We start from the raw sequence: 142,594 nt of genomic DNA on the forward strand, positions 1-142,594 counted from the left end.
GGCTGAGCGGCGGCAGCGGCACGTAGGCAACAAAACAGTAGAAATCGATGGGCCTGGATCGGCGTTGCCAGCAACGCCGGCAGCGGCGCGGCGGGAGGCGCCAGTGCCGCCGTCGGGGACGTGTGCCCTTCGCTGCGCTCATTCGAGTTGGCCGGCCGGCCGCGCGGCGTAGTCCTTTTGACACGGTGCGAGAAGAGCCGGATGAAGGTGGACTTTTTATTGGCGTTGCTGGTGCTCACGCCGCCGGCGTCCAGTTCGGGCGGCAAGTCCGAGTACCAGGAGTCGGACAAGTCCCGCGCGAACGCCGCCAGCCGGTCGTCGTCACTGCTGGCGGCGGCCCGCCGACGGCGCTGCCTCAGAATCGGACGAGTCGGTGGTACTGAGCACCTCGCGGGACGGGTAGCTGGGAGTGGGCCGGCCGCGGCCCCTGCCAGGCCGCGCCACCTTCACCGGCGCAGCTTCTGTTTGACCTTCCTTCCCACCTTCTGTTTGACCCGCAGCCGGCCTGGGCCGGCTCGGCGCCCTCGGCCGGCGGCGCGCGCCGTTTCGAGCGTTTCACCTTTTCACTGTTACTCTCGCCTGGTCCTCAGCGTCGAGCGGCTCGGCGCTGTTCGGTTTCATGTGGCCCATGCTGCTGGGAAACTCGGGTGGGGACAGCTTTCTGACTGGAGTGCCGTCGAAGATGGAGGAGACGGGGGTGCTCGCAGAGTCCTTGCCCAATGCCCATGATAGAGCCGAGGCTCCACTGGACGCCCAGCTTAATCGGGCTATCGCCGCCCTCCTTCTATGGTGGATTCTTCGTCCCCCTACAGCCACTAGGGCCATCATATACTCCCAGATGGCGGCACCTAGGGGATGAGGGGGGGGGTGTCTGGGCCACTTGTCCACCTCGTGGCGTCGCCAGCGACGCCTGCGAGTCGGAGCAAATGATTATGGGGTCTTCCTCGAAGGACGGGTGCTTCAGGAGATGTTGCTTTGCCGTTTTGGGCGCCACCATCTCAGATCGGTAAATGGAGCAAATCCTCCCCGCCGCCTCCCGCAGTACCAATGTTGTACTGTCTGGGTGCTCGGTGAGGACCCCAGCGCCGCCTTCCTATTACTCCCCCGGTCGCAGACCCGTCGACCCAGGCCCACGTCGCACGCTGGGGGAGCGCTCCCAGTCACGCCTCCGCAGCACTCCTCCTCGCTGTCGCGGACGCCCCGATCGGCAGCAGGTCCAGGTGGACCGTGACGCCGTCTGTTGGCGTCTACGGGGGCAGTCTCGTGGATAAGCGCGCCTCGGCGGGCAGCGCCACTCCAGTGGTCCCACACCGCTCCCCCGCGCTCTCTCCAGCCGGTCACTGACTTCAGTCACGGTTGGGGGGGGGGGGCTTCCGCCACGACGCGGCGGGTCCTCCGACGGGAGGGAGAGCGCCTTCGCCAGTAGGCGCGATGCCAGCGCATCCCTCCTCATCTCTCCATCGGCACGACGCCCGCCTCGGCCCTCACGGCGAGTCTTGGAGCATGGAAATCGGGCAGCCAGTGATGACTCATGCCACCATCAGCATCTCCGCCTCCAGGACGCCAAGATGTGTGGCCGCAGCCGCAGGCAGCCACGCCGACCCCGCTGCCCGCATGCCCAAGTAGTCTCGGATCGCTGACACCTCTCCTGAAACAAGAGTGGTGTCGTAAACTTAAACCCCTTGCTGGAGCCCGCCAGCCGCGACAACACCGCCACACCAATTTTTGTGACCCCGGAACTTCCGTCCCGAGCCTTATTTCACGGCACGATGCTACAGTGCGCTACACGTATTGTGGTATTCAGCTTCCATGGAAACATCAACTAATTTGGACGCTCAAACATGGGAGTCAGGAGTGGTTAAGGCCCAGAGCGTTCTGCCTGGTTTATAAAACCTTGGCCAGCAGATGTAAACGTGCTTTTTGTATAAGTGGCTTAATTTTGACGCAAAAGGGCACTAACCTTCGGCGCAAATAATGCAGAAATTTCAGCGCAAATTGCAAAATAGCTTGCGCCGAACTTCGGCGCATGACGGCTTCACGGGCGTCCGGCGTACCATATGGATGTTTTCCAGTTTGGGCTGCAGGTTTTAGCTCTAGGTTTTAGACTGTAGGTTTTGGGTTGGGTTGGGCTGGGCTGGGCTGGGCTGGGCTGGGCTGGGCTGGGTTGGGCTGGGCTGGGCTGGTTGGGGTGGTTGGGTTGGGTTGGATTAGGTTAGGTAAGTTTAGGTTAGTTTAGTTTAGGATAGATATGAATACCTATTTTTTGTAAGTTGAATTATTTTTTCATTTTGTAGCATCATATGCCTTCCATCTTTGAACTGCCATATTCAAGCACCAGAATAAGTATGGACTTGAACCTTTTCCAGTCTGGATGCCTGTATGGAAGTTGTGCAAAATCATGCAGTTGAAGGTATTGTAACCACAAATAAGAGCTCATGACTCAAGTCTCAACTTGTCCATAATTGGTTATCTTGATGTATACTTGTAGACCCTTCCTCTTACTTGGCACACAGGCATGGTGTCACAGTGTTCTAAAATTGGATTTCAATTGGGTGTCCCAAAAAAAAAATCTGAAGACAAAATGAGATAGATTTAGTCTTTCCGCAAAACTGCATAATGCCATTTTTACCTCAGATTTTGTCAGAACCTTCACAGGATCTGAAATGAAATGATGTAGAGTAGATGCATCAACTGTCAAGTCATGCGTAACCTGGCAGCTGGCTGTTGAATCAAACTTTTGACATATTTTTTTAGCAAAGATGAAATAAAGCCACTTGTCATATTTTTAGGATGAAAACATTTTCCCCATCATGTGTGGTTATTCACCTAAAATTCTGAAACATGGAACACTGTCATACCAGCATTCCATCATGTCAACCAGCATTCCGCAGCATGTTAGCAGAAGCAGCAGCATGTTATAAGTATATGAAAGATCCAAATAGGTTGTAGGTTGGTAGGTATTGGTACTAAGTTTAACTTAATAGGTTAGTAGGCAAGGTTAGGATTAATTTTAGTTGAGCATCAAGATAACCATTATGAACAAGTAACAAAATCCTTACCTACCCTTGAAAGCATTGCTCCAATCACATCATCACGAAGAACCAGACAAAATTTTTGCACATTCTTACACTATTTGACATCCTGAATCCAGATATGATGCTTTCATGTGGCGCAAATACAAGAAAAACGAATAATCAAACCCGTGCGTATTCGTATCAACGGCGCCACAATTGTAGATCAGACCTTTTCTGAACAAATGCCACCACAATTTTAATTGATAAGGGATTAAAATGGCATGAGCATCAACATCTTGATTTCTTCTAAAAGATAGCGATAACTGATAACTAATAACTTACCATTCATTTTGAAATCACGGCGGTAGGTACACCAACACATGGCACTGAAAACAGCAAAAGACGGAATGGCGGAATGTCGTATGGAGCCCTAAAACGCAGCTCGAATTGAGCCCGAAAAGGAAGACGAACTGATGCCGCTTTCGGGGCTAATGTACTTTGAGCCCGAAAAGGGCGCCTAACTGATCCCGATTTTAAAATCATACAGATTTGAGCCCTGTTTTGGCACTCATATGAGCCCTTATTCAAAAATGTTCTCAAAGTGTTTTCTGAGTGTTCTTTCAATGAAGATGGATTACTTATATTCGTATCTGCGACAAAAATGCACCATTATCTATCAACACAGAATAGTGCACACTTATCCAGGCCGAAATGATGCTGATGGCTGCAAGTCACGCTACTTAGAGGCGGAAATATGTCATCGAGCAATAAATTATCATTCCGTACAATACATGGCTAGAACGAGCGGCAAAACAACTGCGCCTGGGAATGCCAAAAATATATTAAGTTTTGTGAAGCTGAAGCTATGCATGCAATCGTTTACTACAAAACAGTGTAGAGTGGTGACATGAAGTCAGAGGTAGCCTTGCTTCTACATGTTTGCGAGCGCGTCAATTCGAGAGCTTGGAGTCCTGACCTGAAGGCAGTGCGGTCGGTTAGGGGTGTCGCTGGTCGGTCAGGGGTATCGCCGGTCGGTCAGGGGTATCGGCCGTTCGGCCACGGGTGTCTGCCGGAAGCCATTGGTTCCGGTCGGCTGACTGCGTCGGCAGCGGGCCAGTATCGATAGGAAAATATCCGTATGAGGGCTGCATCGATTGGATGACATCCAGCTGCGGGACAACACTATTCGACCGCCACCCTTGCAGCCATTCTATAACTCAGGAACTACTGAACCGATCGGAACGAACGAAACACCATTCGAATCAGGAGGTACGATTTTATCAGCCGTTTCGAAGCTCGTGACCCCAGGTGACCTCGGTGACCTCAAGAGGTCAACTCGGCATTGACGCCTATTGCAGCCATTCTATAACTCAGGAACTACTGGGCCGATCGCGACGAAAAAACCACCAGTCGAATCAGCGTATGCAATTTCATCAGCCGTTTCGAATATGGTGACCTCAAGTGACCTCGGTGACCTCAAAAGGTCAACTTTACGTTTTCGCCTATTGCAGCCATTCTATAACTCAGGAACTACTGGGCCGATCGTGACGAAAACACCACCAGTCGAATCAGCGTATGCGATTTCATCAGCCGTTTCGAATATGGTGACCTCAGGTGACCTCGGTGACCTTGGGAGGTCACATGACCGTTGTGGCCTATGGCAGCCATTCTATAACTCAGGAACTACTGGGCCGATCGTGACGAAAACACCACCAGTCGATTCAGCGTATGCGATTTCATCAGCCGTTTCGAATATGGTGACCTCAGGTGACCTCGGTAACCTTGGGAGGTCACGTGACCGTTGTGGCCTATTGCAGCCATTCTCTAACTCAGGAACTACTGGGCCAATCGTGACGAAAACACCACCAGTCGAATCAGCGTATGCGATTTCATCAGCCGTTTCGAATATGGTGACCTCAGGTGACCTCGGTGACCTTGGGAGGTCACATGACCGTTGTGGCCTATGGCAGCCATTCTATAACTCAGGAACTACTGGGCCGATCGTGACGAAAACACCACCAGTCGATTCAGCGTATGCGATTTCATCAGCCGTTTCGAATATGGTGACCTCAGGTGACCTCGGTAACCTTGGGAGGTCACGTGACCGTTGTGGCCTATTGCAGCCATTCTCTAACTCAGGAACTACTGGGCCAATCGTGACGAAAACACCACCAGTCGAATCAGCGTATGCGATTTCATCAGCCGTTTCGAATATGGTGACCTCAGGTGACCTCGGTGACCTTGGGAGGTCACATGACCAATGCGGCCTATGGCAGCCATTCTATAACTCAGGAACTACCGGGCCGATCGTGACGAAAACACCACCAGTCGATTCAGCGTATGCGATTTCATCAGCCCTTTCGAATATGGTGACCTCAGGTGACCTCGGTGACCTTGGGAGGTCACATGACCAATGTGGCCTATTGCAGCCATTCTATAACTCAGGAACTACTGGGCCGATCGTGACGAAAACACCACCAGTCGATTCAGCTTATGCGATTTCATCAGCCGTTTCGAATATGGTGACCTCAGGTGACCTCGGTGACCTTGGGAGGTCACATGACCGTTGCATGGCCTATGGCAGCCATTCTATAACTCAGGAACTACTGGGCCGATCGTGACGAAAACACCACCAGTCGATTCAGCATATGCGATTTCATCAGCCGTTTCGAATATGGTGACCTCAGGTGACCTCGGTAACCTTGGGAGGTCACATGACCGTTGTGGCCTATTGCAGCCATTCTATAACTCAGGAACTACTGGGCCGATCGTGACGAAAACACCACCAGTCGAATCAGCGTATGCGATTTCATCAGCCGTTTCGAATATGGTGACCTCAGGTGACCTCGGTGACCTTGGGAGGTCACATGACCAATGCGGCCTATGGCAGCCATTCTATAACTCAGGAACTACTGGGCCGATCGTGACGAAAACACCACCAGTCGATTCAGCGTATGCGATTTCATCAGCCGTTTCGAATATGGTGACCTCAGGTGACCTCGGTGACCTTGGGAGGTCACATGACCGTTGTGACCTATGGCAGCCATTCTATAACTCAGGAACTACTGGGCCAATCGTGACGAAAACACCACCAGTCGATTCAGCGTATGCGATTTCATCAGCCGTTTCGAATATGGTGACCTTAGGTGACCTCGTTGACCTTGGGAGGTCACATGACCAATGTGGCCTTTGGCAGCCATTCTATAATTCAGGAACTACTGGGCCGATCGTGACGAAAACACCACAGTCGAATCAGCGTATGCGATTTCATCAGCCGTTTCGAATATGGTGACCTCAGGTGACCTCAGTGACCTTGGGAGGTCACATGACCAATGCGGCCTATGGCAGCCATTCTATAACTCAGGAACTACTGGGCCGATCGTGACGAAAACACCACCAGTCGATTCAGCGTATGCGATTTCATCAGCCGTTTCGAATATGGTGACCTCAGGTGACCTCGGTGACCTTGGGAGGTCATATGACCAATGTGGCCTATTGCAGCCATTCTATAACTCAGGAACGACTGGGCCGATCGTGACGAAAACACCACCAGTCGAATCAGCGTATGCGATTTCATCAGCCGTTTCGAATATGGTGACCTCAGGTGACCTCGGTGACCTTGGCAGGTCACATGACCGTTGTGGCCTATGGCAGCCATTCTATAACTCCGGAACTACTGGGCCGATCGTGACGAAAACACCACCAGTCGATTCAGCGTATGCGATTTCATCAGCTGTTTCGAATATGGTGACCTCAGGTGACCTCAGTGACCTTGGGAGGTCACATGACCGTTGTGGCCCATGGCAGCCATTCCTCCCAAGGTCACCGAGGTCACCTGAGGTCACCATATTCGAAACGGCCAATGAAATCGCATACGCTGATTCGACTGGTGGTGTTTTCGTCACGATCGGCCCAGTAGTTCCTGAGTTATAGAATGGCTGCAATAGGCCACATTGGTCATGTGACCTCCCAAGGTCACCGAGGTTACCTGAGGTCACCATATTCGAAACGGCTGATGAAATCGCATACGCTGAATCGACTGGTGGTGTTTTCGTCACGATCGGCCCAGTAGTTCCTGAGTTATTGAATGGCTGCCATAGGCCGCATTGGTCATATGACCTGCCAAGGTCACCGAGGTCACCTGAGGTCACCATATTCGAAACGGCTGATGAAATCGCATACGCTGATTCGACTGGTGGTGTTTTCGTCACGATCAGCCCAGTAGTTCCTGAGTTATAGAATGGCTGCAATAGGCCACAACGGTCACGTGACCTCCCAAGGTCACCGAGGTCACCTGAGGTCACCATATTCGAAACGGCTGATGAAATCGCATACGCTGATTCGACTGATGGTGTTTTCGTCACGATCGGCCCAGTAGTTCCTGAGTTATAGAATGGCTGCAATAGGCCACAACGGTCACGTGACCTCCCAAGGTTACCGAGGTCACCTGAGGTCACCATATTCGAAACGGCTGATGACATCGCATACGCTGAATCGACTGGTGGTGTTTTCGTCACGATCGGCCCAGTAGTTCCTGAGTTATAGAATGGCTGCCATAGGCCACAACGGTCATGTGACCTCCCAAGGTCACCGAGGTCACCTGAGGTCACCATATTCGAAACGGCTGATGAAATCGCATACGCTGATTCGACTGGTGGTGTTTTCGTCACGATCGGCCCAGTAGTTCCTGAGTTGTAGAATGGCTGCAATAGGCCACATTGGTCATGTGACCTCCCAAGGTCACCGAGGTCACCTGAGGTCACCATATTCGAAACGGCTGATGAAATCGCATACGCTGAATCGACTGGTGGTGTTTTCGTCACGATTGGCCCAGTAGTTCCTGAGTTATAGAATGGCTGCCATAGGCCACAACGGTCATGTGACCTCCCAAGGTCACCGAGGTCACCTGAGGTCACCATATTCGAAACGGCTGATGAAATCGCATACGCTGAATCGACTGGTGGTGTTTTCGTCACGATCGGCCCAGTAGTTCCTGAGTTATAGAATGGCTACCATAGGCCACAACGGTCATGTGACCTCCCAAGGTCACCGAGGTCACCTGAGGTCACCATATTCGAAACGGCTGATGAAATCGCATACGCTGACTCGACTGGTGGTGTTTTCGTCACGATCAACCCAGTAGTTCCTGAGTTATAGCATGGCTGCAATAGGCCACATTGGTCATGTGACCTCCCAAGGTCACCGAGGTCACCTGAGGTCACCATATTCGAAACGGCTGATGAAATCGCATACGCTGAATCGACTGGTGGTGTTTTCGTCACGATCGGCCCAGTAGTTCCTGAGTTATAGAATGGCTGCCATAGGCCGCATTGGTCATATGACCTCCCAAGGTCACCGAGGTCACCTGAGGTCACCATATTCGAAACGGCTGATGAAATCGCATACGCTGATTCGACTGGTGGTGTTTTCGTCACGATCGGCCCAGTAGTTCCTGAGTTATAGAATGGCTGCCATAGGCCACAACGGTCATGTGACCTCCCAAGGTCACCGAGGTCACCTGAGGTCACCATATTCGAAACGGCTGATGAAATCGCATACGCTGAATCGACTGGTGGTGTTTTCGTCACGATCAGCCCAGTAGTTCCTGAGTTATAGAATGGCTGCCATAGGCCGCATTGGTCATGTGACCTCCCAAGGTCACCGAGGTCACCTGAGGTCACCATATTCGAAACGGCTGATGAAATCGCATACGCTGATTCGACTGGTGGTGTTTTCGTCACGATCGGCCCAGTAGTTCCTGAGTTATAGAATGGCTGCAATAGGCCACAACGGTCACGTGACCTCCCAAGGTTACCGAGGTCACCTGAGGTCACCATATTCGAAACGGCTGATGAAATCGCATACGCTGAATCGACTGGTGGTGTTTTCGTCACGATCGGCCCAGTAGTTCCTGAGTTATAGAATGGCTGCCATAGGCCACAACGGTCATGTGACCTCCCAAGGTCACCGAGGTCACCTGAGGTCACCATATTCGAAACGGCTGATGAAATCGCATACGCTGATTCGACTGGTGGTGTTTTCGTCACGATCGGCCCAGTAGTTCCTGAGTTATAGAATGGCTGCAATAGGCGAAAACGTAAAGTTGACCTTTTGAGGTCACCGAGGTCACTTGAGGTCACCATATTCGAAACGGCTGATGAAATTGCATACGCTGATTCGACTGGTGGTGTTTTCGTCGCGATCGGCCCAGTAGTTCCTGAGTTATAGAATGGCTGCAATAGGCGTCAATGCCGAGTTGACCTCTTGAGGTCACCGAGGTCACCTGGGGTCACGAGCTTCGAAACGGCTGATAAAATCGTACCTCCTGATTCGAATGGTGTTTCGTTCGTTCCGATCGGTTCAGTAGTTCCTGAGTTATAGAATGGCTGCAAGGGTGGCGGTCGAATAGTGTTGTCCCAGCTGCGGTGGTGCTCAATGGACACCGATCAGATCCATTCATTCAATCTATGTAATGAGCAGCGCGATTGCAGTAACCGAAGAGCCACTAGTGCGTGAACGGGGAAATAATTCAGCATTAATTTTGCCTGCATGTATAAAGAATAGATTTGTCCCTGAATGACTCATTGGCCACATTTTCATGTGGTCTTAAAAAAACACTTTCAATGTCTATAGCAACGCAATGTTTACCTTCGCCTACAAAAAGTCATATTTCTAAAAAAGCAACGCTGTTTTCAATTTGCTTCAGTCGGTCTTATGTGTCGTAATAATTATGAATATAATCATTTATTGGATTTATTTCATATATCACTGGAAATCGTTTTTGTAGCCGTATAGCTACAGCCTTCTCCGCACTACTATTGACATTCAATGTGCAAGATTATTCATAACGTCATTTACGAGTTGTTTTAAACACTGCTGCCAAAACGTCACGAATGATTTAGAAGAAGCAACATGCAGCCGGCTTCCCACTGGGAATCTAGGCAGCAAACCGGTCAGAATGTTCCGTTGTTAAATGGATAATTGTAAACCTGACATTTGTCGATTTACTGCGGCTAGTGTATGTATGTACTGCGTTGAAATTTATTCCAGCATCCATCACGATCACCCCTTCGGCCTGCGCCGTGGGTCGCTGGCTCAGTCCATGCCCCCGGCGTGGGGATAACCCCACCAGCTCGCCACGACCCCATGGTTTTGATTCATACCAAATCAAATCGGTGGCGGGTATGTATGCAGCCTGAGGAATCCATCCCGCGCCGGCCACGTGCATCGTTCAGGGAACGGCCGGCAGTTACAGCTGGACGAGCGGGTGGCCGGGCGGTACCGGCTCCGAGAAACTTGTCCGCCGGCCTGTTCGGCCATGTTCCCTGTCACATGAATGGTTATTGGTTGTATAATGACTGCGCGGCGTACCGACTAAATCAGCGCTGATCCACAGGCATGGGACAGAGAGCAGGCCTGCAACACACGGGGCAAAGGTGACGCCGTGACATGCCACAAATGCTCATGTTGTTCCAAACTTAGATTTCGAACATGATAAAATGCCCGTACCTAGTGCAGCACGTATCTTCTTGGAGCGCAGCATGGCCAGCTCTATTTCTGTGATTCAAAATAAAGCCGAACTCCATTAATAGTTTTCTGTGCTTCTTTGACAAGCCTTCAGCCTGTACCATCGACGCGATCTTATCTCACCCCGGTTTCGAAACAGCTGCTGCTGCCTCGCCTCGCCGCCGCCTGGGTCGACCCACCGCACCGCAGCCGAGGGCTATGGCACAGCAACGATCCGCAAATGACCGGCAGAGCCCGGCGGCCCCGCCCACCGTCCGCCCCTCCCCGCCCCCTCCCTCCGTCGCCGGAGAGGCCTCCCAGAGCCGCGGGGACTCTGCAGTAATGCATTATTAACGAGACGAGGAGCCGACTGCAGCGCGGCGATCGGCGCCGCCGCTTCGGACGCGTGTTAGGTGGTAATTTGTTGGCCTCTTAGCGTTCCGGTCGGGGGGCGTCACGGCTCCGGCCTCTGAGAGACCGCCGCGGCCGCCGCCCCTGACCCCGCGCCAGACGCCGGAGCGCGGCGACTGCAGCGGTCGTTGGTCGACTCCGACTGCAGAGATATGGTGTATCTCCACGGGTGCGAGATTCTATGTGGCAATTTCCCGAACACAGCTGGATATGACCATACGCAGCAATCGAACTTTACGATAGTCCCGCGCGGCGGACCTCAAGTTAAATATGATCTACTTTCTTTTCCAATTACCGACTCGTGCCTGCAATACAGATGGTGAGGTCTACCGACGCTCTCTGGGGCAGACAAGGGGCGGCGGCAGCATCACGAGGAGCTCGGCGTGCGTCCGCGGCCGACGCGTGCCGAGTCACTGCTCGGCGCACCGCCCGCCGAGCTGAGCGACTTCGAACAGCACGGCGGCGGCTCTGAGCGGCACGGTAACGGCCGAGAAGTCAGCACAGTCGGGAACAGCGCGGCGCCAAAGGCGGAGTCCGCTCGGCCTCCAGACGCAGCCTGTCCGGCGGGGTCCAGCAGACCCGGCGCATCAATTGCCTCCCTCGACATGACCATGTCGCCGCGTCAGATGTAAATAACGCGCCCGGCAGGAGAGGTGATAGAATATTGTTTATTTATACCAGACGGCGGACATTGTATTGCCATTGCACGAATATAATGCGTCAAGGAGCCAGCTGTTACGGCCATGCAGAACATTCAAATAAAATGAATGACGAGCGACATGGAATGGGGAGCCACCAATCAGGAATACAACCGGTGAGCATGCATGACTTAGAGACTTAAAAGTAATGTGTTTTCCGATATCGTTGAGTCTTAACCCACCCTGACCGAGGGGTGGATACCGACCCCCACCCCGAAGTCTTTTTGCGATTGCTCGCAGCGCGCTGGCCAGATAGAACTGAAAATTGGCACACCTGAGCAGTGAGCATTGGAAAGCATACAGCTCAGTATGAAGTGTCACTGGCACCCCTGGTTTTAGGTGTGAATGTTGCCAAAACATTGGACAGCGGGCATAACTCCCTGGGCCTCTCCCACGCTGTTCCCAGGTGTCTGGTCGGGGCCGGCGGAGGATAAACCACTGTCGGAGGACGGATCCGGCCGGCCCCCGGCGCCACTTAGGCCGCCAGCTCCACCGGCCGGCTCATACCTCAGCTCCTCGGCCGCCGTCCAGCAGTCTCTGACATCACTGTCCATTGCTATTCGATCCAGGTAGACGCCGCCGGTTGAAAAATGACCGTCAGGCGCTCACTCGATAAGTAATGGTTTATTTTGCGGCTTATAAAGCTCCCACCGGGACACAATTATTAGTTCTGGATTAGCTGGGTCGGCGGCGCGTATCAATTATGTGCGCTACTTGCGGCCGTCGTCGCGTCTGCGCCGCGCTCGCCGCCGTCTGCGCCGCTCTCGTCGCCAGCCGGCGCGGCGACAGGATAGATGGATGGGCGGCCCATAGCTCACGGACCGCTCCTACTCGCCGCTGCTGACCGGCGCCCCGCGGAGGGCCGCGCCCGGAGTCGGCGGGACCGACCGCCAGTGCGTGCAGAACTCAGAACGACTCATAACTGTTAACTTGTAATAAAATCAGCTGGAATGTGCTGTGCTGTTCATACGGGCTTATTAGGATATGATGTATAGCCATGCTAATTCTGCAAGGGATATGTAGCCTTGGAAGAGCTTGCATCACTAATCGTGTTAGGCTGTATTGAAGGCTTGTCAAAGGAATTAGATCAGTATCGGCGGCTTGTTGACCCGAGGTGGATACTCGCCTCGTGTCCCAGATAGCTGACCTCGGCTCTCTCTCATTGACCTCGCCATTGTTCTACCGCCGCTAGCTCTCCTCTCCTCGCATGCACTTCTCTCATCAGTCCGTTCGAATCATATTCCCACACGTCCCACGCACACTTTTCTTCTTCTCATCTTCGCACCTTCACTGTTTCGGACCTCTCTCTCGCCCGCGGGCCGGCGCAGTGCGGTCTGCCTCCGCGGGTCGCCCATCGTCCTCCCATCTCCCTCGCGACCGGCGCGGCCTCGACATCTGACCGCCTTCCCTAATGGATTCACCCACGAGATGAAGACTTTGGCCCGTTTCCGCGAAGCGCGAAGGGCGGAGGGCGGCTGGGTGACCGGTCCGGACGGAGGTCACGGGGACAGCCACGCCGCGGTTTGTGTCAGAGCTGCGGCAGACGGCGCAGACACTAATGACCCCGCCGCGCGGCGAGGTGTCGCTATTAGAGGCGCACGCGCGGCTGATTTAATCAGAAACAGGCGTCAGGTAATGATAGGACACGCAGTTAGCGACAGTGCCGACAGATCAGTGAGGTGATCGTCGTCAGACTGTCACCGTCACCGGGTCTCTGGTCTTCATCCACTATTTCAGCCAAATTTACAGAGGTGTTTGAAGAGGACCGCTGTTTCTTGTTCATGGAATTTCGATGTTCTTTGCTATGTGAAAGACTCACTCCGTCATGGAACAGTCGTGCTGGTAATGCACATTTTTGACGAGTTTTTTCTACATCTTTTCTGGCTCTTTCAAACACTGACCGACACTCATCACCATTCCCAACATCACAGCCCCTCCCAACTCTCCTCTGACCGCACCCACCGCGGCGGTCCACCGCAGCACCAACCTCAGAGCCGCTCGCCCTAATGACAGAGCCGTAATTGGGAATGAGCTCGCTGCCGACGGCCGGCCACATTTGCATTGGGCCGCGCTGGCGGGCCCATCGACTATAAATTGACGGAATGCTGCTCCGACTGTGCGGCGCTCGTGACTGGCGCGTTTGTCTCCGGTGCGCAGCGGTCGGCGAACGCTGCAGCACTGGCGGGGAGGCAGCAGGATCGGCTCGGTAGCCGGCTCAGGGAGCCGCGCCGGGGATTTAGAGGTGGCCTCAACTAGAGATGTCAATCGGACACCAACTTTTTGGTATACCGATACCAAACCGATACCAACTCGGTATTTGGTATTTTAATCCTAATGTGTTTGGTATTTTGTTGGTATCATGAACCCTCGCTAATGTTTAAGAGGCTAAGAAATCGGTAAAAAGTTGGTATTTTCCTCAAGTTCCCAACTTGGTTTGGTTTCGGTTTTTCTCCACGGTTTTGGTTGGTATTTGGTTTGGTATCGGTATTCCGATTTTCCGTAATTGACATCACTAGCCTCAACCCGCCTCCAAAGACATCCGCGATGGATTTGCAAAGTGGCTGAATAATTATCGGGGATTTGTGTAAGAGCGATAATTACAGAAGGTACTCACCTGTGCGATACGTGTGATTGAAAAATGGCCATACGGTAATGCAGTAGTGCTGTGCCTGCATCTCTTTATTTGTTTATTTATTTACGTAGGTACACGACACTATCCAATGCTGCAGATTGACTGTTCTTAGCGCTGCATTACCAAGGTCTGTACCAGGGTCAATCACACGTGTAGACGAGGGGTTGTGGGTCACATCCAGAAGATTAACGGAAGCTGCTTTATCCATCATGCATGCTTTTACACAAATTATGCAGCATACGTGTAACCAGAGCCGGGGAAATGCCTGCGAGTACCTATATGAACGTGTTCTATGTGCTGCAGATTGCTAGCGTTTCATGTCAGTTCTCGGGCTCTGTTTCACCATTGCATTGGCGCCTCTGTCTGTCTGTCTGTCTGTCTACCTCTCTCTCTCTCTCTCTCTCTCTCTCTCTCTCTCTCTCTCTCTCTCTCCCTCTCTCTCATTCGCTCGCTCGCTCTCTCGACTGCAGTCCTTCTCAATGTCTGACGGCTGGGCTGAACCACACCCATGGCCATCTCCGTGTGTGTCTTTGGCCTGCTGATCCGTAAGTACGGCTCTCGCGGGTTTAAGCGGTAGGTTTTGCACTTTTACATTCCCGGTTATATCTCAGAAACTAATCGATCTACGATGAAGCCATTTTACACGATCGTGTCCGGCTTGTGAACCAACAAGTCGACCGCATCTTCAACACTTAAAAACTTAAGACGACGAAGCTATAGCTTGAAGTATACTAAATTTTTTAGGTGCAAAACCTACCGCTAAAACCCGCGAGACCTGTACATACAGGGGACACTGCCCACCATAATATAACCCTCCCTGTCCACCAAAGTGGAGCCCTGCCCACTACAGACGCAGCCCTGCACCAGCAGAGCCCCGCCACCGCGCCGTCTCGTTAGCCCTCTGAGACCGGCGGAAATTTACAGCGCCCTTACCAAATGGCCGGTGCGTTAGCGTTTCATTGGTGCCATAACTCGCCGGGCAGCAAGCGGACCGGGTCGCGGAGGTCAGCCATGTGGCAGACCGATGTCACGAGGAGGGCACAGGTGGAGGTTGTCAGATACGATGGTGTGAGATGCCCAAGCAAAGAGCAGCAGAACCACTGAAGACGATTTGTCAAAGAGTGGAATCTCTCGAGCGACAACTCCTCTCTCTAGTCGCTCTTGTCACGAGGTGCCTGAGCTGTTCGTTACCAATCTTTCGTCTAAGCAGCACATTACTCGTGCTGAATGAATTCTTATCATATCATTATAATTCTTGAAAAGTGTTGGTCGGGCGTTTAATTATTTCCATGCACTCCCATAAACGTGGTGTTAAATTCGGGTGTTTTGACTCTTTCGGGGCTATGCATCTTGCACGCCCCTATAGCTGCGGCCACCAACTGGTGATGCTCTGTAGTGGACGATCCCTTTCGCAAAGCTATACCTAGTATGTTTCAGTTACCCCAGACCAAGCTGAAAGATACTCTAATCATTTCATAGAACTCTTCCAAACCTCTGTGCCTTGCAATCACACTATCTGAACACTGCAGAATTTACCTGGGCTCGTGTAAGCAGCCGTTAATCGGGGCTCAGCCCGCGCCCGGTCAGGCCATCACGGAGTCACGCAACTTGTCCTACACATGCAGTGACTCAGAACAGCACGACACTCCAAGGCCTCGTCTAACATGTTAACTGGGGGGGCTAAACCCCCGCAGTCATCGACCTGGCCCCCCCAGTCAGGGAAAAAAGTCACTACTGGGGGGGGGGGGGGGCCGGCAATAGCCAAAAGGCAAACTAATTTTTATTTCGAGGCGTCAGTGCACATAAAAACAAATGCGTAAACGAACCGATGCAATGTGAGCACATTGAAATACCTCATTACCTAGGGCTGTTATGTGTTTATTTTGTTTACCTGAACCTTTTTTTTCGCTCAGCAATGCGTTACATTTCGTCTTTTCAGGCGCCCAACTCCGTGTCCCGGATATTCTTTTTTTCATAAATTTAGTCCGAACCTTTTGAATGGAAGGATTCACAAGTACAGAGCCCCCGCTAAGCAGAGCTTTGCGTTGGCCCTGCCCTCTACCCTCCGATCGCGCAATTCGTGATCTATGGCAGAATTTAGAGCCCAAAGTTTAACGTATGCACATAGCCGCACACGGCCGGTCCCCTCACTGACTTCGAATGGCTACGGCCTGCCACCAACCGTAGGTAACCATGTACTCGCCAGGAGGGTCATTAAGATCGAGCGATGTCGCGCTTCGAACCCGGACTGTTATAACCGAGACGCGTGCCCTCACCACGCGGAGTCCAAGGCTCTACCGGCAACAATTTCTCCTTTAGGTATCAATCTGTTGTTTCCGTCTTCGCCCCTCGGGGCGTCAATCTCTTGTTTTTGCCTATCGTCGTCCTCGCTAGCGGCGTCCAACTTCTGGCTGGACGGTCACCGGTGTGCGGCTAGAGTAGCTCCTAATCGTAATGAAGCAGGCTCCCGTTCTGGGTGGTCGTACGCAGGCGCAGATGCCAGATTGGTGGTCTGTCTGTGGGGACGGGAACTCTGACAGCTGGATTATCTAAAGAAGTCGGCATGGAGTCCTGGGGGGCAAATGCCAGCCACTTAGGGTCCCAACGGGCCTCAAAGCACTACTACACGGGGTAATCTTCATTTTTGTTTAGTTTATAGCCTCTGACGACCTTAACCCGCGCCCCACTGGGGTCTGTGTATAACACGCCCTACTGGGGGGGGGGGGGGGCTATTCATAGCCCCCCTCCTAACTCCGAAACTACTGGGCCGATCGTCAAAATTCAAACGGCGTCTGATAGCCCCGGAAAAACTGTCGAGCAAAACCTAATTTCATTGACCTCGAGGTCACCGATGACGTCACAGGTCAGGTCAAAGTAAAAATTATTAGCACTTTGGCTTGTTCACATTTTGGGCTCTGGCCGCCGTCTTACAAGTCAGATCAGGCTCATTTTTGGTTTCCACACTTGTGAACAGATGCTCTAGATACCTTGAGGGTACCAAACTTGTAGGGGAGAGTGGGGAAAGATGCCCAGGGTTTTACTATGTCATATATTATTCGAAAATGACGATGGGAAAGCAAAAACTTGGAGTTTCAACGGAAGCCGACATCATTTTTCTCCAAAAATATCACACTTTCGTGCCTGAAATATTATTACTTTTTTTGCTATTAAGCATTTTCCTGAAGAAGTGAAAGGGGGCATCTTACCCAACAGGGTGGGAAAGACGCCCCCTGACGTTGGGAAAGATGCCCCCTGCACTAAAAGTGACATAAATGGGCACGTGAATCGCCTGAACGAATCAGTAGTCCCTTCGAGCCTGCAGTAGACACCAAACGTCATCATAAGGGCCCTCAAAAGTAGTCGTAAGGGGCTTCAGAGGTCATCGTTAGGGCCATTATAGTCCAGCGCGGCCAAACAAGCCTCCGTGGTGGCGTTCGGAGACCACTGTGGGGCTCTTATAGGTCTTCATGATGCTTGAGGGCCCTCGAGCCCATCGTGGGGACCTCCGATGCCAGTGCGGCCCGTGGGGCCAACGTGGGAGCCCTCAAAGGATGTCGTGATGGGCCCTGGAGCCAATAATTGGGCCCACAGAGGCCGTCGTGAGGGCTCTCAGAGTCAGATGCCGCCCAAAAAGTCGCTATGTGGGCCGAGAGACCGGCATGGGGAGCACCCGACCGTACTGGACTCTCAATAGTCCCAGATCGGCTTTTGTCTACATCACAAGTATGTAATAAATGATTTGACGGGCTGTTTGAAGGACAGCCTACGGATTTAGGGGGGCGTCTTTCCCCATCAGGACAGGGGGCATCTTACCCCAAGGTACCGAAGTAACATTAAATCAGTACAATTTGTTAGCCATAAAACTACACCATGAAACAAATTGTTTGGGACACAGTACACGCATGCTAATGTATCACGACTATAGCAAGGGACGCAAAAATTATTTACCTTCTTTGATATTTACAATGTTCTGACACCAAAATATTTTTTGAAAGCAGCAAATAAAAAACATGCAGTCATCAGCCAGCCGTTGCCCAACTGAGCTTCGCAATTTTTTGTGCCGTTAACAAGGCAGGCTTCCGCTTTACGCTAAGAACATTAATTTCCAGGTCCGATTCTTTGTTTCGTCGCTAGAGGGGGTGGGGCGTCTTTTCCACCCTGGGCATCTTACCCCACTCTCCCCTACTTTGATTTTCAGGTCAGGGTCAGGTCATCACAGGTCACGAAAATATTATATCATGCGTCGGTCACGTGACACATGTTTTATGGTCCATTTAGGCCATAGATTTCGAATTTGATGTCGTCTGTGTCATTCAAGGTCATTTTGAGTCGAAATTAGCTTAAGTCAGGTCACTTTCAGGTCAAAAAAGGTCAAATTTTTAAGTTGAAATTTTTCAACAAAAAAGGTGTCTATTGGGTGCAGTTTGAGCTCAGGAACACGATGGTGCCATTTATATTGGTGTACGATGCCAAATACGTACTGAAAAATTGATTTGAAAAATTAATAATTGTGAATTTTTTGCAATAATGCGTATAACTTGGCCATTTTTGAAGATATTTAGCTAAAACTTGCTAGAGTTAGTCATAATCATGCGTTCTGTCACATATATTCCGGTTTTTTCGAAAAGTCAAAAACTTTTTGAAAAAAAATATAAAAATATAAATTTTGAATATCATTATATAAAATTTTCGAAATTTTCAAAATTTTGAAAAACCAAGATAGCAGTTTGATAGCGCGGTCAATTCTGAGTCCTTTCATGCAAAGAAATTGGATCTAGCTTAAAAACTGAGCTCTTGGGAGCGATTGCCGTGGTTCAATGTTTTGCGTCGAAATCGGACGAACATGACGTCACTCTGACGTCATTTTCGGCCGACCTATGGTAGCTACGAAGTTCAAATTTTGACACAAGGTGTCAAATTGATGCAGCCGAAGGTACTGAAAGTTTGGCGTCAATTCGTCAAGCGGTTTGGAAGTTATTGCAGAAAAACGGGAGGGGGGGCTATAAATAGCCCCCCCCCCCCAGTGGGGCGCGGGTTAAGGTTGTGTTGAAGATCCACGGCGATTACGGAGAATCCACCTGAGAAGCCATCAGTCTCCAAGTTGATACACAGGCATCTGGTCTGAGGGGGCCCTAGTGGGAAAATACGGTCTCCACTCAGATTGACCATTAAAGCCTGGTATGGATCATATAAAACCAGTGTGGGCTACCATAGAGGCCGAAATATAGGTCCAGACGTTGGCATTAGCCCTCAGAGATCGGCATCGAGCGCTCAGAGGGGCCCATCTGAAACCGATGTGGTTCGCAAAAAAATACATATGCGTGTGGGCCCTCGACATAAGGCTCGGCATGCAAATTCCTTAGACAAGGCACTGCCACTCAATCACACGCTCAACAACGAGAAGTGTGATTATTATTGCCTGATGGGGCAATGTGAGGGGGCTATAAACTAATAGGTATACAAGCATGGGTCGGATGGCCTACTATTTTTTTTTTAGTTTTCAAAAAAAAAATCATGGTATCAGGGCTGTGATGAAAAATAAGTGGTCTAAATCCGGTGAGAAAACAGGATTTGGGGGTACCCTAGGTTTGGCTCCTTCAGTCTCTGGCCCCCCCCCCCCCAGTGAAAATTCCTTAGACGAGGCCCTGCGACACTCTCATCGTTGTTCATCGGGGTTTCCGGCGAGGAGTATTCACGCTTATCTGTCTCTGATATGGAGACTGCAGGGTGTGATAATATCTGATCCGATCAGCATAACTCTAACATCATGAGCAGAGTCGGCAGAGACGAATGAGCATTGAAATCATTCCTCTGACTGCAAATTTTGTCGCATGGTTGCAATAGTTGAAACATTATTTTGTTTATCAAAAACATTTGTATATGTATATTTGGTCCACTTTCTGCGTTGAAGTCACTTTCAGGAGATGCTGAAGCATCTAGCCGTTAGAAGTGAGCCGAGTCTGGGGTCGTGGCCGTCAGGATTCGTCCCATAGGATCTGACCGGGTCAGGAAGGAGTCACAGAGCTGTCATGGAATCGTTCCTCTGCAGTTGGACGAGTTCAAAGTCGCACCCTTCAGAATTCGTCCATCAGGAGCTGACCGGCTCAGGAGTTGTGGGGCTATTTGGAGTCGCTCCTCACCCATAGGCCGAGTCCGAAGTGATAGCGTTAGTATGTAGTTGTCCATTAGGAGCTGGCAGAGTCAGGAACCGTCCGTCAGGAGCAGTCCGTTAGTACCGGGCCGGGTCAGGATTTGCGGAGCTGTCGATCCGGCAGCTGGCGCTGATACCATCTCCATCGCGCTGCTCCAGCCCGGCTAATGGCCGCCGACAGTCAGTACGCCGATGCAAATTGCCGGCCGGTCAGTAATGGCGGTCGGGCTTTCCTGGCGGCCGGCCGGACTGACCCGGCCGTCTGCTCAGCGCGATTACAGAGCCGCCCCGCAGCCGGCCGGAGCGGCTGGAGGGGTGCTGAGTAGAGGAGTGGCATGACACCGCGTGATACCAGTGTCAGCGCAGTGTCATGACACTGCAAGGTAACGGTGTCACCGTCACGGTACAGTGTCATTGGCAGTTGAAGAGGAGCCCTGACAGAGGTGCGTTTTAGTGGAAGATGCTTAAAAGTTGAAACTTCATGACCTCAAACAGACCATCTATCAGTGAACTGACTACCGTGACGCCACGGTTATCTTGGCGTCACTGCTACCACTGACGTGACGTCATGGCCACCACTGACGCCCGTCACCTTCTCTCACGCAGCTGCCTGTGAGAAGCAGGTCAGCTGCAGCGGGTGCGGCCGGGGCCGGACGCCCGTTTTACACCCGGGGCCACACGGCCGGCCGCTTTGTAGCCACCTCCTCCCGCTGAGAGCGAACACAAAGGAGCCGGTCAGAGCCCAGCGAGAGTGATCAGCGCGCGCGGCCCCGAAGAAAGTGACTCCGATGACTGTGTGCTTACGGGGCTGATTAGCGGCCCGGCGGCCAGGTGTCGGATCGTGCGCCGCCCGCCGGCACGTGCAGACACGGGGTGCCGGTCAGGCGGTGTCGGGCGCGGGACACCGACATGGAGAGAGGCCAGCGGAGTGAGACCATGACCGTGAAAATTTTGTGGGATCGAGTGCTCGGCATCGTCTGTATAAAGTCATTCAAAACCGCCAAAAAACTTCTTGCTCGTCGTCTGAGACGCCACTTCCAACTACTTCCATGAGGTTTGGGACCAGGGGCGCGGGAACTACTATTAGACAGGGGGCACCCGGACCCGGCACACCATAATAGATATCAACCTAGGGTATCCCAAAATCTAGTCTTCTCACCGATTTAAGGCCACTTATTTTTCATCCCTTGGCTTTTCAACCGCAAGGAAACATTTGCAAAAGAAGTGCGGTATTCCGCCTCAAAGTTGCACAATCCAGAGTTGGGGGGGGGGGGGCAAGCTGCCTCCACTGCCCCCCGGTTCCCGCACCTATGGTAGGGACACATAATACAATGGTTGGTGTTCATTGTTCAACCCCTGATTGCAAGCATGCTCGACCTTACATCTGCAAATTATGCATTCATAGCTTCATTCAACCTGACCCGGACCTAGTCGCTGTGAATGCGTCCGTGTTTGAGAAGTACCTGGAAACGCTTGCAGCGTTACAGTGATGGCAGCAGACTAGCGGAAATGCGCTCATTGCTGCAAACTGACCTGTCCAACAGGCGACGTGAACCATCCCCGGGTGCTCAGGGCAGCGTGATTCGTATAGGTACCTCAGGTACTTGACTTATGAACTCGATTACACTTCACTCGCATGAACCAGGGGCTGAGCTCTTTGGGCTACTCGTCAAACTAGTTGCACATAAAGACTGCGCAACATGGTTGAAATGCATCAAAAAGATGATTTCAGTGAAGGATAATTTCAACAAAACCGCGCGTTGCATTCGCTCCAGCAGATAATTGGAACATGAGTCCATTTTTCCGTCAACCGCTTGCACGCGTAACGTCATTAGCTGTAGGTACTCGTAAATGACGAAGCTGAAGTCATGTGAAGCATTTTGCGACAGAAATAGAAATGATAAACATGTTTATACCTAGGGCATGCCTCTACATACTTCAGGCTACAGTTTAATGGATTATTAACCCTCGCCGGCACAGGCCATTTTGCGTCCTTCGACGGCACAAGGGGGGGGGGGGGTTGGTACGACCCCCCTCGCGTTTGGCCCCTGATCGAGCTAGAGCCTCGCGGAAAAAAACGAGCGATCTGACCTGACCTTCAGGTGACCTTGACATCCACCCTAATGCATGGGAACAACATCAAATCACATGTTTGAACGTTTGAAGCCACGAAAAGCTTGCAAATGCACGGCTAATGCGAGCCGACATACGCCGAATCGCGATTCCGGCCAAACATGGTCTCGAAAAGTAGGTCACAGGTCAAAGGTCATTTGGGTCAGGGTCATGAAATTTTCAGGGTTTGTGTAAAATTGATCAATGCGAGGGTACTGAAAGTTTCGTCGCGCTTGGCCGCTTTTTACGCGAGTTATTCGTGAAAAACCTTAGGGGGGGGGGTGCATCAACCCTCCCCCTGTGCCGGCGAGGATTAAACTTTGATTCTATTTCGGGGATTTATGTAGTTAACTTTGATGAGGCTATTCTTTATAACCTCCATAGTCCCTTTGTTTTACACACCTGCATTCTACATGTCCCTAGCTGCAGTACGAGTAAGCATAGGCATCCGTAGCACCAATCAATATGTAGCTTATTACTGGAAACTGGGAACAGATGCAGTCACACAGTGCCTATTCACGACCCATGTTCTAACCGTACCTTAACCCTATTCCTGGCGGGGGGGGCCTCAGGAGCCCCCCTGAGGTTTTTTGGTTATTTCTCCCAAACGCGTTGAGCTAGGAAGCTCAAATTTTCTGACTTTTCCTAAAAGGCTTCTACGCAACATGTCTGAAAATTTTGAGTTGATCTGACCTCAGGTCAGGTCACCAGAGGCGGTTTGGTGACCCTACCTCAGAAAAGTTTGCAATCACGCCAGAGCTAGAGTTTTTGACCGATCAATTTCTTCTCTTCAGGCTTTAGTTAGGGTACCAGTATGTGCAATTTGTATATCTCGGAATTTTGATATCGGTGACCTAAGGTCAGGTCAGTTTCGCGACCTCCCCATTATAAGTCAATGGGGGAAAAATCAACTCCCTGTTTTTACCACTAAAACGGGTCGGAATGGCCCCATATACCATATATGACTTCATATACGATCAACCTTCACTACCTTGAGGTCTGTTTTGCTGTTGGGCAGCTGTGAGGTCATGTGACGTCATCAAAGGTCACCAAAGGTTTTTGGCCAATAACTCCGTACAGGAACAAGATACAGACGCGTGGATGGTGTCATTGTGTTCAGCTCGTCAAGACGCATCGAATGATATACATGATGACCTCGAGGTCACGTGACCTGAGGTCAACCTTTGACCTTGACCTTTCGAGGTCAACATACATATCATTCGATGCGGATTGACGAGAGGATCACGATGATGCCCTTAGTTTGTTCCTATCTTGACTAATTCGAAAGTTATTCGAGAAAAACTCTCTCCATATCTAGCGCCGCCATTTTGACTTTTTCGACCCCTGTGACGTCATCTTTGACCTGACCTGAAAATGACCTTAGTAAAAATTGTAGATCTTGACCGTGCGTATCCGATGCCGTTTACCGTTTGTCGCTGCGATGCGTAGTTTTTGAGATCTGAAGGGGGGGGGCCGAATCGGCCCCCCCCGCCAGTTTCTTGTCCCGGCGGAGCCCGCCAGGAATAGGGTTAAGACATTTTCTCTGAAATATGTTATATGACCGTAAACATTAATTCCGACAAGTTATATCATGGTATTTCCAAAAATTACGTTTATGTATGAACTCTTTAGAATTTGAAATTGAAAACATGAGGATAGAAAATGAATGTCCTGTAACAGATAAAGCATGCAATTTTACCCATGCATGCCACGCACCAAGCATGCATGCATATCCTTACGCCAATCTTGCCGAGCCCAGCCTTCACCGCCAAATTTTCTCGGTGAATGACAGCCTCGATCGATCACTGACCGATTCCCCATTCACCCGTCGACTCAGCCTCGGACTCTGGACAGCGGACAGACCACGTGACGCCGGACTCTGGACAGCGGACAGACCACGTGACGCCGGAGCCAGGTGTGCGCGGTGGTCCGTGACCGGCTGTCCCCGTCCCGACGGTGCCCCGGGCGCCCTGTCAGCTTGCGGAGGGTACGGTACGGCGCCCCGGGCATCGTGTCAACTGTCAACCATCGGAGGGTTGACCGGTCTGTTCGGCGCCCCGGGCGGTGTCGGCGGGGTCCGAAATAACCAGGTGCCCCCGTTAGTCGCGTCTTACCGCCGTGGTCCGTCGTGGTCCGTCGTGGTCCGCCACGGTCCGCCGTCAGGCCCTGTCGGCGGCTCTGCGGTCTGATGCTGTCGGCGCCCAGCGGGGGCCGACAGGGGACCTGCAGCGCGTGCGGTGCTCGGTTTGGAGGTAATTAGACGCCCAGTGGGAGTTTGACCGGCGAGTGACCCGGGGCGGCGGGCGGGAGGCCGCGGGCGCTCCACGTCCGCTCTGGTTAACGGGCCAGTGCAATTAGACGGAACAGGAGCATTTGGGATAGGTGATTGTATGCATTGAATATATACAGAATATCGTAAAAAAGCAAGGGAAATTTGCATGCCTGCACAACAATTCTTAAGAATTATTGCGGACAAAAACAAGATGAATGAACTTACAAATAATACATTGCTTTTCCTAAGTAAATATGCTGATTCAATGCGTCGCAAAATTAGTTTCTAGACGTAGCAAAGTTTAACAGCTTTATTCAATTTCCATAACTACTAAAAAAAGTCAAATAGAAGGACGTAGCCAAGCATATCAGCCACGATTTTTGCAGCACATTTTCTTCGCTAGCGCTCCATTCGATGGAATAATCAATGATCAATCATCCATTTAAAGTTGCGTAAATAATCTAAGCTTAGTACCGTCTGCGGGGCTCAAACAACATTGTTCGAAGATTAAGATGTATTCCGCTCGCGCTATCTGAAATACAAAAGCGACCATCCAGCAAAACAGTCATCGTCTTTTCGACATCGATTAGCCACACTCGGCTGATCCCGGAGCGTTTTAAGCTTGATCTGCATACCCGCCTGTCATCAACCGAAATTGGTATGTTAATTCACGAGACTAACGCAGCCTGTCAATCACTGGGTCGTGTTTGCGTGAGAAAACATGCACGGCTCTCGAGAGAAGATGCCGTTTTCGCCGGCACCCAAAATGGAACAGCGGTCGCCCCCAGACACTGCGTCATTCATCTCCATAAAACCGTTAAACTGCTACCATGACGCCGAACATCGGCCGAAAATTCGGGCTCAGGTCGTCTTGGGTGTCAGTGAGGTATTCGATTTGCATAAGCCAATCGTGTTGGTGCGTCACTTTCGCCGGACACCTCTGCTTTCTCCTGTTTGTCAGCCGAATTCCGGCGTTTGTGGCGCAGTGTGAACTGCTTTATTAGGTGCCTGGGATGACTGATGTGCGGACAGGGCCTGCGCCCGGAGGGTCGCGCTGTTTGGATGGTATTGGAGCTCTCTGACACCGATCTGGCGTCTCAGCGTCTGTCTGCTCCACTCGCTTGGGAATGGAATCTGTAATAAATGACAATCGAACTGACGATAGACATAACGTTTATGTTGGTCAAAGTCATCGTGGCTTGTAAATAAGATGTCTGTGCCCTCGATACCATGGTATAAGTGACTTTGAGGCCGGATAGGGACGCCTTATTTAACCCGCGCCCGGCTGGGGGTCCTGGATTTCCACGCCCTGCTGGGGGGGGGGTGTTTGAACACCCCCCCCCCCTTGTAACTCGGCTCCTGGGCCACGTAGCGATACGCGAAAGGCGGCGTTCGAAAGAGCGTCAAAAATAATGACGAAATCACTTCAGTCAATTTTTTGGTCAGGTCAAAAGTCAGGTCACCAGAAGTCATTGAAGACAAAATTTCGCCGATTTCCAGGTCGAATGTCGAAAATTTCCAAGAAGTCAACGCATAACTCGGGAACCAATAGAGCTACAGCGCCGCAAAAAAGCGCATTCGATAGCCCTATTAACGCCCTTTCTGAGTGATTCTCTCAGATTTGACCTAACGTCAACGGGTTTGCCTGCAGGGGGCAAAAACTGCAAAAATAGCCGATTTTTTCTGAAACAGTTTCTCTGCAATAACTTTTGACCCAAGCCTTGTACGAGCTTACTTTTACCGGCATCGTGTTCCTCTCGTCAGGACGCATCGAATAAACTATAACTTGACCTTGAAAGGTCAACTTGAAAATTTGACCTCAGGTCAAGGTCATGACCTGACCGGAAAGGGTCATGTTGCATATCAGTCGATCCGTATCGTCGAGCTGAACACATCTAAGGCGTTTTCATCGCTCTAGCATGCCTCTATTAAAAGTTATTTGCGAAAAACTGTTAGATACCATTCGTGACCTAAGATGACCTCAGGGCATAAACAAGGGTCACGGACACCATTTTCATGTTCAGTGTGTCTAAACCACTTGTAATTCAGTGTTTGGGAGTGTTTATAATGTCTTTCATCCAAAAGAGGCGCATTTCAATTTTCTCCCATTGACTTATAATGGGGAGGTCGCAAAATTGACCTGACCTTAGGTCATCGATATCAAAATTCTGAGATATACATTTTGTACATGCTATTGCTCTTAGCAATCGCTGAAAGTTTCAAAGCGGTCGATCACTCGGTGTAGCTATGACAGACATTGAAACTTTTTATGAGGTGAGGTCACTTCAAGTGACCTGGTGACCTGACCTTGAATGACCTTGGTCTGAAATTTTCACAACATGTATATAGAATTGGTGTATGATGAGGTGTACACTGAAAACAATTTAACCCAAGGCTGGCGAGTAAACCGGTGTTTTACAGGTACCCCTATCCGCAACCATTTTTAACCACCCTCCCAGGAGTAGTGCTAGGTCCCATGGCGGTGTAGTCGTACTTGCTCTGAGCGGATATAACCGCTGTCAGCGAACAAGTCCGCTGAGAGCAGGGACGACTACACTGCAATGGGACCTTACTGTACTCCTGGGAGGGTGGTTAAAAATGGTTGCGGATAGGGGTACCTGCAAAACACCGGTTTACTCGCGGGCCTTGGGTTAAATTTCGAGATATTCGCGAAAAACCACAAGGGGGTGTTCAAACACCCCCCCCCCCAAGCAGGGCGCGGGTTAATCTTCATATGTGTTTTAGCTCAGGTACCTAACAACTGGCGAGAGAATTCTCGGCAGCAAGTCTGCCACCAATTAGCCGTATAAGGACGCTGAACTGCAATAGTTTCACGAATGATCCATCCGGGTTTTTATACTCATATGAGTCGCACCTTCTACAACTTGCCGTCTAACTTACTTACCCACACCTTCCAACCAGTGTAAGTCCTTTCCATAATTCCTGTCATCTCCAAGGTTGTCGAGCGTGTGGTGCAGCGGCAGTTGCTCTCATACATGTCCGACAATCACCTCCTGTCCCAATCCCAGCACGGTTTCCGCCCCCGTCACTCCACTGAGACCGCTCTGCTCACAGTCACAAACCGGATCTTCTCCAATATGGACCGTAGCCACCTCTCACTCCTTTGCCTCTTGGACCTCAGCAAGTGTTTTGACGTCATTCCACACAACCAGCTCCTTACCAAACTCCAGCAGTACAACATTCACCCAGCCTGGTTCGACTCCTATCTCTCCGGTCACACTCAGTCCGTTTCTATCACATCTTCCTCTGGTGACAGAGTGGTCTCAGATCCCCTCCCTAATACCATGGGTGTCTTCCAGGGATCTGTCCTTGGTCCTCTCCTGTTCACCATATACGCCAACGACCTCAGCCTGCACGCGCCGGACGCTCATGTGACCCAGTACGCTGACGACACCCAAATCCTTCTATCCGATACCAAACGCAACCTTCCTTACCTCATCCAACGCATGGAAACCACCCTCTGCACCCTTTCGTCATGGTTCCATGCCCATGGTCTAAAGCTCAACGCATCCAAAACTGAAATCCTCCTCCTTGGTACCAAACAGAACACACGTGGCCTATCCCCTGTCAGCGTACGGGTCGGTGGGGAGACCGTTCAGGAGAGCCTGACCGTGAAAAACTTGGGCTTGATCTTTGATCGCCACCTTACCTGGGACGCGCACGTCAGTGACGTGGTCCGTCGATGCATTGGCCTCCTGATCGGTCTCCGTCACCTGAGGCATTACCTCCCGCGGGGTGTTCTGTGAGCTGTTGTTGACAGTCTTGTCCTCTCGCGCGTGAGATACTGTATTTCTGTTTATGGCGGCGGAACCTCAAAGAATGATGCGAGGCTTCTGAACATTATCAACTTTGCGACGAGAGTGATCACTGGCTTAAGAAAATACGACCACATTTCTCACGCACGAGAGGACCTCAGACTTCTCTCCCCCTTACAAATGTATGAGGTGTCGACTTTGACGGTAGCCCATAAGGCGATCACCAATGGCGAGCCTGTGGACATCTCTACTCTGTTCACTACGTTTCGTGACTCGCGCCAGCAGTCCGAGCGCAGTACGCGTCAGGATCGCCTTTTGAGGCCTCCTGCTATGCGAACGGCCGCCAGGCAGCGATCGTTTTTATATCGCGCAACATCACTTTTAAATGAACTGCCTGTGAGTATCGTTGAGCTGGACCCCACTTCTTTCAAACGTGCCGTGAAGATAGTTAAGTGTAATAGGGATATGTAGTGGGAGGGGGAGGGGGCATAGGAGTGCAAGCTTTATGATGTGCACGTGTGCCTGATGTTTGCCTGTTTTACCCATTCCGCCTTTTACCTGTTTTTATATTGTGACTATCGGCACAGAATAGCCACGCCGGTGTATGTGGAGTGCTGGCAAAAGTCAATATACATAAATTGTTTTCAGTGTACCAGCCGCCGTTTTTGAGATATTCGCGAAAAACCACAAGGGGGTGTTCAAACACCCCCCCCCCCAGCAGGGCGCGGGTTATTCTTCATATGTGTTTTAGCTCAGGTACCTAACAACTGGCGAGAGAATTCTCGGCAGCAAGTCTGCCACCAATTAGCCGTATAAGGACGCTGAACTGCAATAGTTTCACGAATGATCCATCCGGGTTTTTATACTCATATGAGTCGCACCTTCTACAACTTGCCGTCGAACTTACTTACCCACACCTTCCAACCAGTGCATGCAGGCCCTCCGTCAGGATGCTGCCCATGGTGATGACTGATGTCAGGCTAGTTTTGAAGATGTCATCATAGTGTTATTTATATTTTTCATTACAAATACACTAAGTAGCAAATACACGAGGCTTCCCACAGATCGGCCTGAATCCTCTCCCCCTCCTCCTCCTAACGATGTAGCCATTCCCGGCTGTTGACTGCACCTTTCATAGGCGATTACCCGCCCGCACCACTGCACCCTGGAATCAGCCGACCCGGTGGCCGACTAAAGCCAAAATACGAGGCCGCATGCCGCATAAAGCCTGACACCAGCTCCGAAGCCGGGCAATTAATTGTTGTTTTCCTGGCCGGCCGGCCATTTACATCTCATAGATCAGCTGTGTTCCGGGCTCGCAGGCTGTGTAACGGCTCGGCTGCCGCTGTCCGTTATTGTTTCGACCCGATGTGGACGTGCTGGACGAGCCCTAATTGGCTGCCGTGTGGCGGTCAGCGCTGACGGGGCTGTGTGTACGGTATGTACCATACACAAATGGAGCTCAGAGGGCTGCTGGGCTAGTAGCCCTAGCCCATGCTAGACAGCAACACAAGACGTGCTGAGGCTAACTGCGTTTCCGTGAGACGCCAGATCGCTGTCTGCCTGAAATAATTGATCAATCATTAGAGACAGCTGCCGACCACCTCTACCTCTCAAACATTTAGCATGACTCCACTTTCGCCGTCCTGTAACCATCAGCTGGGGCATTCCACGATAGATCGTACCAGGCCCGTCACCCTCATCTCTCAGATTTGAATGAAAATTGGTACAAGGGGTAATCATAGGCTCCAAAAACACCTGCCAAAATATCAGACTTCTCAGATGAAAACTTGTTGAGTTACATTGCATAATATTTTCTAAACTTCAGATTGTAAGGGTGAGTTTGATGAGCTATAACTAAAAAACGAGCTAAGCAAGCAACAAACGGTAAACAGCTTTGAACTAACGATGAATCAAAGATTAATACAGTATTTTTAAAATTGGAAAGAAAAGCTTAACATATTTTAAAAAGTCGTTGTATTTTTTTTTAATTGTCTATAATGGCCCTTGGGACCAAATTTTCGCCATTTTTATTTCTTCAAAATAAACCTCAGGTCCTTTAACCCTCGCCGGACCTATTGGTTTTCTACATACGCCCCGGCCGAGGGGGGGGGGGCGGGTACGACCCCCCCTCGCCGTTTCGCCCCTGGTGGAGCTAGCGCGTCGCGGAAAAAACGAGCGTGTGCGCCGTAACGAGACGCAGAGATTGGTACCCGATTTTAAGGTCCTAGGTCAACCGGTGACCTCTGAGGTCAGGTCAAGTGCCCAAAGGTACGGTTCAGTTTTTGGTGAATAACTTCGCGGAAAATGGCCGCAGAGCCGCGATTTTGGCAGCATCGTGTTTGCCTTGCTCAGGCGCGTCGAATGATATACTTTTTGTTCGGGTCAGGTCAACTTGGGGTGTTGACCTCAGGTCAAGGTCAGGTCAGCACCCTAAGGTCACGAAGTTGTCGAAAGGGGTCATGTCGCATATCATTCGATTCGGCAGGTCTTCCTGAGTCCATTGGTGGCTTTCCCGGCTCGCTAGCTCAATTTGATCAAGAGTTATTGACGAAAAACTAATATGACCTTGATGACGTCATAAATGACGTCACGCAAGGTCAACATTGCAAAAGTGACGCATCTAACCTTGCAAGGAGTGCATCAAATCACGATTCTGTGTGCTTGAGATAGGTGGAGATCGTTCCCGGCGCCAGAATAGCAGTTTGGATTTTTCCCCATTGACTTATAATGGTGAGGTCACGAAAATGACCTGACCTCATATGACCTTTAGGAAAAATCCGAGATATACAAGTTGTGAGACTCATAATGGATACCAGATCCTGCAAGTTTCATTTCCCTGTGACATCTCCTCTGGCAGTGAGGGCGTTGCGAAGTTGCGACATCTGAAGACCGTGCAGAGGTTCACTTATGACGTCATAGGTCAGTGACCTGACCTGACCCAAAAATGCGGTTGGTGTCAAAAGATGCGGCTTGGATCAAAGGTCAGGTATGCCAAGTTTCAGCTCTCTATCGCCGGTGTATTCGGAGCTATCGCGAAAAAACCCTATGGGGGGGGCGGCACCCGCCCCCCCCCCCTCGGCCGGCGAGGGTTAAAATCGACATACAAAAAATTAGAAAGGTGTTCTTTCTATAAGTTCCTCATTTAAATGTATACAAAATGGGTTTCCGGGGGGTCGGTACGACCCCAGCTCGCCGTTTCGCCTCTAATGGAGCTAGAACCTTGCGGAAAAACGAGCATGTGCGCCGTTACAAGATGCATCGAATGATACCACATTTTAAGGTCTCGGGTTCATTGGTGACCCATGAGGTCATTTCAAGTGACCCGAATTGCGGGTCCGGTTTTTGATAGATAACTTCGCAACAAATGGTCGCAGAGCCGCGATTTTAGCATCTTTGTGTTTGCCTAGCTCCGGCGCGTCGAATGGTATACTGTTTGTTCTGGTGAGGTCAGCTTAAGTCGCTGACCTCGGGTCAGCAGTCAGCACACTGCCGTGTACTTGGCTCCGCTCCCCGACCGGGCGGCCCAGCCGGCAGCCAGCCCCCGGGCATCACGTGACCGCCCCGAGTCCGCGGCAAAGCCAACCAGCGCGGCGCTGGACAAACAGCGCCGCCACAGAGATGGTTAACAGTCGGGTCAGGCCACAAAGCTGGGTGAATGAGATCATATTGCACATCATTCGATTCGCAAGGTCTTTCCGAGTCCATTGGTAGCTTTCCCGTCTCTTTAGCTCAATTTGATCGAGAGTTATTGACGAAAAACTCTTATGACCCTAGTGACGTACGAATGACGTCACGCAAGGTCAACAATGCAAAAGTGAGGCAAAAATGACTTCAATTGAACTTTCAGTAACCAGTGATGTCACTAGGCAGCTTTACCACACCATGTGTAGGCTCTCTTCCGAAATCACAATTCGAGACCATTACGGTAACGCAAAATAAGTACATTTATAGAAAGAACACCTTCCTAATTTTTTGCATACTTCTTAAAAATGATCCAAAAATGTTTTTAAGTAAATAAAAATTCAAAAAAATTTGGTCCCAAAGGCATAAAAATGCAAATGAAAGGAAACTCTAGGTGTTTTATATCAAAAATAGTGTATATTTCAAAATTTTAAAAATGCATATAATTCTTTGTTTCAATGCAAGTTCAATGCCGTATAGCATTTGGCATTTGAATTATCCGTCTTACAGTTACAGCCCGCCAAACTTGGGGCTGCAACGCAAGATCCAAAACATGTTATACACTATAACTCAAAAACCACTCATCTGATAAGCCTGAAATTGTTACAGGAGGATTCAGAGCCCCTGATTACCCCTTAGACCAATTATCGTTAAAATCTGAGAGATGAGGGTGTCAAATTGGAAAAAAGTGGTACGATCTATCGTGGAATGCCCCAGCTGTCAGAGCCTTGAGCCGCTGGCCATACAGCCGCTCTCTGCACGGGAGGAAGGGCGATCCGCCGAAAAAGCCGACCGGGAGACGGACGTTTCAATTTACCTGTCCGGGTGAAGGATCAGATAGCTGCGTCGGGTTTTGCGCCGGCTACCGTGCGCATGAGGCGGGAGAGGGTAAAACATCGACAGGCCAGATAAGGCAGAACGGCGGCGAACTGTCTTGGTTACTAGCGTCGCCCAGCACACGCATTCTTCGCTCTTTACGGTTGTGATGTTTTGACAGGAGAATGCCGAAGCATTCAAGCAACTGGCAACCGAAAATGGTTATGCTCGTCACTACAAAAAGACGAATATGGGCAAGGATTGTACTGTGGAATGCAAAAAGTTGAGTCGCACTGAGCCCACCCATTTCATTGAATGTACTAACGGACGGAGAAGCCGTTTAAAACTACTCCATTTTAGCTTTCTTTTCACGTCTATACGAAATTTTGGAAATTGGAGCAGGTGTTCGTAAGAGCTTTATATAGGAAACCTTTTGCATACTCATCAGCTCCTAGCTTTCGTGATGTGTTAACCCTCGCATGTGTGCGGCGTTTGCCAGCTTCTAATGTGTAGAGGGGGGGGGTCAGTTGGATCCCCCCCCCCTTGCCGTTTGGCCCCTGATCGAGCTAGAGCTTCGCGGAAAAAACGAGCGTGTTGCCCGTGACGAGAGGAAGCCGATGATACCCAATTTTAAGGTCCTAGGTCATTGATTGACCTTCCACGTCAGGTCAATGACCCAAAGTCGGGAAAATCGGGACCTGTTAGAAAGTCGTAAAGTGTGGCTGCTAAGGGGTTTTCGGGGTGCTGATCACGAATATCGTGTTAGTTTTGATCACAGATGATGTCTTGAAGCATTTAGACCAGGTCGGGTCAGGTCAGGTCAGGTCAACCAGTAGGCGTCGTGACGGGTATTCGTAGTACATGTCAACCGCCTCTGACAGCTTCGTAACATGTTACGAAGTCACCAAAACTACTTCGTAAATGTTCAAATGGTTGCTAAATTCGAATTCAGCTCCAAAAACTAGCCTAGAAACATGTAAAACTCGAAAAAGTGACCCGAGGTCACCCGAGGTCACCAAAGGTCAATGACCTGACCTGACCTTCAGGTGACCTTGACACACACGGGAGTAACATCAAATCACATGTTTGAACGCTTGAAACCACGAAAAGCTTGCAAACACGCGGCTAGTGCGAGCCGACATACGCGAAATCGCGATTCCGGCCAAACATGGTCTTGGAAAAGAGGTCACAGGTCAAAGGTCATTTGGGTCAGGGTCATGAAATTTTCAGGGTAGGTGTAAAATTGATCAATGCGAGGGTACTGAAAATTTCGTCGCAATCGGCAGCTTTTTACGCGAGTTATTCGCGAAAAACCATGGGGGGGGTCCATCCGACCCCCCCTACACATGCGAGGGTTAAAAGTCTCGAAATCTCCACAGCTGCCTGTCAATACATACAGAACAATATATTCCTGCCCGGGGCCGGGATGATTCAATAAATGTCAACGAGGTTTTTTTAGCGAAAACTCCGAGGGCCGTTAGGCCCGAGGTGCTTTTCGCTAAAAAAGCGAGGTGACATTTATTGAATTCCCGGCCTTAGGGCTGGAAGGTGTTTCCCATACCTGCCAAAAAGCTCACAACTATAATTGATAGTGACGTCAGCAGCCGTGTGGTTCAACGCGTTTAACCACACCCCTTGAACCACACGGCTGGCAATATTAAAGCACTGCATTAAACTTTGAAAAGTGTGGTACAGTGCACGTGCCATTAAAATGTCTGGATGTCTCGATTTAATCATGCAATGTAGCAGGTATGGGAAAGCTCAATCAAACACCGGCTGTCAGTCTTTCATCAAAAGCCGTGTAGACAATAACGTGGTCAGATGAAGTCCAGCCGTCACACCCGGCTAGTCGTCTGGCGGGGCGCGCCTTCACCCTCCGACTCGTCCCGGGGGCGTGCCCCACAGTGCGGCGATTGTTGCGTCTCACCTATTTGAGGTATGCCGGGGTATACGTCAGTCCTTTCCGGCCTGTCGGCTGTCACTCAACTCTGAGTTTTTAAACAAGAGCTGCTGATTAGAGACAGGCAAAAGCCAGATGAGGTGACGATATTGTTTTGTTTTTGTTTTTAGGAAAAGTGACAGATACGATATGGCGCAAGACGTCAAGGCTCTGCGTCGTGGTGCAATGCTCTGCACCTAGCACCACTAGTGGTGCTAGGTGTTCCAAAGGCATAACATGTTACAAATTAGCCGTTTTCACGACGGCCATCTGGTACACATTTGGTGCACATCAGGTACAGATTAGGTGCGGATTTGGTCAAATCAGGTTCAGTGTGTCTCTTAGCAGCTATCAGCTAGGGCTGCACTAATTGCTCATTTGCCTGCTTCGTCATACTATCAGAGAGCATCATCGATTAAAACACTGAAATAAATTCATAAAATGAATATACATATTTGCTGTAAAAGAAATTAGGTGCAGATTTGGTCAAATCAGGTACATTCGCCGGATAGCCCGTCGTGAAAACGGCTATTGTCATTCGCTCAGTAATTTCTTTGGTTGAAAATGGAAGACGTGCCATTTTATTGACGCCAGCGGTGAATGTGATAGGAGGAATAAATGGCACACGAATGCAGCTCCTGGCCGAGATCATTATGGTTCAACCAGCATCCTCTAAGCAGGCAGGTGATGATTTCAGTGTCGGCACGGTAGCGTCGGCTCACTGTCAATGTCTTTACGTTTCACACCACTTCGTCGCTTGTGACCACCCAATCCTCCTGATCCCCTTAGTTCCTCTCTCTACCAGCTATATGATACTCTTCCGGCAGCAAAACTCCCAGTCATAGTCCTTACTACGCCTGGTGACTTGTTCGGCGCAGCTGCGGCGACTTTACGGCGCGGACGCGGCAGACGGACGGAGAAAACTAGCGGACACATCGCCGCATTCGGGCACATAACGCACCCGCCCTGCGCATCCGAGATGCTCTGCAGGCGCGTGTTGCTAGGAGAGGAAGACCGAAGGGTGATGAGCAAGAAAATTCGTGTCCAGAATATGCAGTAAGCACCTCAACGCTACAAAGCTTATGAGTGATTTTATTCCGACGCTATTTTTTCAACGAAGTAGCTGCATGAAGGAAAGGATGTCAATCTCATGCCATGAACTTCAATGCAGTGGCAATAAACTTATCCTCAAACAAGCTCTTTTCTCAATTCTTCACTGAAAGCAATTTAACCCAAGGCTGGCGAGCAAACCGGTGTTTTACGGGTACCCCTATCCGCAACCATTTTTAACCACCCTCCCAGGAGTAGTGCTAGGTCCCATTGCGGTGTAGTCGTACTTGCTCTGAGCGGATATAACCGCTGTCAGCGAACAAGTCCGCTGAGAGCAGGGACGACTACACTGCAATGGGACCTTACTGTACTCCTGGGAGGGTGGTTAAAAATCATGGTTGCGGATAGGGGTACCCGCAAAGCACCGGTCTACTCGCGGGCCTTGGGTTAAATTGTTTTCAGTGTTGCGATGATGTTCGGTTGCGTGTCGCCCGTCTCCCTCCCTCCCTCCCTCTCCCTCTCTCTCTCTCTCTCTCTCTCTCTCTCTCTCTCTCTCTCTCTCTCTTTCTCTCCCTTTTTCTCTATCTCCCTTCCTCAGCCCTCTCCATATGGCTGGGTGGAGAGACGTTTCGCACCCAGTTACAAACGAGCTGTTGAGACTGAGAGGCTGCGCGTCTAGTGTCCCTCCGAGGCACCGTGTTGACCCCGCGGATCAGGTGACACTCTCCGCCGCACTGCAGCGCTGCTGACGCTGTTTTCCCGCTGGAGGTGATGGCTCTGAGAACCAGCTGAGAGCCTGCAGACGTGTGGAGCTGTTTACTCTGACGACGAGTGGCTTTGTTCAGAGTCACTGTTGTCCGGTCAGATTAAATTCTGGAGGGCCAAACGACATAAAAAACTCTCTTCTTCCAGGCGGCAAATGACAAACACTCGTGAGAGAAGATCCTTTCACGTTGGCACGACATAGTGACACCTACACCATGGAGGCTCTCCTTCATCCATGGTGACGCTTTAAACGGTCGTTTGTATTTTTCAGGTATGAAATATGCGACTTACGAACATGCTCGATCCCACTTGCCCCTAAAATTGGTATAAGAGGACACATGCCTCAAATACCTTTTCATCATCATAACATACGATTTTGAGTCAGTGAGAACTCTGTGAGAATCTTGGTGAGAACATTAACGTGATAGCGGTTTTATTTGTTTTCTTGGCAGTGCCAAATTATTTCTGCAAACTTATATCGACGTTTCACTTTCACCCTCGCTATCTGTAGACTGTATGTAGGTGTGTACATTTATTATCCATTGCATTAAAAGTGTGTCCCATTGCCTGACAAGTTTGAGTTGAAGGGAATGAATCGGGAAATCGACACCGGCACCTTCCATGTCACAAAAGCAATAAATCCAAGGATAAGCTAACTGTGCGGCTTTTTCTCTCTGTTGCACTCCGACTTTCCATCAATCGCTACCGACCGAATCGGCTCATCGAACATGAAAAGCCGCGACATCGACAATCGGTTCATCGCGACATCACCAATCGGTTCATCGGCCGCTGACGTCAGAGCCCCGGCTGCAGAGCGGACCACCCGTCCCTCCCCTCCCCTCCCCTCCCCTCCCCTCTCCGCCCCAGCGATAAACATGGCGGAGCCCGCCCCTCCCCGGCGCTCGGCCCCCTCCCCAGCCCATGAAATGGCGGCCGCTTTAGTGCCACATTGACGGGCCGTTTTGTTCTCATTTTCTTTCTTTTAACGGTAATTAGTGGTAGAAATGAGCGTTTGCAACAATGAAGAGGCGGGCCGGGCTGTAGATCACATAAATTAGCCGGGTCGTGATGCGGAGCCCGCAGCTGGTGGAGGGCGGGCTGGAGCGCCGCAGCCGCTCGGCCGACCACGAGTTATGGACCACGAACTGACCGGACGGTGCCCCGAACCACGGCACCGCGCCGCTCCACCGACCGAGCGGGGCAGGACGGGACTGGGACAGGACGGGACTGGGACAGGACGGGACTGGGACAGGACGGGACTGGGACAGGACGGGGACTGGGACAGGACGGGGACTGGGACAGGTCGGACTGGGACAGGACGGGACTGGGACAGGACGGGACTGGGACAGGTCTAGGACAGGACGGGACTGGTAGTCATTGCCATGTCTGATGGCATTGCTAGAAATAAAACGTATCTATCGGTCATCATCTCATCTGCCCAGCGTTGACCGGTGTTGTCCACTTCTCATTACCGCCTTACGCAAACCGTTGGGTGACCCAAAAAGTATTTGGCTGACCCCGAATACATGAGCAAGTAAATACGATCACGAACGAAATTTTCTTTTCGCTCAGCATTGTAATCCATTTGTGATGCGCTTTTACTCTGCTCATAGATCCCTGTTCAATGAATCATTACCGAAACGGGCGTGCTCTCTACACTCTGCATCGATCAGCGCAAACCATGTGTTGATCGGGCACCGCGTGCGTGGCTGTCGTTAGCGGATGTGTAGTGCCGACCAGCGCCGGCTGATGTGGAGCCAGCGACACCGACCCGCGGAGCGAGCTGCCCCCACACTCAGCGCTGCGGTCACGTAAATCAAACAGCCACGTGAGTTCAGCGGTCGCCCTGTGGGATCCGGTCGGGGATGTGTGGTAACGTGCAACCCCTATCAGCTGTGATTTATTGACTGGCCGCGGCCGCACAACTCTCAGGTGCGCTAAATAGGCGATAAATAACAAACATCGTGTTGATTCTTAGAAAGAAATTAAAAGGTTCAAGCACCTTAACCGAAAATATGTGAATCGAAACAAACGAATCCGTCATTACGTCAATGTCTATAAGGAAATGGAAGTTCCTATTGGTAGAGTAGCTTTTATATTCGATTAATAAATTAATTTCTTATTTATTTTTTTCACTCATACAACATACATTCATCCCCTGTATCCCGTGAACTTGTTCTTGTTATGAATTCACACTGACGCATTACCAGCTCTCGGCTAAATGGCTGAGCTAGTTTTTTTAACAGCTTTTTCTCGTAAAATTGATGTAAGTACTTATTTGGTACCAACCAAACCTACAACACGATTTTATTCTTTTTCTTGGTTGATTGGTACTCGCATTCGCTACAGTATTTTTTAGCATGGAGCAGCCATAGTGTAATAAATAACTTATTTACGCTATGGTTATTTATTACACTATGGAACAGCTTTCGCTTTGTTGACACCTGCATAAAGATATATGAAAATGAAAACTTACGAAAATTTGTTTTCTACTTAGGAATAATGCTAGAACACTTTCAGTTAGCCATCTTGGAGTGAACGTTGCCTACCTTCGCTTTTCTACCCTTCTTTCAGCCCTTCCATATTCAGCCGTTTACTTTGGCTCATTCTCCCGTAAAAAGTCGTTCCGCTCTGTTCCGATGTGAGGCCGGTGCTGTCAGCCGACGATGATGAATTGTTTGGCGCTGTGACGTTTTGACAGGTCGGCGTCAGCCCTGCTGCATTCCACCGGCCTCCGATCGCGCTGTCATGGGGAGCGACACCTGCCCCGGGCCGACTGAAACGGGCAGATGGGATCAGACGGAGATGCCGCCCGATACATGGGCCGGAGATACCCATCACAGGCTGAAAACATTACACAAACACGCACAATATTCTAATTGGAAAACATGAGTTGGAGTAGCGTTTTATGGCCAAATAGGGAACTTTTTAAGGAGAAACTTCTTAATCACCAATTAACAATTTGTCACGCATTTCTATACGTGGCATCAATTTTAGTCACGTATACGTGCTTACCCGTGAAGTTGAGCCTTTAATTCATTTCAGCCGTGAGTCGTATCAAGTTGATGCATTTGATTTTCCCCGCATTTTAACAGTCAACATTGGGCTGGCCTCGCACTGTGATATTTTGTTGTTGTTGTTGCTGTTGTTGTTGTTGTTGTTGTTTTTTGCTCGTTACTGATAGTTTGACTCGCAAAACTAAACTACCTGTCATTGCGGTTAGTACGAGTATTACCTATGTCCCAAAAGGCTTTGCTTGGTTGACCAGCTATCACGGGCTCAGTACCCGAGCAGCGAGCGTCCATACTCTGTCATTGTCCTCCATTCATCGCTTCGTCATTAAACTATGCCTGTAGCGATTGTCACGTGCCAACAGCTCGAGTCTTTCGAGCAACGTTAAACTAAGTTTACATATATGGGTAAATAAAGAAACTCCTATACCCCGACTAGGGCTGTAGCCCGTCGGGAGCAAATTAAAAAAAAAAAACTCCTTCAGGCTTTAGCTAATGTTCTTCTGCAAAGGATTGGCGTGCTGCTTGGTTGAAAGTTGTATCTGGCATGTCGATAAGCAATGCATATGTATGCCTCTCCCTGTAAAGTAAGCATCTTTATCTAAAAGAGTAACCTGTTTTTAACATCTTGTCTGTCACAGCAAACCTGTATTTGATTCATTATCTATGTTAAACTGTCTAATTAAGGGCAAAACACTGCTAATGAGCAGCAATGCGACAGCTTATTGTGGTTGCAAAGAGCAAAGTGCGCCACCGCCATTCTTCGGTAATCGGTAGTATGTTATATGCTAAGCACTCCGATTATGTGAAGGGCGATTTTTGATGAATTTTGACATTAATACGGTATAATAGGTTAATAGCTGGATAATTACACGCAATTTACTCGCGTGAACACACATTTTCGATGGACAGCTGACTGCTGCTGTGATCCTTTCAAAATAGGTATTCCTTCTCATTGACGCAGAGGTCTGACTGGTGCGGGCATAAGTTTTGCTAAGATGGCCGCTTTATAAATCCATAGTTCCCATCTTGACGATCAAGTTTTGTGTGGTAAGAATTCTCAATCGGCTCTTGTAATCTTGTCATCTTATTCCTGCACAAACCATTTTGTCATTTCGTTCTATATGTTGTGTGGCATCACATGCCATCGACACTTTTGGCACAGATGCTCGCCGAACATTTTCCACTCTTTCCTTTCCATTTCTCTTGTTCATGCTTCTCCGACATGCCTTGATATAGCGCCGAGCGGCCTGTCACCCCCCCCCCCCCGTCCCGCCCCGCCCCGGTGCCGGTGTGGTGCGGCCAGCTGTTTTCCTATGCGAGAATGCAGTCTCCCGGCACGGGTGGGTTGGCTGGGGACGTTACACACTGGACACCGCAGGCGGATCTACATCGGCGGACCGCGGCAGTCCGAGTTTGGGACTGGACTGGGGCTGGAACTGGGGACTGGGGACTGGGGACTGAGGACTGAGGACTGGGGACTGGGGACTGGGGACTGGGGATTGGGGATTGGGGATTGGGGATTGGGACTGGGGACTGGGGATTGGGGATTGGGGATTGGGGATTGGGAATGAGGACTGGGGACTGGGGACTGGGGACTGGACTGGGACTGGGGACTGGGGACTGGGGACTGGGGACTGGGGACTGGGGACTGGGGACTGGGGACTGGGGACTGGGGACTGGGGACTGAGGACTGGGGACTGGGGACTGGGGACTGAGGACTGAGGACTGGGGATTGGGGATTGGGGACTGGGGACTGGGGACTGGGGACTGGGGACTGGGGACTGGGGACTGGGGATAGAAATAATGGAAAATTGATCATTGATAGCTAGTTTAATTATTCGGAAAAGAACATAACCTGATAGTCCTATGTTTGGGACACTGAGACTGGATGACTAGGACGCTGGAGCACTCGACCATTCTGTCACTGTTTGCATCTACATACTTGTCAATCAAAGTCAACTAAAAGTAATGCACATTGCACATGAATACCTATCATTTTGCTGTTCGAACATCCTTTATGTAGGCATTTCTGGTATACCAATGGGATAGCTCTAATGTACAACACGTACCGATAAATGTTATTATAGTCATTGTAAACATACATAAATTGGGTCCACAATGTATTAGGATGGACGGGATCGTCAGTTGACGTTTAGGTACATACATGCACGGTGCACCCTCGATAGATGCTATGCCTACACTGAGCAAAGAGCCAAGAGGTTAAAAATGTTTTCGCTGGTAGGTATGCCTGAAACCCTCTCATCATGCCACTAAAATTTACTGTGGGACATTCACGATGGATGAAATTAAAAGCGCTTATGTCTTCCGCACCAATAATCATAGGATACATGGTATTTGTCTCGCTATTCATGTGCAGTTTAGTGGGCATTTCCTGCAGTATCGCAATGGCCTTTTTGTTGGGTGATGTTCTCATGCAAGGCTGGTTTTGGTCATGCAAGATAAACACCACTGTTGGAGTATCTGAGCGCCCTAACAAGCCGGCTGCCGTCTGTCGTCCGGCGGCAGCCGTGCCCGGCGGCCGAGACGCTCTCACCACCCAGGAAGGTCGGCTGCCACCGCAGACGGCTACTGCAGACGGCTACTGCAGACAGCAGAAAGTCGCTACTACAGAGGCAGAGGCTACTGCAGACGGCTACTGCAGACAGCTGAAAGTCGCTACTACAGAGGCAGACGGCTACTGCAGACAGCTGAAAGTCGCTACTACAGAGGCAGACGGCTACTGCAGACTTCAGACAGCTGCCATTACAGACGACTGCTACTGCAGACGGCTACTGAAGACAGCTATACTGTAGACAGCTGCCAGTACAGACTACTGCTACGAGTAGACGGCTACTGCACACGACTACTGCAGATAGCTACTGCCAGCCGAAAGTCGCTACTCCAGAGATAGACGGCTACTGCAGACAGACTGCAGACAGCTCAACTGTAGACGGCTGATAGCTGCCACTGAAAACAGCTACTGCAGATAGCTGCTGCCAGCTGAAAGTCGCTAGGTACTACAAACACAGACGGCTACTGCAGACGGCTACTGCAAACAGGTGCCAGTTCAGACGACTGCCACTGCAGACGGTCATATACCGCAGTCGTTCTGATTGAGGGACGTGGGCGGCAAGTCGCTCGTCTCTGACGCTGCAGCTGGACAGAGGGAACCAGCTGAACCTCTACCCCGGCCCTGACGTTTGGTTTGGACAGAGCGGACAGCATCAACACTCTCTGACGTTTGGGTATGCCGTCCCCGACGTTTGAGTTGGACAGCGGGGCGGCAGGTGACTGCCGAACGAGCTCTGACACGCCACACCGGCCCGGAGACCACCCGGTCTCGGCCGGCTGGCCCCCACGCCGCCCTGATGATGACCCATTGATAAAGTGGGCCCGCACACGCCAAATGGCGCCAACGCGACGCTCCGTTGTTTGCATATGCAAGGGGCCTATGCTGTGCTCATTTTCATAACGAATGGAAGTGGGACTTGTGTGGCACGATTATACCAAAATAGAAGATAGTGAAGGTCAGGGTGCAATGTGCATTGTAACAATTTATGCTTGTTAACCGTTTACCTTTACTATCATAGAATAATCTCACCATTTAACCCGCGCCCGGCTGGGGGTCCTGGATTTCCACGCCCTGCTGGGGGGGGGGGTGTTTGAACACCCCCCTTGTAACTCGGCTCCTGGGCTACGTAGCGATACGCGGAAGACGGCGTTCGAAAGAGCGTCAAAAATAATGACGAAATCACTTCGGTCAATTTTTTGGTCAGGTCAAAGGTCAGGTCACCAGAGGTCATTGAAGGCAAAATGTAAAGTGCTAGAATCGTTGATACGCGACCAGCTGATGGCACATCTCACCCGGACGGGACAGTTGAGTGGTGCACAGCACGGATTCAGACCGAGGAGATTCTGTTGTACTCAACTACTCGAGACTCTTGAAGAGTGGACCAGAGGCCTAGAAAAGGGTGACTCAATTGATGCTGTTTACCTTGATTTCAGCAAAGCGTTCAACTCTGTTCCACACCAGCGCCTGCTTCTGAAGCTGCGGGCCTGCGGTGTTGATGGCAAGCTCCTGAAGTGGATGCAGGTGTTCCTCACGGGAAGACAACAGTGGGTCCGTGTGAACGGTGCAAGGCCGGAGTGGGCCGCGGTGACCAGCGGGGTACCGCAGGGAACTGTCTTGGGTCCGCTGTTGTTTGTTGTCTATGTCAATGACCTGCCCGGCGAAGTCGCGTCCTCTATCAAGATGTTCGCAGACGACACGAAAATTTACAGGAGTGTCAGCCGGGCATCAGACGTTCTCAGCCTCCAAGCCGACCTAGATACGCTTGTTGAATGGTCGGAGCGTTGGCAGCTGCCCTTCAACGGAGCAAAGTGCAAGTCACTGCATCTGGGCCCCCGCAATGGCAACCACGTCTACTGCATGGGTGACACACAGCTGGACCAGACCTCGGTGGAGAAGGACCTCGGGATCTACGTCGACCATCAACTCAAGTTCCGCGACCAGGCAGCTGCAGCGATTACGAAGGCTTCGCGCATCCTGTCCGTGATCCGCCGAAGTTTTGCCCTTCTAGATGAGAACACTCTGCCTCTGCTGTTCCGAACGATGGTGCGGCCTCACCTTGAATATGCCAATTCCATCTGGGGACCCTTCAATCGGGAGGACCAGAGGCGCGTAGAAAAGGTTCAGAGGAGGGCCACGAAGCTGGTCGCCACCATCCGAAATCAGCCGTATGAGGAGAGGCTCCGGATCCTCGACATGCCGTCTCTCTACCACCGCCGTCGCCGTGGTGACATGATAACTGTCTACCAGGTGCTGAGACAGGGGATCGACCTCGAGGCGGAGAGGTTCTTCGCGGCGGCGGTGGCAGGCAACACCCGCGGACACCGATGGAAGCTGTCAAAACCGAGGGCCGTCTCCCGAGTGCGTCGAAATGTCTTCTCCGTCCGCGTCATCAACGATTGGAATGCACTACCGCCATCAGTCGTCGACGCTCCCAGCCTAAACGCATTCAAAGCCAGACTGGACAAACACTGGGCACATTCGAAATACACAACTCATCTTAAGACTGAGTCAGGGCATTGCAACTGCAAGGAGCTCGATAGGACCGGATCCTTGAGGCCAAGTGGCCTTTCAAAATTCCGCACTTAATAAGTATAAGTATAAGTATAAAATTTCGCCGATTTCTAGGTCGAATGTCGAAAATTTCCAAGAAGCCAACGCATAACTCGGGAACCAATAGAGCTACAGCGCCGCGGAAAAGCGCATTCGATAGCCCTATTAACGCCCTTTCTGAATAATTCTCTCAGATTTGACCTAACGTCAACGGTTTTGCCTGCAGGGGGCAAAAACTGCAAAAATAGCCGATTTTTTCGAAAACAGTTTTTCTGCAATAACTTTTGACCCAAGCCTTGTACGAGCTTACTTTTACCGGCATCGTGTTCCTCTCGTCAAGGCACATCGAATGAACTATAACTTGACCTTGAAAGGTCAACTTGAAAATTTGACCTCAGGTCAAGGTCATGACCTGACCGGAAAGGGTCATGTTGCATATCAGTCGATCCGTATCGTCGAGCTGAACACATCTAAGGCGTTTTCATTGCTCTAGCATGCCTCTATCAAAAGTTATATGCGAAAAACTGTTAGATACCATTCGTGACCTAAGATGACCTCAGGGCATAAACAAGGGTCACGGACACCATTTTCATGTTCAGTGTGTCTAAACCACTTGTAATTCGGTGGTTGGGAGTGTTTATAATGTCTTTCATCCAAAAGACGCGCATTTCAATTTTCTCCCATTGACTTATAATGGGGAGGTCGCAAAATTGACCTGACCTTAGGTCATCGATATCAAAATTCTGAGATATACATTTTGTACATGCTATTGCTCTTAGCAATCGCTGAAAGTTTCAAAGCGATCGGTCACTCGGTGTAGCTATGACAGACATTGAAAGTTTTTATGAGGTGAGGTCACTTCAAGTGACCTGGTGACCTGACCTTGAATGACCTTGGTCTGAAATTTTCACAACATGTGTAGAATTGATGTATGATAAGGTGTACCAAAAACGGCGGCGTATTCGCGAAAAACCACAAGGGGGGGTGTTCAAACACCCCCCCCCCCCCCAGCAGGGCGCGGGTTAAATACCGTCTACTTGCTGTGTTATTCGTTTTTATCAAGTTATCATACCCTTATTTAGTTTGTATTCTACCGCCTGCAGAGCCACCACCAGCCATGGCACCTACCTATATGAACCGACACTGACTGAGCAGGGACACTCGAAAGCCGAGCACATGGTCACCAGTCAAAAGCGGTTCCGAAATAAGCTCCGATAATTATGCAGATATCTTTTTTCGTAAGGACATGATCCCGCCCGTTCAACGGAATCTCAAAATGGCAACGACCATTAATGCTGCCGTCTTGGAAAACAGATTTGTGGTTTGCTTTGCAAAGGACATGCACCGTTATTACATTGCTTGATGACGGGATTTCCAGCCTTTGCCCCGAGTGTTCATATATGTAACTACCTGCCAGTGCCCATCGTATGGTTGTTCACAGTGCTCAGATCTAAAATGGACAGCGTATTTACTACAATATTTAGCAGTACTAGTACCCTTAATTACATCGTTTTCATGTACTGCTGTTGAAACTTTACGGCAAGGAAGAGTACAATGCACATTGCTGACTGTAATTGTGCAGATGAGTGGGAGTTGTGCTCAGGTTCTCAGAATATCACCGTATTACAGTACACCGCAAAAATCACACTTCTAATCGCATATGCTTCAAACATTAGGTCGTTAAAAATGTGACGCAAGCGTTGCTGATGACGTCCAGTTGATCGCAATATGGCTAAACCATGACGAAATGCTTAGTGCAGGGTCCAATCGGGCGTCTGAGTGTTTTCATCCTAATCTCGAGCTCCAAAAGTGCGCACCTTCAGCTACGCCCCATCCGTGACAAATGCAAATTTTCCTTCTTTACCCCGGTGGATGGCTATTTACAACAATATGCTAAGTCCTAGCAGTATCGGAACATCCTGTCATAAGCTGATTAGTTTTAAGTGTTACGTGATCCGTTTCATAAGTCATAACGGTTATCCCATTGCATCAATAGTGCTCGAAATCTGGGATGTAGTGAAAGAGACAGCCTTACATAGAAAGTCGTTTTTACTGATCTCAGGCAGCTTTTGTCAAATTGTCAGGGAACTCAGATTTGTTTTTCAATAGAAAAACACAATTCTAAAGAATAGTGTTTTTAACTATTGACGACGTCATAACGGTTATCCCATTGCATCAATAGTGCTCGAAATCTGGGATGTAGTGAAAGAGACAGCCTAACATAGGAAGTCGTTTATAAGCACATAATTGGTCGCATAGGTAAGGGGCCCCTCAAGCCGTTTACGAAGAGATGAGTCGGCTCGCTCATATCACTAATATGCTTCAGTTTAAATGCCTGTACATAATACCTGTTTCGCGTATGTACGCTCGTTATCACTAAAAGACCATTTTTTCCTTCGCTGTAGGACTGCAGTGATTGCGCTCATGACCATTGACCAGCAAGTGATTAAATAAAGACCAACAGTACAGATAGGTATTGGTCAAGGTTATAGGCTTGTATAAGTCAGCAAATGTGCACATGGTTCAGATTGTTATCCGCACAAGACTGTAAATACATAATTGCACGCACGCACGCACATAGGTACTCGTATGTAGCTTTTCACAACCTTCGCGAAATTACCAATGCGTCTCGCGTAAAACCGAAAAAGAGCGTGACGAAAAATAGACGGAAATCGGTTGATCGGTTCATTGCATATCTCTAGAACAAACAATTTTCCGTTATTTCGATGCACGTAAATCATCACCACTAAATGTGGGACCACAATTGTTCACCAGCTGCTCTGGGAGAATATGGGCAGGCTAGATCACCTGTGACGACCTCATGTGACGTCACAAATTCACACCACGGTCACGGGCCAGTCGATGGTGACCTATGTCCGGGGACTGGCGACCACCGCGGCCGGCTGGGGCGCTCCGCCCAGCCTCAGTTTGGCGTGACTAGCAGCCATTTGGTCACGATTACGGTATGAGCTATTTGTTTATGCGTTATGCCGGCCGTAAGTAGCCGCCCCAGTGCCAATTGGCGGTTGCAGGCGGGCGGTCGCGGATGTGGCGGTCGCCGGCGGTTTTTGACCGAGCAAAGACTCAGGACGAGGCGGGAGGTACAAGGGATGCTCAACCGCGCAGAGCCCGACTAAACTGCCTCCTGCTCTGTTGTTTGACCCGCCTGCAGGCACCCAGTCTTTTTGTGAACTCTTTCACGTTTGATTTTTAGAAATGTAGCACCTCATTTCTATTTTAAGTTGAAAATGTTGCCTCCTTCTTGTTTGCAAATGTATTTTAATGCTTTTACCAGATTTTCAAACAGGTACTCGGATAAAAGTGTTTGCGATTCACCAAACAGTAAACACATTGACCATTTTTCAAAGATATAATTTTACAACTTATCTAGAAGAGGTGTGCGTCAAGCGCCCTGGTCCGTCAGTCTATGGGGCTCGGCTCTCGACTCAGTCAAATACCAGCCGTTAGGACAGACACCCCACCCGGACTGCCGGACGCACCCCACCCACACATCCCACCCGGACTGCCGGACACGCGGGCCACCTCCCCCACCCGGACTGCCGGACACACGGGCCACCTCTGGCGGCCGGCTGCAGCTGCGCGGTGTATTGGTATTCGCGGCCACCACCACCGCCAGATTTACGACATATCAGAGCGCTCCGGCTAAACCTAATGCTCTGCGGAGGTGTGCTTCAGTCGTAACTTTTTACAGCCGAATTAGAGCACGCTCTATTGGTGGTCACATGCTTACGTTAACAAATGAACTGCCGATCCGCCGAACAGAGCGGTGGTAGACATTACTCACTCAGTGTATTTGATCCACAAAGAGTGGGGCCCGCAAGGATAATTTCCAGGCATGCAGGCATTTCAGTTTTGGTAGGTATGATATCGTGACTCACCTGACATGCTCAGACGTTGTGAGCGTCGATCAATGATCATTCCTTGCGGCAGGTACCTATGCTGGTCAAACAAGGTACCTAGACATATGTTGATTGTCGACCGAGTCAGTGACTGGTGAAGCACATTTTAAGCACATATTCATCAGAATAACTAGTTTGGTCACCAGCTAAAGGTCATTATGTTACACTACGAACATGTAGGTAAGTATTGCTTGCTGCTAAAAGTACCTACAGGCGTGAACCCACTACACATTTATGACCACGACCGATTCACCGGCGTTGGTTATGTCGAACGTTCGATGCACTCAGGTAGATGGCGGTAAGTCTTCTCGGGTGCATCGCATCACCATTATCATCAGCTATTTGGCATACCCAGCTAACAGGAAACGTTAGTACAACGTTGTCACAACGTCGTGTTTCGGTAAGTTGCGAAATTACGTTTTAATTACGTTGTAGCAACGTTCTGAACGTCGTGAAGCCATGGTTTGGTCCGAAAGTTGTGGTAAAACGTTGTGACAACGTTTGATTGGTACGTTGCAGCAACCGCGCACTTGCAACATGATATTTTGATAATGCATGGTGACATATAAGGCCATATATTGCATTTCCTTTGACTTTCAATGCGCATTTTCAGTTTTCATCGTTAAATTTGACATGTTTTAGCAATAGGACTGTTCACGTTGTGAGCTGGTGGTCGCCAACACGTTCTTAAAACGGTTTTTCTAAACCTTGACATTATAGGTACTGAATAATTAGCGGGGTTTTTCAAGTAAATTCTGATACCTCTCTTTCTCTATCTCTCTATCTCTCTCTAATATATATACCTATATATATATATATATATATATATATATATATATATATATATATATATATATATATATATATATATATATATATATATATATATATATATATGAATACTTAGGAAGCAACCCTTGTTCAAGACATGTTTCATTGAAGAAGACCGCATTTCGTGTGTTAATCAGCTTCTTTTGGACTTTTTCGATAGAACGTACGTGTTGCTTATCGTTATCATTAAGACCCTTCAGTAACTCTCCAAGAATAGTCATTTATATCGCAACCGGTTTCGTCATATTCAGCATGACATTTTCAAGCGATTATATACAAAACATATGTCTACAGAAAATGCTCCTCAATAACAACTATCTGGCCACAGACATAGAGCATGAAATCAAAGTAGCACTTGATGAGCACCTCCAACCTGGCAAAAAGGATGACAAACGGCACACAAACATCTTGTACTACAAGGGTCAGATGAGCGACGCCTACCGTGTCGATGAGCGCATCCTGAAAGAAATCGTCAAGACCAATGTCACCCCTGTCGAAGACAACCATGTGGCGCTACGCATATACTACCGCAGCAGGCGTGCTTCTAGCATGGTGATGCGAAACAATCAAAACAGGACAGCTAAACTGAAGGCCACCAACATAGTGTACAAATTCACATGCCCAGATGAGGACTGTCAGCCTCAGGATACCCCGGTATGCTATGTTGGTCATACTACAACGACGCTGTCCCGAAGATTGACGTATCACAAGCAAAATGGAGAACTGGAGCGGCACATGAGGGAGGATCACCACAGGCGGATCACACGTCAGGACCTGGTGGATTATACAGAGATTATCCACCATGAGACGAACACGAAACGCCTGCGTGTCCTAGAAGCGGTGTACATACATCTGTCTAAACCTGCGTTAAACATTCAACGCGAGCATGACAGAATTCTGACACTGCATGACATGGCCGTGTAAATGAATGACAAGCTCTGACATTCATTTTTTTCAGTTCTTCAGAGAGCAAGTGGTACCACGTGTTTTTGCATGTTTTTTGGATTTTAAAAGTGTAGAAATGAAAACAGTGTGTAAAATTTATTTGAATCGTTCCTGTAACGTTTGCTTGTCTTATTTTCTGTAGACATATGTTTTGTATATAATCGCTTGAAAATGTCATGCTGAATATGACGAAACCGGTTGCGATATAAATGACTATTCTTGGAGAGTTACTGAAGGGTCTTAATGATAACGATAAGCAACACGTACGTTCTATCGAAAAAGTCCAAAAGAAGCTGATTAACACACGAAATGCGGTCTTCTTCAATGAAACATATATATATACATAGACCACTATATATCTGGACTGTGCACGGATTTTGCCGACTGCTATTAGGGCCCTGCTGGGAAATTCGACGTAGCACGCGGAATTGTGTATTGACGCTCTAGTAAGCCCATTTAAATGAAAGTAACTTCTTAAATGTTATGTATATTTTAATAAATGTATAATTTATAGCATGATTTTTAACACGATAAATAAATAAAAGCACTTATAGACAGGTATATCACACTGTATTAAGTTCAAAGCATCAATAGACAGGAACAATCCGTGATCGGTCGTTTTTGACAAGAGACAGTCTGATGACATATTGGACACACTGCAGATTAATTTGCCTGTCTAAATCAGACACGCACCCGGCTCAATGCTTTGAAAGCCCACACGATCTGCGCCACGGAATTACGAAGATTCCTATGGGTAAATAACAAAGCTGCCTGTGCTGCGTTTTTAGCGAGACCGTCCGAGGTGACCTGCTGGGCCACAACTGTTCCCTGCTTCCACTGAGGCCGATTTCATGCTCAGCATAGGGACAGACGGGTTCTGTCATCTGTCCCTCTCGAGAGAAGGGGACTTTTGAACACCGTTGTCAGTGACGGTGGCCGCATTTTGCAGCGGGTGATGGCGATCGAGATTCGAGATTTAGACGGAGTCACGAGATCTCGGTTCACTGGACACTGCAGCAGAGCTTCGCACTTAGGAATGCACTTTCTTATAGTTCTTGTGCTACATTTGCCTTTAGTTACTATTCGAATTGTAAATCCACATCTGAAATTCTCAGCCATGTAGGTATCTTACACATCGACGAATAGGATCGTAGTTATTGATTGCATAGACAAACTGATCCCAGGAATGTTGCATTGTGTTTACGTCCTGCGGCTCAACCTTTCTCATTTTCATGAAGCTTTCTTATTTCATGAAGCTCTGTTCGCGCATCGCTGGTGTTAAGTGACGGTATACTGTCCATATTGACTCCATGAATTGCAATGTTTGTTTTTCGCTCAACTATACACATCAATGTGTTGAAGGAATGCAGGTCGTAGCGTTGTAACTTGAGGTGCTTCTCGACAGTGTGACTCCCTCAGCGAGCAATGTGAAGAAAGTTATCGTTTTCCTTTACAATGGTAGTCGCGCTGTCTTGAAACACACGTTTGAAGCTATACGTGTGCCGAAGAGAGAGCGACTCGGCAGCTGTTACCAGAGCAGGACCCATTGCTTGCATGCAGGAGCGGAACACAGATTGCTGATGTGGGCACGCCAGCTCTCCGCAAGCCATAACATATGTGACCATCACTTGACCAAATTGCAAGACTTTAGCTAGTTTTGGGCTTCACTTGTGACTGATATTATAGGAGCCGCCAGTCTGGAAACGGAACCGCCACCTCTCCTTACAGAACTGTCTTCTGCTCAATTTTTCGGTCTCGGCCAGCGTCACAGCATGTAATAAAACTCACAGGGAGCCCAGTGGTCAGAATTCCAAGACATTTTCAGCTTTAGGGCATATAGAAATTGACTTCATATTGATGCCTTAGCCAGGAACCGGAAAACTGACATTGTTGCATGCACTGTCTTGGCTCTTTGAATATGCTCACTCCCCGTTCTGTTCATAGGATATTCTGAAGTGATTATCACTAGCGGCACATTTTACTGTATTTCAGTGGCATGTATGCATTAAAAGGTTTCATTTTATTTAAAGACAAAAGAGAACTATCCCGCATGTCAATGATAAACAACAAACAACGATAATCTTGCAAAAATCTTCGCTACATGTCTGTGAAAATTTGCTAATTCTCGTGAAAGTTAGCTGGGAACCATCATCCACACAATGTTAAATCATGGAAGAAATGGGCAGAAAATGCCCTTCTTTTTTCGATGATTGCGCTAATATTATATATTTTTTGCTCAATGTAAGATATAACTCAGATTACAAATTGACTAGTGGTGATGTTTCCCAAAGCACATCATCATATGGCGAATACGTTAGCTGTGACGACCTTCGAAAGTTAGGGCCCTAATGGCAGGGCCCTAATTTCCGTGCACAGTCCAGATATATAGTGGTCTATGATATATATATATTTAAGCTATATATATATTTAAGCTATATATATATATATATATATATATATATATATATATATATATATATATATAACATATATTACATATATAACATATATAACATATAGTTAAAAGGCGGTTGGGTATTAATTTGATGGTGACTCCGATAAGCCAGTCTTTGCCGTAGCGCTCCGGAGTACCTATGGTTTCGGACCGCCAAGTCCGGCACAAATCCGGCTCCCTGCCACCAAACAATATGCCCGGTTACTTCAACTTAGCATTTTTGTCGGGGCTATTGCTCACTTCTTCTGCGATAATTTTAATGCAGTACTTTGCGTATATTTAGATGAGATCATTACGGAGCGAGCGAAGCGAGCGTAGTCTTTCCTTAGATTAACGGAAATTTCTGAGTATGAGCGGCCGGCCGGCCGGCCGGCCGTGGTCACGCTTTTGCGAGGCTTATATCTCAGCAACCACTTGACCGATTTACACGCGGTAATTTTTGTAGGGTAGCTTCATTCCTTCTACCAAGTATTGGACTATTCCCGATGCATGTGGGTGACCCCTTATGCACGTGCCACGTGCGAAACGAAGAGGTGTCAATTTTGTAATTGTTGCAATATCTCGGTAACTACTTGGCCGATTGCGCTGAAAGTTGGCATGTAGGTAGGCACCCACTAGGCACTGCATATACATGTGCCAGAGTTGGGGTGCTGCTGCACGTGCGCACGTGCAGGGGTCGTTTCCAGATCTCGGGAACGGCTGGACCGATTGCGCTCAAATTTGGTACACGGTTAGGGACCGGTTAGTAGGGTGCCGTGCACAAGTCAGTTGGGACCCACCTTGCACGTGCGCACGTGCAGGGTGCCGCTTCCAGATCTCGAGAACGGCTGGGCCGATTGTGCCCAAATTTGGCACATCGCTAGAGACCAGTTAGTAGGGTGCCGTGCACAAGTCAGTTGGAGGTACCCCCTCGCAATTTCGCACGTGCAAGGCCCACCCTCTCGCTCGCTCCGTTAGTCGCCCCAAAAGGCGCTATACTGGTTGTGTTAATTGCAAAGCGTCATTGGCATGTTTTGCAACATCACAGGCGGAGCTAGAGGCTTGCAACTATCCCTATGTAAACGCGGCTGTTACCCGCGGCTGCCAGCAAGCCACGCCGGCCGCCAGTGTCGAGCGGTGGCTCGCCCTGACCTCGCCGGAGGGGCCGTGACGTCAGTGTCACCAGCCGGCGTTCAGAGCCAGCGGCGGCCGAGCCGCAGTCTGCGCGGCGCGAGCGAGCAGCGAGGGCCGGTGGCGGGCGCGGCTGAGATAGCTGGAAGATGAAAGATAGCGCCAGTTGTCTGCGTTTGATGTGATAATTGCTTTGACTGGTAAGTCAAAGTACCATTTACGAGTAGCATTTGCAAGATTGTGCCTTGTAATATCGTGCGGTCTAGGCTATAGTTCATTGTAGCTCTAGCCTCTAAGGTGTTGACATGTTTGATCTAGCCTGTCGCACTGTTAGGGGAAAACTGGTGCAGGTATTTTGTGTTTTTTTTTTCATGAATTGAATATGTCTGATTTTCCCTCATGTCTTCCCGCAGACGTCCTGCAACTCGTCAGCGCGCCTTGTGGCAGGCGCCAGGGCTACTGTCGGCAAGGCGGTGGCGAAGTGGCTGTTCGGAAGCTGCGACCGGAACGGGGGGCGTGCAGACCGTCTGGTCAGGCACTGCCAGCTGCCTAGGGACATCAAGGCCGCAAATGAGCCGGTGCCTAACAGTCCGCCGAGTGATCAGCGAGGGTTAGTGAAGAAGTGAACTTCGACCAGTTCTGGCGTGCTAGCGGCTAGCGCTAGAGTCGGTGGAACCCAATTCCGTCCCACGCCCCCATTGGGGCACCCCTGGGCCCCAATGCCCATCACCGATGCCGCCGCTGTCGTTTTTTTTTTTTTGTGTGTAAATTGAGCTGTGTGATGTATTGAAATATACACTTCTTACATGCCTTTTTTTAAAAGTCTAGAGAACGGGAAGAGACCGTCGGAAACACATTCTGAGTATGTTGCGAACACGTTGAGAGGACGTTGCAAAAAGGTTTAGGACGTTTACTCAGGGTCGCAGGGACGGCAATACGAAGTAGCGACAACGTGGTGCGCACGTGATAAAAACGTTCAGAAACGTCGCAGAGACGTTGCCAAAGCGTTCTATACTCGTTGTAGTCACGTTGTGGAAACGTGGTGACAACGTTCCAGAAACACTGTTGGCACGTTACAGAAAACATTTCATAACGTTGGCGGGACGTTGTGAGAACGGTTTTGGGACGTCACGGTCACGTAACAGAAACGTTGTGACGACATTCAAATGCATGGTCGGATGACGTTGTCACGCCGTTGTCTGGAGTCTACAAAATTACGTTGTCACAACGATAAATCGGAACGTTGTGGTAACCATTTGACAACGTTTAAACGACGTTGTAACAACGGCAAATTGTTAGCTGGGTAGGTACCTACCTACCTTTCCGTTGAGTTTTGACCAGATGGGCATCATCGGGATTCTGAGACAATGGGTTACGCAATCGGCAGCCGTTAACAATATATACCTAATATGTTCATGAAAAATGTGTTTAGCCTATAAGTAAAAAGGTAGCAACGATAGATATAGTGGCGAAGGTATTAAAACTTCAACTTTGTTACGCTGCAGGTAGGGGTCCTTTTCGAGTAACTTAATTTGTGCGTTTTTCTGTATTTCGTATTTTATGGCAAATTTCTTTAAGAACTTTTGGAAATATTCAAAAAGGTTATTCAGAGCATTCACTGTTCAATTCCACGTCAGCCTAAGCAAGAATGACGAAAAAACATCAGACGGTCATTTTACAGCGATTTTACTAAACCACTACCTTACTGTCTCAAATAGCCCCACTTTACGGTACATGTAATTACAGTACTGGATCAAACCACGATCAAACAATAAGCTCATGTCCCTCCCCCCTCCCGTTGCACGATTTTGTCGAGATAAAACCCCGAAACGGCTCGTAATCCGTTATGGCTCTCAACGACGTCGTCGGAAAAGCGCTCTGCCAGGAGTGGGGTTCGAACCCACGCACTCAGACGAGTACCAGAACTTAAGTCTGGCGCCTTAACCACTCGGCCACCCTGGCGCCGCTGTCGGTAGGCTTAGAGTCATTATAATCGAAGCTAGAGAAGTGATAAGTTCACAACACATTTTGACCAATCATATTTTTTGGTAATAAACATGGCCGTTCCCCAACTTTGATGCGCGTGTTCAGTGTTGGTATCCCGTGTTACAAGTTTTCTATATACCGTGCGCGTGTTGATCAGTTGGCTCAAGTTAGCTGTCTTGTGGTGGCAGGAAAAGGAATCGGTAAATGCAAGGCTATATAAAGGTAAATGCACTGAACTCTAGGTAAATCAAAATGTCAAGATAAAGCGTCACAATTGTAGTTAGGACCTAAACTTGACATATACCAAGGAATCAAGGTTCTCACTTCTTTTTTGTTGATGTTTTTTGCTGGTTTGAGTTGTGGTTCAGGTTGTGGTTGATGATGATTCAGAGCGCGCAACTGCCTGCGATGCCCGCCCCAGACGTCCAACTTCAACTTTGGTGCTGTCTTAGGAAGTGCCACCAGTCTTTGAAATTAAACATTTGTGCAAGGCCATATATAGTCATTTGTGTAGTTCTGATTCTACTCACTGTGATTCTGATGACCACTTCAACTTGCTTTTTACTGTTTTCATGCTCTTTTTGGTCCAGCTCAAGTTACCAGTTGGTTCAGATTCAGATGTCTCTAATGACTGATAAAACAATTAAAGGTATATTTTGTTTGCCTTAGGTACCTTTGTCGTTGCCCACTTCAACTTGCATCAGAGGACCAAGCCTTGCATGCCAATCTCAATCTTTCATAATCAGAGGGACATCCTTGGCTGAGCTTAACAGAAAGCTCCTTTTTCAGGCTGACAGCTGTGATTTAATTTTATTATGACCAAATTTCAAAAATTGAATTCATAGCAACCTTCTTTGTGACCTATGCCTTTGTTTGTGATGACAATGCACTATCATGGGCAATCAGATCATCTGTCACCATTGCCGCAAGAGAAGGACTGTGAGTCCACAGGAAACCAGGTAAATATATGTGTAAAATACCTCCTATTGTGCCTTATTGCCAAAAATATACTTCACTAATCACTGATGCCATCTTCATTCATAGCATTTTTCACACTGTCACTTGCATGTGCTTATCAATTCATCCTATGAACTCTGCTTCTAGTTGTACCATTGTTAGATTGCTGGCTTAAGTTTTTGCTTTTGAGCTTGGAGCTAAATGTTCTCTACTAATATGAACTAATGATTACTCCAAGGAAGGACTTATGGTCACATACCTGTTTACTTTCCAGGTTAATTCGTATTCTACTGGTGGGATTGGACAATGCTGGAAAAACCACTGCAGCAAAATGCCTTGTTGGAGGTATGCCTTTTCAATATACATGCTTCTTACTATTTGTGTATATCTTTATATATTTTTGTGTCTGAATCATTACTTATTGCCATTGCTTTTCATGCAAGTGTTGAATTGTTCAAAGGGTTGAAATTGAGGGTTGAATCATTAACCTATACAATATCTCATACAATTTGTACCATCTGATTTTGATATGATCATTGTTTTTTCAAGTTTCTTTCCCTGTTGGATGCCACAACTCAACACATTCAAGGTGAAGTGTCTCAGGGACCAGAATCTGACCTCTCTCCATCTCTCTCCTCCCCCTCCCACCCTATAGAGCCGGTCTCGGCGCCGGCGCCGACGCTGGGCTTCTCCCGACTGGAGGTGCGCCGGCGCGGCTGGACCGTCGAGCTGTACGATGTGGGCGGTGGGCGCGGCATCCGCGGCATCTGGCGCAACTACCTGGCCGAGAGTCACGGCCTGGCGTTCGTCGTGGACGCCGCCGACACCGGCCGGACGGACGAGTGTCGCGACACGCTGCACGCGCTGCTCGGCGACCCGCGCGTCGCCGGCAAACCGGTGCTGATGTGAGTACGGCAGACACAGGACAGTTCCGTGTTGCCCTATCTGAGGGGCGGGATGTGAACCGCCCTGGGCTGTCTCTCTCCCCTGCAGGCTGCACTCCATTCAGGTTCAGCAGAGCTGGTAGACCTCACCTGCTCGAAGTCCGATCCCGACTTGAGCGACATCTATCGATCACAGCTAGTTTACCGTTTTAAGTCTGCAGCTAGGAAGCTTTGGCAAAGGGAAGGAGCTTACAAATGATATTGAGTTGGTAAGCGAAGGGTAGGCTTTTGTTTGCCTAGTCTGCCAAGTGAATTGATACTAACCGCTGCTATATTGCATATAAATTTGATTGAATGATACACCAATTAATCGTTTCTTTTACGATTCGCTCATTTTGACGGCAAACAGCTCAGTTTTGACGCTCGATCATTGAAATTTTTTTCGGCACAGTATTGCCGGTGTCTGTAATGATGCCCAGGTATCGGTTCTCTTCTCGTGGTCGTCTCCATCTGTCGGAACTGCTCCGCGTCACTCGGCTCGTGCGTGGCTCGGCGCTCCGCCCTTCTATCGAGCCTTTGTGGCGGAACGAGAGCGCTACTTGGCTGCTCTCACTCGCCAGGCTTGTGTCATACACGGGTAATATTTGCCGATATTTCGAAATCGGTATCCATATTTATTATGAACCAGTCGTCGAGATCCAGCCTTACTTGAATGTTCGACACGCGTTGGGTGGAGGTAGCGTAAACTCAGCTAATTTTCTTACAACAGCCATCGATCCGGTCTGGTTGAACGGGTGTTTGCACGCACGCTATCGTGTCTGATTTTTGTCTCTGCGTGTGCTGGGTTGTCGGTAGCAAGTCCAGATCTGGGCGTCTGATAGCCATTCTGAGCGGTGAGCGGAGACACCAGGTGTTGAAGGCGGCTGCTGAAATCGACGTAGAGATGTCGCTGTGAACTATTACACGGCCTCTCATAGCTCTAGTAATTTGGTCCTTCGAATGAGGTAGGTTTGGCCTCTCGTATCTCAGCGCTGAAATGCATTACTGATATGTTCCCCCTTTCTTCTTCTGCTTCATCCAAGCTCTAAAGCCAACTCCAGTATGATGATATGGCTATTGGCTATCAAAACGTTTGTCGAGCAGCACTTTTGTAGTCTTTCGCTCGATCCTATTCGTTGGCATGAGGAGCAATGCCAGTTTTGACACGTTTTGGTTCCTTTTTACTGACTTCTCAATTTTAGGTCTTTGTTTTCGATTATAACAGTTTTATGAAGACCGCAACGGTATATCACGAAAGGTCTCTGGCTCTAGATTCTCGAGAAGGTCTATGTTTTAAGACTGGCTCTACGTTAAAGCCAATACTACTCCAGTTCGGTTTGACCAAAGTTAATTTCCGGTTTTATGCTTTATTTGTCATTCCTTACGTAACCAATTCATCGAATTTTGCGCCTAAAACGTAGTTGTGGACCTTTTATTTCTCCATGCGGCATCTTTTCTTTACCTCTGCGATTGCACCAAACGACACGGGTGCATTTCGATAAGCTGATCATCGTTCTGAACCTGGATCGAATAGCGCAAAAGCTTAAAAACGGCTGTAATCGCTTTACGAAGGCTCGGGTGATCGTCGGCTTTGTGCTTTGGTTGACGTCCAAAAGCGTGCCTGTATATCATGCAAGTCCGCCGCCGCCACCGTCTGTCGTCCCCGTGGAGCCTGGTGCGCTCTGTGGTGTGCCCGCTGCTCTGGCTGGCCGGTGCCACCCTCGACTTTCTGTACCAGCTGGCAGTGTGCTCCGTCTGGCTGGTGGTGAGCGCCGCGCGCGCTCTGCTGGCGCTGACACTAGAGGCGGCGCGGGTGACCGGCTGGCTGGCCTACTACGCCGTGCGCACGCCGCTGTCGGCCATCGTCCAGTGCGCCACCGCCCTCTTCTGGCTGGTCTGGCTCGTCGTTTCTGGTGTGCGCTTGTCCATCGTCTATGTTGGCCTTCTTTTTGTCACTGGCTGCCGCTGTGTAGGCGTCTTCCTGCTGAGAAACGCAGTACGCCTGTACCGTGCTGTGGCGACTCTGCGATCCGCCTGGGCTGCCATCGTCCGCTATGAGGGCCATTGGCTCGGCAAAAAACGCTTCACCGGACCGATTATGAGCTATTTTCGTAAAAAGTGTCCGCAGCATGTACCACCATCTGTTTGTGAATTGGTTGAGGATAAACTGAAAGATGCGTAAATCTGTTTTGTTTTCTTTGCAGGCTGTTCATTCACATTATCGTTCATTCAGTGAAAATTAAGCTGGATGCATGTTTCTTGTGAGACATGCTTCCATGCAATCTTCCATTTATACGCTTAAAATCAATCGTTCAACATTTTGATAAGAAAATGCTACTTACAATAAAAGCGTGCTTAGAGTTATAATTTACATACCTATACGCCAATCAAATAAGACATACTGATTGGGTCGACTTGGGATCGGCTTGGAACTTGTCGGAAGGCAATGTTTCTGCATGAAAACCATGATGAAAGCCATTAAAAGATCGTTAGTAACAGTGGCACGCGAGCCCGTTTACAAAAATCAGGAAAGTGATAATCTAAATTCGGAGTTCGCGTCGTCAACAACTTTCTATGCGTGTTTTAATGTTATTTACATTTACTTAGAATATTTTGTCTATTTTTTGCTATGTACACTTTCTACTCCAGTAATTTTGTACCCTACACTCATCTTAAATCAGCCTCAGCGTAAGAAAACATGGACGAAGAAGATGAAGCAAAAGATTCTGTTTGCCTCCCACTCGCCGTAAACATTCACATATCGTCTTCGTAATGAAGGAAGCCCCTGAAGAGGGCATTTTATCGTCCCTATGGAGCCTGGTGCGCTCTGTGGTGTGCCCGCTGCTCTGGCTGGCCGGTGCCACCCTCGACTTTCTGTACCAGCTGGCAGTGTGCTCCGTCTGGCTGGTGGTGAGCGCCGCGCGCGCTCTGCTGGCGCTGACACTAGAGGCGGCGCGGGTGACCGGCTGGCTGGCCTACTACGCCGTGCGCACGCCGCTGTCGGCCGTCGTCCAGTGCGCCGCCGCGCTCCTCTGGCTGGTCAGGCTCGTCGTTGGTGGAGTCCATTTTTTCTTCTTGGTGGCGATTCCGAATATCCTGTGGGACGTGTGGTCGATCGTGGGCGGTGCCGTCCACCTTGTGTGTGTGCTGGTCTGCATGGTTGGCCTGGCTGTGTGCATTCTACTTTCGGTGACCTGCCGCAGCACGGCGCTAGTGGTCGGGCTCGGATGCGGCCTCGTCAAGAACGTCATGGCGCTCGTGTCGCGGGTTTTCGGCGGCGCCGTCCTGCCGGGACTGGTTTGACCTGGCAAATTATCGGCTCTCTTTTGTCGACATATATTTTGGAAGCATCTTACGTAATATGTGCGTCACCATTGATCGCAACATCTACCGCACGTCTGCCTTTCGCGCCTGTTCTTTTGTGTATCCAAATAAATAGTGCATTGTTTTTGCGATGACTGGGCTTTTAACATTGAACGTTTACTTCTTCTTATCAAGCAGCGTGTCTAAAAGAGAATCCATGGGTAGAGGCATTAAATGTGCCTCGGAATTTCTACTGCCCTAGACGGTGCCCTAACCGGTGTCCGATCAATCGAATGCAGCCCATGCTGTTGCAGTGCTCTGCTCTTCACTCTCTACCAAGTGTCGCGGTGTATTTTCGGCGCTCGTTTTTTATTGAACGTTTTTTTCCCGCTTACCCTCACAACGCTTATCTAGCACCAACAAGGGTCCTTGCAAGCTTAGCTAGGCCAAGAGCTAAAGGCCTTCGCCGTAATGATCTATTCCATATGGAGAGCTGTTTGTAAAAGCCGTCACGAGCTTTTCTCCGAAAGCTTGTCTCACCTTGCGAACTTCGACGAATACGAATAAGTGCGTCAGCTTGGTCAGCGTCAGCTTATGAGTCAGCTTATGAGTCTTGTTACCTTGCTTGTTACGACTCACCGCGTTGTGGGATTGTTCAGTTTGTGTTTCTGCTGGTTTTCTATTGCAAGTCAGGAAACATGATGGATCCTTCACTCTATTATCTATCAAGGAACATATCGGGATGAGCTGAGCCAAGAAATGGCGGTTATATTTCTCACGTTGGCAGGGGCTGTCACTTTCGCCATTCATTGTATATGGTGGTGCTTTTCGGCTGTATTGTATTGCCTTTTTATGTCAGTTTCCGCAGTTGCAACTGCATTGTATTTATGTGTCAAAATTTGTGTGATTTGTTTGTTTGAAATTACGAAGAATATTTTGACTGCATTCTACAAGACTCTTAAATTCATTGTAATAGCCATCATTCGAACCAGCGAGTTTCTTATCATCGCTTCATACGTGATGGTGCGGTGTCTTTTATTTATTTACATCCCTCTCTTGATATCCGCCATCATCGCCATACTCAACTGGATCTGCGAGGTGATATGGATGCTAGTCTACAGCGTGTGCCTCGGGGTGTGCGTCGCCATCTCCATTGTGTGTTTCTCCTTCAACGCCATCGTCGGCGCCGTCTGCTGCGTGGCCACCATGTCGATGACGCTGCTGTGCGAGCTGCTCTCGGGGACGGTGCAGCTGGTCAGCGGCGCCGTCTGCAGCCTGGTCGGCTGGGCGTGCTGCACGCTCACACAGTGCGTGGACGGCACGTGCTCGTGCCTGAAGACGCTGGCCGCGCCGCCGCCGGACCTCCAGGACCCGATCCCGGCCGACCCGACGCCGGACCCGATGGCCGCCTTCTCACTGATCGGGCCGCTGCCGCGCCCCAGCCGCTCGCGGTCGGCTCGTCTGCGGCGGCCGTCCTCCACTGCTGCGCCGGCGCCGCCGGGACCGATCCCCAGCCCGCCGGTGCTGCCGGCGCCGGCGTGCACGGCGGCCGCGCCCCGGCCGCCGGCCGTGTGTGCCGTGCCGGCCCCGGCCCCCTGCTCGCCGCCGCCGCGGCGCCCCGTCTCCCGGGTGCGCGGCTGCCGCTCTCTGGAGGTGGTGGGCACGGCGGCGGGAGGCGCCGGTCAGCGACTGACGCGCAGTATGCCCGAGCAGCGGTGTCGCCAGACCGAGGAGCCGCGGCCAGTCACCAGACACGTGCACATCCGGCCGGTGCCCAGTCCGTCGCGGCGGCGGCGCAAACTGCGCAGACTGAGACGGGACTGCGACTGGGAGGTGGCGCACGACTGCGGAGTCGACTGCAGAAAGTAGCCTTCCGACCGTCTGAACTCAAGCATCACCGCTCCTCAGCCCAACTGTGGTGGAGCTATGGGAGAAACGATTTTAGAAGGCCGATGTAACAGAGCACGAGTAGAAGAACAGCTTTCAAATGACTCTGAATGGATGTGGACGGATGTTGACTGGGGGTGGGGAACAATGTGATGTTTTTATGTATGCTCGTGGCTTGTGCAAGTTTTGATGGATTCTCCTAGCTTGTGGTGGATTCCAGTGATAATGTCGCGACTTGTGCTGTATGTGACAATGAACGATATTTTGGGAAGATCTCTTGTATTTTATAAATGAAGATCAGTGTATTTGCACCACCATATGGCAGACCTAGCAGGTGGCTGCTAGATAATCGAAACTGAACAAGCATGCATCCTCAGTTGGGCCTGGCTTGAGCCCAGAAAGCGAAGTACACACCTACCGGTTAATGGCTACGTCAGTGGACATCCCAATAACACATCATTGAGCACACCGCGTTGCAGGCCGAAATTCTAACTCCTTCATGGTTGGGCGGGGGCGCAGAACTTTTTGAACGCCCCTCGTACTGACATGCCGACATCTTTAACACAATTCTAACGAAAAGTGTTCGTCAATTTTCAAACAACCTGTGGTTACGTCCTCTGACTGATTGATTGATTTATTTATTTATTTATTCATTCATTCATTCATTCATTCATTCATTCATTCATTCATTCATTCATTCATCCATTCATGCATTCTTTCATTCATCCATCCATTCATTCATTCATTCATTCATTCATCCATTCATGCATTCTTTCATTCATCCATCCATTCATTCATTCATTCATTCATTCATTCATTCATTCATTCATTCATTCATTCATTCAGGTATGCATTCGTTAGTTTATAGCATTCGTCCATTCATTCATTCATTCATTCATTCATTCATTCATTCATTCATTCATTCATTCATTCATCAATTCATTCATTCATCAATTCATTCATTCTTGTATTCATTCATTCATTCATTCATTCATTCATTCATTCATTCATTCATTCATTCATTCATTCATTCATTCATTCAGGAATGCATTCGTTATTTTATAGCATTCGTCCATTCATTCATTCATGTATTCATTTATTCATTCATTTATTTGTCCCTTTTATAATGTTTTCTTCCATTTAATGATAAGATTTGCCACCTGCATTTCCCAGCTAACCGACCCCCCCCCCCCTCTATATCGGCAGCCTGGCCAACAAGCAGGACGAGCCGTCGGCTCTGGACGAGGTGGAGCTGAACGAACGGTTACAGCTGGAGGCGGCCGCCAACCAGCACCGCTGTCCTATGAGGATCGAACTGTGCGCCGCGCGGCCCGCCGCCGCCGCCGCCGGGAAGAGGAAACGCCTCGGCATACAGACCGGCTTCGAGTGAGTGGCGGGCGGGGAAGGATGGAGGGGGGAGGGGAGGTTTCTCGGGCTATGGCTAGGTATGTTGGTTTATACTGTCAAAATGGTATTTCAGATAAAGATTTTTGGCTGCTTTGCGCCCAAACCGTTCGTGGTTTACTCTCTTTGCATTTTGGTCGGTAGTATGGTTTGAAAATTGGTTGGTGTGCGTTGGCCGATAATTTCGATATGGGATACTCAGAAACCGTGTCTGTTGATAGTCAAAGCACTTTCAGTTTACCGCACCTGATGCACAAATCCTGTTTGATGTAACCTCATAAGTCATAAGTCAACCTGCTAGATTTTACTAGATCCGCTCCTATATACATTCCTGTCCGCCCCCCCCCCGTCGGTGCGCGGGCTCGTAGGACCTCACTCGACCTCTGGAGCCCCTCCCCTCGCTGACCTCCCGTCTCCTGCTCCGCAGCTGGCTGGCCGACTACGTGATCGACAATAACTCGTCCCTGGAGCAGCGGGTGACGGCCGACCTGGCCGTGCGAGCCGTGGAGCTGGAGCAGCAGCGCCGGGCCAGGGATGAGCGGATCAGACGCAACAGGGAGGCGGCGGCGGCAGCAGCAGCAGCAGCAGCGGCAGCGGGGGATGGCGGCGGGGACGGCGGAGGAGAGGGGGAGGACCGGGAACCGGACGGCGATCCTGTGGAGACGGTAAGCGGTGGGAGCGCTGGGGTGGTGTGGGTGGGTCGAGTGGTTCACTAGCTGCTTGATTGTACGTGGTATTTTGTGACATCTTGCTAAAGCAGTAACAGCTACTCGGTGACGTCGGTAGCCTTTGTTTGCGGTGATCACTAGTCTTGTTTTGTTACGCAAGGCTGGAATATGTCCTTGAAATTATGACAGTTATGTTATGATCACGCTGGTTTTCACCTTTGTTTTGAGAGGTACCCCCTTCAGTTCCCTCGCCTTGGTTCAATGATCACTAAATCACCAGGCCTCACCACCCACAGTAACCACTCACCTCACCCGGTGTCCGGCAGGTGACCGTCTCTCGGACCGCCGAGTCGGAGCCGCCGGCCCTGCCCGCCACCTCCCCTACTGCCGCCCCGGCCGCCGCCCCGGCGAGCCCACCGAACTCCGACCTCCCAGCGGCAGCCGCCGAGGGGGCCCGGTCTCCGCCACCGCCTCCGGCCAAAACTCCCTCCCCCGACACTCCGCTACACCCCGAGCTGGAGGCGCAGATACAGGAGGTGTTCACCCGTACGGAGATGGGCCGCCTGGTGCGTGACCAGACGAGCCGGCGGGACACGAGTGACTCGGCCGGCGCCCCGGAGGCGGGGCGGTCGGCGAGCAGTGGTGGTGGTGGTCAGAAGGAGGAGAGAGGAGGAGAGGAGGGCGGCGGGACTGACCCAGAGGCCGGAGGAGGAGGGGAGGGGAGCGGGCCGACCGAGTCGGAGCCGGTGGTGGTCCACCCGGCGGGATCCATGGAGCCGTCCTCCGGCAGAGAGGTACGTGAGCGCTGCTAATGTCTCCCCTGGGAGCCGGTAGTGGTACACAGTCCTCGTGGGCTATATGCGGCTACACCGCGGTAGTTGAAGCCTCAAAGTGCTGACTGGTAGATTCTTGCCTATTTTCTACGATTCTGGTAGACACACTTCCGCGAAAAATACAAGCATGCCACTTATTTCCGGAAATATGGATATCATTGCAAGAAAACACCTTCAAACAATGTGGAGAAATCGCTGTTCAATGTTTCGATGCTGGATGTTGTTTCATCTGTCTTCTCTGATTGTGTAACAAATTACTCCCCAGTTCTCCCCGATTCTGTCCCCCTCGTTCCCTGACGGCGCGTCCCCTCCGTGCAGTCTCCGGACTCTCCGGTGCTGGAGAAGGACTCTGGCCAGGGCAGCATCAAGGGGAGCGACTCGGAGACGCTGCTCTCATCCAGCGCCTCCCAGATGTCCACACAGGCCAACGGTGAGGCAGGCGCGGACGGACGGACGGACGGACAGACGGACAGACGGACAGATGTACGGGTGGGTTTGGACGGATGGACAGGACGGGTTTGGACGGATGGACGGATGGACAGGTGGGTTTGGACGGACGGACGGACGGACGGACGGACGGACGGACGGACGGACGGACGGACGGACGGACGGACGGACGGACGGACGGACGGACGGACGGACGGACGGACGGACGGACGGACGGACGGACGGACGGACGGACGGACGGACGGACGGACGGACGGACGGACGGACGGACGGACGGACGGACGGACGGACGGACGGACGGACGGACGGACGGACGGACGGACGGACGGACGGACGGACGGACGGACGGACGGACGGACGGACGGACGGACGGACGGACGGACGGACGGACGGACGGACGGACGGACGGACGGACGGACGGACGGACGGACGGACGGACGGACGGACGGACGGACGGACGGACGGACGGACGGACGGACGGACGGACGGACGGACGGACGGACGGACGGACAGATGTACGGGTGGGTTTGGACGGACGTACGGGCGGGCAAGCAGTGTCTTGATAAAATGAGCCACTCACACGTGATGAAATACGACTGCCGGTACGCAATACATCCATAGGCTGCACTCCGCTCGTTCCCATAACTATTGTGCAACCACCCTCCCGGCCTGCCTTAGGCGCCTCGGGCTGATTCCTAATTTCGCCCCTTCCACAGGCGTTCCCGGTGGCAAGCGCCGGAACCGTTTCTTCAAGCGCTACACAAAGACGTCGCCGATGCCCAACGACGTGCTGCTCGCCTCGATGTCGTCGATGCCGCCGGCAGGGAACGAGTGAGGCGCAGCACTGCGGTCCCCAGCGCTACCGGCTCGGAGAAAGGCCTCAGAGCTGAGGGACTTCGGTCTGGGTACCGAGGGCTGATGCTAGGAGAGCGGAGATCAGTCTGTATACCGGGGACTGATGTTGGGAGAGCAGAGGTCTGAGGCTCGGATGGGGAAGGGTCGTCATACTCCTGCCGTTGTCGGGTGCACTAGTCAGGCTAAGGATAGATTTTTAACCAGTTTCTGACCAATTGCTGTGATGAGACGGCTGACGAATACCAGTGAGGTCGACACTAGTCTGATGCAAGTGACAGGACGTCCTTGAAGGGACGTAGGAAGCTGGATGTAACCACACTTATAGTCTGAGTGTCTGTTGAATCCGTTCTAGTCATGTGTGATGTTAGGAGGTCCACGATGCTAGTCACCACCATTGCTGGATGGGTTCGGGTTCATCTGTTCACTGGCGGGGAAATGTAAGCAAACAAACAGGTGGGGATGTCGGGAATTACATGAGGCGTGGGCGTAACGATGATGTTGTTGCTATGCATCGTGTTCTGGTAATTTGTTTTATGCCTCGTTTTCTAATTTTTATTTATTTATTTATTATTGTTGAAAAGAAAAAGTTCTAACTTAGGTCATTATTTATTCCGCAACTTCTCTTATTGTTACTTGCGTTTTGTCGTAAATTATTTTTGCGTATTCTTCTTTGTTGGTAATCGTGGTTCCCTACGAAATCAGCTGAAGCGGCTGTATGTTGTATATCGCGGAGAAACATTGTCTTCAGGATAGGATTCACACGGGGCTTGCGAAATGCTGCGATAGACGTGCCGCGATATGACGCCTTTCGAACTTTGAAGCTGCTGTCCCAGACGTGACTGCAGCGTGTTCTTACCGAGTATTTGATTTCATTCGACTGTCAGACTATGTCGACCGAAACCCTGCGCCCCTGTATGTACCGAAGGACCAATGTCGGGTCGAACGAGAAGCGTGCCTGCATATTGCAGATAACCTCTTTGCTGGAGTTTGTATTCCGTCCACGAGTCCAGTAACTGGTCCATACCGATCGTCTGGATTGGTGATCTCGGCGCCACTTATTGTGTGCACTCTATAGATCTGTTTCGATCTCAACGTCACGTGTCAGCACCGTAGATCAATGATAGTCGGCACGCTGTGTGTTTCGCACAATATTCTGCGTCTAGTCAGCTAGCTGTTTGTACTGGTGCCCGGTCGTGTCAACGCCGTGTCATGGCGGCGTTTTCGTGTTGTGCACCGTCGACGTCGGGTTCACCCGTCGCACCGCCGAGCCATCGATTCGTCGCATCAGTGCCTGAGACAGAGCGGGTGTATTTTTCATGAGCCGCGGCCGCTAATCGTCATCGCACAGTCCCTCTGTCGTGTCAACTCCGTCCGACTGGTTCGAGAGGAGACTGGTCGTGTCTTTTGGATAGTGACACTTAGCGGGAATCCAGTATATTCGGTCAGTCATCCCAGCGGACACAAAATACCCTTTTCCATATTATCTATAGCCTATTTCACACTTGGCAATTGTGAAAAGATAATGGTTGTACCGCCGGTAACCGGCATAAGCAAACCTCACTAGCCGGTAGGCTGTTTGCCGATGTCATACATCCGCTGGGTCTAGGCCCTCCAGCTGTCGATTCGCGCCTGTTTCGTCATCTCTGCGCCACCGACGCCACCGATTGTGCGGTCTGATCCAGAGCAGTACAACACGACACCGGGCCCGCCTCTACGTGACTGATAGATGTGATAATAACTTCCGTCCATTGCGTGGTTCGAAAATACATTGTGCCAGTCATTAGCTGTATTGTGTTACACACACAACTGCTGGTTAAAGCAGGTCGATGATGGGATGGAGAATTCTGAGGAACTGCGGAATTATGGGATGAAAAGTGGAAATCGTTCGCGCAGCAATCGATTATGTTCCGATAAGACGAAGGCTCTTTTCGAGAGCGTGACGGAAAGGGTGCACGTCGCTAAATGCTGACCAACAACGAGGCGAAGAGCGATACACGAGTCACTTAACACTGAAAACTGTACATGGCGTCGTATCCAAACACAACCGTTCACAAGGATACTGATGCCAGCACAAGCCGCACACCAGACGTACTGACACATAACTGCGAGCAAACACGCACAAATACTCCCAACACAGCGCGAAGAAGGCTCTCCCTAGACTCAAGAGACCACGCCGTTCATCACCTATTTTCCATTCCAAGTCACTGCACCATCCAAGGCACCACTCATTCCACCATCCAAGTCACCCATTCCGCCGTCCAGCATCACCCACCCATCCGCCGGCAGCCATACCGCGCCACCGCCGGAGGTCACCGCCGGAACTGTTTTTTGAACTTGTTGAAGAGCAGGTCGTCGCTGGCCTGTCCGTGTTTGCGCTTTCTCTCTGTCTCGTCGTCGTCCTCGCGGACTCCGCCGACCACCAGCACGGGCTTCTTGGGCTCGGGACGCTGCTCGGCGCGCTTCGGCCGCAGCGGCTCCTTGATGCTGACTGCGCGGGACGGGATAGACACGTGTGAACGAAATATGTAGCAGGGAAGTGGAGAGAATGCAACAGGTACTTCCAATATAGTTAGGTGCCCTACGTTAGCTATCTAATCCCACGCCGTCATAATTATAATGCGAAAGAACGCCAAAACGGCGCTTGGTTCATGGTAGTGAATGTGTTGGGAAATAAAAACGCTTATGTAGTTGACGCTTCGAGGGACACAAGGCAAATTATACGCCGCATTGCACTCACATCTGTTGTGTTGCACGAAGTTGACAGCCATGTTGGTCGGTACGAACTGGGAGGGACCCGACTTTTTGTTCATCTGGTCCTGCAGCAGCTTCATCTTTGCCGCCTCCGTCGCCTCAATGTTCTTCAGCTTGGCGCTGATGGTGGAGGAGTCGCGTGGTTACAGCGTGAATAATGTGATCGGCTTGATTGCCGAATACAACGATTAGAATGAAACGCAGGCAAGCCGGTTGTATGGTTACTGTCGTTACGTTTCTGTCAATACGTGAAAAGACCGACAAAAAGCCAACACGAAACAGCGTGACATCGTTTAAATACCCAACCGAGAACCCCAGGCTAGTTCCGTTTAACGAATCGATTCTCACATTGTTCCGACAGTTTGTACCAGACTAGCTCACGACACAGCGAGCGCAGTAGCGGAGGCTCGTCGACTCACTCTATGCCGAGGTCGATCTCCGGGATACCGCTGAGCATCTGATTGGAGAGCATCTCCTCCGACTTTTTGTTGGAGCTCTTCCTTAGGTGTTCCGGCACAGCCTGCAAACACAAACAAAGAAACTAATGCGCTGGGAACGGCGGCACAGTCGGGCTTACCCGAAACACAAACGTACGGGGTTCGGCAACCGATAATCGAACTCGCTCTGACTCAAGACACTCAACAAACTATATCGCTCAGTTTCACACAGGCATCGGCGAATCCGAGGACACGATACGACAACCAGCACGAAATTGTACGGGCCGAACTGGGCAGGCAACAACCTCTGGGTTCCGTTTCCGGGATGCGGCCAGGAAGCCCAGACAAATCATTGCCACTTCGTGTTTATCGCCCCCCCCCCCCAGGGCAGGTGAGGGGCACGGCATGCCTCACCATGACCACCCGCCTATTATGATCCCGCCTGGTCACGGCGCACCCCACCATGCGCACCCGCCTATTATGATCCCACCTGGTCACAGCCCCCTGGTCACAGCCTATCACGACCCGCCTCAGTTCACGGCCCACCTATTCACGGCCTGCCTACCATGAGCGCCGCCTGTTCGGGCGTCAGGTACGAGTTCTGCTGGTCGTCCTCGTTCTCCTGAACACCGCGCCGCTTCTGCAGCTCCGTCTCGATGTACTTCTGCCTGAGAGAGAACAGAGACAGACAGCGGTTACAACAGGCACAATCTGCCTAGGAGGGGTCAGAAAGACAGACAGCGGCTATAGCAGAAGCGATCTGCCCGAGAGTGGTTAGACATATAGCGGTTATAACAAACAAGATCTACCTGAGAGAGAGAGGTGAGACAGACAGCGGTTATAGCAGAAACGGTATAAATGAGTAAACAACGGTAACGATAAACACAATCTGCCTAAGAGAGGTCAGAAAGACAACGGCTATAACAAACACGATCTAAATGAAGAGTCACCACAATAAAAAATCTATCGAACCGATCAGACTTCTGTTACATTATCACTCAGTCATAGCGCACGGAACAGATACACAAAACACATTTGCGGTGTGCCTTCATTTCTACTATTTTTTCTAAGCCATTACTTTGCTGTTGTCACCATCCGAGCCCCATATGCCTCCCCGTTCTCACATTTCGGCATCCTCGTCTCGTTTGTTGGTTTCCGCCGAGAAGGAGGTGCCGATACCAGTGTCATACGCGTCGTCCGTGTCATCGGCGGCCCCCTTTTTGACGGCAGCCAGGTCCACCATTCCACCAGTTGTCTTCTTGAATGGGTCATTCTGCCATAGGAATACAGAGACATGAACAGGTCAGTGTGGGCCAAGATATCTTACTAATGAATGTGTGTAGGGGAGGAGATGGAAAGGAGGAGTGGATTAAGTACTGCTATTATGAGTGTATGGCAACATTTAATTCCTTAGCCAATGCAGATTAAAGCTAGCAAAAAGTGTGATGATTACATCAAAGAATTCATACCTGCCCACATGTCTTCAGCTTTTGAATCATGCATGAAAAATCAAGCACTGATTCCCATTCATATATCTATCACTTATCAGATACCTAGTAAATATGGGGCTGACAAAATGACACAGCTCCTACCTTCTTTTTCACGTCCTTCTTAACATCTCCTTTGGCAAGTGTTTCAATGTCAATGCCACTAGCCTTCTTACGTAGCTTCTGGAGCTCCCGAGCTTCCTCCAGCTTCTCACTGGAATGAAAAAGTTACTGTGACAGAAACGTGAATTACACCACTCTGAGTCTGGTGTGTCCAGTGTCAACAGAAAATAAAACAACAGTATTTACTGCAGCCAAACACAGTGCCCAGTCAGATGATTCAGTCGGAATGTCAGGTTCAGGGGCCAAAAAGATAACACCATTGATAGGCACCTAACAGCATTATAGCAACCACTGATACCTAGCGGCTAGCAACCAAACCTTATTCCCAACCCCTTCTGGACTAGAAGAGTTCTTAACTATTCAATTTCAATTCTTCACAATAACATGGAGTGGTTCTGTTTGATAAGGAAACATCAAAATAGCAATCAAATTATCAACATTCATAACATACGCTAAGGATAACTCCTCTTCATCTGATTGGGGTGCTTCGTCACTCTCTGATGAGGCCTTCCGCTCCCTTAGTGGTTTCTTTTTCACTTTCTTAAACATTCTTTATATCTTTCAATAGCTCAATAGCTACCTATCATCTGTGCCCGAAACTCCAGTTATATTTATTTTAATCCCTCAAGAACGTTCTTTTGGATTTATTATTTTTAGGAATTTATCCACAGAGTTCATGCAAGGAAATATAATGCTTAGGAGCGCTAGCAATGTTATAAACAAGCAAATCAAAGTGGGCCTTTTGCATGCGTCAGCCATTCTTCTCATTTCACATAAAATTTTGAACATATTTTGATTGTCATTAGTGCGTCATGTATACAACAAATAAATAGTAGTGAGCTATCAACTTTTGGAATCTACTTATGTCTGAATTTACTTACTTACTTACTTACTTACGAAGTACAGAATTTGGATAGGCCAGACTAGGCCTTTAGAAACCTTTCTAGTCGAGCTCCTCGTGCGTCTGACTATTCATCTGCGTGAGGGATGTCGTGTGCATGGTGTGCCCAGTGAGCGTCAAGCCGGTTTTTGAATTGGTTCAGGGTGTCGGATGCGACGACCACTGACGGTAGGCTGTTCCAGTCGTTGATGACCCGGATGGAGAACGCGTTGCGCCGAATCCTGGAGACCGCTCGCGGCTTGGCTAGTCTCCATTGGTGTCCTCTTGTAGCAGGAGTTCTGTCGGCTGCCATCTCGAAGAAGTTGCGAGGGTCCATGTCCAGTCCACCGCGGAGCAGCTGATAAACCGCGATCATATCTCCACGCCTCCGTCTGTAGTACAGCGTTGGTAGCTGCAGCACTTTCAGACGCTCTCGATACGGGAGGTGTCGAAGATCGGGAACCAGCTTGGTCGCCCGCCTCTGCACCCGCTCTACCAGCCGCTGGTCCGCCCGGTTGAAGGGACCCCACACTAGGTTCCCGTACTCAAGGTGGGGTCGGACAAGGGCCTTGAGGAGCAGGGGGAGGGTTGATTTGTCAAGAAGGTGGAAGGACCGACGAATCACTGCCATCACTTGTGTTGCCTTCCTTACGGCCGCAGCAGCCTGCTTCCGGAATTTGAGCTGGGTATCCATGAGGACGCCAAGGTCTCTCTCGACATCCGACTCCGCGACTGTAGTTCCCCCCATCCGGTATGTGTGGTGCTGGTTGCCTCCGCCGATGTGGAGCACCTTGCACTTTCCAGGGTTGAATGCCAGCTGCCACCTGTCTGCCCAGTGAAGTGCCGCGTCCAGGTCCTCCTGCAGGGATGCCGAGTCGGACGGAGAGCAGATAGGTCGATAGAGCTTGCTGTCGTCGGCGAATATCTTTATCCCGCAGCTTAGCGGCTCCGGCAGGTCGTTCACGTACAGCGTGAAGAGCAGTGGAGCCAGGACTGAACCCTGTGGAACACCGCTTGGTACAGGAGCCCAGTCTGACTTGCTGCTCCCAACAGTGACTCGCTGCTTCCGTCCTTCCAAGAATGCGCCGATCCATCTCAGAATCTTGCCTCCGATGCCGTGAGCTTCAACTTTCCTCAGCAGTCGTCTAGGTGGGACTGTGTTGAACGCCTTGGCCAGGTCTAGGTATATGACGTCGACAGGTCGGTTGCCCTCAATCATGCTGCTCCAATCCTCTATCGTTAGCAACAGCTGAGTAGAGCAGGACCTCCCTGGACGGAATCCGTGTTGGGCGTCATTGATCAGGTTCTCTGACTTGAGGTGTGCCATAAGCCGGTCGCGGATGATCGACTCCAAGAGCTTGCACGGAACCGACGTCAAACTGACTGGCCTGTAGTTCCCTGGTTCATCTTTACTTCCTTTCTTGTAGATTGGAACCACATCTGCCAGTTTCCAGTCCTGCGGCAGGGTCCCCGTGTCCAATGACGATCGGTAGATGGAGGTAAGCGTGCTTGCTAACGAGTCGGCTGTTTCCTTGATGATCCGTGGGTGCACTCCATCTGGGCCCGCGGCGGAAAAAGGTCGTAGGGCAGCCATCTTCTTTCTCACGAGTTCCACAGTGAGATCGATGTCAGTGACAGCTGGACCGTGGTAGGTGTTGTTCGGCTCCGGGATTTCTCCGGGGGGTTCCATGACGCAGACTGAATTAAAAAAGTCGTTCAGTGTCGTCGCTTTCTCGCAGTCGTTCGTAGTTAGGGTGCCGTCCGCAGAGCGTAAGTTCTCAACTCCGCTTGTAGTCTTCATCCTGGAGCCAGCGTATCGCCAAAAACCCTTGGGATTTTCTTTCAGGTTGGAGGCCAGTCTCCTTTCGAAGTCTTTGCGCAGGTTTCGGGTGAGTCGCCTGAGGTCGTTTTTGCAGCGAACGTACCTTGCATGACTGATGTCGTCCATTTCTCGAGTGTAAGCGGCCCAGAGCTTCTTTTTCCTGTTCTTTAGCCTCAAGGCTTCCCTGTTTATGTAGATGCTTCTGTTTTTCCTTGGACACGCTTTGGGGACGCATGCGTTCACCAGGTGGGCTAACTCGGTCTTGAAGGTGTCGTAGCGTTCTTGCATATCCATATGCATTTCATCACGCCACTGTCTCCGTCTGATCAGGTTGTTAAGCCGTAGATAGTTGCCCTTGTTTAAGTTGAGTCGTCCCGCATTTTGAATTTTGCATTGCTTTCATTGTTTCCAGTTTCTTTGCAGGCTTAAGATGACACTCTTGAGAGAAAATCTAACTCATTTTTTAGCTGTAAAATTCACTTTATTTGTATAAGCTCGCATGTATTTCCAACTCCTTATTTTTCAAATAATTTTCAGCTCTAAGAAAGCGACAATCAAAAGAGCGCCTGTATTGTTTGGTGATTTGGATTGGAGCGATAAAATTTGCAACAAAAGAGCGTTTCAGTATATTTATTTTGATTTTATTCAATGCTGTTGTATGATTTTCACCTGCTCTGCTTAAGTATGGTTAACCTAATGTAAAAAAGTATAACTGTCTAAACTCCGCCGTCCCTTTCGCCGCACGGCGGCGGCGCTGAAGTCGCTGATAGCTCAAGCTGGAACGAATGGTTTATGGAAGGGTAATATTTTTCATTGTTTTCTCAGAATTTTGTGGTTGTCAGAACTGTTAAACGCCTCCTTTTAATGGCTGTTTTCAGTAGATGATCTTAATTGCTGCACTTATGGCGCGATTTGGACACAATTGTCACATGTGTGGATGCTGTCAAAATTTAGGGAATATTCTGTTATTTTTCATTCAGTGAAAGTTATTTGTGTTTTTAGTTTATAAACATTGTTTACTTATGGTTGTGAATTCATTTTCAAAGTACTTTCCTTCACTGTCAGAAATAAAAATGACCCATTGATGGTACATGCTCTCCGATTTCACTTTTTTCCACTTTTTTTAAATTTTAATGCATTCACTCTCCTTCTAAATTTTTTGGTAACATTATTGTTTGCTGCAAATGAATCCTGAAGTGTTCATAATTTGGTTATAAAATGTAGTGATTTTATGAAATAAATTTAAATCATACTTTGAATGGAAGGATTCAGTCGGGGACACTATGGTAAAATCTGCTATTTTTAGCAGTCTGCTATTTTTAGCAGAAATCTGCTAAAAATGGGTACGCATGTGACGTCATCGTACCCAAATATAGCAGATTTGGGTACGGCCCCATACCAAAGCAGATCTGCACCCTAATTGAAGCAAATGCGCATCAAATGCCTGGCAGATTCATGATGAGAATAGTGCTGAGAGTGATCTCTGCTATTTTTGTTCAGATCCGACTATTTTCAAATTCATTATTTGAAAAAAGTCGGATCTGAACAAAAATATCAGAGGACATCCTCAGCACTATTCTAATCATGAATCTGCCATTCATTTGATGCGCATTTGCTTCAATTAGGGTGCAGATCTGCTTTTGTATGGGTCCGTACCCAAATCTGCTATATTTGGGTACGATGACGTCACATGCGTACCCATTTTTAGCAGATTTCTGCTAAAAATAGCAGACTGCTAAAAATAGCAGATTTTACCATAGTTTCCCCGACTGGATTCCCAAGCACAAGGCTCCTGCTTGGTAGAGCTTGTTGCGTTTGCCCTGCCCTATACACTCCTATCACATTGCCATTATGGCGTTGCACAATTTGCAGTCTTTTTATTAATGCCATTTGTGAATTTGTGAAATTTTGAATTGATTTTGCTCTCAGTTTTTAGTTTAGTTGCCCTTTAGATGAGTTGCTCTGCTGGAAAATTCATGGCTAGAAGTACTCATATGTTAAGACTAGCTACACATGATATTTTTATGATGTGTGCTGTTTTACATGAGTGGTGTTGCTACTATATGGATATTTGGTTTATGCAGGGAGGTGTTGCAGTCATCATTAACAAAGGCAAAAGTCCCTCTGCATAGCAAACATTAGCCATGTAATTAGGTATGCATCACACCCTGCAACTTGTGATGTTTATTGCCTTACAAGCAATGTTTTTTTTTTAATTAAACCACACATTGAGTGTAACCTGGTGCCAGTAATAAAATATTTTCCCCCAATCCAACATAGTATCTCAAACACCAGCTCTATTCTGCTGCCACCAGTCCTAATTTTGCCTGATTTTGGTTGTTTTTTCTTAGATTGTAAATATTTGAAATGATTTTGCCATTTAACTGTTGTAACTGTTTGTACATCTTCTGCTGTTTTCCAGGCTTCAGCTCAAGGAACGACCGGCCAGTTTCGATGAAACCTGGATACCTTTTCTCTGAATAGTGGATTCACTATGTCATCAATGAGCATAAGCAGAAAAGTAAGTTCAAGAGTGGCAGTTATTTGTCATTTTTGTATAGGTTGGCTCAAACACTGCAGTGATGCCAGTGTTACCTGCACACTAAAGCTGTGAATGGTGTGACCTGTGATGACACTGTACACTGAACATGCCTAATTGTGGTGGCATACACTGGCTTCACAGTTCTGGTGATGTTATTTGCTGGTAAACAGGTCCAATTGCACTGTGTGCTAGTGTAACACACCTTGTGACAAATTTTGTCTTTACAACGTGTCTCTTGTGCTGCCTTGTGTGTGTCATTTTTTGTATGGCGGTGTATCGTGTCCGATTACATCGTGTGCAGGTGTAGGTATCGTTCTTGATGACGTCGTGCGTCAGTGTACCGTGTCTGGTGACGCTGTGTGCATCGTGCCCGAAAACACTGTGTGCCGCCGGCACACGCCGTGCCGGTGTAGGTATCGCTCCCTGATGACGCCGTGTGTCGGTGCACCGTCTCCGTGTCTGGTGACTCCGTATTCTGGTGTAGTGTTTCCGGTGACGCCGTGTGTCGGTGACCCCGGCTGTTTCCGCCACTGAGCCGCCGCCCCGTCCGCCAGGCTCTGGAATCCACCCCTACGTCACCTGACAGCACCACGGTTCCGTCCAAATTCGTCGACGGAGAAGAGGTGTTCTCACATGCCAAGGACGGCCGGTTCTACTTGGGAACGGTTGTTGAGGTGAGATCTAGGGGGTACACAGGAGTTACCGTAGGTGTTAGATTGCTGGTTGGCGCCACACGTTCTGTTCGTTATGTCGTCTCTTTTATCAGCTGCAGCTATCGTTTTCTGTCAACGGTCTTTTTTTTTAATCGAAGACACTTGTACTTCAGTACGTATTCGCCATCGTGAATGCGTTCTCTGAGGTTTTCGTTTGCTTTTAGGATAGGCAAAACCCTTTTAGAAGAAGCCGTGCGTCACGCGGAAATTCTTACTCAATTCGACGTGATTGGACGTTATTTTAAACATTTACTTTCGTAAAGGTCAATACATAAGTGAATGCTTACTATAAAGGCTATCTTGTTTTTTTTCGTACGTAGGTTCTTACCTTTTTCGACACTACTATCCTTCTATCATATATTGTTGGAAATTATTGTCACGGTCAGAGTCCTGTCGTTTCCACCGCCGGCTGACGAGGCTCTCCGTCGTTCCGACCGCCCCGCTCTGTCCCGCTCCCTCCGCTGCCTCTGGCCGCTCTGCCCCGCTCCCTCCGCGGTTGCCGACGGTCGCTCTGTCCGTCGGCGGACTGCCCGCTGACACACCAGCTGTGCCGTCGGTGACCGCGGCCCGCCGTATGTTGGGAGCGCCGCCCCCCCCCCCCCCCTGCCGCACCACGATCACCGTCCGCCGCACACGGCTCGTTTTCGCTCGCGACATTTTGAGCCCACCTCTGCGGCTACCAGTTCTGCTCATGTGTTCTTTTCGATGCACTGTTTTCGTTGCCATTCTTCCATATTTTGACGGGCTGCGGTCTTCGAAACGTTTCCGTATAATTCATCATACGTTAAAGCCGTCTCACTGATCTGATCTCCACTCATCTCCTCTCACCTTAATATCCTCCTCTGCAATGCATCGTCCCCGTTTTCCCGTGCTGCCAGCTCCGCGCCCATCTGACCGCCTCCCCGCCGGCCCTCTCACCCTCCCAGCTGCCCTCCCCGCCGTATCGCCCTCTCACCCCCCCCCCTCACCCGCCCCCGTCCCGTCGTCAGTCGGACGAGGCCCGCGCGCGCTGCCTGGTGCGGTACGCGGACGGCACCCAGGCGTGGTCTCAGTACAGGAACGTGTCGCGTCCGCGGCCGCTGGACGAGCCGTGCTGCATGTGTCGGAGCGCCGCCACGGCCGCCGACAATGAGATAGTGCACTGCGTGGTCTGTCGCCTGCCGTTCCACCAGCGCTGCGTACAGGTGAGACAGACAGGTGGGGAGGGGACGGACTGATGGGCCGGGGCGGGGCGACAGCGAGACGAGCGGGGGTGGTTAGGTAAGGCGGGCGGGTAGTCGGGCGGGTGGGTACCAGGTGCGGCACGGAAATAACAGACGAAGCAACGAAGTGTGGAGCCGCTGACAGAAATGTTAAAAATGGACACGCAATAGTTTTTACTTGCAGCTTAGCAATTGTCCATTTCTGTAACGACTAACGGCCTGCTCGCCGTTCCTTATTAAACATTGCCTGAGCGCATGTTAAGGCGAGTGCAGTTTATGCAATGCACGTGCCTTTTCTCTTTGTTGTTTTTTCTTCTTCAGATTATTCACGTGCTTTGCACATGGTTGCCAAATTGTTGCGGTCAGACGCCCCATTTTCGTCCCTATCCTTTCGAGTTCTTCGAGCTGAGCCACTTTATTCACTATAAAAAGTTAATCCTGTAATGGTCCCAGCGATATAATAGCGCTACATACTGCACGAGAGACAAACCGAGCCTTCCGCACTGTTTCCTGCGATACCTTGTTTCGCTGTGTGTTCTGGTGTACCACGGTAACACTGGTCTGCTTCTATGGTGTCCGGCAGCCCAAGTTACAGCTGATAGCGCCCGGCTGGTCATGCGAAGAGTGCCGAGACAGTCGGCCCAAACACATTGCTAGTCACGACAACATGAAGCTTGTCACCAATGAGCACAAGAAAACACTGCCATATAGTGTGAGTATGCGCCGACACCGCCGTCAGTCAACGCTCGAGATGAACGCACGATTATAATTGCTGTCGTAATTTTGCCTTCGTTCACCAATTGCAACTGCACACTGCAAGTCATTATTCAAGTAAGAATTTGGGATCAGTTTACTTGTGACGCTCACGCGACTTCTCTTTGATCCCAGTGACAGCCTTTGTTATGATCTTATTCAAACGAATAGTGACGCTGACACCAATTTTCTCAGTAACTCTCAGACGTATTCCGGGTATTTTTGCGGCACAGTTTTCTCGGTACCACCATGGGCTCCTTTCTGACGCCGGTCGTTTAGTATTCTGACGTCAATCTCTCCGCGTGCCTCTTACCCCCCTCCATCCGGCGGGTCCCTTCGACGTCACTGTTCTTTCATGTCCCTTTTGGCGCTCATCCTTCTGTGTTCCGCTCGGATGTCAGTCCATTCGTGCCTTCCCTCTGTCTCTTTCTTCGTTCTCCGCCTGACGCCGGTCTCTGAACCCCATCCTTCTCACGCCGGTCCCTCTGCGCTCCCCCAACGTCCAGTCTCCGTCCGTCCGTGCCCTCGTCTGACGCCCGGCCGACGGCCCCTCGCGTCTCCGCAGCTCTCGTCTCTGACATGGATGTCGGACCACAAAGTGAACCGGGAGCAGACGTACTGTTACTGCGGCGGGCCCGGCGACTGGTTCAACAAGATGTTGCAGTGCTTCCAGTGCCGACAGTGGTTCCACGAGGTGTGCATCGAGTGTCTGCAGTACCCGCTGCTCAGCGGCGACCGGTGAGTCAGCGGGGGAGCCGAGGGTAAGTGAAGAGCTCTGTGTTTGTGCTGAGTGGCGAGGGAGGTAGGAGAGCAAGGGATGGGCGGTGAGTGGAGGTGTAGGGTAGAGACGGCTGGTGAGAGGAGCTGAAAGGAGGCGGGTCGTGGAAGGTCACTGGGGATGTGTGCAGGGGTAATATAGCTAGACGTGAATGACCCACGCGCTGCTTACCTGTGAAGCTGGTATGGTAGAGGACTGGTCCCGAGGCATGAGTGCCGTTGCCTGCCGTGTGTGCCCTGCCTGACGCTTCGGGCGTCATAACCGCTCATTTAGACAGCGATCAGTAGCGCTGTTCATGCTAATACTTTCCAAACAGCTCTGATCAGAGCTTTTGTTTCTCGATGTCTTCGGGCCGATGAATTCATTATAAATGAAATTACTTCACCAGCGTTAGCGTGTGCAAATAAGTGCTGGAAATTTGCACCTGTATTTCAACTTTTTATTATCTTTGAGATACACACTGCTGAAAAGTTAGCTGGAGCGGACCTGGCCGCTGTTCGCTGACGCCCGAGTTCGGTCGAATTCACGCGGCTCCATTGCGAAGTTGTGTATGGAGCGCCACCTCGGGCGCTGCGCTGCGCGCCTGTCGGTAGCTCGGTGCTCCTTCCGTGCCCTGGACGTGGCAGTGCTCCCAGGCCGGCGGCGGGAGCCGGGACTCGCCCGCGGCAGAGCCGGCTACAGCGCCTCTGGCCCCGGCAGACCTGTGCTGTTGTCTGTGCTTCTGATACTGGCCGGCTATTCGCCGAAGCTGGCGGGTCCGGTACCTACAGCTGGACGTGTTGGGCCATCGGCTAGACGGTGGTAGATTGTACGCAGTGGCGAACAGGTCGTCTACTCCGTGCCTGACTGGCCAGCCTCCGACATACCGACGGACCTCTAAGATTCGGACTTACCTCTGACTCCCATCTGACCTCGAACACTGACCAGTTCTGCCTGATCCCTTTGTAGCCCCTATATTACACCTGGCTGACTGATCTCCGGCCTGTGTGCCTCGGCAGGTACCACGTGTTCGTGTGCGCCGTCTGTAATGACGGCACCGAGCTGGTGAAGCGGCTCGACATCCGCTGGCAGGAGGTGGTCCACCTGGCGCTCTTCAACCTGACGGTGGCCTCGCAGAAGCGCTACCACGACCTGGACCTGGCGCTGCTGCCCTGGATCGACGAGCACTGGGACGTCCTCCAGGCGCCCATTTACGTGAGTCGGAGGCGCCGCGGCAGTCGCGCGGCGGCCACAGCATATACAGGGGGCTTGTGACCATTAAAGCCGTTCGCACCATACGTCTCGGCAGGGATGTGTTCGTTACCACGGTAGGACGGCTGGAGTATCGAGTGTCTGTGGCTGCGCACCAGCTGACGTGGGGCCGTGGCTAGACGTCACCAGTGCCAGTCAGTGTGGCCAAATTGGTTTAGCGTTAGGGGGAGGATGTAAAAAAAGTCGTATGAGGATGTCACTACTTAAAAAAAAACTCGTCTTCAGTGTCATTTTAGGTGCAGTTTTTACAAGTTATGTGGAAAAACTATACCTGACGACAAGCTCTGGTAGAAAGTAAAAAAAAAAAATCAAATATTGTCATCAAAGATGTAAAAAAAAAAAAAAACAGCAAGCGCGACAGTACGAGTATGCTGGTGCGAATCGTACATTGGAATATTTTTAGTCTTTATTCCTACACTAGGTATGCTTTCACAACAAAAACGTTGTGATGATGTAATTTTAAAATTTCTGAGGATGTCATTATACTTTTCACTTGGGGTGACTTTCCCCGCAACATCACCAATTTGACCACACTTGTAACGAATTAAATCACACTCTGTATTGAAACCCATGTTGAAAAGAGAATACTTCAAGCATCGATTTCAGCCAAAAAAAGAACAAAAACGTCCGATCAAGAACTTCAGACTTCAGAATCACTCGAAACTAGCCGACAACAACAATAAGGCGCAAAATACCAGCCTTGACAAAGGTCACGTGGCTCACCACGACCGCACCTCCCAACGCGGCAAAAACACTCAACTCCAATTCGCACATCCGTGACATCAAGTAAATGCAACACAACAAAACGACGCAGATCTAATAGCGAGTCACAACTAAATTCACAACATCCTCCCCGCCTTTGGATTGCCTTGACAATCCAAACCTATTTTGCCTCAATCCGTCCAGCCCTTTCTCATTCGAACTGTCTAAGAGGGGGCAGAGGTAAGAAGAGGAGCGCGCTGCCTGCTGCTGTCAGGTGGAGGGCATCAGTCAAGTAGTCCCAAGTCATATAGTCTCTGGACTGCCCGGGTCCTCAAGTGCCCTCCCTGGGTTCGAACCTCAGCAGACCTGGTCACCCCATATCTGCCAGGGAACAGCTTAGTGACGGTCCCCATCACCCACTTCATTCGGGGAACGTTATCCTCCCTGACGAGCACCACCGACCCCGGCTGTAGCTGACCTTGATGCGAAAACTTGCGCACCGAGTGAGGGAGGTTCCGCAAATATACATCCCTCCAGACCGTCCAGAAACGGTTCAGACGCCTCTCGCGTACCCTAGCCCTGTCGGAGAGCGCTCTACCACTTACCGCTTCTGGATCCTCCAGCAGCCTGGCCTGGAAGCCGGCGCCACGTCCAGTGAGGAAATGACTGGGCGTCAGTGGACTCTCGCAGTCGATCGCGTCAGTCACCTGAGTCAGTGGACGTGAATTCACACATGACTCGACCTCAGTCAGCACAGTCTCTAACTCCACTTGAGTGAGACATCTTGTGCCGAGCGACTTCCTGAGTCCCACCTTCACGGAAAGCACCAGTCGCTCCCACCAACCGCCCCACCACGGTGAGTTTGGCACGATAAACTTCCACCGGGGAGCGAGATGTCCAAAGTACCGCTGCATCAGCTGATCGGCTCCGCTGAACGTTCGCGCGTTATCTGAATAGATAACTGACGGCAGAGTCCTTCTGGCAGCGAAACGTCTGAGCGCCATCAAAAAGTCAGCCTGTGACAGTGATCCTGTCAACTCCAGATGCACTGCGCGTGTCACAGCGCAGGTGAATAGGCACACATAGAACTTTCTTCGTGGGCAGTCCACCGCGAAAATCGGCCCCGCGAAATCCACTCCTGTGACCGAGAACGGCGGCGCACGGGTTACCCTGTCGCGAGGGAGCGGCGCCGCCGGCTCGTTACACTGGACAGCATCCTGCCGCTGACAAACCAAACACGAGCGTTTGATGCGCTTTGCCAGGCAGCGGAGACCCACGATCCAAAAGGCCGCTCGGAGTGCAGTGATCAGAGTAGACACACCACAGTGGCACATCATACGATGCTGGTCCCACACCAGCAGTTCGGCCACCCGTCCCTTTGGGAGCAAAACAGGGTGTCGCTCCTCACTGGTCAACTCAGACTCCTGAAGCCTGCTCCCGATTCTCAGGAGCCCGTCGTCGCCTATGAAGGGGGACAGACGGTATACCCTCGAACTTTTAGGTACTGGCTTGCCCCGTTGTAGGGCGCTGAACTCTGCTGCAAAGGCCAGTCGTTGTTCCTCTCGCAGCAGCAGGTGCCTGGCCGCCACCAACTCATCGGCCGAGAGATCGCCAGTGGACCGATCGTGACGCCCAGACCGCGCGTTGTGGCGGAAGCGGTTCACCCAAGCCACCACTCTGACCGCCTTGTTCATAGACGACCAGCGGCTGCAGTCGAATATTGGGGCACTCTGTGCCGCAGTCACCAGAGCTGGGAGGCCGGCGCTCCCAACCACCGAGACACCGGCATCATCCAGCTCGCACGACAGAAGTGTTGCCTCCGGCAGCTCTTCACTGGACACGAGAGGCACTGACTCATCAGCCCTGGGACGAGCCTGAGGCGTAGCCAGCCACCTGGGACCACGGAACCACAGCTCCGATCCGCTCAGACACTCAGCCGATACTCCGCGGGTCGTCAGATCTGCTGGGTTCTCCTCACCAGGACAATGAGACCAGTCCGACGGAGCGGTCAGACCCTGTATCTCCGTCACTCGATTTGCAACAAATTGCTTCCATTGCCTAGGCTCGCCACGGATCCATCCTAGTGCGATCATCGAGTCTGTCCAGCACCGAGTCTCTGTGTCATCAGGAAGCCTCAGAGCCTGCCTCACAAGAACGGCTAGGCGTGCAGCCAGCAGACTTCCCAGTAGCTCAAGTCGTGGCAGAGTAACACTCTTCAGTGGCGCCAACCTCGCCTTGGCCACGACCAAGGTAACCTCAATAGAGCCATCTGACTGGGAGATCCGGAGGTAGACCGCTGCCCCGTAGCCCTTAGGAGAGGCGTCACCGAAGGCGTGAATCGAAACGCCAGCACCACGGTTCCAGCCCTCAGTCGAGTAGCAGCGGGGAATGTGAATCTGCTGGAGCAGCTCCAGACCTTTCAGCCACTCCATGAACATCAGGCTGGACTCCGAGGGAAGCTCATCATCCCACCCAATACCGAGCTTCCACAGCTCCTGGAAGATGCGTTTTGCAACCATCACGAACGGAGCAACAAACCCCAAGGGGTCGAATAGCCGAGCTATGCAGCTCAGCACCACACGCTTGGTCGGAGACACATCAGCAGGGACAGTGAGGCCCTCGAACGAGAAGATGTCCTCAGCTGGACTCCAACTCACCCCCAGGACCTTCACACTCTCGAGCTCGCCTGTGCCAGAGGCAGCGTGAGCCTTGTCGAACATCACTGAGCTGTTTGACGTGCACTTCGTCAGGATCATACCGGCGTCAGCCATCACGGCCTGAGCCTCCGTCAGCAGAGCGCTCGCCTCCTGCTCAGAGTCGGCTCCCGAAAGGAGGTCATCAACATAAAAGTTCTCGAGCATCTCAGTTATCGCACGAGAGGAGGGATACCTTGAAAGGTGATGGCGGATAGTCGCGTTCAACAAGAACGGACTGGAGCTGACCCCAAAGGTCACCCTTCGAAAGCGCATCACCCGCTTCCGACCCTCATGAATCCAGAGGAACCTGTGAGCGTCCCTGTCTTCCTTCCTGAGGCCCACCTGCAGGAAGGCTTTGCTGATGTCCGCCGTCACGGCCACCTTCCAGCGTCTGAAACGAAGCAGCACGTCTACAAGACTGGGAATCAGACACGGTCCCACCTCAAGGCAATCGTTGAGCGAGACACCATTGGGACCGGTTGCAGAAGCGTCAAACACCGGTCTCACCCGAGTCGAAGTGCTGAATTCCTTTACAACAGGACGGTGAGGCAGGTAGAAGCAAGGATAAGGACCATCCAGCTCGTGGCTGGAAACCTCCTCCACCACACCCGCCTGCTCCATCTCCTGGAGTGCCTCCGAATAGGCCACTCCCAGCTCTGGGTCTCTGTCCAGCCGACGAGACAGACCCGACAGGCGCGCCTCAGCGGCGGACCTGTTCTCTTGGAGCTTCTTTTCGCTGCCAGCCTTCCACGGCAGCGCCACCTCGTACCTACCATCAACTTTGCTCACAGATGCATCAAAGTGGGTAAGCACCTCAGAATCGGTCTCCTCTGGCTCACTGATCCCAATCCCTTCGAGGGACCACAACCGCCTCAGAGACCGCTCGTGAATGTCACCAAGACACAGCAGACTTGTGGCGCTGCCCACCGTCCTAGCCAGGGCTGCGGAGTCGATGGATTTTCGGCGACTCCGACTCCGACTCCGACTCCGGCTTTAAAAAATCAGCTCCGACTCCGACTCCGACTCCGGGCAGAATTGTCGACTCCGACCGACTCCAACTCCCGACTCCGACTCCGCAGACCTAGCAGGGCTGCGGAGTCGACAGATTTTCGGTGACTCCGACTCCGACTCCGGCTCGGGTTTCTAAAATCGACTCCGACTCCGACTCCGACTCCGGTCACAACTGTCGACTCCGACCGACTCCGACTCCGACTCCGACTCCGACTCCTCAGCCCTGGTCCTAGCACCATCTGGCGCACTCACCTTACCGGAGATGATCCACCCCAGTGCGGTCTCCTGCGCCACGGGTCCCCCTTCCAGCCGAATCTCACCCTGTTTCATCAGATCCCAGTAGCAGTCCAGCCCCACCAGTATGTCTACAGTCAGTTGTCTGTCAGAGGGCGGATCAGCCAGCTCCAGGTGACTGAAGGACTGCAGCACAGCAGCAGGCATGCGTGGGCGCTGGAGTGGCATGCATATCACAGGGATCCTGATAGCCTGAACGGAAAGGGCTGTCGGAGAGGCTACATTGGAGCCAACCATCTCCACTCGGTACACATCTCTGTGCTCAGCAGATGAGCCAGTCCCTCCGAATGCCGCATAGGATACTGTCTCAGAGCCTACCCACTCGGGCTCAGCTGACTTAACGAGTCTGTCACTGACATATGTCCTATCACTACCTGTATCGAAAAGCGCAGTGGCTTCTACTCGCTGTCCGCCGCGACCTACTACAGTTACACGTGCGGTGGGCAGCACTGTGCAGCTCCTCTCTAGACCACCACTCTTGCATGACAGGGATGGATGCTGAGCAGGGTTTGAGCCACTGCTACGGATACTGCTATCACTGGCTCCTGTCGCACCCCCTTGATCGCGCTGCATACCCCCTCCATGTAGCTTGAAACAGCACACTACATTGTGCCGTCCACCACACTCAGCGCACACTGCCCCACACTTTCGTGCAACATGCCCAGTAGGGCGGGTCGATGGAAAAAGTTTCCAAGTGAAGAGCGATTTTCCTACGGGCTGATCCATAAAACGGTTAAAACATATTTTTTGCGAATTTTTGAAAAGGAACTGGGCGCGCCGTCAACGGTTTTTCGAGACCACTTTTGCTAATTTTTCTCGTTGTTTGCAAAATGTAGTGGGAAAAATTCGAGAAAGGTACTATATTTACCACTTTCCTAGTTCTACATGCTTACCCCCACCTCTTCACAAAGTTTGGAAACCCCAGTGGCAGAATCGTGCTCAGAATAGCGATTAGCATCGGCGCTCTGAGCGCAACGAAACCAGCGCCATCTATTGAGCGAGTTTGGCATAACATTGATTTTGACGGCTTTCCGACCGTTAAAAGCTGACGCAGCCGCTGCCACGTCGGGTATATGGTGTTCTTTGGTGTTCCTAGGTGTCTGGTGTTCCTTATTTGACACTAGGTGAGTTGTACCCATTCGATCCGAAATACTTCAGGAATCATAAATTGCTCCGGAAGCTATACCTATAGTGATTTCGCAAAGAAAACAGCGAGATGCTTAACTTTGATACCAATATGTTTATCAGTTAAATTAAGTTTTGCAGACAGATAACATCAGTCCAAACCGTATGTTCATTTTTAAATGCAATGTAGCCAGCCACCTAACCGTCCAAGGACAGAAAATCACACTTCGATAATTGATTCAAACGCCGGCATGAGAGCGTTGCATTGCGTCCTGATGGCACACGTGATGTAACCGAGACGTGCTCTCTTAATAACAGCAACGTATGCTGCCTAAGTTAGGAACCGGACGGCTCGCTCCACTGCCTGAGTAGTGAGTATGGGTATGCACCGGATCGAAATTAATTTGTTAAGCAGCGGGTCGAAGGTCACCCTCTTCCGGCGAGATTGCTATTGGTGACTCTGATAACGCGTTCTTTGGACCGATCTATGAGCTGCATGTAGTGCATGACTTGTTTATTGCAAAATGCTGATAGAGTCGCATATCTTTATGTCTCCTGCCTCATTCGCTTCCTATACTTTTTTGCCATAAGTGTCTCGAGTCTTTTTATCACCATTCCTTAGTTCAGCAAGCATCGCAGTGTATGCACTGTTTGCTGGCTGTCTGTATCGGCCAGTACAGCCCAAAAAAGTTTCCTATAGTGAGCCCGGTACTTATTCCTGTCGATCACTGGGCGAATAACACAGACCGGTGAGCTGAGAGGTCTCGCAATAGCTGGATGCTTTGGAGTAATCCGTCTCTGCAATGTTTACTCCGTAATTTCGGACCACATTGGGACATAGTGAACAACATTGAACTCGGTGATAGTTCGAAGCTGGTCAATATATGTATGATGGGCGATCGCGACGGAATACGTAACTTGCAAGCTGCCAACGTAAGCCATTTTACCAAATTCAAGGGCACAAGCTTCCTTACTGACAGCTACCTCAGGATTTGTCAAGAGCGTGACGCCTGCTTCCGGGCTGTTCAGAAGTGTTCTCTGATCTGGACTGCATGGCGTTGCCCGAAACGGCACGAACGGTTCCTGCTCGATGCACAGGCACTCTTGGTAAATGGTCCACTGATCGGCGCAGCTTTAGTCCAGTGGCTTTTCCACAAGTCTTGTAAACTTGTTTAATAGTCTGGCCCTTGTCTGATTTTGGTGTAAAATAGAATAAGCATTGACTACCGGGCTCATTTACTGAAGCAATATGCTCGTCCAACAGGCTCGTCATAGCCGATGATCCAGCACGGCTATCCTATTTATCATGATAAACGACGCATCCTTATGCACGTAAAATTTAGAAGGGCATTTCCTTTGTAATTACTTGCCTATCCGAGAACAGAATGTGAAGTGTCACCGAGGACCACCACGCGGCATTAGTTCCGTTTCGACATGGAGACTCCTTTCCACTAACTGCAACAATGTCACATGATTGGGATCACAAATTGCGTCGGAGACCACTTAGCAGCTACTACCGCGGTTATTATGAGGTCAGTTTCCCTCAAAGCTCGATGCTCCACTGCTTGTTGCGATGGCCCAGCCCCAATAGGTCATCAAAATAGGATCTGATGGTCCGATGAGAACGCGCGACTCGGGCAGTGATATGATACGCGGATCGCCGATCAGCAGGATACCTCGCAACTCATCCTCAGTCTGTTGTCAGATGAAGCCGGGCTAAATTGACGAGGCTAACTTAGTACTTAGTTATTCTGCAATTGAGCTGCTACTGTTCAGTTCTAACACTAGGTTTGCATTTAAAAAGAAAGGTTAAATTTACATGCAAGGAAATAATCGAAGCCAAAACTGAAAATAATGCTGCTGAAGTCTCAGCGCAGAATCAAATGACTAATTGGTCCAGCGGACACTATCGCACTTGGCGCATAATGGCTGTCCTTAAGTCAGGTGAACCCCCAATATGTACATTTCATGGCTACTTTAATTGCAATTGACAGCTTTCACGCTATATACGCTCCTGTGCCTTACGTTTTTTTCATCAGCGTCCTAAGATCGCATCAGCAGAATGCATATTGTCTCGGCCGACGCAAGGTTAACAGTCCTCTCAAGAGATGGCGCTGCGATCGAGTTGCGGAAAACCGATACAGAGAGCATGGCACCATGGCCACAGTTAAAGAGATACAGCCAACAGACTTGCAGAATAGGTTGAGGAATAGCTGAAGTTTCGAGGTATATATTTGAAAATAATTAATCATATGATATTTGTGCTCAAAACTCGCGTGCAGTGAAAATGTAGCGAAAAACACGGTTGATTAATTGGCTGCGGCGACCCGCAACCTCAACCAAAAAAATTGAAAAAATTCACACAGTCTTCTTGTGACATGCTCCGTAGGAATTTCGGTCTTCATTATGTGTCCTCGAAAAAAAGTTCTCGGATGACCCGCCCTAATGCCCAGCATGCAAGCAGCGGAAACACAGTCCTGCCTGTCGTATAGCATCTCTACGCTCGGGGACAGACAGGGGCTGAAGCTTGACACATACCTCAGGCTGGTGTGTCTGCCCACAGAAAGGGCACCCCGGACTCGCTCCTGACTGCAGAGCTGCTGCTGCTGGCACCCTTTCACGCGGCTCCTTCTTCCTCGTTTGCTGAGGGCCGTTTGTGGTCTTCGGTCGACTCTTGGTGGACGCAGCAGTCTCTCGAGCAGACGCCACCTGTAGTCTGCTGAACGCACAGGATCGCTCCCTGCGGTTGATCTCTTCAGACAGGAAGCTCATCAGCCAATCCAGGTCCGACTCCCTGCCACAGCCCTCACGGGCCCACTCGAGGCGAATGTCTGGGGTCAGCTTCGACAGAATCAGAGGGACCAGAACAATACCATAACGGTCACCTCCGACATCCAGTGATGCCAAGCTGCGAATGTGGACCAGAAGACGGTCTTGAAGCTCTCGAAGGGATGGGACGCTCGAGGATGACGCCTCCGGAACAGAGAGCAGCTGTTGAATGTGGGAGAAGATAACCACCTCCTTCCTCCCAAATCTCTTCATCAGCAGGTCGCAAGCACTGCTGTAGTTTGCTCCAGTCAGAGGCAAACCAGCGACACTCTCCTTGGCTTCATCCACGAGGAATGATCTCAGATAAGCGAATTTGGTCACTTCGGGCAGATCAGCATTGTGCACTGCGGCCTCAAAACACTCCCAGAAGGACTGCCACTGCAGCACATCTCCTCCAAACTTTGGTAGTTCTAGTTTGGGTAGCTGCAGGTGGCCTGTTTGCGAGGATCCAATAGAACTTGAGGGCTTCTTGCTCAGTACAGCATCAGCTCTGTTCAGCACATCAGTTATCCCCTCTCGGAACTCGGCAGCACTCTCAATATCATCTAACATCTCTGCCTCTGAGGGGAAACTGAGCTCGGCTTCCGACTGTGCTTCATCCAACAGTGCCAGTCTTTTCTCACAATCACCTTTAGCTGTCTGAAGGGCGCTTACATCAATGTCTTGGCACTCGAGCAACTCCTCCAACTTACGGCGACAGCGACTCATCCATCCTCGCGCTGCCGCTCTCTTTCGAAGCTTCTCAGTGCTCATCTTCACGCGAGATCACAAAACGAAAATCAAAGATCCCGTTCCCGAGCGTTTCGGCACCAAATGTAACGAATTAAATCACACTCTGTATTGAAACCCATGTTGAAAAGAGAATACTTCAAGCATCGATTTCAGCCAAAAAAAGAACAAAAACGTCCGATCAAGAACTTCAGACTTCAGAATCACTCGAAACTAGCCGACAACAACAATAAGGCGCAAAATACCAGCCTTGACAAAGGTCACGTGGCTCACCACGACCGCACCTCCCAACGCGGCAAAAACACTCAACTCCAATTCGCACATCCGTGACATCAAGTAAATGCAACACAACAAAACGACGCAGATCTAATAGCGAGTCACAACTAAATTCACAACAACACTGGTGCCAGAAGCTGAGCATGTGTCGCTCGTGACAGCGTCTGCGTGCGGCTGGTCGTTACGCCCGGTCCTCGGAGGCTTTACACCAGAACTTCTCAAAGTTCATCAAAGTCAAACCGTTACTACGAGTCTGATGCTTTTTAAATTATATTATCTATGTGAAGTGACCCAAAATTGCCAGGTTTTTATTGCCAGGGACAGCTCTGTCATAGAGCCCTTCACCCTGGGGCGGAGGATCGATAATGCAGTTCTCGTGTCGCCGTCCACAGCTATTTATCGGTCCACTCTTAGTCAGAACCCGTTTTATTATTTTTCTGGCAGGGTTGCCGTCGATTTATTCATTGCTACGCTGGCGGTAGCCTGAGCTCCGCAGCCCACTATGATGTCTCAACTCTCAACTGCCGGTTATATCGATGTTTGCTCATTGCGTCTGATTTTGTGCGCTGGATATTCAGCTGTGAATGCCGCGCCCTGACATCTCTCTGCTCACGCCTTTCTCTCCGCTCGTCCTACCGCAGCCCCGCGATGTGCGTGCCTGATCGCTTACCTTCCCCTCCCTCCCCGCAGCTCCAGACAGTGCCAATCAAGCTGCGGCGCGGCGAGGTCCTACGCGTGCTGCAGGACTCCAAGAACAAGTCAGCCTTCCAGTCGGGCCGCGAGCACAAGAAGCGGCCCGGACTGTGGAGTCTGCGTGTGAAGGCGCCGCCGCCGCCGCCCACAGTGGACCTGCGGCTCAGCCGGCCCGTCACCGAACACTCGCTCAAGGCGGTGCGCGTCCACTACTCGAGTAGCAGGAAGAGCAAACAGATCACGTGAGTGCCGAGAGACGTGGGCTGCTGTCAGCCCGGCGTGTGTGGAGATGGCCGGCCGCTGTGGATGGTAGTTACGTCGGCAGTGCTGGGCTGAATGCTCGACGCTCGTGTTCCTACAGCCCGCCCGCTGACATATCCACCAGCTGATACCCCTGCTCTCTCCCCGTCTGTGCCCTGACAGGCCTGTGAAGCTGAAGCGGAAGATGGCCGAGGAGCCGAAGTGCCGCTCGGAGCCAGTTATCACGCCGGGGGTCGGCGTCTACCCGCCGTACGGCGCCGTCAAGAAGCGCGCCACCACAGAGTGCCCCGGCTCCCGGTACCCGTTCATGTGAGTAGCGGCGGCTCAGCCCGGCCACACGGCGTTGCGTTCTTTGGGTTTGTCACAACGGTTTGTCACAACGCATCCAGTGCGCCGTGTCGTCCGCCGCTGCGGCTGAGTGTAACTATGTGCGCTGCTGCAGGCGGTGACCTCCCGTCTGCGGTCCCCAGGAACGGCCGGTGCTCGCACTCGGACGCCGAGTCGCCGCCGCCGCCGCCGCGGATGCTGCGGACGCGCGCCCCGCCGGCACCGCCGCAGCAGCCGCCGGCGCCGTCCGCGGCGCCTGCCCGAACTCCGAGCACCAGCGAGCGGACCAGTCCCGGGTCCTCAGAGGCCGGCGCCGCCTCCGAGCCCGCCCCGCCCCCCTCCGTCAGCAAACGGGGACGGAAACTACGGCCGGCGGTAAAGGTACGTCCGCGCCGTCCGGCCGACCCGAGTCCTCCGGACAGTGTAAGGGGAACTGTGGAGCTGGTGGGTTTAACAAAGACCAACTAGGGTTTACCGTTTAGTGCCAGTGGCGAATGTAAACAGAATATAGACCAAGAGACAGATCCTTCGTTCTTGTTCGTTCACATAGCTTTTACATTGTGTCATTACTTGACGCCTGTATTGAGCACTGGTTTGGTACACATGTATGCGGCTGTGTTCTGTTGGTATAGTTTGCAATTCGCACTGATAGATATCCACCCGCTTACTTGTGCATCGTCCGTCTCTAGCTCGACACGCGGTTACTACCACCTTTGCCTCAGTAGCTCTCAGTGTGGCCCACACCACCGCCGCCGGCCGACACTCCTTACTGACCTGCCGTGTCCGCAGACGGCGTCGGCCTCCGGCTCCGTGGAGACTTCTAGTGACGAGGCGTCTCGTGGCGGCACGCTGGACGCCCTTATACCGCCCTCGTTCAACTTCGACGGCCTCAACAACCCGTTCTCTGGCCTGATTGGCACTGTGGTCACCCGCCAGCTCAGCGAGAAGGACATCCGCATCAGCAAGACGGGCGAGGTGCGCCGCCGCCGGAAGCGCCGCCTGCGCCGGCTGCCGGTGCCGCCGACGTCGGCCGCCGCCGGCTGGGCGGACGTGGGCGCGCTGTTTGGCGCAGCGGCCGGCGGCGGGCGCGGCGCGCGTGCTCTGCTCGCCCGGCGCACCTCGCTCAGCGGAGAGGTCCAGTACCTAGTGGAGTGGGATTCGTGACCCTGTTGTGGGACAGAGAGGCTCAGAGTGATCACCGACCAGCTCCCGTACCGGGCGGTCGCCTACCTGTCTGACGGTGGCCGCCTGGTGGTCGGGAGCGGTCCGTGTGTGATGGGGAAGGTTACAGGAGGAGAGGTGAGTTAATTCACCGGTACCAGTCAGTCCCACTGTTCGGGCAGGCTCAGCTCAGTGATAGCTGGCGTCGGAACAGCCTCTCACCGAGGTCCGCAATCTGTCCATGTGCGTGGATCTGGCTGTGTGGTATCTGCACAGCCCGAATCTGAATTCCCGCAACTGACCGGCGAGTTTTGTGGAACTCGGCCGCTGCCGGCCCGCGGCCTCTGGTCTCCGGCCGGGCGCGGGCCGGCCAACCGTAACACGCTTACAAACGCTGCACCGTCAGCCTCACCAGACATCCACTGCCGATATCAGGGTATTTTTCTATTAGCTGGTAGTAACAGCTGCTGTACTGTACAAATGGGGCGGGCGGTCGGCGAGCCGAGCCCGCCCCCGTGCCGGCCGGCGTTTTGATGCTAGATGACACTTTTACCGAAACGCGTGCGCGCGTGTGGTGCATTCCGTGGGGTCGAGACGCGCCGCCTCGTGCTCGTATAGCTGGCCGAGTGGCGCCGTTGTTTGGGATGTGTGCATGGGTGCGTGTGCGTTGGTTGCCCGAGGCACTGCCCGGGAGCAATCGTCTGATGTATGGTGACTCATTGTTTTCTCGCCAAAGAAATACACGTGTTGAATGAATTTGAGTTGTTTGCAATAGGAGTGAATAATAGCCTTGTGCTTATAACTATAATAAGTCGAAAAAAGAAAGTGACATTTCAAACAATGATATACTCGTATACCTAAACCATCCAAACTCATTTTGTGTCGGCTATAACTCATATGGCCCCATGCCGGGACGCATGCTGCTGAGCTCTTGCGGGATCTGTGGTTTGGGGAATGAGCCGCCGTTTTGCTGGACTCGACGGTGGCATCTAAATGCAAATTTCACTTTGCTGTATGACATTTTGAACTGAAAATAAATATAGGTATTGCCGATGCAGTCATTCTTTCACGGCAGGTTTACATTGCCTTTCATGACTAGGTATTGTATTGAAGAAACTTGAAATAGGAACTCGATAGAAAATAGATAGAACTCTATTTCTATATCGAAATAGAAACTCGAAACTCCTACGTAGGTATAATGAGGAGGGTAAGGTATCTTTGTTTTGTGGCAGTTCCCTTCCCATTTTCTGATTTTTACTTTGACTGAACTGCGATTTATTCATAACCATAAAATAAGTGCGTTCTTAGCATAAAAGTAACCCGCACTTCCTGTCAGAGGCAAGCCTAAACATTTTTATCGCAGCCAATTAGCCATAATGAATGCTGCATCAATTTAATAGCCGAGTGCGCATGCGCCCATCTCAAGGTCAAAATCCGCCATTTTGTTCCGCCATCTTTGTTGATTTCAAAAGCGCTTTCACAAGCAACCAACGCATCCTACGTGATAAATATTATCTCTCGGACAATGTACGATTTGGTTTACATGATTACGGGCAGCAGCTGCGATGAAAAAGTGCGGAATTGCTGGATTTCGAGCCCTGCCATCCAACATGGCGCCCTACATATACAGGTTAGACGAAGTATACGCAGTGGCCGATGGACAGAAAAGTTCAAGAAAAATATTATGCTTTTTGATGACGTATTCTGAACAAATTAGTTATTTACCCTTTGTAACTCATACGGTGCTGCCATAATAAAAAAGAAATCGATCGATTAAATAAGAAAAATATTTCAGACCATTGATAAGGCCTTTTGATGGCAAATAATTCCGTTTATCCTACTCATACGTCATCAAATGTAGACTACAATTTATTTGATTTCATGCTAGTTGAACGGAAGCGTGAACGGCGTTTACGCATCGTGCTGCCATCTTTGTTGGAATTTTGACACGTTTGAGTTTTGATTTTATGGTGTATATAGGGACTTGTATTTTTATGGTGGACGCGGTGGGCGCATGTGGGTGTGTTGTTAGGTTGATCTCCAACTTGCTATTCTTGAATTTAAATGGCATAGATGTTGCTCTGTATTTCAATTTGAAATGGATTTGAGATGCTCTTATTGCTTGAGATGTAGGTAATAGATGGGTGTTGAATACCTAATTTCTTTTCAATTTAATTTTGTTGGCAAGAAGACACCCTCACAGTTTGCCACCTGCGAAAATGTAGAATAAATTATTTTAATTTGTCACTCACAATTAATTTCCTGGCAGAATACGAGGAAAAAGTGATACAATTATTCCATATTACGAAGCTCAAACAAATTTGTTTTTGGATATTGGACATAGGAATTTTGAACATAATTGTATAACTTTTACCAGGGATTCATGCCAATTTGTGTATTAACAATCTCTGTATAGGAGAACCATGTGGATTGTTTTTGTATAGGTAGATACCTGAATGATTGAATTGTGTCCATTTCTATGGCTAAATTACTTACCTTTTAGCATTTATTGTGTTCAAATATCCATTGGTGGCTCTCTCACATGCCATGTTTTCCAGGTTGTTCATGCTATGCTATACATACAATGTAAGCATGATAGTCTGAGCGATTAACCTCTTCTAAATGAATAAGGCAACATTTCATGTAAAAGTTCTGACATGTTGTTTTTTGACTGGTAAATACATTTTTCTAGTTTTGGTATCAAACTGGCTTAGATTTAATGTGATTGGATACCAGCATTTTGCTGGTTTAGCATATCGTTTTAATAAATTGAATCTCTAAGAAAATTAATCCCTTAGGTTATAGGCAAGCATCCATAATGTTAGCTTGGCACTCACACCAGCATCACTGTGATTGTGACACAGTATCATTGTCATATCAAATCTATTGATTTTCAAAACCAGATTCCCTATAGGTTGTACCCTGTGATATGATTTATGAAATATATATTATTCCTTTCTTGTTGGGTGAAGTTTAGCTTTTCTGGAAACCAAAGCTAGTATCATTTTGAAATGAATATGATTGTCACTATTTTCTTAGTCTTGCTTATCATTCAGGGGTCCAAGTGCAGAGTTGATATTGAAGTATCACAGGGTCCAAACCTTGCTAATAGGTTAACAGCTGCAAATAACAAGGTGAAGACTATCATTCCCATGCTTGTCCAAATTTACAGTCAAATGCCTAGGTATTGTACCAGGCATCAGGAGCTAGCCCTCAAAACCATAAAGCCTAAATATAACTCTCTTTTTTTGCAGAAGCTGCTGACCATTTGTTTTTGGGACATTTCTGATTGACTGGCTTTGCACAAATGGAAGTGCAAAGACACACATGTCACACTAGTGCATAGCATTCTCCATTCTTAGACAGTGATGAGTGCAGAAGATACTGGCTCCGGCGCCGATTCGGTGGCGGCCTCGCCGCCGGCGCCGACCGAGGACAGTATGGGGTCGGCGGAGGGCAGTACTGCCGGCTCCGACCGCCGCGGCTCGGCCGGCTCCGACTCCGCCGCGGACGGGCCCTCCACCCCGGCCGGGGGGCGGACCCGCTCCAGTGACTCGGGCGACAGTGGCGCCTCGGAGAGCGCCGGCCCGACGGCAGGGGGCGGCGCCGGGTCGGGACAGGCCGCGGCAGGTGTCGCTACGGATGTCGAGTCGGTGTCCGACGGAGCAGAGTCTGACGACGCGACTGTCGGCGGTGAGAAGGCGAACTCGGGCGAGAGTGGAAAGGCGAACTCGGGTGGAAGTGAAAAGGCGAAGCCGGGCGGGGACGAGGTGGCGTCTGACTCTGCGGACGAGGTGATGGAAGTGCCGGTTGAAGAGGGCAGTGCGGCGGCCGCCGACAGGGAGGCCGAGGCGCTGACTGTCGAAAAGGAGGAGCCCCGGCTGGCCGACGACCCGCACGTGACCGTGATCGACATCGACGTGCCGGCTGACCAGCCGCCCAAGAGCTCGCCGCTGAAGCAGATCCGCGTCATCTCGGCGGCGACGGTGAGCACGCTGGACGAGTCGGAGGAGGACGGCGACGACCCGGAGCCTGTGGAGGCCACCAACGGCCGGTCGCCGCCACCGGCGGCCGGAGGGACCGGTCCGGCCACCGCCGGCAGCGCGAAGGTGAGTCCGACCAGCTACACTGAACCAGGGGGGGGGGGGGGGGCTAGCTCGTATTGTGATAGTGACCGCCGGGGCTGCGAGATGCAGCAGCTTGTATATGGGTTTCAAGTGACTTCTAATGCAATGTGTGGTCAAAGCGGTGTGTTTGATGGTGGTGAGGAGCAATTTATTGGTAAAATGGATAAGGTAGGTGTGCAGGGTGTACGGATACTTTCAAAGTGTAAAGGTGATTGTAGGACAACCGTTTCTACTCGTATCGCAGTATTGTACCGGAGGAGCTCCTGTTCGTGTTTACACAAATATTTCGCGCTACATATGGTCCACCAAACCCCCACATTTACCCTCGCGTTCCGCGCCGCTCAGACCGGCGGCTCTGGGGGCGGTGGTGTCCGGCTGAACGGACAGGCCGCGGCCGACTCGTCCAACGAGGGAGTGACTGTGGTGGTGGACCGGTCGCCGCACGCCGCTGTCGGCCTGCCCACCTCCTACGGCATCGTCACACCCATCTACAAGGAGTGAGTGAATGAAGGTGCCGGCTGCACGGTCGGACGGGGACGGTACTGCGGTGCTGCGGGTCGCTCGTTAAATCAAATGATCAGATGGATCCGTAATAAGACTCCATGCAGTGGAACGGTATCAGTATCTGACCATCTCAGTCCCATGGACCATTCTGTGTCTTGATCATTGGCCATATGTGACCCGTGCCTGACGTCTATGACACGTGTCTGACCTCTATGACGCGTGTCTGACCTCTGTGACCCGTGTCTGACCTTCCTGCCCGGTGCCCGACAGCGCGTCGGAGGCTGCCGGCGGCGGCAAGTCGCTGCGGCCGCTGGCGGTTCGGCCGGCCGTGGTGCCCGCCGGCACGGCGATGGGCGCTACACTCCTCTCCTCCCGGCACAGCAAGTGCATCGGCTGCCACTGGGTGAGTGCCGCCCCCCCCCCCTGCGAGCGTGCCTGTCATGGCAAGTCGAGACCATGGAATGGAATGGGAGAGGGTAGTGCCGTGCATTTAGCTGTTGTGCCTTCATGGCTGCGGCCGCCAATGTTCCCGTTTGCGTGCCGGTGATGACTTCATGTCGGCTTTCCGTTAACGGCCGCTCTACCCGCTCCCCAGGTGAAGCCCATCAAGTACATGATGATGGCGAACGGCGCCAAGAGCGGCAACGTCATCTGCTCGGACGAGTGTCTGGAGCAGTGCGTCAACAACGTGAAGGCGGTGAGACTGGGCCGGCCGGGCGGACCGTCCGCAACTGTGGCGTGAGGGGAGCCAGTCAGTAGTCGGTCCAGTTGGTAGCTGGGTAATGTCTTTTCCTGTGGTATAGCCGATAGCGATATAACCTTGTTGCTGGTGCGCCCCATTTAGCACCAAGACGATAATCAGGGATTTTGCCGCAGATAGTACTGAGACAGGTGTATGATGATTTGTACTTATGTGGCTCGATTTTAAACTGTAAACGAGCTTTATATTTCGGTATGAAAGACGTTACTGGTTGTTTGATCGTCGTGTTACACATGAACACAATACGTGGTAAGTTTGCTGTTCTTTTGTTTTATGTATTGGCTGTATAACTCCATGCAAGCCATAATGTCTATTTTTACTTGTCGGCAATGCCATATTAACTATCTCCGTCTGCGCAGGGCCGTATGAACATTGGCAGCGACGGCAGCACGCTGTCGATCCCGGCCGTGGCCGCGCCGCCGGCCGCCAGTCCGGCCACCAGTCTGACAGTGGCCAGCGTCACCTCTCTCTCCTCTCCCGCGGTGGCGGCCGCCGCCACGCCGGCCTCTGCGGCCGCCACCCCCTCCACTCCGTCCGGCGGCGGCGGCCCGACCCCGGCCGGGGACGTGCCGCCGGGCTCCAGCCGCAGCCGGACCGTCTGCCAGAACGCGGCGTGCGGCCTGCCGATCCTGCTGAACAACACCTCCCAGCGGCTGCAGCGCACCGTCTGGGAGACGATGGTGTTCTGCTCCCCCTCCTGCGCCGGTGAGAGGGAGGGAGAGCTGGGAACAGTGAGAGACGGAAAGGGGGGGGGGGTGCAAGCTGGAGGGCTGCCTGGGAGGTTCGAGCGGAAGGGCTGATATTACTCGGGATGGTGGATTGATTTGGTCAAGCGGACACCAGAGGCATGTTTGTAAGGCCAGGTGATATTGCTACTAGTTCAGCGAAATGTACACGAAAAAACGCACTTGACTGAGATATTTTACGGTGTTGGGTGTTTCCCACCTGTCGCACGGTGCTCGTGACGCGCTGTCGAGCCGTCCATTCCCCCTCCCTCTGACCATCTGCGCCCCGCCCCGTCCGTCTTACAGTCGAGCACCAGAAGAAGGACGGCTCGTCGTGCGTGTTCTGTAAGCTCGACCTGCCAGAGCTGGTCATGGGCAAGTACTGCGTCCGCTTTGGCTCGGACGTGCGCCAGTTCTGCAGCAATCTGTGCCTGGACGGCTTCAAGAAGCGGCTCAAGGTGTGCAGCTACTGCCAGCGCGACATCACTCGCTTCCAGGGCAGCTTCCTGGCGCCGGTCGGGAGTGCCGGCTCTCACCAGTTCAAGGTCAGTATACGGCCGCGGTGGCGGCCTCGACGGGTGACTCTCTCAGCGACCAAAAAGGTGTCTGTATATTTGTATATTCAATAGACTTTGCTGGCCGCATTTGGTCACAGCGCTGCGTGTGGATGAATTTGTAGCGTGTCGAAATATGACTGGATACTGGATAGTACTGCTGAAGGTAGAATATGACGGTCCCGAGCTATTTTGGTCTCGCTTTTATTGCCATTTCTTATATCAGCTACTGACGTTCCACGTCTCGCCCACGTCCAGACTGCCACAGCCGTACCCGTGACTAACCCTTCCTGTTCGGCCGTCAGGAGTTCTGCAGCCAGTCGTGTCTGACCCAGTACAAGACCACGCACAGCGAGGGCGGCAAGAAGCCGCCCGTACAGGCCAACTGTTCCGTCTGTCTGAAAAACACCATCATCGAGCACAAGGTGGCCGTGCGGCCCGACGAGCCCGTCAAACAGCTCTGCTCGCAGATCTGCCTCAAGGCGTACAAGTTCGCCATCAAGGACGAGGGTCCGCTCGGTATGTGAGAGGGGAGATCTTGTCGTTTTTGCTCAGTTTGTGAAATGGGAGATATGAAGGACACGGTCGGCACGTGGGGGACTGGGGTTGGATGAGGAGAGGGAGAGATCGAAGATTGTGTGGGGTCCGGGGAGATATCAGCGGGTACACTCGATACATAAATGGGGATGGGGGACTATAAGGAAGCACGGCTGTTGTGTGAGAAGTGGAGATACTATGGGCTCGATCGGTGCATGGGTGGGAACATCTTTTGGAGTTCGCTCGGTATGCGCGTAGTAAGGTACGGAGTTTGCTCGCGGCTGCGTTGGTGGGTAGATCTGGTGTTTCTGTTTAACTCACTGGTGCTGTCTCCCTTCTCAGACACGTGCGCCGTGTGCAAGTCGCTGCTGGTGACCAAAAACATGACCCAGTTCCGCGTGTGGAACGGCTCGGTGGCGGCCAACCTGTGCTCGCAGAGCTGTTCCAACGTGTTCGTCCTCTGCAACCGGCGCATCGTCTCGTGTCGCTACTGCAAGGTACGCACCGCCGCGGCCCGCGCACGGCAGCACTGAGGGACGCGAGGTGGGCGCCGTCAGAGTGCCGGGGATCCGGCGCTGGTAATCGGGGAGCGCCGCCGGACTCGGGGTATGGCGTGGAAGACGGTTCTGCGGATCTAGGGGCAATTGCCGGAGCGGGTATTGTAGTGTGCTATCGTTTAACTGCATGGTGTCGCGTTGATTACGTTTCCGGGTGCGTTTGTGTGTACCCTGTCATCGCTCATTGAATTATCATGAAAAGAGATAACGGCTCGCTATTAGTTCTGTGTTAATTGTTAAGCGTTTGCAGATGTGGACAGAGTGACCAAAGGTGGTGTGGTGTTTTCTGTGAACCGGCAGGTGAAGAAATACAACTTCGACATGATGGAAATAACTGCGGAAAAGGACGGGCTCTACTGCTCGGTGCACTGTCTGAAAAACTGCGGCAAACGCATCGGACCCCGGACCACGACCAGGACAGTCAGGTCAGTGGACATGTATAGCAAACTGATCAACCGTGGAAACTGCGGCGAACGCATCGGACCACAACCTAGCAGGGTGGCGGGACTAGAGGACAGAGCAAACTGAGGAGTCTCTGGCAGTAAGATGACTCCGGGTGTCAGTGTCACCCTGCAGCCACTGACTGACTGACTGGTTCTGACTGTTCCGGTTCCGTCGGTCTAGTTCCCCCAGCCGGCTGCTGAGTCATGGACTGCTGGCTGACTGACTGACTGATTAGTGTTGACTGTGCTACTGACTCGGTCGCAGTGACTGATATACCGACTTCCTGTGCCGGCAGCTGCGCGCACTGTCACACCGCAATGGATTCGTCGGCTCTCGCCAACACCACCAACTCTCAGAACATCTTCTGCGGCACCAAGTGCGCCATGGCCTTCAAGAAGGCGTCGCGAGCCGCAGGTGAGACTCGCCGGTCACCCTCCCCTGCACAGGCTCAACCAACGTCGCAGCTAAGCCGTGTCGCTTTATCGGCGGAGTGGTAGTCAGTAGACACCTTTCTTTTTTGTGGTCTCGTTAGATATTCGGTTTCGATGAGGCTGGAGACGTAGTTGCCGTTGTTCCTGGTACGTTTGGGTGGATTAAATCCCTGTCTGTGGTAGTTTTGGGCTGGATGAGGCTGTCCAGATATGGAAAGTTTTATCCAGTTTCTACAGCCTGCCCGGTGACTCATCCCGCTCCTCCCCGCCAGGTTCGGAGCGGACCGGAGACTCGCAGCCCGTCTCCAACGGCGTGGCGCCGGCGGCGGCGTCCGCGGCGCTGCCGCAGATTCAGTCAGTCATCAGCCTGGCGGACGGCGCCGCGGCGGCTCCTCCGGCGGCCGGCGGGGCGGCGCCGCTGGCCGGCACGCTGCCCGGTGTGCGCGAACACCCGTCCCTGGTGCTGATGCCGCCGCCGCCCGTCTTCAGGAGGAACGTCTGCGTCCAGGTGCAGCCGAGGAAGGGGGAGGACAAGCAGACGGCCACCGTCGCCACACAGACCGGTGAGACAGGGGGTAGAGGGAGCGAGGCGGTGGAGGCGGCGGTTGGGGCAGGTGGTCTTGGTCACTGGAAATTCGCCACGGCCTGGGTTTGGTATCGGCTGATGCGGATAATAACTCACTTCGATTGATTCTCTTAGAATGATAAGCATCATCTAACGGACGAACTTACTTTGTTAGTTGCTCGGTCGACATACGATCCTTGAGGGACCAATGCAATTGCGATTTGCTAATGATATATTACTGATGTATGTATTGACGTTCAGTCTCCTATCACTGTGCGGTGTGCCACCAGACGCCTGCGGTCCGATTGAGTCTGGGGCCGTGCTGCCTGTGCCGGTGCCCATGTACGTGCCGGTGCCGATGATGATGTACAGTCGGCCGGTGCCGGTACCCGTGCCGCTGATGCTGCCGGTGCCGGTGCCGCTGCTTTGTGGCGCCGAGGACGCGCTCCGACTGCTCTGTGGCCTGCCGGCGGTACACCGGACCGCCGAGTACCGGCAGGTGAGGAACGGGCGGGCCCAGCGGGCGGGTGGGCTGTGGGTGGCCTTCAGGAGCGGGAGTGAGCTGCGCAAGTCTTGGGGAACCTAGGTAGGTCATGGGCGGCATCGAACGACGGGATGGTCAGGGAGAGCGGTGTCAGGGGTGGTAGTGGGCTGTGGGGTGGCCTTAGGTGACCAAGGTGAGTTGATCGAGTTCTCGAGGGACCTAAATGAGCTGTGTGGACGGTCTCTCATCTGGCCTGCCGCTGTCCCCTGTCGCTAACGTCTGCCTCCCTGCGTCCCACTGCCCCATTGACCACCGGTCTGTCTGTCGGCGGCAGGAGGGCTCTCCGGGCCGGCCGGTGGCCGGGAAGCGGCGCCGCTCGGCCGGCTCCGTCTCGGACGACTCGGGCCCGGAGCCGGAGCTGGCCTACGGCTCGGACGGGCCCGGCACTCCGGACAGCGACGCGGACGGCTCCGACTCTGGCAGCGTGGACAGCGCCGGCCGGCCGCCGCCGCACAAACGCCGGAAAGGTGACCGGTCGCGGGGCGGGGAGGGGAGGCCGCCCGACCCGTCAGACCCGCCCCCGGCGGCACTCCCAGGGTGGGACTGTGACGGACCGCCCGGCTAGGAACGGGAACAGTAATGGGTGCGGAGGGGCGCGGGGCGCATTCTTAGGGGCGCTGGGCGCGTGCATTCCAATTTCGGGAAGCATGACTTAAGCCTTTCGGCCAGTAGTTGGGGGAACTGTGCGATTTGACCATGACAGAACATTGCGGAAACAATATGATGGAAATGCTCAGACGTGGAAATTTAACCACATTGGTAGATACAAGTCGTATTGAACTTGCATCCAGATTTGTTTGCATGACTTATTCCACGTGCAATGCCAGCTGTTGGCAGTTACGTTTTTATGTCGAAAGGGTGTTCTGATGAGAACGTTGCCCGATTTTCACTAACATTCTGCTTTCCTACTGCCAGGTGACCAAAATGTTCCATTTTGTGTACATTTCATTGTAAATATACATTTCGCGAATGTAATTGAAGATGTTTGCAAAGTGAAAAAGGTTACGATGTAGCCCAACGACCCGAATGAGGTCACAGCGCATGCCATAAGCCAGCTGGGTGTCCCGCGTTAGTTCGATAGAGACAATCATGTTGTCCGATGATGTTAGAATCTAATATGAATAATTTTGAACGTCAGCTATGCCACATATTCCTTTTGTAGAGTTTGACTGGCCGAAGAAGTGACGCTTGACTGACTTCGCGTGGAAAATATCGCTCGGTTTGAGCGACGGTGCTTTTAGTAGAGAAGCACAACGTTTCGTTTTGACTGGCCGAGTTAAGTTTTCAAACTTCGCCCGTGTGTGAATTTTCACAGCGCCCAGCGTATAAGGTAGGGTCGGTTGCACATTCCTCAGCCGTTCGCCCACCCCGTTAAACTAGAGCTACACAAAAAGAGCGTGTTGCTCGTGACAAAACGAAGCCGATTGTAACCGAACGCGAGACTAGACGAAACGGCGGTGGGTCGAGGGCTGCGAGACTGGTGGGCTGGGTGAGATGTGAATCGTAGGGACTGATCAAACGAGGCAGTGTGGGCGCGGTGGGGTCGTGATTGAGTGTGGAACGGACGGGGAAGATGATAAAGGAGCGAGTTAGCGAATAACTATTGCGATTGGTGAATGCGAACATTTAGTAGGTAGCGAATCGAGAGTCGTCCCCTCGCGAGTCTGGCTCTGTTTTCCCCAACTCCCCCTGCCCGCCCGTCGCCAGTATCCACCCTCTGACTAACTCCCCCTCCCTCCTGTCGCCAGCGGGCCCGCGCCGTCCGTCGCCACCGTCGCCGTCAGCCGTCGCTGTGGACGGGGTCGCTGCGCGGGTGGACCTGGCGGCCCTGCTGCGTGCGCCGCCCACCGAGCCCCAGGCGCGGCCCGGCGGACCGCCGGAGGCAGGGGACGGCGCCGCACCGCAGCGGACAGAGTTCGTGGGACCGGTGGACGAGTCGCTGCCCTGCCACCGGAGCGCTATAAAGGTAGGCCAGAGCCGTCAAGGTATGAAAGGGAAGGTGGTGGTCGGGGATAATAAGTATCGAAGCAGAATATGATATGGTCAGGATGAGACATTGTGTCATTGAACCTAAATGATCAGGCTAGCTATTCGCACCATCGTATTTTTGCATTAATGATACACTGCTAACTATATTCACTTACAGTGTGTACTTTGTCAGCTGATTTTCTGCACACGATAGCCTCACCTTCGACATCGTTCTCTGACGCTGCCCCGACCGCCCCCTCTGCTCGGCAGTACACGTGGTGTGTGCGCGTGTTCGAGCAGTTTATCCGGGAGCGGAACCGCCGGCCGCTGCCGGTCTGTGACTCCGACTCGGCTCAGTCCGGCACCGACTCGGAGACGCACGAGCGGCTGGTGGCTGATCCGCTGCAGGCCACGCCGTCGGAGCTGGCGGCCGGCCTGCGCGCGCTGGTCAGAGAGCTGAGGAGGCCCGGCGGTGAGCCGTACGCACCCGACCTGCTCCACTACCTGCTACTCGGTGAGGAGGGTGCGCAGAGGGCGGACCGGATGCTACGGGGAGGGGGATTCGGGGAAAGAAGTAAAAAGTCTTTTTGATCTGTACTAGTGCAGAACTTTGTGGAAATATACGCAAGAAAGGAGGGTGAGAATGCATGGTAGTGTGAGGGAACTGTAAGGAGATGCGATTCGGTGGGCTATTTCCTCCTGTGCACACCTCAAATCTCCTTTCCAGACAGTCAGTTAACGATGTTCCGACTCGGCCCTCTAACTGTTGATAACCTACTGTGTCTGTCTAGCAGGGATCCAGGTGTACCTGCTGGAACACCGTCGCTGTCGCTAGGACAGCCTGTAACCGACCGTGTCTGTCCGGCAGGGATCCAGGTGTACCTACTGTTCCACGCTGGGACAACTAGTGTCTGTCTGTGTGTCTGTGTCTGTGTCTGTCCGGCAGGGATCCAGGTGTACCTACTGTTCCGCACTGGGACAGCCTGTAACCCACCATGTCTATCCGGCAGAGATCCAGGTGTACCAACTGGGACAGCCCGTAACCCACCATGTCTATCCGGCAGGGATCCAGGTGTACAACCTGTTAGGACAGCCTGTAACCCACCGTGACTCTGTCCGTCAGGGATCCAGGTGTAGGTACCTGTTGGGACAGCCTGTAACCCGCCATGTCTATCCGGCAGGGATCCAGGTGTACCTGTTGGGACAGCCTGTAACCCACTGTGTCTGTCCGTCATGGATCCAGGTGTACCGATTGGGACAGCCTGTAACCCACTGTGTCTGTCCGGCAGGGATCCAGGTGTACCGGTTGGGACTAAATGGGACAGCCTGTAACCCACTGTGTCTGTCCGTCAGGGATCCAGGTGTACCTGTTGGGACAGCCTGTAACCCACTGTGTCTGTCCGTCAGAGATCCAGGTGTACCTGCTGGAATAGCCTGTAACCGACCGTCTCTGTTCGGCAGGGATCCAGGTGTACCTGCTGGGACAGCCTGTAACCCACTGTGTCTGTCCGGCAGGGATCCAGGTGTACCGGTTGGGACTAAATGGGACAGCCTGTAACCCACTGTGTCTGTCCGTCAGGGATCCAGGTGTACCTGTTGGGACAGCCTGTAACCCACTGTGTCTGTCCGTCAGAGATCCAGGTGTACCTGCTGGAATAGCCTGTAACCGACCGTCTCTGTTCGGCAGGGATCCAGGTGTACCTGTTGGGACAGCCTGTAACCCACTGTGTCTGTCCGTCAGGGATCCAGGTGTACCTGTTGGGACAGCCTGTAACCCACTGTGTGTCTGTCCGTCAGGGATCCAGGTGTACCTGCTGGGACAGCCTGTAACCCACTGTGTATCTGTCCGGCAGGGATCCAGGTGTACCTGCTGGAACACCGTCGCTGGGACAGCCTGTTCTGGGGCGAGTCGTACGCAGAGGTCGGAGCCGCACTGCAGGAGCGACTCGAGCCGCTCGTCGAGGACATCAGCAGGGCCGGTGAGTTGGAACCAGGGGGGGGAGGGATGCTCGACATGGTCTCGGAGTCTGTCTGGACTCGAGAAATGTGCACCTTTTAGTTTGTCGCGTCATAAAATGGGCGCTCATCTCACAGGTCTCGTATGGGGATGGTAACTGTCCATATAGCTGTCGTATAGCGTTTGATAGATAATCCCGGGTCGGGTTGATTTTGTAGTTACCTTTGAGTGCGTCTGCCCGTGTATTGTTGACAGCGGCAACTGTGGTAGCTGGGCCAGTACAAACTGAGCCCCATGAGGGAAGGACTAATCCTGCCGTTTGACTTGCAGAGGCGGGCCCACTGACCAGGCTGATGGTACTCGGTCTCCCTGGAGACCCGTTAACCCATCTGCTCCCCTCCCTTCCCCGTTCTACAGAGGTGGACCCGCGGCGGCACGTGCTACCCCCCCCCCCCCCTCCCACAGAGGCGGACCCGCGGCGGCACGTGCTGACCCCCCCACCCCTCCCCACAGAGGCGGACCCGCGGCGGCACGTGCTGACTTCACCACCCCCTCCCCCTCCCACAGAGGCGGACCCGCGGCGGCACGTGCTAACCCCCTCCCCCTCCCCGCAGATGCGGACCCGCGGCGGCACGTGCTGACTTCACCACCCCCTCCCCCTCCCCGCAGATGCGGACCCGCGGCGGCACGTGCTGACCCCCCCCCCCCCCACCCCTCCCCACAGAGGCGGACCCGCGGCGGCACGTGCTAACCCCCTCCCCCTCCCCACAGAGGCGGACCCGCGGCGGCACGTGCTGACCACCCACGTGGAGGAGCGGCAGCTGTGGGAGGCGCGCGTGCTGGGCGCCCACTCGCCCCAGTCGCTGGTCACCACCGTCATCTACTTTGTCACCAAGTACTTCCTCATCGGCGTGAGTTCACCTGTGGGGATCGTCATCTGCAGTGATGAGAGATGTTATGGTCTTCAGCTATGCCGTAAAGCTATTACAGCGGGCTTACCGTTGCCTCTAACTGGTGGATAATGAATGGGTGTACGACTGCTATAAAATGTCCTTGACAGAAGTTGGAACATTCTCTTTAACGCAGCCACCTCTGAGTAAGCTGAATTGTATGTTGTCGCCAAATACAGTGCGCTCTGTTCCAAGGCAAGCGTTAACAATGGAACTTATAGGCGTCTGCTCGATGGATTTTTATCTGTCCATCCCTCATTAATGTGTACCCGACTGCCGCTGCCGGCACTGACGGCGCCGTCCTCTATTCGCTCTCAGTCGCTACAGTGGCACCAGAAGCTCAGTTTCGCCATGATCCAGGAGAGCATCAACCTCAAGAGCCGGCTGAAGCAGAGCTCACTGCGACTGCTGGACTCGCGTAACGTCTGTAAGTGATTACACGACATCGGTGTAAGGTCTAAAATACAGGTCCGATAGGCGGGCAGAGTCGTGCCTCGCTAAGTGATTAGTGTTGGCCCTTCAGGGAGAGGTTGGCATAGAGCATCGTGCTTGGCTTTCAGACACTACAATAGTGTTATGATGTTAGAATCTTGGAGTGCTTCTCGTCTAGAGTTTCAGTTCTCGTATCTATTATTTGATATTGTGATTTTTTAAAGATAAAGATCTTTCAGGTGTTGCTTTGCTACTTCACCTAGACGAAGTCACGTTCTAGCCGGTCCTTTCTACTACTTTGATTATTCTACTATATTTGATTACTACTTTGATTATTATTGGCCGGGCGGCCGGCCGTGCGGACGCTTTTGCGAGGCTTATATCTCAGCAACCACTTGACCGATTTACATGCGGTAATTTTTGTAGGGTAGCTTCATTCCTTCTACCAAGTATTGGACTATTCTCGATGCATGTGGGTGAACCCTTATGCACGTGCCACGTGCAAAACAAAGAGGTGTCAGTTTTGTTATTGTTGCAATATCTCGGTAACTACTTGGCCGATTGCACTGAAAGTTGGCATGTAGGTAGGCACTCACTAGGCACTGCATATCCATGTGCCAGAGTTGGGGTGCTGCTGCACGTGCGCACGTGCAGGGGTCGTTTCCAGATCTCGAGAACGGCTCAACCGATTGCGCTCAAATTTGGTACACAGTTAGGGACCGGTTAGTTAGGGTGCCGTGCACAAGTCAGTTGGGACCCTTTTTTGCACGTGCGCACGTGCAGGGTGCCGCTTCCAGATCTCGAGAACGGCTGGGCCGATTGTGCCCAAATTTGGCACATCGCTAGAGACCGGTTAATAGGGTGCCGTGCACAAGTCAGTCGGAGGTACCCCCTCGCAATTTCGCACGTGCAAGGCCCACCCTCTCGCTCGCTCCGCTAGTCGCCCCAAAAGGCGTTATACTGGTTATTCAATCATTTCTTTATCCACGTGGCCGGTGTTCACCGCGGTTTGGCGCATGTCTTGATAAATTTGGTTTCGTGTTTCTGCAGACAAGCGAAGTAAGACGTTCGAGATGCCGGCGAACCAGGAGGACCCGTTCCGGTGTCCGGTGCGCTTCATCGAGTTCTACCTAAGCCGGTGGTGAGTGCCGGGTCGGGTGCTGGGGAGGGGCCGGACCACGACGCCTGCAGGGTACCCTGCTTGTCATCAATGTGGTGTGATGCGATACCCGGCGTCACTCCGTAGCTCTGCCCAATATTTAGTAGCCCCTTCCCTGACGCCTCGCTCTCCGGTTCACGACCGTCTGCGGAAAGTTCTCCCGCTCGTCCCTAACAGTACCGTCTCTGACTCCCCCCCCCCTGCCTCCCTCCGCAGCCCGGCGGCGGAGCGCAGCTCCCGCTCTGCGCCGCTGTATCTGACGCCAGCCGCGGACGGCCGGCCCGACGGCGACGCGTGGTTCTCGTCAGAGCCGCTGGCGGCCGAGGCGCTACGCCAGGTGCTCTCCCGACTGCTGACGGTCCGCGAGCTGCAGGCGGCGCTACTGGGCGCCACCGGCGGCGATGGCTCGTGACGGTCACTCTGAGACGCGGCGCGGTGCGCCGTGCCGTCTGGGAGGACCCGACTGCCAGGCCAGTCAGCCGGCCCTCGGCCGAGCTGACCAATCAAACCGCTCCTAGGGAACGGCAGGGGTCACCCGGAGACTGCCTGGTGCCTGTAGAGTGCTCCCCCGCTGATGTTAATCACTCCGGGAGGGGAGGGGGAGGGGGACTGGAGCGATAAGCTGTCTGTTGGTTGTTGCAACGAGTATGAAGAACAGCATCGAACAAGATTGGTTGGCACAGTTGCTGAGTTGGTGAAGTACAAGTCTGTCCTGTTCGGCGGTCAGGATGACGCCGCCGCCCCACCATTGACTGTGGTACGGACTCGCATCAAGATTGAGGCGTCCGTCAGGCCGACGTTGGCGATCCCCGAGCCACTTTCAGATACCGTTTTGCAGCGTGTGCACCGCTGTGTGGATCCCGCCCACCACTCTGCGAACTCATTCATCCGGTGTTTTACATGTTGGTGCGTACCATTCCGTTTCACGACGCACCGATGCCGTCTCATCCCGTGTTGCTCCTTACCTGTATGATATTTGCCGAGAGATGGCGCGATGTGTCACCGGTTGGGGTGTTTCTGGCGGGTGTTCTTCAGCATTGCGCTCACAATTGTTGGGTGAGTGTTTTGTTGAACATCAGACGACCAGCATAATAAATTGTCGATAATCTGTGCAGAGTTTGATACGGGCCTGTTGATCCATACAGGCAAGACAATGGAGACGCAACTTTGGGCACGCTGTGTTGTTTCTTATGCAATATACTATACATGTTTCTCAGCATTTGTGTATGTCGCCAGTGATCGCCATGGGCCAGGCCAGGCTACGGGCTGGGCTGGGCCCTCAACTATGAAGGATGATGGGCTATTGGGCTATGGACGGGCTGGGCCATGAGAACTTTTTAAATGGGCTGGGTTTCGCGACTGAGACAGAAACCATAACTAGGTAGACTATTACTGTGCAGTGTGTAGGACTCAAAAACACGTTAACCCGCGCCCCGCTGGGGGTCCTGGATTTCCACGCCCTGCTGGGGGGGGGGGGGGTGTTTGAACACCCCCCCTTCTAACTCGGCTCCTGGGCCACGTAGCGATACGCGGAAGGCGGCGTTCGAAAGAGCGTCAAAAATAAGGAGGAAATCACTTCGGTCAATTTTTTGGTCAGGTCAAAGGTCAGGTCACCAGAGGTCATTGAAGGCAAAATTTCGCCGATTTCCAGGTCGAATGTCGACAATTTCCAAGAAGCCAACGCATAACTCGGGAACCAATAGAGCTACAGCGCCGCGGAAAAGCGCATTCGATAGCCCTATTAACGCCCTTTCTGAGTAATTCTCTCAGATTTGACCTAACGTCAACGGTTTTGCCTGCAGGGGGCAAAAACTGCAAAAATAGCCGATTTTTTCGGAAACAGTTTTTCTGCAATAACTTTTGACCCAAGCCTTGTACGAGCTTACTTTTAGCGGCATCGTGTTCCTCTCGTCAAGACGCATCGAATGAACTATGACTTGACCTTGAAAGGTCAACTTAAAAATTTGACCTCAGGTCAAGGTCATGACCTGACCGGAAAGGGTCATGTTGCATATCAGTCGATCCGTATCGTCGAGCTGAACACATCTAAGGCGTTTTCATCGCTCTAGCATGCCTCTATCAAAAGTTATTTGCGAAAAACTGTTAGATACCATTCGTGACCTAAGATGACCTCAGGGCATAAACAGGGGTCACGGACAACATTTTTATGTTCAGCGTGTCTAAACCACTTGTAATTCAGTGTTTGGGAGTGTTTGTAATGTTTTTCGTCCAAAAGAGGCGCATTTCAGTTTTCTCCCATTGACTTATAATGGGGAGGTCGCAAAATTGACCTGACCTTAGGTCATCGATATCAAAATTCTGAGATATACATTTTGTACATGCTATTGCTCTTAGCAATCGCTGAAAGTTTCAAAGCGATCGGTCACTCGGTGTAGCTATGACAGACATTGAAACTTTTTATGAGGTGAGGTCACTTCAAGTGACCTGGTGACCTGACCTTGAATGACCTTGGTCTGAAATTTTCATAACATGTGTAGAATTGATGTATGATAAGGTGTACCAAAAACGGCGGCGCTCCGCGCCGCCGTTTTTGAGATATTCGCGAAAAACCACAAGGGGGGGTGTTCAAACACCCCCCCCCCAGCAGGGCGCGGGTTAATGATTATAAAGCATACATGTATGATATGTATTGTGCATGCTGCTCTCAAAAGATTGTTTCATTCCCATTCATTTTTGACGAGCTGGGCCGGGCTGGTTTTTGACACTTTTACTATGAACGGGTTCGGGCTGGGCCGGGCTGTGAACCCATGGGCCTGGGCCGGGCTGGACTGGGATTTTGCTGCCCGTGGCGAACCCTGTATCATGTATGTCGATTGTCGCACTCTGTTGGGACATGCTGCCTCACCGAAAGCGCGGCTACAGGCGGTGCGAATATCCACTGTAATGGTAGACTGTGCCGCGCGACTCTCGAGCGCTGCGGCACAGCCTACCCTCCCAGGTCTGCCGTCTGCGCTCAGCCGGCCGAGGACGGCGAGCCTCGTTCGTTATTTGTAGCGCGCCGGGTGTAGGCTCGTTCGACCGTGTTGATCGCTAGAAAGAGCTGTGACTCTGGTGGAACACTAGGAACAGTCACGAAGAAGGAAAGAGAACAGTGTGATTGATCTTGTCGAGGGAAAAACTTAATCTTATCACGCGATTCTTTGTTGTTGTTTTTTCTCTCATCACTGTCAGATCCACTAACGTCCCGGAAGGATTAAGGAAACTGCCTACGTTAATCTGAGGATAACTAACATGAAAAGGGAAGAATATTAATGAAAAATATACCATTTACCATACGATTTGAACATTTCAATGTCTCGCATTTCGCAGTCACATCTGCGCCAGCAGAGAACGAATAGTGAATTTCGTTGAAGTTTCAGTTGTATAGTTGAGCTCCCTGATTCAAAAGTGTGACATCTTCTATCCGGCGGCAGATAGCAATATCGTGCATTCTGGGCCCGCTTGAGTGGCGCTGCCCGTCGAAGCCAGGTGCCGCTGCCAGCCCGCGGTCGGAGCTCGGTCAGAGTCTGACGCCGCTGCCAGCCCGCGCGGCGCGCGGTTAGAGCTCGGTCAGAGTCTGAGGCCGACGTCGCGCTGCGGTGAGACAGCCGGCCGGCCGCGGCGGACCGCAGCAGGTCTGCGGTCACTCCGAGACGGCTGCCGGTGCCGCTCCTGTCCGCCGTGACGGCTGCCGGTGCCGCTCCTGTCCGCCGTGACGGCTGAGAGTGACGCTCCAGACCGCCGTGACGGCTGAGAGTGACGCGCGGCACGGAGGAGGGGTGCGCGATTGCCGGAGCCGGCTGACCGCAGCCGACCTCAGCGTCACACTGTGAGGACCGCCAGCTGTGGGTGGCTCCAGAGGACCCATATAAGCAGCGGGCGGCCGGCACCAAGACAGCAGCGGCGGCAGAGACGAACCGGCGACCCCTCCTCCGCACCGACTCCGGACCTCAGAGCTAGCGAACATGAGGCTCTGGCTGGCGGCAGCCTGTCTGCTGGCCACTGCTGTGGCCGTGGTAAGTTGCACTAAACTTCTACACACCCGTATAACGCCTTTTGGGGCGACTAACGGAGCGAGCGAGAGGGTGAGCCTTGCACGTGCGAAATTTCGAGGGGGTACCTCCAGCTGACTTGTGCACGGCACCCTACTAACCGGTCTCTAGCGATGTACCAAATTTGGGCACAATCGGCCCAGCCGTTCTCGAGATCTGGAAGCGGCACCCTGCACGTGCGCACGTGCAAAATGGGTCCCAACTGACTTTTGCACGGCACCCTACTAACCGGTCCCTAGCCATGTGCCAAATTTGAGCGCCATCGGTCCAGCCGTTCTCGAGATCTGGAATCGACCCCTGCACGTGCGCACGTGCAGCAGCACCCCAACTCTGGCACATGGATATGCATTGCCTAGTGGGTGCCTACCTACATGCCAACTTTCAGCGCAATCGGCCAAGTAGTTACCGAGATATTGCAACAATTGCAAAAGTGACACCTCTTCGTTTTGCACGTGGCACGTGCATAAGGGGTCACCCACATGCATCAGGAATAGTCCAATAGGTACTACTAGGTAGAAGGAATGAAGCTACCCTACAAAAATTACCGCGTGTAAATCGGTCAAGTGGTTGCTGAGATATAAGCGTCGCAGAATCGTGACCACGGCCGGCCGGCCGGCCGCTCATACTCAGAAATTTCCGTTATTCTACATACGTAAGACTCCGCTCGCTTCGCTCGCTCCGTAATTATGCTCGATAGCGGCCACCGTTCCAAGAAAACTATAAGATGTGAAGTGATTCTTACAGTAAATGGTGTGCTTGACGTTGTGGCACCTGTCACCTAACTACATTGGGAAAACATTGGCACGAGCACCTGACGTTGGCTCACAGAAATACCGAACACGTGTGCTTTAACCCGCGCCCAGCTGGGGGTCCTGGATTTCCACGCCCTGCTGGGGGGGGGGGGGGGATGTTTGAACACCCCCCCCCTTCTAACTCGGCTCCTGGGCCACGTAGAGATACGCGGAAGGCGGCGTTCGAAAGAGCGTCAAAAATAATGACGAAATCACTTCGGTCAATTTTTTGGTCAGGTCAAAGGTCAGGTCACCAGAGGTCATTGAAGGCAAAATTTCGCCGATTTCCAGGTCGAATGTCGACAATTTCCAAGAAGCCAACGCATAACTCGGGAACCAATAGAGCTACAGCGCCGCGGAAAAGCGCATTCGATAGCCCTATTAACGCCCTTTCTGAGTAATTCTCTCAGATTTGGCCTAACGTCAACGGTTTTGCCTGCAGGGGGCAAAAACTGCAAAAATAGCCGATTTTTTCGGAAACAGTTTTTCTGCAATAACTTTTGACCCAAGCCTTGTACGAGCTTACTTTTACCGGCATCGTGTTCCTCTCGTCAAGACGCATCGAATGAACTATAACTTGACCTTGAAAGGTCAACTTGAAAATTTGACCTCAGGTCAAGGTCATGACCTGACCGGAAAGGGTCATGTTGCATATCAGTCGATCCGTATCGTCGAGCTGAACACATCTAAGGCGTTTTCATCGCTCTAGCATGCCTCTATCAAAAGTTATTTGCGAAAAACTGTTAGATACCATTCGTGACCTAAGATGACCTCAGGGCATAAACAGGGGTCACGGACACCATTTCCATGTTCAGTGTGTCTAAACCACTTGTAATTCAGTGTTTGGGAGTGTTTATAATGTCTTTCGTCGAAAAGAGGCGCACTTTTGAATTTTCTCCCATTGACTTATAATGGGGAGGTCGCAAAATTGACCTGACCTTAGGTCATCGATATCAAAATTCTGAGATATACATTTTGTACATGCTATTGCTCTTAGCAATTGCTGAAAGTTTTAAAGCGATCGGTCACTCGGTGTAGCTATGACAGATATTGAAACTTTTTATGAGGTGAGGTCACTTCAAGTGACCTGGTGACCTGACCTTGAATGACCTTGGTCTGAAATTTTCACAACATGTGTAGAATTGATGTATGATAAGGTGTACAAAAAACGGCGGCGCTCCGCGCCGCCGTTTTTGAGATATTTGCGAAAAACCACAAGGGGGGGGTGTTCAAACACCCCCCCCCCCAGCAGGGCGCGGGTTAATAGGTAGCTGGCCGTCACGTTTACTAATGTCTCCATACCCATACCCAGGTATGCTAAAAAAATGCTGCATACTGTGGGACCGATTCCCTTCTTCCATATCATGATAAAGAGAGTACACGTTCAAGCTTTGTTACAATGAAATACCCGTCACTTTCCCCTTCGTGACGGCACCGCCCGACGACCTAGATATACCAGAAGGTCGGCGGACCGGTCCTTCATTGTGCAACCACCTTGCATATAACGCACAGGCACTGGCGAACCCCAACCAGTCTACCAGTCGACCACAGTTGCAATACAAGTCTCGGCCCGCTCAGTCGTCTCCTTCCGCGCCTCCGCGACAATGGTGGCAGCGGCGGTCGAGGGGACTTGTGCCCCTCACCACGGACCCCAGCCTCTACATCTGCACTGACATCGCAGACTGGTTAGTCCGTGCTCCGTGACAGTGTATCGCCCCTACGTCGCGTCATCGACTAGGGAGCTGATCATCCTGGACTCGTCATCGTCCAGCAGCACCGTCTCCAGTGAGTAGCTCTGCCCAGCAAGACTATCTGCCCTGCGGCAAGGTCATCAGCTACCCTGGACTACTACGGAGCCCGCCGACAGCGCACGGCTCATCAGCCCGCGCCGTCCTCCTCAGCATCATCGAGTGATGGACACCACCTCGCCGAAGGACTCAAGATCGGAGGAGAGAAGATAAAACAAAAACTTCAACGCTAAATTCAAGACAACTTGACACCCAAAATCAAGAAAATTCACCCATTATGAACTTTTGCTGTATTTTCGTCCAAAAGTGACAGTGAAATTGTGCTGTGAAATTTGTTTTAACTTCGATGTGTTTCAAAAACCGTACTGTTTCATTATCCGTTTTCGTCAGTGTTCTGTCGTTTGTTGCGCTTCATTGTGGTTGCCCACCCCAAAATTCACGGAGAAATTGCAAGTGCGTTTAATTTTTGCCTGCACTTTGCCGTGTCATTTTGACACTAGTAAACGTAGAACGAGCATACTCTGAACGGTATGAACATTCAAATACGTTAATCGTCGTCAATTCACTGAATTTATATTGTGTTGATATTCGGCCAGAGATGCCGAGGGCCATGGAGATGCCCAGGGACCGTCCCCGCCAAGAGTGCGGAGGGATCGCCCGGTAGTAGGTGTAATTGTCACGAAACTTACTTATCTGTTCATACCATTTTGTGATACGCTCATATGGAAATTTCTTTCTCCGTCAGCTAAACGTTTCCTCTCTTTGTTATGATCGCTTCGGTTCCCTACGCTTCCCTGGGGGAGGGAAGATAATGTGGGACCGATTCCCTTCTTCCATATCATGATAAAGAGAGTACACGTTCAAGCTTTGTTACAATGAAATACCCGTCACTTTCCCCTTCGTGACGGCACCGCCCGACGACCTAGATATACCAGAAGGTCGGCGGACCGGTCCTTCATTGTGCAACCACCTTGCATATAACGCACAGGCACTGGCGAACCCCAACCAGTCTACCAGTCGACCACAGTTGCAATACAAGTCTCGGCCCGCTCAGTCGTCTCTCCTTCCGCGCCTCCGCGACAATACCTACATACCTATTGAAACAGTTCTCTAAAAGCTTATGACTTTAATGTTTTTCCCGTTTTCCCCTTGTTCAGCCTCACGGTTTACTGACTACCGCGTCGCTTTTCAGCGCATGGACAGCTGGGACGTTCGTAAGGAATACGGAACACGGTCCAAGTTCCCGTCTCGTAGCGTGTACGACGGGAGCCGAAGAGTCCCCGCTGATCGCTCTTCGTCTTCCGACTACGACCGCCGCGAGCTCCAGGACAGGAAGGAGTTGGACCGTGAACTGAGCGGGCCGCGGGCGGTGGACGAAGACAGGTCAGAGGGCCGTGCCCAGGACTGGCAGAGGAGGGCGGCTCACCACTGGGACCGCGCCCAGTACGAGGACCGCCGGGAGGAGGCGGACCGCTGGGACCAGGACAGGTGGTCCGAGGACGACCGGGAGGTCCGCCCCAACCGCCGCGTGCCGCCGAGCCCGCGCCACCAGTGGCACACGCAGCGCGCCGTGCCGGGGGAGCCTCCGTCACGCGGCGTGCCGGGAGAGCCTCCGTCCCGCGGCGTGCCCGGCTCGCCGCCGTTCCGCGGCTACGACCTACAGAGCCGCGGCATCAACTGGGCGACCTCGCATCGCGGCGAGTTTCAGTTCATCGCGCGCCTGTCGGCCTACTACACCAAGAGTGGCGACTGGTACTACGAGCCGTGCGGCGCCTCCATCATCAGCCCCGTCTTCCTGCTGACGGCCGCGCACTGCTTCGACCACCAGCGGGCGGCCGTGGGACACGTGGTCCCGGCGCTCGTCTACGCCTACCTTAACGACTTTGACACCACGCGGCCGGACGAGTCGGCCATCGTGAACGCCTCGGAGGTCATCCTGCACGATAATTACACCCCGCGGGACAGCGACCGACCGCTCAACGACGTGGCAGTGGTGCGGCTCTCCAGTCCGCTCGACTTCAAAGCGCTCGGCGTCGGTAGCATTTGCCTCGACTCGGCCCCCATTGGAGACAACGTCGACATGACCATCGCCGGCTGGGGCAAGACAGCCGAGAACGCCGCCCACATGAACACCCAGCTCTTCAAGTCGACCAACGAGAAAACGCTCAGCCTCGACCGGTGCAAGTACGACACGTCCTACTCGCCGGACGAGATCGACTCAGACGCCATCTGCGCCAGCGGCGCCAACCAATTCGGGGTGCAGGATGCGTGCCAGGGCGACTCGGGCGGACCCATGTTCCACCAGAAGAACGGCCAGTTCGCGCAGACGGGCGTGGTGTCGTGGGGTCGCGGCTGCGGCCGCGCCTCCTACCCGGGCGTTTACGCCAGGGTGTCCAAGTTCGCCAACTGGGTGGTCGCCAAGACCAACGGAGACGCTGACACGTGCTAGGTGGCGGCGCCGTTAAGTCAGCGCTGGCCGGCGGTCGGGTCGGGTGTGGACGGAGGCGGGGACGGTCGGGTCGGTGCCGGGAGGAGAGGGGAGTCGGGGAGTCGCTGCGTCCCGCCACTCGCGCTCGGCGGCTCCCCGACCAGTGTCAGCGGGACGATCGGTTGACCTGAGGTCAGAGGCTTACTTAGGCCCAGTGAACTCAGCCAACCGGCCCGCCGGCAACCTCACCATCCTCACTTTCTGACTCTCTGTATATAGACAACTTTACTGTGTGCTTAGCATGGAAAATCTACATAAAAAATGTGGTAGAAGGCAAGTAGCTGGTCGCTGCCCTCCGTGCCTTAGGTTCAATAGAACATCCTTGAACTAAACAGAGCTACTTCTAAAATAGTTAATATATTACTGACAAAGAGACGACTAGTTGAGTTTGTAATCGGAGTCTGACATAAAGCATAGTGATTGGGTAATTACGGAGCGAGCGAAGCGAGCGGAGTCTTTCCTTAGATTAACCCGCGCCCCGTAGGGCTACCGGCGGACCCTACCACCCGTAGGGGGGGGGGGCCGTTTCGGCCCCCCCCTAAGATCTCGGAAAGTTACCTGCCGATTTTCAAAATTCAAACGGCGTTTGATAGCCCTACCCGGGAACTACCTTGTGACCAAATTTCATTGACCTAGGTCAAACCGATGACGTCACAGGTCAGGTCAAAGGTCATATTTTCACCGTTCACAGGCAATTCAAGAAATGTGCTGTGAAATCGAGTAAATTGGTAATTTATTGAAAACCATCGATGGTATATTGTTCGTCAAACACATACTTTGCTATCTGAGGTCACTGATACCAGGTCAGGTCACAGCGAGGTCAGGTCACCGGGGGTCACAATATGAATGTGTCGTGTGATGCATGTTTTATGGTCCATTTTACATGACAAATGCGATTATGTGGGTTAGGCAGCCTTTGGGGCCAGCCTAGGTCACGTTTTGGTGAAGGTCAGGTCAAGGTCAGGTCAAATTAGGTCAAATTTCAAAGTTGATATTTTTGCATAAAATGGGTATCCATTAGATGCAGCTCGTCACGGGGAGTCTAATGGTGGTCTTTGTTTTGCTCTACGAGTTCTAGAATTGCCAAAAATCGAGTTTGAAAATTTGACGTCATCATTTTTGAACAGTTTTTTCGCTATAACTTGGCCAAAAAACGAGGTATCGATCTGAAATCTGGTATGTAGATAGAAAACGGTAGGTACTATCACATATATTCCGGTTTTTTCGAAACTCAAAAAACTTTTTGGATTTTTTGGCTAATATATCCCAAAAAATGCTTTTTTGATTTTTGGGGATCAAAACTCAAAAATTTCAAAAATCCGAGATAGCAGTTTTGTAGCCCTGTCAATTATACACCTTTTATGTCTTGATCATTTTTCTGTATCTTCAAAGCTGTAGGCCTGACAGGTCTTCTCGCGAAGGTCTTTTTTCGGTCGAAAATGACAGAACATGACGTCACTCTGACGTCATTTGTGGCCAACCTATCACAGCCTCTGGAAAAAAGTTTTTGTCACAATGTGTAAAATTGATGCCCGGAGGGGCCCTGAAAGTTTGGTGGCGATATCTCCAGCCGTTTAGGAGATATCGACCGAAAAGGACAGGGGGGCGTTTCGGCCCCCCCCTACGGGGCGCGGGTTAACGGAAATTTCTGAGTATGAGCGGCCGGCCGGTCGTGCGGACGCTTTTGCGAAACTTATATCTCAGCAACCACTTGACTGATTTACACGCGGTAATTTTTGTAGGGTAGCTTCATTCCTTCTACCAAGTATTGGACTATTCCCGATGCATGTGGGTGACCCCTTATGCCGTGCCACGTGCAGAACGAAGAGGTGTCAGTTTTGTAATTGTTGCAATATCTCGGTAACTACTTGGCCGATTGCGCTGAAAGTTGGCATGTAGGTAGGCACCCACTAGGCACTGCATATCCATGTGCCAGAGTTGGGGTGCTGCTGCACGTGCGCACGTGCAGGGGTCGTTTCCAGATCTCGAGAACGGCTGGATCGATGGCACTCAAATTTGGTACATGGTTAGGGACCAGTTATTAGGGTGCCGTGCACAAGTCAGTTGGGACCCATTTTGCACTGCGCACGTGCGAGGTGCCGCTTCCAGATCTCGAGAATGGCTGGACCGATTGTGCCCAAATTTGGCACATCGCTAGAGACCGGTTAGAAGGGTGCCGTGCATAAGTCAGTTGGAGGTACCTCCTCGCAATTTCGCACGTGCAAGGCCCACCCTCTCGCTCGCTCCGTTAGTCGCCTCAAAAGGCGTTATACTGGTGAATTATGAAATCAGCAAAGCTTCTGCATATCACACTGCAATGCATCAGGGAAATGCAACATGTCAATGCTGATACTATTTCAAAAGAGGATTAGGCTGTAAACATAAATATGCACATTTTTAACTTTGATGCCGTAATGTGATTCCAATCAAAACACAACCCTTATGGACACTACCTTTTAACCTTAACCCGCGCACCGACGGGGGTCTGCGCCAACTTCGTACCGACGGGGGGGGGCGGATGACCGCCCCCCTGAGATCTCGAGAACGAAGCAAGATAGCGACAAGCGGTAAACGGCAAGGGATACGCACGGACAAGGTCTACAATTTTTACTAAGGTCATTTTCAGGTCAGGTCAAAGATGACGTCACAGGGGTCAAAAAGTCAAAATGGCGGCGCTAGGTATAGGGAGAGTTTTTCTCGAATAACTTTCGAACTAGTCAATATAGGAACAAACTAAGGGCATCATCGTGATCCTCTCGTCAATCCGCATCGAATGATATATATGTTGACCTCGAAAGGTCAAGGTCAAAGGTTAACCTCAGGTCACGTGACCTCGAGGTCATCATGTATATCATGAAAGTGAAAGAACCTCCATGAACCTCCATGGATGACAAAAGAAATAAGAAAAGAAATCAAGAAAAGGAAAGAAATAAACAGGAAAAAACGAAATGCCTCAACTCAGGAAGAGGTAAAGGCCATGGAACTATTGTATTTAAAGCAGAAAAGACATGCACAAAGCCTGGTCAAAGAGCAGATGAGTATACATGAAAAGAAGATAACCAATGAAATAAAATGCAGCACAAACAGAAGCAAGGCGCTATGGATGAACATTGACAACCTAAGGAGAAAGGATGGCAAAAAGAATGAGGAAACCAACCTATTCAGCACAGATGGACATAGACTAGAGAAAAAGGAAGAGAAGGAAGAACTGGTAAGATATTGGAAGACTGTATACCAAAAACATGAAAATGACATAAATCAGGTATGGAATGAAGAAAAGAAAAGTGAATACATCAGAACTTTGCAACATGATGAGCAAACTATCAATGCCAGAAGACCACTTAAAGATCATGAAGAGTTGGCTCAAACTGCTATAAGTGAATTGAAGGCCATGACTGAGCCAATCATAAGCGAAGAAAAGGTTCAAAGATGTGTTAAAAACATGAAAGGCAAGACATCAGCAGGTCCTGATGGACTGAAAGCAGAGATGTATAAAGCACTCCTAAAGACAAGGGACGGATTGAAAATATTAACGAGCTGTATAAGAAGAGAAGTGGAAGAAAGAAGGAAAATGAGTGAATGGAAAACATCAAAGACAAGAATGATAAAGAAGGTGCCACGCCCAACAGCAAAAGACCTTAGACCTATAGCGCTCACAAATGTAGGGTATAAAATCTTCATGACCCTAATGAAAAATGAGATTGAAGAACACATAAGAGAAAATGATGCTATAATTGAAACCCAAGCTGGATTCACGAAAGGGGGGAAGATTGAAGATAACCTCTACATCCTGAACTATTGCGTAGAAGACAGCTATAAAAGGAAGACCCCACTGTATGTTACATCAATCGATTATAGAAAAGCATTTGATTCCGTGAAAAGAAGTGAAATGATAAGAGCTTTGATGGCATATAAGATCCATCCAAAAGTTATAGATGCCGTAGCAGATATATACCAAGGAGACTCTACACTGATCAACTTGAATGAGAGCACAACAGAGGAAATGGACGTGACAAGTGGAATTCGACAAGGATGTACCGGTTCTACAGCATTGTTCAAGATTGTTACGTATATAATCACCAAAGAAATACAGGAGACAACGCTTGGGTTCAGAAACAGGAAATTCTACATTCCAATACTGTTCTTTGCAGACGATGGACTAATATTAGCACATTCACTTCATGAAACACAACTGCTGATCAAAGTTCTAACCGAAGTGAGTAAGAAGTGTGGTCTGGATATTAACAAGGATAAAAGTGCTGTATTGGTATTCAATTGCAAGGAACAACCAGCTGAAGTAGAAGGAATACCGACAACAGACAAGTTGAAGTATCTGGGTATAAGGATTGGAAATCAGCGAAACATGTTCAAGGAGCAGAAACAGCAGATGATAGAAAAAGCTCAAAGGATGGCAAACATGACTTATGGGGTGATCGCGAGAAGTTGCAACAAGCTCATGATAGGAAAAACATTCTGGAAGAGCCTTGCTCTACCATCCATTTTGTATGGTGCCAACATATTCTACATAACGGAAGAAGAGGTAAAGAAACTGGAAATGATAGAAAACGGAGTATATCGACAGATACTCGGTGCACCGAGATATACCGCCAACTGTGCCCTCCGGGGCGAAATTGGAGCTTCGACGATGAAAACAAGAGTTATGAAAGGGCATCTACAGTATGTTAGAAGCACTCTTCAAGGAAATAACCAACTATTGAAGGAAGTAATAGAAACTCAATTAGAAGAGAAGAGTACGAAATGGGCAAAAATGATCAACGCGCACCTAGAAACGCTAAACCTAAGCCAAAAAGACCTGAGAGACTTGAAGAAAGAAGAACTTAACCAAAATATGATCAGGTGGGACGATAAAAGATGGAAAGAGGAAGTAGAGACCAAAACAAGTCTGAGGATATACAAGAGATGGAAACTGAAGGTAAAAGAAGATGATGTATATGACAACACCCCACAATCAAGAATCCTCTTTCAAGCAAGAACGAACACTCTCCCTCTGAACTCTAGGAAGAGGTTTACAAAAGAGAAAACAAACTGTGTTCTGTGTGATGAACAAAATGAGGATCTAAAACACTTCTTGTTGGAATGTCCAATATTGAGTGAGATTAGAGAGAAATGTCCCGAACTGCAACAGCCATACTGGGAAGATAAAGAAGAAGTCATTATGAAATTTCTATTTGATGATAATAGGAAACATATGGAAGATAAGAAACAAATTCTATACAGCATGTGGAAGTTAAGATATAGAAGGCAAAAAGAAAAAGAGCTCAATACTATCATGCACCCCATACCAACTCATAGCGCGATAGCTTAAGTACAGTTTAAAAGAATAGGAGGAGCCGTTGCAAAGGCAAATCCTCTAAACCATCATCATCATCATTATCATTCGATGCGTCTTGACGAGCTGAACACAATGAGACCATCCACGCGTCTGTATCTTGTTCCTGTACGGAGTTATTGGCCAAAAACCTTTGGTGACCTTTGATGACGTCACATGACCTCACAGCTGCCCAACAGCAAAACAGACCTCAAGGTAGTGAAGGTTGATCGTATATGAAGACATGTATGGTATATGGGGCCATTCCGACCCGTTTTAGTGGTAAAAACAGGGAGTTGATTTTTCCCCCATTGACTTATAATGGGGAGGTCGAGAAATTGACATGACCATAGGTCATCGATATCAAACTTCCGAGATAAACAAATTGTAGCTACTAATGACCTTATAACATCCTGCGACTTTCAAAGGCCTCCGACATCTACTGTAGCTCTGGCACGGTGACAAAGTTGCAAAAAAGTAACTTGAGGTTGGGTCATTCAAAGTGACCTGGTGACCTGACCTTAAAAGTTAGGAGGTTCAAACTTGCACACCATGTGTAAAATTGATGAGAGAATGGTCGTACCAAATTTCGCGGCGCGCTATTCGCGAAAAACCTCAGGGAGGGGGGCGGATATCCGCCCCCCGTCGGTGCGCGTGTTAAAACCTTGCATATTGCACATTATATTCCAACATTAACTTTCATGGACAACGGACGCACTTCTACGATCGTCCATACGCAGTCGCACAGACAGACAGACAGACGCTGAGTCTCGGGCCGGGTGCCAGTATATTCATAAGCAGCATAGTGGAGTGAAAAATATGTCGGCGCACTTTGCCATCACAGTGTCGGTCGGCCTCAGGTTTCGGTGCACTCCCGGAGACCGATCAGACAGGTCAGAGGCCGCCGATCTAGCGGGCGGCCCACACAGGCGACTACATGAGATTGACACAGGCGGGCACGGTCCGTTCAGACCCACCCCTCCTGGCACACCAGCGCGTCCGGGTACCGCTCCTCCGGTAACCCACGGGCTACACACGCATACACACACATCGTAACAGGTTCAGGCCGTAACAGGTTCAGGTTCAGACGCCTATCACGAAGACAACATCTCGTGTGCTTTTGTTCGCCGGTCTGCGGGGCTGACACGTGGTTTGTTGAAAGTTATTTGGGAATATACGCGCACGACAGTATGTAAGCGTATGACGGAAAGTCGAAGAGTTTCGCCTATCTCATAAACACAACTCAAAAAAATGTCGGGTGCTGAGTGTATGTAGTTTTAGCTAAAACGTTTAAAGCACATATAAAAAATGCATGACAATTCGGTGTCGACCTTGGGAGACCGAAGTATATTCTTATAATACTAATTATTGATGAGTCATCGACGGGAATAGGAAGATAAGTACTAATTATGACCGGATCCCACCATAATCCAGCGGATACCACAGGCTGAGTTGGCGTGAATTGGCTCTCATCAGCACCTTCTTTGTACCGAAGAACACCAGATATGACGCTGCAAAGAATGCAACATGTGCATTGTGCAACGTGACGCAGTGCTGCCGTCAGATTGTGATAATAAAAACTGTTTTATGTAACGTCTGAACAAAAGCCATTATGGTCGAATGGCCAATCGCATATTACGCATTAACCCGCGAGTTGCTGGGGGGGGGGGGGCGTCAAACGCCCCCACTTTTTTTCGCTGGGCCATAGCAAAAAACGGCGCGCCACAGGCGCGCCAAATTTTAGGTACCTGTAGGGAATTGATTGAAGTTTATTGTGACAAAGTTTCAAAAAAATCGGTCCGAAATTTTTTGAGATATCGAGGTTTTAGTGACGTCATGATTTCTGAGTTTTCGACCAAAAACGGCATATGTTCAAAAAATCATATAAAATCACAAAATAGACATACAGACATGCCGTAAGCGCCATTAGACTTCCAATACCATGAACAATCAAATGGCAATCTTCGATTATTGATTATCGTTCCGCATTTTCCAAAATTTTGAACTGAATCTTGGCAATTTCTCATGACTTCTTCACGACCATGATACATGCATTTCTTAAATTGAAATTTTTGAGCCAAACACGTACACATATGATAAAATGAATGTCACCATCGTGTTCTACGTCCCAAATTACCCATAAAACATGTGTCACAGGCTGCGAATATCAGTTTTGATTTTCGGGGACATCTGCCTACCCGGTTGACCTGACCTTGACCCTGACCTATGCTTGACTGACCCCTACATGGAGCTGACACTCTTGTAGGCCTTATATGATGGATTTTGCACCGTTTTGACAGAGTTTATGACGAGAGGCGCCCATTGCGAAGTCCTGAAGTCCATGCTACTGCAAGCCCGATTTCAGGTGTTTGACCTGACCTTGACCTGACCTGTGACCTCAAAATTTAACTTCAAAGTATTCATCTGAAGCGTCTCGTCGCGTCCTTTGTTTTCCTGCCTCGTGCGTTTCGCTGCGCCTATTGGTTCTCGAGTTATCGGTTGGGGGCGTTTAACGCCCCCCCCCCCCCAGCAAACGGTGGGTGGCGAAATACCCCAGCAACTGCCGGGTTAATTAGTGACAATATCGGACTAGCTTTTTACTTCCTATACAGCTACTGCATTCGTGTCAGTCATTGGGCCTATTGATATTTCAATGCACAGTGTTCCTGTGCACAGTCACATCTTGTGTAGGGTGTCGGTGCATTGAACATTGTCTCACCCTGCCTTATAGCCTCGGTAAAGGATCACCGAGTCACAGCAGCGATCTCTCATATACGCAGAATCAGACCCGACTATGACGACTATCCCGCACGGAGGGACCAGCGGAGACGCGGCGGAGGGCAGTCGGTCCTTCCAGGGAGGGTCGGGGGACGCTGACTGCAGGTTCACCGCTCTCCGATCACACACACGCGCACAGACAGACGCTGTGCCGGAGACGGCTGTCCGCCGCGCGGACAGGGAACTCTCGGCCTACTATCACTGTGAGGGAGCCGACCGGACGCCGACCGGCGAGATCACAAACCTGTCACACAGCACCGCAGCGCCGCGCCCACAGCACTCGGAAAATACTCCACAATAGACTCAGCAGACAGGTCAACGGGCGGGTCAGAGGTCGCGGGTCAACGACTGATATTTGTCAGCACAGCTGCTCGGGGCTCATCGCGGGCCATTCAGAGGATCATCTCCAGCGGCCGAGCTTCCACCATCTCCAGTGTCAGAGGTTGGTCCACGGAGGCCGCCGCCGTGCCGCGGCCGTGCCCCCGTTGGCCGGCGTTAGGGGCCGGCCGGCGCGCCGTGAGCCGGAGCGGGCCGCGGCCCGGCCACCGGCCGCCACTCGGGATCGGCCTCCTCGTCACTGGATGTCGACGGTACTGAATCGGTGCTGGAGTCCCCGTGTCATACGATGGTGCCCTGCCGACAGACAGTCCGTCACACCGGGGGACAGTGACGGAGCAGTCCCGGGGATGGGCAAAGGCTGCAACTACATACTACTCAATACCTGAATAACTTGAATCATCATCAATTCAACTGCGTCAATTACTTGAACCGTTCCATGGTCTCATTGGGTTGGCTACAAGAGCCGATGTTCAAAGCTCACTATCTAGAAAGGCAATATTGATCATTGATTTATTTCATCCACTAGCACGGGGTGGGTGTTTTGGGAAAGGCTACGAATGAGCTCGCGGACAGCACTTAATTGGGCTGGCATTTAAGTAACTGCTGTTTAATTTAGGTGCTTGTAATTATCAAGTTTGATGGAAATCGAGCCCACTAAAAATCTGCTGCCACTATAATCTATTATGCAGTAATTGTATCGGGGTCATGACCTTTTAGAACTAAACCGTTTGCTATGGTGTGCGTTCTTAACCCTCGCATGCGTGCGGCGTTTGCCAGCTTCTAATGTGTAGGGGGGGGGGGTCGGTTGGACCCCCCCCCCCTTGCCGTTTGGCCCCTGATCGAGCTAGAGCTTCGCGGAAAAAACGAGCGTGTTGCCCGTAACGAGAGGAAGCCGATGATACCCAATTTTAATGTCCTAGGTCATTGGTTGACCTTCCAGGTCAGGTCAATGACCCAAAGTCGGGAAAATCGGGACCTGTTAGAAAGTCGTAAAGTGTGGCTGCTAAGGGGTTTTTCGGGGTGCTGATCACGAATATCGTGTTAGTTTTGATCACAGATGATGTCTTGAAGCATTTAGACCAGGTCGAGTCAGGTCAGGTCAGGTCAACCAGTAGGCGTCGTGACGGGTATTCGTAGTACGTGTCAACCGCCTCTGACAGCTTCGTAACATGTTACGAAGTCACCAAAACTACTTCGTAAATGTTCAAATGGTTGCTAAATTCGAATTCAGCTCCAAAAACTAGCCTAGAAACATGTAAAACTCGAAAAAGTGACCCGAGGTCACCCGAGGTCACCAAAGGTCAATGACCTGACCTGACCTTCAGGTGACCTTGACACACACGGGAGTAACATCAAATCACATGTTTGAACGTTTGAAACCACGAAAAGCTTGCAAACACGCGGCTAGTGCGAGCCGACATACGCGAAATCGCGATTCCGGCCAAACATGGTCTCGGAAAAGAGGTCACAGGTCAAAGGTCATTTGGGTCAGGGTCATGAAATTTTCTGGGTAGGTGTCAAATTGATCAATGCGAGGGTACTGAAAGTTTCGTCGCGATCGGCCGCTTTTTACGCGAGTTATTCGCGAAAAACCATGGGGGGGGGTCCATCCGACCCCCCCTACACATGCGAGGGTTAATTAATGATAATTTACCTAATCGTCATAAAAACAAATGTTAATAGGTGCACGGCTATAAAACGGAAGGAAGTATAGGAAGTATAGGAACTCAAGGAAGCATTCTGTCTTGACCCAATTATAACTGAGAGCTAGCAAACAAGCAATAGGTTTAAGTAGGTACTTTTGGTACCAAAGGCATGTCCGTCATTGGAGAGAATCATATCATACAATTCCGCCTCCTTGAAATGTAAAGATATACAATTTTCGAAAAGCCTAGTACAATGGCTACCCTTTTTCAAAGCTTCAGAACACGCTACGACTCAGCTATCTAAGATAACCAGAGGTGATATTCATGGCAAAATTTGAAACGTTTCTCAGTTAAAAGTCTCTTTAAAGGGGCAGACGTATAACCGCCACGGTCTACCCACGGCCTGCCCGCTGTATCGGACCCACCTCGAGGTGAATGCTGGGGATGGAGGACTCGGAGCCGGAGCCGAGCGTCACGGCCACCTGGTGCTCCTCGGGCGGCGTCACCTTCAGGCCGATGCTGTCCGTGGCCGGCATGTGCACGGTGCGCTCGCGCAGGCTGGGGTTCAGCGGTGGCAGCGTGTCGCCCAGGCCGCCCAGCTCCTCCAGACTGGAGATGTTGCGCGTGTTCTCGTACAGACTGAGTCGCAGCGAGTTGGAGCGCTGCGCGGGCAGAGCGCGACCAGCTGAGTGCGCGGTGGGGGGCGCCAGGCGGCCGGAGGAGCGCGCGCGCCAACCGACCAGGCAGGGAGGCGGGGCACTATGTGGCATCGGCACGGGTGCGGGACCGTGAACTGTGGATGGGTGAATTTGAGAGGGGGATCTTATGCAAAGCGTTGTCAGTTGCAGCAAACCAATCAGCGTCCTAGTGGGAGAGGACATGACGTAATCGGTGCCAGCCAACTGATCGCTGGTGCGTAGTAGTATCACTGAATGCGCGCAAATACCAAGCTTGTAAGTGTGATTCTTAAAAACATCGTAATGTGCAGGCAGGTGAAAGTTATTGCCTTCATTATTGCTATGACATAGGACGGCTCAGATTAGACAAATCCAGGCTGAAGGGTGATATGGGCCTATCTGTTAGTAGTTCGTGCTTGTCTATTGACAGCAGCCTTGTCCGGGCCTGCTCTACAATGGAAGTCCGTCTAATTACGCGGCGCTTGGGCAGGGAAACACGCATGGTCATCCCTACGGGTGCGCATGTACACGCCAAAGCATAGCCTTCATCACAGCCCAGCAATCAAAGAGAGAGACAGTTAGGAGTCGTGCTCGGTTACTTCAAACGTGATCATCTTCCCTGAAGGCTGAAACAGGACAGTCGTGAGTGTTAGAGGTAGATATGAAAGATTTCAGCCACGTAAGCCGAGCGCAAGACCGCTCTGCTGAGAAGGCAGAAAGAGTTTTAGAGGAATGTGCTGCATCGCAGCTTTAGAACTAAACAGTACAACAATTCAAGTGGCATTTTCAGGGTTTCTTCATCTCACAACTGCCCTTTTGCATACTGATTTAAGGGAGAAAACTCAGATATTGATAAGATACTAAAAAAATGGCATCAACAGGTCTGATGCATCTATTGAAAATGTATCGGGATCCCAGCATGTCAGTCGGGTGTTTCATCTGTTCATTTGCTCGCGTCTGAGCCCGCCCTAGGACCGCATCACCGTGCCGCCCTCAGGTTCGGCCGCTATACCAGCCTTATCAGTCCTCCACTACCAACCTTATCAGCCCGCCGCTACCAGCCTGATCAGCCCACCGCTACCAACCTGATCAGTCCTCCATTACCAACCTTATCAGCCCGCCGCTACCAACCTTATCAGTCCTCCGTCACCATTCTTTTCAGTCCTCCTCTCGTCATTCTGCCTCTACTGACCTTCATCATCCCGCCGCCATCAGCCCGCCATCACTGACCTTCATGAGGATGTCGTCGACACGCAGTGAGCTGGAGCGCGCCCGCTGGTGCGGCGGATTCTGGTGCGGGCTGTCCGGCAGGCTCAGCGAGTTGCTCTTGGCTACCGTGTTGCGCGAGCACGCGCTGCCGCGCCGCCGCGGGTCGCACATGGATATGTTGGACTTTCGCCGGCTGTTGTGCCGCTCGAACGTCTTCTGCGCCGAGAACGGGCTTGGCCGAATCAGGTATCTGAGGGAGGGAAGGCGAGGCGTGAGCTCGAGAACAGGAGCCTTTGGAAGGGGCTCTGGTTTAATAGCACATGAATGCTGGGAGGTGAGCCAGTAAGTATAAAACCGTTGAGTAATAAATATTTTGGCGATTTTGATGACGAACGACAAAATCTAAGACAGCAAAACAGCAAACATTTAAGATAACACTGTTCACAAAAATATGAGGCCTAGCTGGCGTTAGCGATCTTCACCTCCCCCTGCCCGACAGGTCCGGCTCGAGATTACATCGTTAGAGTCACGAACGATGTCGGCTACTGAGCATCGAGTGATATTACAGGCGATGTCGCCAGCTGACCCGAGACGATGGAACCGGATCCGCTTTTTACTATCGGTTATGCAATCTGCAGCTTGATCAGTGTCACACCGTTGATTTCATCTGTCTAGATAAGATTATTTGGACACCAGCTGAGACATTCTGCTGTCTTTGACCCGCCTACCTTTTGACTTCCTATCCTCCTTTAACCACTGACGCCCGTTTCCAGGCTGTTCTTGGAACTGTCATACTGTAGAAGACGGCTCACTCTAATCGGCTTAGTGGTTCGAGCTTTCATGGGGCTTCTAACGTTTTGACTGTCGTCTGCCTTTTATAAAGACTAAAGCATAGTAATTTTTGATAAGGTAGAGTAGATACGTTTTTTCATGTTAAAGCGAAACGTGAAATGATAAAATGTTTTTGCTTTATTTTGCAGGAAGATTGCAGTTTTATGTGTTCTATTTGGCCGAGGTTTTGCACTTACATTTATCCATATACCTACCCTATGTCACGTTTCCATTTCAAATGAAATCAATTAAAACTACACAATATCCCTAAACCCGGCCGCTCCCGACTACCACACAAACAGCTGGCGACTCGGTAACGTACACGATGTCCCCCTCCTCCAGCTTCAGGTCACAGCTCGGGTTGATGATGACGTAACTGATGCTGCCACGCTTCTCCGACACGTCGTCGTAGTCCTCCACTGGTAAACCTGCGAGAGGAAAGATCAGCATCACCAGACAGAAAGAACATAAATATATCCGGATGGAAATCAGTGACGAAATTATCCGCCACCTAAGGCAGTTATATTCTGAATAAAGATAGACGCATTTTATTACCACCCAAGTGAAATGCGCGATTCTGCATATTTTCAGCTGATAAGTAATAAGAAAGAATATCACTCACTCACTCACTCACTCACTCACTCACTCACTCACTCACTCACTCACTCACTCACTCACTCATTCACTCCCACACTCACCCAGACTTTGCATCCGACTCCTGACCAGCTGGGCGATCTCGGCCCTCTCAATCAGCTGAGAGTGATTCGCCTTCGGGTCCTCCTGCTGACCACACTGTGGGAAAATGAACATCAATCACAGCTGCACGGGATTCAGCTTGACTCACATGCCTGACTGACAGCTGACAGCTGGCCTGTGCCTAACTTGCTTCAAATGTTATAAATCTTTCTTGGATCATTGTTCCTTATGTGTTTATTTGTTACCTTGCCCTCTTGCTATGCGACCACAGTAAAGCAGCCATTCCCTTGTGTTTTGACGACAGAGCCGACACACGAGGTCGGAGGTCGGCTACCCACCAGGTCCGAGGCGCTCTCCGACGTGTCCATGGTGCGGTAAATGCCGATGGGAATCTCGCAGGTGGTCGAACACAGCTTCTGATACAGACGACCGTACGTTCGGATCCACATGTCTCCGGGAAGAATCCGCATCTGCCGCGAAAAACAAACAGCGCACATACGGCTTAAATTAATGGAACATTGTATTTACTCCAACAAACTACATAGTGTGATCTCTTAGGGATGCAGTTTTTCTCCAGCACCAAACCCAAAAGAACGAGCCGACCAGCATTCACAAAATAGGTAATTGAATGATAATTGCATGGGTTTGTCTTAGAAGGCCGAAACGGATAATACGGTACCATGGACCCAAATGAGCTCATCGGTCATGCTGTTACGGCTATTTGCGTCGATCAAGACTAAATAATCGTCCAGGGAGCATTCGCAATTATCGGTAATAAGATTTAGTCATTAAGATGTGATATCAAGTCAAATAAAATAACTACCTTGTAATAACTTATCATCTAAGCAGTTAGACAGCACCAAATGTAAGCACCGCAGCATTGTGCTGTGCATGACCAAGTGCACAGCGCTATCAAATTTGATAAATAAAATCAATAAAGTTTGTGCATAATAAAATAATCGATGACTTTTTGCCATTACATTATTGAGCTTGGTATTTGTTATTTAATTACAAATAGCAAGGTCATTACGGACCTTTATTATTGCATCAAACAATATGAATTAACCACAGTGCTGTTGACAGTAACATTTATGCTGCAGAGCAGCTCCCTATATATCTTCACCGGTTTCTCTCTGTACTGGTAGACTGTGCCGCAAGACTTCTGATTCATCCGGCACAGTATACCACTGCAGGCTTCTAGCTCCAGAGCCCGACGTCGGCAGAATGCCATCGGGCCGTTAGTCACAGGTATTCACTGATCCACAAAACGCAGCGATATTTGAATTTTGTGACTCAAATGCTGTATACCAGAGAAGACCTGGCACTTAGGAGGATTGGAATGCTTATTGCGGAACAGGGAATTGCACTTTATCTAAAATGAAACCGGATGAATAAATGCGCACACATTTCAGCAACAAAACGCATTCACTTCTCACACCAATGTTGAGCTGCAAATAATTAAATATGTATGTATGCATCAGAGCGCTTAATTATCGATTCCGCCGGCCCCGTTTCACCCTGGCTCCCGCCGTGCGTGCGTCTCTTACCGAGGTCAGGAACCCTGAGCCGGGCGCCTGGTCGATACCCAGCAGCAGCCGCACAAAGATGATGAGGTAGTCCTTGACGAACGCCTGGTACAGCAGCGTGTCCAGCATGCTGGCGCTGAACACGGAGCCGGCGGCGAACGGCAGCCGGAACATGCAGGAGATGTGCGAGCCGCGGTCCTTCTCTCGCTGAAACAGCCGGCCGACGTCGTCAGAGCCCAGCAGCGGCGCCGTGTCTGCGCCGCCGGCGCCGCGCGCCCTTCTCAGCTGGGGGTCACAGCGGGCGCCGCCGTCACAGCCGGGTCACAGGCACAGCCGGCGCCGCCGTCACAGTCCCAGCGGGCGCCGCAGTCACAGGGGGCGCCTCAGTCACAGCCGGGGTAGCAGTCACAGGAGCGTCGCAGTCACAGGGTCACCGCAGTCACAGACGGGGGTCACGGTAGCGCAGATGTCACAGGACAATACGAGGGGCGGAGACGTCACAAAAGGGTATTAGTCACAGGGGTGTTTCATCACCAAAAGACATTAGACGAGGGCATAAGCACTTTCGAAATTGGCTAATATGGTAATCTAGATGATGCAGGTGGATAGGAAATCTCACTGTGAGGCTGGGAGATCCATTGGAAGCCAGTCTGAGCCTGAACTGTCAGCAGTGACAAAAGACCAACCGGAAAATAAAAGAAATCGGGAAATATTGTAGCACTTCCTTCTCCAAATTAGCATGATAAAAATTTCTGGGCATAAACAAAATAATGCGTAAATGCGTAGTTCTGAAGCCTCAAGAAGTTAACGCTGTGCGTTTAGAGAATCACATAGGTAAAAATGTTTCGGAAAGTAGTGATCACTTTTGAGGCTAATTGTACCTAAGCCTATTATGAAGAGAGTGAGATTTATTTATGGGCTTGCCCAAAACAATGTTTCTTTTTTACTTCATACTCGACATTATATTCTAACTTATTACCGGGCTAATATTTTTCTAAATATTACAAAGGTCTTATCTCTTACAAAATAATCTTACAAAAGGCAACTTTTTCTTCGCTTTACATGACAAGTTGCAAGAAACGTTCCGAGAATACTTTGTCACAAAAAATCTGTCTTTTAGAAATATTCAGACAAAATTAATTGCATAATGCATATTGCATATCAATATTTAACCCTCGCCGGCCGAGGGGGGGGGGGGGCGGGTGCCGCCCCCCCATAGGGTTTTTTCGCGATAGCTCCAACCACGCTGGCGATAGAGAGCTGAAACTTGGCATACCTGACCTTTGATCCAAGCTGGATCTTTTGACACCAACCGCATTTTTGGTCAGGTCAGGTCACTGACCTATGACGTCATAAGTGAACCTCTGCACGGTCTTCAGATGTCGCAACTTCGCAACGCCCTCACTGCCAGAGGAGATGTCACAGGGAAATGAAACTCGCAGGATCTAGTATCCATTATGAGTCCCACAACTTGTATATCTCGGATTTTTCCTAAAGGTCATATGAGGTCAGGTCATTTTCGTGACCTCACCATTATAAGTCAATGGGGAAAAATGAAAACTGCTATTCTGGCGCCGGGAACGATCTCCAACTATCTCAAGCACACAGAATCGTGATTTGATGCACTCCTTGCAAGGTTAGATGCGTCACTTTTGCAATGTTGACCTTGCGTGACGTCATTTATGACGTCATCAAGGTCATATTAGTTTTTCGTCAATAACTCTTGATCAAATTGAGCTAGCGAGCCGGGAAGCCACCAATGGACTCAGGAAGACCTGCCGAATCGAATGATATGCGACATGACCTCTTTCGACCAACTTCGTGACCTGGGGGTGCTGACCTGACCTTGACCTGAGGTCAACACCCCAAGTTGACCTGACCCGGACAAAAAGTATATCATTCGACGCGCCTGAGCGAGACGAACACGATGCTGCCAAAATCGGCGCTCTGCGGCCGTTTTTTGCGAAGTTATTCACCAAAAACTGAACCGTACCTTGGGGCACTTGACCTGGCCTCAGAGGTCACCGGTTGACCTAGGACCTTAAAATCGGGTACCAATCTCTGCGTCTTGTAACGGCGCACACGCTCGTTTTTTCCGCGACGCGCTAGCTCCACCAGGGGCGAAACGGCGAGGGGGGGTCGTACCCGCCCCCCCCCCTCGGCCGGCACGTATGTAGAAAACCAATAGGTCCGGCGAGGGTTAAATTAGTTTTATATAGAGACTGCTGCTATTCTGTTCAAGACCAGCACTGACGCCTGTTAAAATCGTCAATCATTTTGTTTTTTTCAATCCCATATGGTATTCGAAAAAATAAATACCCTGAAGTTATTAAATTCATTAGTCACCCCTTGTGCCAGCCAATGTGATTATTTAGTTAGACTATAACTAAACTATGCAAATAAATGAAGCAACATATAAATACGAAGCGTTTTTGTCTGAAGTGCAGTGAATCTACATGTTGAATAATTTAATAATGCTAGCTGAAACTCACAACAGAGAACTCAGTAAAAGGAGCATATCTAATGGCAGCCACTATAATGAACAAATGATCAACGTCGACTGTATATTTTAGTTATTGCACTACTGACACCCGATCCACTAGGCTTCGGTCTGAGGCGGTCAGAGTACAGGCTCTGACCTCAGAGCGGCTGCCTAAGGCGTAGCCGGGGCGCCGACAGCAGGCACCGCGCCTTGACGAGCCAATCGCACACCCGTCGTTATGAGCCTGATCAGATCAATAGGCTGGCCGGTCACACACCAAGCCCTCTCGGCCCGACAGCCTTGAGGCGGCACAAGAGCGATCTACAGTCGGCTTTGGCCGCTCTCCACTGCACTGTGGCTATGACAACGGACGGACAACACGGCGGTCACTGGAGGCGCGGCCTCCCGGCGCCACGGGTCACGGCAGCGACTAGAGGCGCGTCTAACCATTCCGGGAGGCAGGGAGGGAGGGCCGCCGAGGCGGCGGTGCAAGCAGGAGTCAGCGTGCGGCATGGTACACAGTGCGGCTGCAGGGGGCGGACGGTGCCGGGAATACAGAGCTGCCTCACTGCTAGTGACACCAACTCGGGGAGCTACGGTTAGTTACTTTATCAAATGTCCTGCTCCAAAGGGACCTTTTCTCGGTCAGACGAACGGTGCCCCTTCTGTCGACGAAAGATGCCTAGAAGACGCAGCACTGGGTCACTCGCGAGCTCTTGGTGGGCGTAAGCGGTTAAGGTTTAAGAAGGGGTTAAGAACAGACCAAGAAGTAGTCGAAACACCTCACCCAGAACACCATGCATACACGCATAGATTAGAGGTACAAAATATTCCAACTTAAGGTGCATCATGCGGGAGAAATATCGGACAGATTTGAGACCCAGTGTAATGTACGAACTATCGGCTGAACAGATCCTGTGAGCATAAGGCAAAAAGAACAAAAGAAACACATTCACATATGTAAACAATTGGCTACCGGCTATTTCCGAGACATCTAAGAAACATCTGAGTCACGAAAGGATGAGAGAAGAGATAAATGGTCATAAGAAGTATCAAGAATGAAAGGCCATTACTCCTGTTGATAGCCTAAATAATATGTACAAACGACATAAGATCGTTAGCCCGCGCCCTGCTGGGGGGGGGGGGGTGTTTGAACACCCCCCTTGTGGTTTTTCGCGAATATCTCAAAAACGGCGGCGCGGAGCGCCGCCGTTTTTGGTACACCTTATTATACATCAATTCTACACATGTTGTGAAAATTTCAGACCAAGGTCATTCAAGGTCAGGTCACCAGGTCACTTGGAGTGACCTCACCTCATAAAAAGTTTCAATGTCTGTCATAGCTACACCGAGTGACCGATCGCTTTGAAACTTTCAGCGATTGCTAAGAGCAATAGTATGTACAAAATGTATATATCAGAATTTTGATATCGATGACCTAAGGTCAGGTCAATTTTGCGACCTCCCCATTATAAGTCAATGGGAGAAAATTGAAATGCGCCTCTTTTGGACGAAAGACATTATAAACACTCCCAAACACCGAATTACAAGTGGTTTAGACACACTGAACATGAAAATGGTGTCCGTGACCCTTGCTTATGCCCTGAGGTCATCTTAGGTCACGAATGATATCTAACAGTTTTTCGCGAATAACTTTTGATAGAGGCGTGCTAGAGCGATGAAAACGCCTTAGATGTGTTCAGCTCGACGATACGGATCGACTGATATGCAACATGACCCTTTCCGGTCAGGTCATGACCTTGACCTGAGGTCAAATTTTCAAGTTGACCTTTCAAGGTCAAGTTATAGTTCATTCGATGCGTCTTGACGAGAGGAACACGATGCCGGTAAAAGTAAGCTCGTACAAGGCTTGGGTCAAAAGTTATTGCAGAAAAACTGTTTCCGAAAAAATCGGCTATTTTTGCAGTTTTTGCCCCCTGCAGGCAAAACCGTTGACGTTAGGTCAAATCTGAAAGAATTACTCAGAAAGGGCGTTAATAGGGCTATCGAATGCGCTTTTCCGCGGCGCTGTAGCTCTATTGGTTCCCGAGTTATGCGTTGGCTTCTTGGAAATTGTCGACATTCGACCTGGAAATCGGCGAAATTTTGCCTTCAATGACCTCTGGTGACCTGACCTTTGACCTGACCAAAAAATTGACCGAAGTGATTTCGTCATTATTTTTGACGCTCTTTCGAACGCCGCCTTCCGCGTATCGCTACGTGGCCCAGGAGCCGAGTTACAAGGGGGGGGTGTTCAAACACCCCCCCCCAGCAGGGCGTGGAAATCCAGGACCCCCAGCCGGGCGCGGGTTAGTAGCTGGATAATAGATAACGAACGGCTTAATGAAGTGTTTTATGTTACAAAACATGTCACCTAACTATAAAAAGCCATCAAATGACATCCAAAAGCTATTCAATGTCTACCAAGCACACGCTTAAAATGAATTGAAAATATTTGGTACCTACACAACTTATTTTTTCTTTAGTTTCCATTTCAAACTGTACAACAGGCACGGATAATAAGCACCGCGAACCAGCGAGTATAAGCAAATGTAGTGAAGCCATCGAAAGAAGCACTCACCTTGTACCAGCAACAAAAAGACATAAACCAACCAGAGACATTGTACAACTTATAAAGAACTTAAGCGACAGATAAAACAAAATAGTTTCCTAAAACGAACTTCTTTAATCACTTAGGATTTCGAAACTATGAGTCATTGAGAAGTTGATTTCAATACGTCTAGCATTCAACAAATAAAATGATTGTCTGGAAAAGTTCTTACCAAAATTAAAGCAATGCCACGAACTTTTTACATAAATGTCTGGGCAATTAAAGTAATATAAATGTTAAGGTAAAACCAAATAAATAAGTAAGGTCATTTATTTTATGCTGTTTTCATTTATAAAACCAAAACCAATTAGCCGTGGCAAAAAGCAAGGGTTGCTGAGACACAGTTATGCCCACATTTTATAGAAAACCACACCTTTTCGATTTTTGACAGATGAAGTGCGTAGCTGTCCTGAGCTCGGAACTGCATAAACCGCATGTTTGAAGACTGGCTCAGCTCAGTGATTATCTTGATGCTAGGAAAGAATCTGAAAGGAAAACAAAGCACGGTGATATTCGGGGGAAGACAAAAACGGACGGAGAGAAACAGCTCCGGTCCTACAAGTGTAAGACTCTTACGTTTTATTGATCAGTCTCACTCATACTGATTATTATAATATCAGCAGTCAAAAAAATAGGTATCCACACCACGGTATGCAAAATATTGTAACAACATAATGCCGTTCGTCTAAGCTAAGGCGTCCAACAAAGTCCCACAAACACGGATGACGGTCGGTTAATCCCAATCCGTGGTCTATACCACTCGGCTGTTTTCAGTCTGGTTTGCGCCGTTCTCCCTCAGGCAATGATCAGTGAACGATGCACCCAGCGGGACCGTTTCTCTAAACTCAGAATCGACCAGACTCCGCCCGCCGGGGGAGGGGGGGGGGCTGTTTTGAGCCGCCAACACAGCTGACTAGTGGGAAACTCTCTAGGCGCAGACCAGTTAATGTGTGGTCGCTGGCTACATGAAAGACACTGGTTCGCACGGCAAGGCACATGAAGAGTGAGCAGGTAATCGTCCTTTTAAGTTTGAGCAAGCAATCTTCCTGTTCAGCACTGTATTTCAATTCGGATTAGCACTAAATCAGACACTATGCACAGGAACGAGTTTGAAATTGCCGCATTGCTTGAAACTGCGAGTTACATGAAAATTTAAACCATCAGTGGAGACCCAATTGGGGTAATGACCGGGCCAACAATCAAATCTTATGTCAAATGGCTGAAAAACTACAGACGGACGTCCTAACTGCGCTCGGTCTGTCGGTCTCACTTGAACATGGTCTGCACGGCGACGATTGTGTTGGAGTCGGACAGCGAGTCCTCCTCGATGGCGTTGTTCTGCTCCTTGTTGACCACCACCACGTTCTCGGCCAGGTTGATGCCCGCCCGACACAGATCGTCCAGCCTGCAGGTCGTCGAGTAGAGGGGAGGGGTGTCACCCGGCCGACGACACGAGGCCACGTCTAGGAGGCGGGAGCACGCCAGGCTCAGTACTGCTGATAGTTATGATGGTTCTTAGCTGCGATTTCCCAGACGATTACAACAAGTTCGCCTTTAGGCTACTTCAACAAAAAAAGACAATAGCAAGCACAATAAGTCATGCTGAATGAAAACCAGGTTTCATACAAACCTCTTGAAAAATCATGACAAAAGAAGGTTGTTAAATCAATCCGAAATGGCTTATACCGTAAAATCTACTAATTTCCTACATTTGGTCAGGGCAAATTACTAAGAGTGGCCCCAGTGACTGGCAAAACAGCAATAAACTACATCGGCTGACAGCGAATGGGCGAAACAAACACATCTCGGGCAGCAAAACAAGGGAGATTGAATGGAGAATGAATACGGAGCCCATTGTTTGAAAATAGCACCGGCGTAGTGACCCTTTGCGTGGCTAGACGGGTATCAGATCAGGCCGTTTGGAGCATCGGGCTGCGATTGCTGTGATTGAAATTATACCCTGCGAGCTATCGTGGGCACAAACAATAGCTCACGAGGTCAATATCTGAAACAACTTTACCGGAAAGTGTTAATCAAAAATTATTTAAGATCCTTTCCGGCTAGGTGTTATTGATTGTGGTAGAGATGTGTGATTTTACACGACAATGAAGGGCGCCCTCGTTCATCGCTTCAGCTACCGTAAAGTGGGGCTATTTGAGACAGTGGGGCTATTTGAGACAGTATTTAAAATCGCTATAAAATGAAGAGCGTTTGATTTCTATGTGATATTTCTGCTCAGGAATGTGTGGAATCGAGCAGTAAATCGCCTGAGCAAAAATTAAACATAAATTTCAAACGGTTTTTATTTTATAACAATTTTAAATACTGTCTCAAATAGCCCCACTGTCTCAAATAGCCCCACCTTACGGTACCTACATGTTGCTTTACCCTCGGATTACACAACAGCGGCCTCGCCGGTCACGAATCCATCTAAACCTGTCACGGCTGCGCGGCAGTGCGCCGTCTGTTTCCGAGCAGACGGCGTGGGACGCTATCACCCGGCTCTGTCGCCGGCGGCGGCACACCGGAGCTCGGCGCACCGGCACCTTTCCGAGAGCAATCAGCCGGAGCCGAGAGCGCGCCGGCCGCCCGTCCAGGCACGCTCCGGCGCTCAGCGAGCGGCTCCGGAGAGCGAGCGGCGCGGCGGCTCCGAGCGGCGAGCGAGACGAGAGCTCTGAGCCGCTGACATAGAGGTGCTCTGGGCCGCTGACATAGAGGTGCTCTGGGCCGCTGACAGCGGGGAGAGGCGCTCTGGAGAGAGGTGATCTGGAGAGAGGCACTTTGAGCCACTTCGCTCCATGTCTATTTTCTGACACTATTCTATCTTTCCTTCACCGTAACCTTATTT

At 50.9% G+C, this 142,594-nt stretch overlaps 6 protein-coding genes and 1 non-coding gene across 11 annotated transcripts in view; 4 read left to right on the forward strand and 3 right to left on the reverse strand.

Moving 5' to 3' along the window:
• Positions 1-56,102: 56,102 nt before the first annotated feature.
• Trnal-uaa lies at positions 56,103-56,185 on the reverse strand. The gene has a single exon. It is a non-coding gene; the product is annotated as a tRNA-Leu (tRNA).
• A 63-nt stretch (positions 56,186-56,248) lies between these two features.
• Positions 56,249-69,269, forward strand: LOC122379112 (ADP-ribosylation factor-like protein 13B). Of its 4 annotated transcripts, none has more exons than XM_043361046.1 (9): positions 56,249-56,431; positions 56,999-57,168; positions 57,441-57,511; positions 57,822-58,071; positions 64,486-64,665; positions 65,111-65,348; positions 65,678-66,145; positions 66,503-66,614; positions 67,348-69,269. In XM_043361046.1, the coding sequence occupies exons 2-9, from the start codon at positions 57,104-57,106 to the stop codon at positions 67,464-67,466; spliced, it is 1,503 nt and encodes a 500-aa protein (XP_043216981.1). In that variant the 5' UTR covers positions 56,249-56,431; positions 56,999-57,103; the 3' UTR covers positions 67,467-69,269. The 4 variants fall into 4 exon arrangements, with proteins under 4 accessions (XP_043216981.1, XP_043216983.1, XP_043216985.1 ...); XM_043361048.1 differs by having other exon boundaries at positions 56,276-56,315; XM_043361050.1 differs by having other exon boundaries at positions 56,284-56,431; positions 65,111-65,271; positions 65,745-66,145.
• LOC122379113 (telomere length and silencing protein 1 homolog) lies at positions 69,255-73,048 on the reverse strand. The gene is made up of 7 exons (XM_043361051.1): positions 72,736-73,048; positions 72,267-72,375; positions 71,799-71,947; positions 71,240-71,342; positions 70,657-70,757; positions 70,224-70,357; positions 69,255-69,974 (listed from the first exon to the last, which is right to left on the reverse strand). Exons 1-7 carry the CDS (start codon positions 72,831-72,833, stop codon positions 69,796-69,798), a joined length of 873 nt encoding a protein of 290 aa, XP_043216986.1. The 5' UTR covers positions 72,834-73,048; the 3' UTR covers positions 69,255-69,795.
• Positions 73,049-75,521: 2,473 nt separating this feature from the next.
• LOC122379114 (metal-response element-binding transcription factor 2-like) lies at positions 75,522-95,085 on the forward strand. The gene is made up of 11 exons (XM_043361052.1): positions 75,522-75,786; positions 77,409-77,507; positions 78,083-78,202; positions 79,231-79,425; positions 80,027-80,155; positions 80,762-80,934; positions 81,973-82,168; positions 92,578-92,822; positions 93,004-93,150; positions 93,312-93,549; positions 93,958-95,085. The coding sequence occupies exons 2-11, from the start codon at positions 77,481-77,483 to the stop codon at positions 94,330-94,332; spliced, it is 1,845 nt and encodes a 614-aa protein (XP_043216987.1). The 5' UTR covers positions 75,522-75,786; positions 77,409-77,480; the 3' UTR covers positions 94,333-95,085.
• A 2,497-nt stretch (positions 95,086-97,582) lies between these two features.
• LOC122379158 (zinc finger MYM-type protein 4-like) lies at positions 97,583-111,759 on the forward strand. The gene is made up of 20 exons (XM_043361112.1): positions 97,583-98,438; positions 98,802-98,953; positions 99,231-99,363; positions 99,556-99,657; positions 100,080-100,425; positions 100,752-100,990; positions 101,305-101,518; positions 101,879-102,033; positions 102,394-102,518; positions 102,833-102,951; positions 103,241-103,531; positions 103,824-104,032; positions 104,352-104,544; positions 105,826-106,043; positions 106,316-106,559; positions 107,899-108,024; positions 108,774-108,913; positions 109,271-109,379; positions 110,435-110,525; positions 110,760-111,759. The coding sequence occupies exons 1-20, from the start codon at positions 97,698-97,700 to the stop codon at positions 110,953-110,955; spliced, it is 4,143 nt and encodes a 1,380-aa protein (XP_043217047.1). The 5' UTR covers positions 97,583-97,697; the 3' UTR covers positions 110,956-111,759.
• Positions 111,760-114,446: 2,687 nt separating this feature from the next.
• Positions 114,447-120,000, forward strand: LOC122379161 (trypsin-1-like). Its single transcript, XM_043361119.1, has 2 exons — positions 114,447-114,559; positions 118,327-120,000. Exons 1-2 carry the CDS (start codon positions 114,509-114,511, stop codon positions 119,581-119,583), a joined length of 1,308 nt encoding a protein of 435 aa, XP_043217054.1. The 5' UTR covers positions 114,447-114,508; the 3' UTR covers positions 119,584-120,000.
• Positions 120,001-125,714: 5,714 nt separating this feature from the next.
• The window catches only part of LOC122379142 (potassium channel subfamily T member 2-like), a 155,802-nt gene continuing 138,922 nt past the window's right edge, over positions 125,715-142,594 (reverse strand). The window contains exons 20-28 of one of the 2 annotated variants that reach the window (XM_043361089.1): positions 141,017-141,151; positions 140,120-140,231; positions 134,675-134,938; positions 133,466-133,597; positions 133,130-133,223; positions 132,754-132,859; positions 131,622-131,850; positions 130,140-130,376; positions 125,715-128,362 (exon numbers count right to left, since the gene is read on the reverse strand). In XM_043361089.1, the coding sequence (XP_043217024.1) occupies positions 128,348-128,362; positions 130,140-130,376; positions 131,622-131,850; positions 132,754-132,859; positions 133,130-133,223; positions 133,466-133,597; positions 134,675-134,938; positions 140,120-140,231; positions 141,017-141,151 (1,324 nt within the window). In that variant the 3' untranslated portion in view covers positions 125,715-128,347. The remainder of the gene's footprint in view (positions 128,363-130,139; positions 130,377-131,621; positions 131,851-132,753; positions 132,860-133,129; positions 133,224-133,465; positions 133,598-134,674; positions 134,939-140,119; positions 140,232-141,016; positions 141,152-142,594) is intronic. The other variant, XM_043361090.1, reaches the window with a different exon arrangement.

Source organism: Amphibalanus amphitrite, unplaced genomic scaffold (assembly GCF_019059575.1).
Source record: "Amphibalanus amphitrite isolate SeventyFive unplaced genomic scaffold, NRLGWU_Aamphi_draft 000072F_arrow, whole genome shotgun sequence".
NCBI lineage: Eukaryota > Metazoa > Arthropoda > Thecostraca > Balanomorpha > Balanidae > Amphibalanus > Amphibalanus amphitrite.

Bases quoted from the DNA above. Each gene is read 5' to 3' on its own strand.
- LOC122379112 (XM_043361046.1), top strand. From the start codon at position 57,104: ATGGGCAATCAGATCATCTGTCACCATTGCCGCAAGAGAAGGACTGTG. The intron at 64,666-65,110 runs GTGAGTGGCGGG...CCTGCTCCGCAG, and splicing joins GGCATACAGACCGGCTTCGA to CTGGCTGGCCGACTACGTGA. The intron at 66,146-66,502 runs GTACGTGAGCGC...CCCTCCGTGCAG, and splicing joins AGCCGTCCTCCGGCAGAGAG to TCTCCGGACTCTCCGGTGCT.
- LOC122379113 (XM_043361051.1), bottom strand. From the start codon at position 72,833: ATGTTTAAGAAAGTGAAAAAGAAACCACTAAGGGAGCGGAAGGCCTCA. The intron at 71,948-72,266 runs GTAGGAGCTGTG...TTCCTATGGCAG, and splicing joins AGAAGGACGTGAAAAAGAAG to AATGACCCATTCAAGAAGAC. The intron at 70,358-70,656 runs GTGAGTCGACGA...CTCCACCATCAG, and splicing joins GAGATCGACCTCGGCATAGA to CGCCAAGCTGAAGAACATTG.
- LOC122379114 (XM_043361052.1), top strand. From the start codon at position 77,481: ATGTCATCAATGAGCATAAGCAGAAAA. The intron at 77,508-78,082 runs GTAAGTTCAAGA...CCCGTCCGCCAG, and splicing joins CAATGAGCATAAGCAGAAAA to GCTCTGGAATCCACCCCTAC. The intron at 79,426-80,026 runs GTGAGACAGACA...GGTGTCCGGCAG, and splicing joins TCCACCAGCGCTGCGTACAG to CCCAAGTTACAGCTGATAGC.
- LOC122379158 (XM_043361112.1), top strand. From the start codon at position 97,698: ATGAGTGCAGAAGATACTGGCTCCGGCGCCGATTCGGTGGCGGCCTCG. The intron at 100,426-100,751 runs GTGAGAGGGAGG...TCCGTCTTACAG, and splicing joins CTGCTCCCCCTCCTGCGCCG to TCGAGCACCAGAAGAAGGAC. The intron at 103,532-103,823 runs GTGAGACAGGGG...GTGTGCCACCAG, and splicing joins CACCGTCGCCACACAGACCG to ACGCCTGCGGTCCGATTGAG.
- LOC122379161 (XM_043361119.1), top strand. From the start codon at position 114,509: ATGAGGCTCTGGCTGGCGGCAGCCTGTCTGCTGGCCACTGCTGTGGCC. The intron at 114,560-118,326 runs GTAAGTTGCACT...GTCGCTTTTCAG, and splicing joins TGGCCACTGCTGTGGCCGTG to CGCATGGACAGCTGGGACGT.